We start from the raw sequence: 139,360 nt of genomic DNA, 5'->3' as shown, positions 1-139,360 counted from the left end.
AGGAGCTTGCCCTTGAGATGGAGACTGGACGTTAGTTCATTCCTTAACCAGGTCCCCACCTGAGGGCAACGTTTGCTGACTTTGCTACCCAGACTTCCCGTCCCTGCTTAGCTTCCCTCAGTCCCTGGTGATGGGCCCCATGGCTCCTCCTGCTCTCATTGTCCCCAGTCTCTCTGCGCTGGGCTCTGCCTCCCCCGGTTCTAGCCCCTTGCTAGTGCAATGCCAGGGGGACATGCTGCGCTGGGCCTGCAGGGGCGAGTGACTCCCCTTGCTCCCTCTCTCCGTCAGGGACTGGAGGAGTTCAGAGTCCTGGGCCAGCTGGTGGGCTGTCTCACTCTGCGCTGTGCTGAGCAGGAGCAGGAGATCTGCCGATCGGCTATGGAGGGACTTCACCACCTCTACGCCTTCCTGCTGTGGCAAAAACGTAAGAGCACTGGAGACCCTTGTCCTTCCTAAATACACTGACATGGGGTTTCCAAACATGGGAAACATATTTATTGAACACTTCTGCCTTTTCTGCATCCTTTTAAACAGTCTCCATCTAGTAATGAGTCTACACCATTGCTAGGATTTCTTTTGTTCCTAATACACTTTTTGAAAAAACCTCCTTAGTATCCATAGTCCTTCAAGCCATGGAGTTTCCCCTGATGTCTTTAGCTTCCCCTGTCCATATTCTACTCTTCATAACTCACATAAGAATGGACATACTGACTCAGATCAGTTCATCTAGCCCAGTATTGGGTCTTCTGATAACGGCCAGTGCCTCCTGCTTCAGAGAGAATGAACTGAAAAGGGAAATTTGGAGTGATCCATCCCCTCTCATCCAGTCCCAGCTTCTGGTAGTCAGAGGTTTAGGGACATGCAGAGTCTGGGGTTGCATGGCCTAATTATCTTGAACCCAATTATCCTTTTAGGCTTCACAACATCCCACGGCAACAATTTCCACAGGTTGCCTGTGCATTGTGTGCAGAGATACCTTCTTTTCTTTGCTTTTAACTTGCTGCCTATTAATTTCAGAAAGTGACCCCTAGTTCCCGTGTTATGTGCAGGGGTAAATAACACTTCCCTATTCACTTTCTCCACACCAGTCATGATTTTATAGACCTCTGTCATCTCCCCCCTTAGTCAGCTCTGTTCTAAACTAAATGGTCCCAGGTCTACACTGCAGACCTATATTGTTATCACTCCATTGCTCAGGGCTGTGAAAAATCCACACCCCTGTTGGCAGAAGCACCCTCCCACTGACATAGCTAGCGCCTCTCCGGGAGGTGGATTCAGAGCTTGTTGGCAGAGGACCATCTTCTCTTCAACGCGACAGCGCCGGTGCAGCTATGGCGATAGAGTGGTTTAAGTGTAGACTTGCCCCCAGTCTTTTTAATCTTTCCTCATATGGAAGCTCTTCCATACCCCTAATCATTTTTGTCGCCCTTCTCTGCACCTTTTACAAGTCTGGTATATCTGTTTTGAGATGGGGCGACCAGAACTACACACGGTATTCAAGGTGTGGGCGCACACATTGGATTTGTATCGAGGCATTCTGACATTTGTCTGGTTTATTATCTATCCCTTTCCTAATGGTTCCCAACATTCTGCTGGCTTTTTTAACTGCCACTGCACGGTGAGTGGATGTTTTCCGAGAACTCTTTACGATGACTCCAAAATCTCTTTCTTGAGTGGTAATTTAAACCCCATAATTGTGTATGTATAGTTGGGATTGTGGTGTCCAGTTTGCATTTATCAATATTGAATGTCATCTGCCATTTTGTTGCCCAGTCCCCCAGTTTTGTGAGATCCCTTTGTAGCTCTTCGCAGTCTGCTTTGGATTTAACTATCTTGAGTCATTTTGTATCATCTGCTAATTTTGCTACCTCACTGGTTACCCCTTTTTCTGGATCATTGATGACTATGTTGAACTACACTGGTGTCAACACAGATCCTTGGGGTGCCCCGCTCTTTACCTCTCTCCACTGTGAAAACTGACCATTTATCCCTCTTCTTTGCTTCCTATCTTTTAACCACTGACCCATGAGAGAACCTTCCCTCTTATCCCATGACAGCTTACTTTGGTTGGATTGGTGAGGCATGACTTCCCTTTACAAAAGCCATGTTGACTCTGCCCCAACAAATTGTGTTCACCTATGTGTCTGATAATTCTCTTCTTTCCTATCATTTCAACAATTTGCCTGGTGCTGAAGTCAGGCTTGCCAGGGATCACATCTGGAGACTTTTATAAACTTCACTGTCACATTCGCTATCTCGTACAGAGGCCGATTTAAACATTAGCATTAAACATACCACAGCACTGCACAGAAGTTTGTTTGGATGTCTCGTGAGAGCTGCAACCTTTGCACCAGGCAGGCAATTTACCATGCGGTTCTCCCACTCATCACAAACCCAACTGCTTATATGTCTATTGATTGAATCCCCCATTACTATTACCTGGCTTTTCTTTGTAACTGGGCTTCCCGCCTCAGGAGGGGCAGCCTCAGTGTGAGAGGATATCCTGACTTCATCTGGCAGGTGGGTCCCAACTATGGGATCATCTCCCTCTGCTCCAGCTCGATGTTCTCCTTCCCAGAAACTTTCACCCTCCTCAGCAGCATAGAGGCTGTCAGACTGGGGGTGGGACCACTCTACTGCATCCCTAAAAGTCTCCTCTATGTACCTCGCTGTCTCCCTTGGCTCCACCAGTTCAGATCCTCTGGCCTCCTGGTCTCCGAGGGCAGTAGCTCCTTGGGCCAAATGCCCAGATGTGCTACCTGCCCACAGGGCTGGTAATCCTACATGCTGCATTCAGTGCAATCCACTGGAGAGCCTCACACTGCTGCTGCACTTCTGCCTGGTTTATTTTGACTCTTCCAGGGGGGTTAGTTTGTTTAGTTTTGTTCGGGGGTGGGGGGAGTTTATTGGCCTGAATTTACAGTATGTTTCTTAGATGTACTTGTCTGTAAAGTTCCTTGCAAAACTCCCGTTTCCAAAGCTAACCTCTGATTTCTATTGCCTGCTGTCTGTTTCCCCTCCCTGGTTCAGGCACCACGCTGGCAAAGCAGAGTGCAGAGTATCTGCAGGTCTTCAGGGAGTGGCGAGCGGAGAACACCTTCTGGGTCACCTGGTTCACCAACACCAGCAATATCGCCATGGTAACTACTTTCAATGCTTCCTGGGTTTGTTGTGCCCAGAGTCCTCAGGAGAGAGAAATTAACACCCTAGGAGTCAGGGGGAAGGGACAGACCCAGGTGTGTGACTCACCCCATCCAGCTGGGCCGGAGCCCTGCCTATGGCCCACTCCACCTCATAGAATCATAGACCTCAGGAGGTATCTAATCCAACCCCCTTCTCATAGCAGGACCAACCCCAACTAAATCATCCCAGCCAGGGCTTTGTCAAGCCTGACCTTAAAAATCTCGAAGGATGGAGATTCCCCACCTCCTTAGGTAACCCTTTCCAGTGCTTCACCACCCTCCTAGTGAAATAGTGTTTCCTCATATCCAACCTGGACCTCCCCCACTGCAACTTGAGACCATTGATGCTTGTTCTGTCACCTGCCACCACTGAGAACAGCCGAGCTCCAGCATCTTTGGAACCCGCCCCCCTGCCCCCCGACCCCAGCAGGTAGTTGAAGGCTGCTATCAAATCCCCCCTCACTCTTCTCTTCTGCAGACTAAATAAGCCCACTTCCCTCAGTCTCTCCTCATAATTCATGTGCTTCAGCCCCCTAATCATTTTCGTTACCCTCTGCTGGACTCTCTCCGATTTGTCCACATCCTTTCTCTTGTGGGGGGCCAGATGTGACCTCACCAGTGCCGAATAGAGGGGAATAATCACTTCCCTCGATCTGCTGGCAAGGCTTCTACTATGGCGGGCCAATATGCCTCCTTCCGTGCCACATCCCAAGATGCACTGGGTCTCATCCAAACCTGATCCCAGCTCCTTGTCAGGTGTGGTGGGAGCTTCCCCAGAGATTAATGCTCTCCAAGTCATCATTGCGTCCACGCACCAGTGCCAGCCCCTGCTGAGCACTAGAGAGTGTATCCGTGCTGTGCAGTATTGTGCCCCCGTGCACTGCCACGCCGGCCTCTGCCATGTACGACAGCTCCTGATTGCTGGCTGGGTACTGTGCATCCCAGGTGCAGTAACCCAGCCCTGTCCCGGCAGAGCGGGCTTTGCCTGCACTCCTGGCTGCTCGGTCCGACTGGAACCGCACTGGGCAGCAAAAGGGGTTTCACTGGCAGGTTTCTTTCAGATGTTTGGGAAGTACTTCAACCCATCCGAGCGCATGGACTTCCTCCTCACTGCTATCGAGGGCATGAGAGACACCAGCGTCCATGACTCGGTGGCGGCCAGGCACATGCTGCATGTGATCCTGTGGGTCCCCAGCCCAAGCTTGGAGAGGGTAAGAGCTGCAGTGAGAACAGCCTGCTGGGGGAGGCCATCCGTGGGAGACTCTGTCTCTGGGCGCTCGGCATTACTGGGGGGCAGGTCCTGTGCAATGCGGGGGGTCAGTCTAGGTGATCTCCATGGCCACTTGTGGTCTTGCAGTCTATGAATCGATAGGCCGGGAATTGGCCCTGTGTTCTAGGCCTGGAGCTGGAGAAGAGGATGTGGGAGGGCAGATGGCTCTCAGGTACGGCAGCTCCCTGGCACCCCAGATCAATAGCAGCACGAGGAAGCCAAAGCCCCCATCTACCCATTTCTCTTCCAGGTGTCGGAGGCTGTGACGAGCATATACCACAACCTGGACTCCATCAGCGAGCCGCTGGCCCAGCAGCAGCTGCTCAAGGCCCTTGTCGTGCTGGGCCACCAGTACAGCGAGGAGGTGGTCACAACCCTGCTGGGCTGCTCGCTGTCTTGTGATAGGTACGGGGCTGGGGCTGCTCCCGCTTGCACTCCGGGTCCCCCGGACTGGTCCCGTTGCCAGGATCAGGAGCGTGCAGAACCTTCCAGAGACCTCCTGCTCCCTGCAGAGCTTCTGCTTGTTCTGGAGGGTTTTGCAGGCTGACATGCCGTGGAGACAGGCCAGCCTGCAAAACCCGAGATGGCAGACCTCGGCCTCCCCCGGGGCTGACACTCAGACCCGGCCCCCATGCAGCCTGCCCCAGGCAGTGGGGGCCCTTGCTGCAGCAGGAGGGCAACAAAGGGCCGGCCGGTGGCGGGAGACCCAGCAGGGTGCGGGTGGCGGTGGGTGCAGGAGGCTGGCGGGGCTCTGGCCAGGTGAAATCGGCTCTCTCCCTTTGCAGCGTTGCTGTGGAGATGTGGAGGGTGCTGACATCCCACCCCAAGACCGCAGGAAAGGTCCTACGGGAGCTGCTCAACACGCTGCAGGAGCGACCGCTGCACCCTCATCACGACGTCTCTCAGCAAGAGGTTGGCGTCGCCCCCTTGGCCGTAAGTTCCAGCCCCTGCAGCAAGGGAAGGAGCGCCGTGTTTCCCCTCCACGGCCTCAGGGTGTCTCTCAGTCTCCCACTGGGTATCGCCATTGGGCCGAAGAGAGAGAGCGTGACTCTAGCCAGCGCTATGGTCGAGGCAGAACACGCCGAAACCCTCTCCTGGTGCTCTGGGACAGCTCTCATAGAACCGCAGGGTGAGAAGGGATCGCAAGGTCAGCTTGTCCAGCCCCCTGCCAAGATGCAGGATTTGTTGTGTCTATCCCAGCCGAGACAGATGGCTCCAGCCTCCTTCTATAAACCTCCAGCAAAGGGCCTTCCACAAGCTCCCTAGTCGTCTGTCCGATTGTCCTACTCTTCTTACAGTTAGGAAGGTTTTCCTGAGATTTAATCTAAATCTGCAGTGCTGTCGTTTGAACCCATCACCTCTTGTCCTGCCCTCTGTGGCAAGAGAGAACAACTTTTTGCCATCTTTTTTTTGGCAGCCTTCGAAGAATCTGAAGACCATTAGCACATCCCCCCTTAATCTCCTCTTTTCCAAACTAAACATAGCCAGTTCCTTCAATCTTTGCTCGTATGGCTTGTGTTCCATCCCTCTGATCATCTTTGTCACTCGCCTCTGGATCCATTACAGTTTCTCCACATCTTTTGTAGACATTGGTGACCAAAAGTGGACACCGTACTCCAGCTGAGGCCTAACCAGCACTGAGTAGAGTGGTACTATCACCTCCCATGACTTGCAGGCTATACCTCTGTTAATGCAACCTAAAATTGCATTTGCTTTTTTTTTTTTTTTTTTTTTTTTGCAACAGCATCGCTTTGCTGACTCATGCTGAGGCTGTGATCCACCGCAGCTCCCAGATCCTTCTCAGCAGTTCACCCGGTTATCCCCCATTCTGTTTCTGTGCATTTGCTTTTTCTTCTCTAAATGTAGCACCTCACTTTTGTCTTGGGTGAGTTTCATTTTGTTGTCTATAGCCCAGTCCTCCAATTTACCATGATCCCTCTGAATTTGAGCTCTTTCCTTCAAAGTCTTGGCAACTCCTTCATCAGGGAGCTCATGCAGGGCTGGGGTCATTGAAAGCTTCCCAGGGGACCTGGCCCTGGCCTGGAGTCAGGAGCCCTGGTTTCTAGTCCTGGCTCTGCCACTGACCTGCTGGGTGACCTTGGGCAAGTCCCTGCCTGGCTTTTGTCTGTTGTTCTGCAGGGCAGGGCCTGGCTCCTGCAGGGTGCGTCTCTGGGTGTGTGATCCAAAGAACCCTAGCACTAGAGTAGCAGCAGAGCTGTGGACTCTAGAGCTCCAGGGATTGCTGGTGACACCAGTGATCCGGGACGCCCGGACAGAGCCATTTTGCTTCAATTGGAACCATTTTTTCCTACGAATCCCCTTTTTGAGCCTCGTAGGTTTTAACTGTTGACGTCACAGCTCTGTCCCGCAGCACTCGCTCCTCTGAAGAGCTCGAGAAGGGCCTTTTGCTGCTCAGACCTCATACCAAGTGTGATAGACACAGTCTAGTGAAGGCAGAGAAAACCCTTGGGACTTAAATACACAGATCTGGCAGCCTGGTCAAAGAGGAGACAATCTGAAGGCAACTCTCCCTAATGATAATTTACTTCCCCTGAGAATAGCAGGTCAGTCCGGTTTATTAAAGCCGGACGATGAATCGATCAGACATGGAGAGGGCATGACTGTAATTCTCTTTGTTATCCACCATTCCCATTGTTCCATGTCCTCAGCCTGGTTTTCACTTGCTTGTGTTTTATTTTTCCTTCCGGAATCGGTAAGCCTGTATTGGACACTTTTCCCCCTGATCCCGGTTGAGGTTTTGTGGGGCTGTCTTTCAACAGTTCAAAAGCCAAATACAGAAATGATTGAATCTGGCTTTTAGTAACAGACCAACCCTACAACTCGTGTACAAAATCGGTTCCCTCGCCGAGGCTGGGCTGTAAGGCCCGGGACTCAGGAGAACCCAAGTTCAGTTTCGGGCTCTGCCAGACTCCCTGGGTGACCATGGGTGAGTCACGTCGCCTCTCTGTGCCTGAGTTCCATGTCTGTACAACGGGGATAGAAATCCTTCCTTTGTGTGTCTAGCCTGTAAGCTCTAGGCCAGGGAATGTCTCTTTCTGTGCCTGGAAAGGCCCCAGCACACGCCCTGATTGCAGATAGGCGCTGGAGGTGCTATTCTAACCCTTATAAGAAGAATACACTTGATTTGTTTGGGGTCAAGGTGTTGTGCAGAGAAGTTTCCACAGATGATACCTGCTAATAAATACCACCCCCTGAGATCGGGGGTACAAGGAAGCAGCTGCTTATGTTGCAGGTAGCCGGCCCCGCTGCCTGCGATCCTAGCTGGGGCTGTGCAAGGGCTTTGAGGCTCTAACATGTCATCTGGAGGCGGGGCGCTAGAAGACTTTTGATAGTGGAGGTGCTGAGCACCCCCTTACACCTGTCCACACACCCCACCACCCCTAGAGGTGGGGTCAGGAGCAGGGCCATGGCTCCAGGGGGGCGGGAGATGGATGGGGCAAGGGGGCCGAGGCTGGGGCCACAGCTGGGAATTGGCGCAGGGCCAGCAGCTGGGACCTTGTGTGTGGGGCCAGGAGCAGAGCCCCGCGTAAAACCTTGGAGTGCTGCAGCACGCCCTGCACTCCTAGTTCCCGTGGCTCTATCTGTAGGGGAGGCAGACGTTGTTTTGGAAATGTCTTGTTGGGTCACCGGAGGGTGTTTCGTAAAGCAGCTCCTCCTTTCACACAGATAGGGAAACTCCAGCGCCAACTCCCAGTCGTCATGGAGCGGCTACACGAGGCAGACAGGGACATCATCTCCAATGCCATCACGGTGCTGAGAGACATCCTCGCTGGCATGGACAGGCAGAGCGCCAGCCCCGTGGCTGTGCAAGTGGCTGAGAAACTCCTGCCTTTCTTTCATGATGTAAGGCCTGGCGGCCCGTGGGAGACCCTTTAAGCCACAGACGTATGAATGGGGGCTGGCGGGTGGGCTAGCGGGACCTATGCTATGGCCCTAGCCAGAAAAAGCATTGTCGTAAATGACATGAACCCATTCCCGCCTTTTTCTGCTAGCCCATTCTCCATCAGAGCATATGGCAGTAAGGGTGGGAACCCTGGTGTCCTGCAGGCCTGCTGACAAGGATCAGGGCAGCCTGGGGACGAGGCTCCCCTTGAGGGAAGGACATGCATTCCTGAGCCTGCATGCAGCGAGGGGGCCTCTGCAGCACAGGGTGCCGCAATGCTCCTGCTGGCTTCTAGGGTAACAAGTGATGGTACCCTGGTGAAAATCCTGCTCCTCCCCTCCCTGGCCAGGAATCCCACAGCTGGCCTGTCAGCTCCATAAGGAAACGGCTCCATCTGTAGGTTCTGCAGCTACCGCCCTTTCCTCTCCCCTTCGTTCTCATGGCAGGGCAGCATCAAAGGAGGGGCTAGTTCTCCCCAGGCCTTTTGTAACCACAAACGAGCCCCCGCCAGCGTGTTCACCAGACTGATGTTCAGTCCCCCACTGCACGGCGAGAGCCAGCAAAGTGGGCGGGAGAAAGGGACCCATCCATTGCTGTCTTCCAGGGGTAACGCCCCAGTGGGGGATCCTGGAGGGACCACCCACCTCCCCAGCTCTCACAACGCTAAATCCTACCCTCAGCCCTCCCCAACTCTGCTGGGACCCGGCCACTCTTTATTTAGCAGTGGCACAGGCCCAGCTAAAGCTGTTCCCAGGGTCTCCTGGATCCCCAGCTGACCGAAGGGACAGGGCAGCCCAGACCGAAGATGCAGGATCTCGCCCTGGGGTGAGCCTTTAAACCAAAACCCTGTGGGGCTCGGGGGGAACAGAACAGGTTTTCTGGCCAAGAAGATACCAGGCCAGCCCCTCAGCTGGTGGAAACCTGCATCTCTTTTGCCTTCAGTGGCGCTATGCTCATGAGACTCTGGCCCCCAGCTCTGCCTGTATGACTGGGGGTGAGTTAGCAATACCCCCTGCAGGGCAGACATCTCTGTCACAGTGAGCGCTCACCCCGCTGAGTGAGCACGACCGTCACAGCGTCTCCTCCCCACATCCTCTCTTGCAGGAGTCCAGCAAACTCCGGGTGCTCTCCATCGCCCTCTTTAAACACCTGCTGGAGCTTGTAAGGGGGCCCAGCAGGAGGAAGATGAAGGAGCACGTCCTCCGGAGCCTGGTCCCGCTGCTCCTCCTGCTGCATGATGAGCGTCCCAATGTGTCCCAGGTGAGGCCACGAGCTGGAGCCTGCAGCTGAGATCGTTACAGAGTGACCAGTAATTTGTTGGGGGGGGCCAACATGTGACACCCCCCTTTCAAGGGTTTGGCCGGCAGAGGGCAGGTGCTCAGTGCTGTGACAATCAGGTGCTCAAAATCACTTGAACGTTGAGTCCAGTAGCGCCATGACCATGGTGCCCCACCCAACTGCTGAGTCTTCCCTGCCTCCTCTGAGGCCAACACTCCCCCCCTGCAGCCAGGCTGAGAGAATGGGTGAGCGGAGGGGTCAGCTCACCACTCCTACAGCCACTGGCCTCTGCACATTCCCCTGGCTGTGCTGGTGGGAAGAGCACAACCCTGGCCATGGTCCCTACCCGGAGCAGAGCTACCCAGCCTCCGGATGGTGCCCAAGACCCAATGTACCCTTGGCCAAGCAGCCCGGACAGCTCTTACTAGCCATGACATGCCCAAGCCCCCCCTCCGCCCCGCCCCAGGTGCCTGTGCCCACGCTCGCTCTCATGGCCCCCATCACTTGGGAGCCAAATGCTCCCAGCAGTAATGAATTCACCCTCCTACCCCCCAGGAGGTGGGGAACTAAGGCACAGCGTGAGGCCTAGTGCCTCAAAAGTATTGAATGCCCATGGGCATTAAGCACCTAAATCCCTTTGTAGCCCTGGGCCGAAGCAACTTGCCTGAGTTCCTGCAGGAAGAGCTGGGAATTGAGTCAGGTCTCCAGCCATTGCCTTAGCCACACCTCCGCCCTTCCGCGAGCAGCCGCGGGCCGGGAACCGTTCCGCACACACGGCCTCCGGTAACTAGGCTAGTGGCTTTCAGCCAGGCCGTCCCTAGCCATTCGGGTGCCCTATCCAGCCCCCCCGCAATGGGGCTGTGTGGGGTCCCAGGCCTCCCCCTCCCCCCCACCAGGGTCTGGGAGGAAGGAGCTGTGTGGGGCCACTTTTGGGGGGCCCACAGGCCCAGAGTGGCCTGGGGGATTAGCGGAGAACTGGGATTAGCCAGCTCTGCTTCCCTCGCCCCGGCTCCAGCCGTGTCGCTCGAGGGAGGGGCTTTGGGGAAAGGGATCCCTCCCACACACACACTCACTGACAGCAGCGGGAAGCGGAGCAGCCTGGCCCCAGTCCGCTCTACTCTGCCAGCTCCCAGCCGCGGCACTCCGCTTCCCACCGCCGGTGAGTGCGGGGGGCAATCCTTTGGAGTAGAGCGGGCTGGGACCGGGTTGCTCCACTTCCTGCCACTGCCGGTGAGTGTGGGGTCGCTGGGGGAAGAGGCTTGCAGAGAAGAGGTGGAATGGGGGCGGGCTGGGGACGGAGCAGGGGGGAAGGGGAAGAGGCAGGGCGGAGGGAGTTATCCGGGCCCCCCCCAGGGACGGCCCTGCCCTTTGTAGTGGGCGCAGCCCGCGGCGGGGCTGGCCGAGGTATAGGGCGGGTCGCTGGGGCTGGTGCTGCTGCATGTGCAGCATGCAGCCGCCTAGGGGCACCATGAAATTTAGGGCAATTTGGTGCCCCAAATTTCGTGGTCCCCTATGCAGCCGCATATGCCAAGGGACGGCCCTGGCTTCCAGCTCCCGTAACCGTTGCCGGCTTGCCCCGGCCCCTCTTGTTTTGCAGGTGTGTTGGGACACCCTCAGGAGTGCTCTGGAATTCCTCAGGTGGAGCCAGCTCAGTGCTCTCGTCCAGAAGAAGGAGCTTTGGCGAGGCTGTGACTGCCTGGTGAGGGAGCCCTCCATTGCCCGGCTCCGTGCCCACACCGAGCCCCAGCCCCGGGACCACAACTGGCCCTGGCTGTAGTCCCTCTGCGTGATCCCCCCGGCACAGGAAAGAGGGCTGAAAGCAGGACACTCCACAGATCTGGAACCTGGCCTGCAGGATGGAAAGGCCTTTAGTAACCTTGTGCTCCCTTCTTCTGGCTCCTAGGTGGCATGCTACAAGGGGAGGGCAGAAACCTTCCTCTGCCAGGCCATGGCCTTTCTGGAAGACCCACAGGATCCCATTAGAGAAGCGGCCATCAGGTTTCTAGGTAACCACAGAGCAGAGGGGTCCCTTAAGCAGAGGGGCTGGATCCAGTCCCAGGCTCTCCTCAGTCCCTGCCGGCAGCGAGAAGTAACCCCTGGGCTCCTGATTGCCGAATGAAGGCTCAGGGGTGTCAGAAACCCGCAGGAGCAAGCTCACCCCAAACTGCCCTGATCGGCTGATGGGCCCCCTCGAACCCCACTGCTCCCCATGCGGTCCCCATCCCCCCCACCCCCACCCCACCATGGGCTCTTGGTAGTGGAACCTCAAGGCACTATGCTCTCCTTTGGCAACCAGCCCCACAGCCATCCCTGGGGACTCGCCCTTTCCCCTGGGGACTCAGGAGTGCGTCCTGGACAACAAGGGGCAGGGGAAAGCCCCACTGCTTGGAGGGTGACAGAGGCTTTGACACCCTCTCTGGGGACGCAGGGATGTAATGAGCTGTTTGTGTGTGTAGGCCTCACTGCCCGGCAGCTGGACCAGCAGAGCCAGGAGAAGTTAGAGGCCATCTGCAATGGTGAGTGGTATCTGCCTTGAGCACTGAGCGCTAGAGGGACGAATGGCCCAGGGCCACGGGCTGGGTTCAATCTCCGACGCCAGCAATGTGATCTTGGGCGAGAGCCACAAAGGGTTGCAAAATGTAGATCCCCAAACCCCCGATCAGCTTCCCCCTCACCCTGTGGTGTCTGCTGGTTGGCATGTGCCCAGGCACTTAGCCCTGACCTCAGAGCTGTGGCCTGGCAAATCCCCAAACTGGGCCTGAGCTGGCTGGCCTTCGCAGACGATTGCCCCCCCCCGCCCCCGCAACACAGCAAGGGTGGGGTCCTGCCTCCCCCCCTTGCACTCACTAGCCCAGGGTTTGTTGCAGTCACCTCCAGGTGGGGTGCCTGGTGTCAAGCCACTGCTCCAAAGGAGACTGAGGTGACGTCCGGTCATCTACCTCCCTGCTGCATGCCCGGACCCCTGGGCCAGCGCAGGGCAGAGCAGCGTCTCCTCCACATTTGTTGGGGAAAAGGGGGACGGGGGGGGTGACATAGCTCAGGCTCCTCACTCCCAGAGCAGTTTCACAGCTGGGCCCCAACCAGAGCTAGAGAATGGCTGAGCTCCCTCCTCGGCATTTCCTGGAGGGCAGCAGGGCACCGGAAGTTAGGCGTAGCCTAACAATGCCCAGCCCCCTTTGTGAATCTCCCCCTCTCTGGGCTTGAGTGCCCATCTGTGCACTGGGGGGAAGGGGGAGTGTAAATACAGGCAGGGATGAGGCCATCAGATCCTGCAGGGACGGGGCAGTCCTGGAAATAGTGAGTGAATGGGGTTCATTGTGACTTCTTGCCTTTGTCTGGGGGCTCCCCCAGCTATGGAGGGCAGTGGGGATGTTAAGTGAGGGTTGGTGGTTGTTCCTGCTAGTCCCCTGCCTCCCGCCTCCCAGCCTGCTGCCTTCTTGTCACGGGCTGAGAGGTACAGCCCTGGCTTGGTGTGCCAGGGCTTTCCAGAGCACCATGGCTCTGACCTCCATTTCCTTCCTTTCAATCTTAGTCCTTAAAGGCTTGCAGCAGGACAGCAAGTCCTCTGTCAGGTGCCTGGCTTTGCAGACAATGCTCATCCTCGATGCCTGCAAGAAACATCGTCCAGCCCGCACCAGCCTACGGACACTCTTGCACAGGATGAGACTGATGCATACAAGGGAGAACCCAGTCATTGAAGCTGCCCAGCTGCCTGAGTAAAAGCCAGCCTCCCTACTCTGGGGGTTTGGTGCACCAGAGCCCGCCTGGAGCAGGGTGGAACACATCATGCCGGACCATGGCTTCCTCCCCATTGGCCGCCTGCCCTGCCCAGCCACGTGAGTAGTTAACCGCTCAATAGCTTTTATCACCATGTACTTTTTGACAGGTTTCCATGCCCCGTGTAGAGTTTACGTCCCGCCCTCCGTCCCCGTTTCCGGTCGTGTACATTTTTGGCACCATCGGCCCTTCTGAACATTTATTTTGTATTATTTTTCTGTGTCTGGCCGTGGGAAGGTTGCGTGCTTGTGCTACAGTCAGGCAGGCAGAGCAGCAGAAGGTCCATTTGCCTGGCCCTTGATCAGGGCGGGGCAGCGATCAAGTAGGCTGCCACTCCTGACGGTGGGGTGGCGGGGACAGGGGAACCCAGGTCCTCCCGCTCTACTGCGTCCCCGCCCAGGGCCCTAACAGCGTGCTGTGTTTTGACATATTTAGAGAAAAAGTATGAACGAGTAGAAAGAGAGGCTGTAGGGGGTTCGCGGCTCCCTCCCCATCCATCTGGGCGGGAGACTACGCCCCTCGCTACGATACTTCCGGGGTACCTTGGTTCAGGGGAAATAGCTCAGTGTTCATGGTTCTGGCCTGCAGTCAGGCCGACCAACGGTAGAGAGTCTGTTTGCCCGGGGCCCTCATTCAGGACAGGGCTGCTGTCGAGTAGGGGCTCTGGCCTACAGTCAGGCAGGCAGAGCAGCAGAAGGTCCATTTGCCTGGCCCTTCATCAGGGCGGGGCAGCAATCAAGTAGGGGGGCTCTGGCCTACAGTCCGGCGGAGCCGTCGCAGCCTGGGGGAGGTTAGCTCTCTGGTGGGAGAGTCAGCACAACCGTCTGGCATCCTGATTCAGGCGGGTGCCAGACCAATCAGGCCTCCTGACAACCAAGTGGGGAGGCTGCTACTCCTGACGGTGGGGTGGCAGTGGTAGGGGAACCCAGGCCCTCTCGCTCCACTGCGTCCCCACCCAGGGCCCTAACAGCCCTGGAGCGATCCGCCACTGCGTCAGTGGGGAAAATCCGACAGCAACACACTGGCCGGCTTGTAGTCAATAACACAGCTGAACCCGATTCAGCTGCCCTGGGCTCCTTGCTACACACCCATTCCGTGTGTACATGGTTCAGGGGTGGCAGGTTTGTAAAAATTTTGGTGGTGCCCAGAACCCGCCCCTACTTCGCCTCCCACCTCCCCAAGGCTCCAGGAGGGAGTTTGGGTGAGGAAGGACGTCTGGGGTGCAGGCCCTAGGCTTAGGCAGAGTATTGGGGTGCAGGCTGCAGGCTCTTGGAGGGAGTTTGGGGATGGGAGGGGGTGCAGAGGGAGGGGGTGCAGCGCTGAGGGGTTTGGGAGGGGCTCAGGGCAAGAGTCGGGGTGTAGGGGGTAAGGGTTCCGTTTGGGGCTGGGAGGTTTGGGGGGTTAGAGAGGCTCAGGGCTGGGGCAGAGGGTTGGAATGTAGGGAGATGAGGGCTCTGTATAGGGCTGGAGACGAGGGGTTTGTGTTGTTGGAAGGGGCTCAGGGCTGGGGCAGAGGGTTGGGGTGTGGGGGGATGAGGGCTCTGTCTAGGGCTGGAGATGAGGGGTTTGTGGTGTTGGAGGGGGCTCAGGGCTGGGGCAGAGGGTTGGGGTATGAGGGGATGAGAGCTCTGTCTAGGGCTGGAGATGAGGGGTTTGTGGTGTTGGAGGGGGCTCAGGGCTGGGGCAGAGGGTTGGAATGTAGGGAGTGGCAGCCGGTGTCAAGTGGAGTGCCCCAGGGGTCGGTCCTGGGGCCGGTTTTGTTCAATATCTTCATAAATGATCTGGAGGATGGTGTGGATTGCACCCTCAGCAAATTTGCAGATGATACTAAACTAGGAGGAGTGGTAGATACGCTGGAGGGCAGGGATAGGATACAGAGGGACCTAGACAAATTGGAGGATTGGGCCAAAAGAAATCTGATGAGGTTCAATAAGGATAAGTGCAGGGTCCTGCACTTAGGACAGAAGAACCCAATGCACCGCTACAGACTAGGGACTGAATGGCTAGGCAGCAGTTCTGCAGAAAAGGACCTAGGGGTGACAGTGGACAAGAAGCTGGAAATGAGTCAGCAGTGTGCCCTTATTGCCAAGAAGGCCAATGGCATTTTGGGATGTATAAGTAGGGGCATAGCGAGCAGATCGAGGGACGTGATCGTTCCCCTCTATTCGACATTGGTGAGGCCTCATCTGGAGTACTGTGTCCAGTTTTGGGCCCCACACTACAAGAAGGATGTGGATAAATTGGAGAGAGTCCAGCAAAGGGCAACAAAAATGATTAGGGGTCTGGAACACATGAGTTATGAGGAGAGGCTGAGGGAACTGGGATTGTTTAGTCTGCAGAAGAGAAGAATGAGGGGGGATTTGATAGCTACTTTCAACTACCTGAGAGGTGGTTCCAGAGAGGATGGTTCTAGACTATTCTCAGTGGTAGAAGAGGACAGGACAAGGAGTAATGGTCTCAAGTTGCAGTGGGGGAGGTTTAGGTTGGATATTAGGAAAAACTTTTTCACCAAGAGGGTGGTGAAACACTGGAATGTGTTACCTAGGGAGGTGGTAGAATCTCCTTCCTTAGAAGTTTTTAAGGTCAGGCTTGACAAAGCCCTGGCTGGGATGATTTAATTGGGGATTGGTCCTGCTTTGAGCAGGGGGTTGGACTAGATGACCTCCTGAGGTCCCTTCCAACCCTGATATTCTATGATTCTATGAGATGAGGGCTCTGTCTAGGGCTGGAGATGAGGGGTTTGTGGTGTTGGAAGAGGCTCAGGGCTGGGGCAGAGGGTTGGGGTGTGGGGGGATGAGGGCTCTGTCTAGGGCTGGAGATGAGGGGTTTGTGGTGTTGGAAGAGGTTCAGGGCTGGGGCAGAGGGTTGGGGTGTGGGGGGATGAGGGCTCTGTCTAGGGCTGGAGATGAGGGGTTTGTGGTGTTGGAGGGGGCTCAGGGCTGGGGCAGAGGGTTGGGGTATGGGGGGATGAGAGCTCTGTCTAGGGCTGGAGATGAGGGGTTTGTGGTGTTGGAGGGGGCTCAGGGCTGGGGCAGAGGGTTGGGGTATGGGGGGATGAGGGCTCTGGCTAGGACTGGGGATAAGGTGTTTGGGGTGTTGGAGGGGCTCAGGGCGAGGGTTGAGGGTGCGGTGGGAGGTGAAAGCTCTGGCTGGGGGTGTGGGCTCTGGGGTGGGGCAGGGCTGGGGATGAGTTGGGGTGCAGGCAGGCTGCTCCGGGATAGGGGCCAGAGAGGAGGACTCCCCCCAGCCCTTTCCCTGCTGGCAACAGCGAGCTTTGGGGGAGGACAGTGAGTGGCAGCCCCAACAGCTTCTCAGTGTCCCTGGCATCTGGCAGCCCCTCTGGGTCTCTGTCAGGATAGCGCTCTCCGTTAGGTCTGTGCTTCCACAGCGGGGAAGAGACGTGCTGCTCATCTGGCAGCTCTCTCCCATCTGAGCTGGAGGCCCGGCCTTTTATAAGGGACTCATTCCTCTAGGTCACACTGCAGTCACTCACAGAGACGGTGCAGCGAGGTAAATCTAGCCATGTATCAATCAGAGGCCAGACTAACCTCCTTGTTCCAATAAGAACAATAACTTAGGTGCACCATTTCTTATTGGAACCCTCCGTGAAGTCCTGCCTGAAATACTCCTTGATGTAAAGCCACCCCCTTTGCTGATTTTAGCTCCCTGAAGCCAACCCTGTAAGCCGTGTCGTCAGTCGCCCCTCCCTCTGTCACAGCAACGGCAGACAATCGTTCCGCGCCTTTTTTCTGTGCGGACGCCATACCAAGGCAAGCATGGAGGCCGCTCAGCTCACTTTGGCAATTAGGAGCACATTAAACACCACATGCATTATCCAGCACTATATGCAGCACCAGAACCTGGCAGAGCAATACCGGGCGAGGAGGCGATGTCAGCACGGTCGCGTGAGTGATCAGGACATGGACACAGATTTTCTCTGAAAGCATGGGCCGTGCCAATGCATGCATCATGGTGCTAATGGGGCAGGTTCATGCTGTGGAACGCCGATTCTGTGCTCAGGAAACAAGCACAGACTGGTGGGACCGCATAGTGTTGCAGGTCTGGGACGATTCCCAGTGGCTGCGAAACTTTTGCATGCGTAAGGGCACTTTCATGGAACTTTGTGACTTGCTTTCCCCTGCCCTGAAGCACATGAATACCAAGATGAGAGCAGCCCTCACAGTTGAGAAGCGAGTGGCGATAGCCCTGTGGAACCTTGCAACGCCAGACAGCTACCGGTCAGTTGGGAATCAATTTGGAGTGGGCAAATCTACTGTGGTGGCTGCTGTGATGCAAGTAGCCCACGCAATCAAAGATCTGCTAATATCAAGGGTAGTGACCCTGGGAAATGTGCAGGTCATAGTGGATGGCTTTCCTGCAATGGGATTCCCTAACTGTGGTGGGGCCATAGACGGAACCCATATCCCTATCTTGGCACCGGAGCACCAAGCCGGCGAGTACATAAACCGCAAGGGGTACTTTTCAATAGCGCTGCAAGCTCTGGTGGATCACAAGGGACGTTTCACCAACATCAACGTGGGATGGCCGGGAAAGGTACATGACGCTCGCATCTTCAGGAACTCTGGTCTGTTTCAAAAGCTGCAGGAAGGGACTTTATTCCCAGACCAGAAAATAACTGTTGGGGACGTTGAAATGCCTATATGTATCCTTGGGGACCCAGCCTACCCCTTAATGCCATGGCTCATGAAGCCGTACACAGGCAGCCTGGACAGTAGTCAGGAGCTGTTCAACTACAGGCTGAGCAAGTGCAGAATGGTGGTAGAATGTGCATTTGGACGTTTAAAGGCGCGCTGGCGCAGTTTACTGACTCACTTAGACCTCAGCGAAACCAATATTCCCACTGTTATTACTGCTTGCTGTGTGCTCCACAATATCTGTGAGAGTAAGGGGGAGACGTTTATGGCGGGGTGGGAGGTTGAGGCAAATTGCCTGGCTGCTGGTTACACGCAGCCAGACACCAGGGCGGTTAGAAGAGCACAGGAGGGCACGGTACGCATCAGAGAAGCTTTGAAAACCAGTTTCATGACTGGCCAGGCTACGGTGTGAAAGTTCTCTTTGTTTCTCCTTGATGAAACCCCCCGCCCCTTGGTTCACTCTACTTCCCTGTAAGCTAACCACCCTCCCCTCCTCCCTTCGATCACCGCTTGCAGAGGCAATAAAGTCATTGTTGCTTCACATTCATGCATTCTTTATTCATTCATCACACAAATAGGGGGATGACTACCAAGGTAGCCCAGGAGGGGTGGTGGAGGAGGGAAGGAAAATGCCACACAGCACTTTAGGCACAGCACTTTAAAAGTTTACAACTTTAAAATTTATTGAATGCCAGCCTTCTTTTTTGGGGGCAATCCTTTGTGGTGGAGTGGCTGGTTGGCCGGTGGCCCCCCCACCGTGTTCTTGAGCATCTGGGTGTGGAGGCTATGGAACTGGGGGAGGAGGGCGGTTGGTCGCACAGGGTCTGTAGTGGCAGTCTGTGCTCCAGCTGCCTTTGCTGCAGCTCAACCATACACTGGAGCATACTGGTTTGATCCTCCAGCAGCCTCAGCATTGAATCCTGCCTCCTCTCATCACGCTGCCGCCACATTTGAGCTTCAGCCCTGTCTTCAGCCCGCCACTTACTCTCTTCAGCCTGCCACTTACTCTCTTCAGCCCGCCACCTCTCCTCCCGGTCATTTTGTGCTTTCCTGCACTCTGACATTATTTGCCTCCACGCATTCGTCTGTGCTCTGTCAGTGTGGGAGGACCGCATGAGCTCAGAGAACATTTCATCATGAGTGCGATTTTTTTTTCTTTCTAATCTTCACTAGCCTCTGGGAAGGAGAAGATCCTGTGATCATTGAAACACAAGCAGCTGGTGGAGAAAAAAAAAGGGACAGCGGTATTCAAAAAGACACATTTTAGAAAACAGTGGCTACAGTCTTTCAGGGTAAACCTTGCTGTTAACATTACATACATAGCACATGTGCTTTCTTTACAAGGTCGCATTTTGCCTCCCCCCACCGCGTGGCTACCCCCTCAACCCTCCCCCCTCCCCATGGCTAACAGCGGGGAACATTTCTGTTCAGCCGCAGGCAAACAGCCCAGCAGGAACGGGCTCCTCTGAGTGTCCCCAGAAGAAAAGCACCCTATTTCAACCACGTGACCATGAATGATATCTCACTCTCCTGAGGATAACACAGAGAGATAAAGAACGGATGTTGTTTGAACGCCAGCAAACATACACTGCAATGCTTTGTTGTACAATGATTCCCGAGTACGTGTTACTGGCCTGGAGTGGTAAAGTGTCCTACCATGAAGGACGCAATAAGGCTGCCCTCCCCAGAAACCTTTTGCAAAGGCTTTGGGAGTATATCCAGGAGAGCCGCGAATGCCAGGGAAAAGTAATCCTTTCACATGCTTGCTTTTAAACCATGTATAGTATTTTAAAAGGTACACTCACCGGAGGTCCCTTCTCCGCCTGCTGGGTCCAGGAGGCAGCCTTGGGTGGGTTCAGGGGGTACTGGCTCCAGGTCCAGGGTGAGAAACAGTTCCTGGCTGTCGGGAAAACCGGTTTCTCCGCTTGCTTGCTGTGGGCTATCTACAACCTCATCATCATCATCATCTTCTTCGTCCCCAAAACCTGTTTCCGTATTGCCTCCATCTCCATTGAAGGAGTCAAAGAACACGGCTGGGGTAGTGGTGGCTGAACCCCCTAAAATGGCATGCAGCTCATCATAGAAGCGGCATGTTTGGGGCTCTGACCCGGAGCGGCCGTTGACCTCTCTGGTTTTCTGGTAGGCTTGCCTCAGCTCTTTCAGTTTCACACGGCACTCCTTCGGGTCCCTGTTATGGCCTCTGTCCTTCATGCCCTGGGAGATTTTGACAAAGGTTTTGGCATTTTGAAAACTGGAATGGAGTTCTGATAGCACAGATTCCTCTCCCCATACAGCGATCAGATCCCGTACCTCCCGTTCAGTCCATGCTGGAGCTCCTTTGCGATTCTGGGACTCCATCATGGTCACCTCTGCTGATGAGCTCTGCATGGTCACCTGCAGCTTCCCACGCTGGCCAAACAGGAAATGAGATTCAAAAGTTCGCAGTTCTTTTCCTGTCTACCTGGCCAGTGCATCTGAGTTGAGAGTGCTGTCCAGAGCGGTCACAATGGAGCACTCTGGGATAGCTCCCGGAGGCCAATACCGTCGAATTGTGTCCACAGTACCCCAAATTCGACCCGGCAAGGCCAATTTAAGCGCTAATCCACTTGTCAGGGGTGGAGTACGGAAATCAATTTTAAGAGCCCTTTAAGTCGAAATAAAGGGTTTCATCGTGTGGACGGGTGCAGGTTTACATCGATTTAACGCTGCTAAATTCGACCTAAAGTCCTAGTGTAGACCAGGGCTCAGAGAAGGAGAGTACAGAAAACAGGAAGAGATCCTTTTTGGTTAGTGAGACAAGGAAAGTATAAAGAAAAGGAGTCCTTGTTGCACCTTAGAGACTAACAAATTTATCTGAGCATAAGCTTTCATGAGCATCCGATGAAGTGAGCTGTAGCCCATGAAAGCTTTTGCTCAAATAAATATATTGGTCTCTAAGGTGCCACAAGTCCTCCTTTTCTTTTTGCGAATACAGACTAACACAGCTGCTACTCTGAAACCTGTCATTATGCAAGGAAAGTATAGCGAGCTGCAGGAGGGGCGGAGGGGAGGGGGAAGAGAACGTACCCTTCATAGAATCATAGAATCATAGAATATCAGGGTTGGAAGGGACCTCAGGAGGTCATCTAGTCCAACCCCCTGCTCAAAGGAGGACCGATCCCCAATTAAATCATCCCAGCCAGGGCTTTGTCAAGCCTGACCTTAAAAACTTCTAAGGAAGGAGATTCCACCACCTCCCTAGGTAACACATTCCAGTGTTTCACCACCCTCCTAGTGAAAAAGTTTTTCCTAATATCCAACCTAAATCTCCCCCACTGCAACTTGAGACCATTACTCCTTGTTCTGTCATCTGCTACCACTGAGAACAGTCTAGAGCCATCCTCTTTGGAACCCCCTTTCAGGTAGTTGAAAGCAGCTATCAAATCCCCCCTCATTCTTCTCTTCCGTAGACTAAACATCCCCAGTTCCCTCAGCCTCTCCTCAAAAGTCATGTGTTCCAGTCCCCTAATCATTTTTGTTGCCCTCCGCTGGACTCTTTCCAATTTTTCCACATCCTTCTTGTAGTGTGGAGCCCAAAACTGGACACAGTACTCCAGATGAGGCCTCACCAATGTCCAATAGAGGGGAACGATCACGTCCCTCGATCTGCTGGCAATGCCCCTAATTATACATCCCAAAATGCCATTGGCCTTCTTGGCAACAAGGGCACACTGTTGACTCATATCCAGCTTCTCATCCACTAGGTCCTTTTCTGCAGAACTGCTGCCGAGCCATTCGGTCCCTAGTCTGTAGCGGTGCATTGGCTTCTTCCGTCCTAAGTGCAGGACTCTGCACTTCTCCTTGCTGAACCTCATCAGATTTCTTTTGGCCCAATCCTCCAATTTGTCTAGGGCCCTCTGTATCCTATCCCTACCCTCCAGCGTATCTACCTCTCCTCCCAGTTTAGTCTCATCTGCAGACTTGCTGAGGGTGCAATCCGCACCATCCTCCAGATCATTTATGAAGATATTGAACAAAACCAGCCCCAGGACCGACCCTTGAGGCACTCCACTTGATACCGGCTGCCAACTAGACATGGAGCCATTGAGCACTACCTGTTGAGCCCGACAATCTAGCCAGCTTTCTATCCACATTATAGTCCATTCATCCAGCCCATACTTCTTTAACTTGCTGGCAAGAATACTGTGAGAGACAGTGTCAAAAGCTTTGCTAAAGTCAAGGAACAACACGTCCACCGCTTTCCCCTCATCCACAGAGCCAGTTATCGCCTCATAGAAGGCAATTAGATTAGTCAGGCATGACTTTCCCTTGGTGAATCCATGCTGACTGTTCCTGATCACTTTCCTTTCCTCTCCTCTAAGTGCTTCAGAATTGATTCCTTGAGGACCTGCTCCACAATTTTTCCAGGGACTGAGGTGAGGCTGACTGGCCTGTAGTTCCCAGGATCCTCCTTCTTCCCTTTTTTAAAGATGGACACTACATTAGCCTTTTTCCTGTCGTCCGGGACTTCCCCCGATCGCCATAAGTTTTCAAAGATAATGGCCAATGGCTCTGCAATCACATCCGCCAACTCCTTTAGGACTCTCGGATGCAACGCATCCAGCCCCATGGACGTGTGCTCGTCCAGCTTTGCTAAATAGTCCCGAACCACTTCTTTCTCCACAGAGGGCTGGTCACCTCCTCCCCATGCTGTGCTGCCCAGTGCAGTAGTCTAGGAGCTGACCTTGTTCCTGGAGACAGAGGCAAAAAAAGCATTGAGTACATTAGCTTTTTCCACATCCTTTGTCACTAGGTTGCCTCCCTCATTCAATAAGGGGCCCACACTTTCCTTGACTTTCTTCTTGTTGCTAACATACCTGAAGAAACCCTTCTTGTTACTCTTAACATCTCTTGCTAGCTGCAACTCCAGGTGTGATTTGGCCTTCCTGATTTCACTCCTGCATGCCCCAGCAATATTTTTGTACTCCTCCCTGGTCATTTGTCCAATCTTCCACTTCTTGTAAGCTTCTTTTTTGTATTTAAGATTAGCAAGGATTTCACTGTTAAGCCAAGCTGGTCGCCTGCCATATTTACTATTCTTTCTACACATCGGGACAGTTTGTCCCTGTAGCCTCAATAAGGATTCTTTAAAATACAGCCAGCTCTCCTGGACTCCTTTCCCCCTCATGTTATTCTTCCAGGGGATCTTGCCCATCAGTTCCCTGAGGGAGTCAAAGTCTGCTTTTCTCAAGTCCAGGGTCCGTATTCTGCTGCTTTCCGTTCTTCCTTGTGTCAGGATCCTGAACTCGACCATCTCATGGTCACTGCCTCCCAGGTTCCCATCCACTTTTGCTTCCCCTACTAATTCTTCCCTTGCGGCTGCCCCCGGGAAAAGAGGGAGCTCCCAAGGCTCACAGCCCCCAGCATGGTTATCTCTGCCTCTCAGGCGGACCAATCAGAAACTGTTCTACAGCTGCATCATACAATGCATTTTCCTGAACCAATCCTATCAACCCAAGATTTTTAAACAAGAGCCCTCTCCCTCCCCTCCCCGCCCCTCCCCTCACTACCCACCCCCTTTAACTGCCTTATTCTTATCTAAAAAAACAGGCCCCCAAGCACCTTTCCCACTAGATAGATAGATAGATAGATAGATAGATAGATAGATAGATAGATAGATAGATAGATAGATAACCCCATTGGCTTTAAGGCCTTTAAATTTTATGGGACTTTTCCCACTGGGGCTGACAAACAACAAAAATGATTTCAGGGGTTTTTAGAGAGAGTTCCCTGTTTTAAAATTTCACAGTTCAATTAGGGCTTGTCTACACTGCCACTTACAGCGCTGAAACTTGCACCGCTCAGGGGTGTGAAAAAACACCCTCCTGAGCTGGAGCCGCGAGGACACTGCCACCTTAAAGTGTTGTCGCGGCAGTGATTTAACGTGGGCAGTGTCGACACCTTCTTAAGAGTTTAAACCAGTTCGTGTTACAAAGGGGCCTCTTTATTTCACTACAGAACAAGGGAGTTCATTTCAGGAGTTACAAATGTGTTAAATAGATTGTGAATGGTAATATTGCTTTCTCTTTACCATTAACGTTCCTGTAAACAGGTGTTGATCTAACTAGTGTTCAGTAAAACTTGGCAGCCCTTTAGGTTTACATTTAGTTTTAATCCTCTGCCTTTGCTGCAAAAGAAATTTAAAAGCAGAAGGGCCTGCTTCAAATAGATCAAATTTGGCCTTTGGTTTACACTTAAAAAATCACTAGAAAAGAAAAATGTGTTGGGGGGGGCGGGAAGGGGGGGCGACAAATACCTTATCTCTGGTTTAAAAAAAAAAGCTAACTGGTTCACATAAGCTGCTTTTTCTTGTGTTTTGTAGAAATCCATACTTTGAAAATGTGAGGTTTTTAACTGTACCCTGATTTTTAAAGCTTTCTTTACAATTTCAAGGTAACCAAAAAAAACCAACTTTCTCTTTTTGCATTCTTTGATATATTAAGTCTATTTAAACAGTTAAAAAAGAGCTTGTACCTGGGTCTCAGCACACGGACTGCAAACATTTAGAAACAAAGACAGTCTGATAATGCAACAAAAAATCATACTAAAATCCCTAAGTCAATAAAAACTTAATTTAACTTTAACAAATTACTTTTGTAAACTGCCTGTGGTTTTAACCGCGAGATGCTTCTTTATTTTACACTCTTAACAAGTTCAAAGGGTGTCTTTTGAAAAGCAATCTGCTGTGGGTTCTTGTTTGTTTTAAATTCATACATGTTCTGGCCATCTTTACAGTGAAACAACTTTGGTCACAGGACATGCGAGCTAAACAGGGGAAGGCAGCTATTTTTAAATCCTGCTTCATGCAGATTTTCTATAACAGGCCTAAAGCAAACTTGTTTGTCCTGGTTTACATTTCAAAAAAACATGAGAAAAGAAGAAGAACGTATGTGTGTGTATGTTGGGAACAGAACAAGCCCCTTATCTCTGTCAGAACTTTTTCACATAAGCTGCTTTTTCTTCTTTTTTGTCTAAATCCAAACCTTAACAACATGAGGGTTTTAACTGTACCCTGATTTTTAAAGCTTTCTTTACAATTTAAAGGTAAAGCTGTTTTGGTTTGGGTCTCTTTTTGTATTCTTTTATATAGTAAGTTTATTTAAACAGTTAATAAATAGATTTTGTAAATGGTGATCTGGCCATTCCCATTTCTGTAACCAGGAGGCTTTGAAATCTACATGCCTATTTCCTTTAATTAACTTTACGGCCCTGGCTTTTGCTTAATGGTAACTAGACATCTTTTGAAAACAAACTGGCTAATTCAAAAATGCCCCTGTCAAACTTATTACTAAAATGCTTTTTGTCTTCTTAGCAACACAAAGTACAAATGAAAAAGCCTTTTTGTTTTTATAAAGCATTACTTTTAATACAGCTTCTAGGCCCAAAACAAACACAGAAGCATGTATTTATGGGCTGCAAACATTTAAGAACAAAAGCAGTCTGATAATGCAACAAAAATCTAAAATGTTTAATAAGCTTAATATAACTTTCATCATGTGTTAAAACTGTTACAGCATTTTTAAAAGGTGCATTTTTATTCCACTCCAAAACACAGCCTTGTTTTTTTCCGGTAAACAGGAGGTTTAAAGTCATGGCACTGTTTCCTTAGGTCCTGTCTACGCTGGCAAGTTGCTGCGCGGTAAAGCAGCTTTCTGCGCTGCAACTGGTGAGGTGTACGCACGGCCACGCCACTCAGGGCGCGGAAACAGGGCAGTTGCAGCTCTTTAAAAAAAGCACTGCACAGTTTAAAAAACTTTCTGCACCGGGGCTACAGGGCTGCGGTGCCAGTGTAGACACCGAGGTCGATTACGGCGCTGCGATTGGCCTCCGGGAGGTGTCCCACAATGCCTGCTCTCGCCTCTCTGGGCATCGGTTTGAACTCTACTGCCCGGCCCTCAGGTGACCATCCATCATCCCCACTCCGTAAACTCCTTTGCCATTTTGAAAGTCCCCTTCCTGTTTGCTCGGTGATGCGTGCAGCGCATCTTTCCAGGTGGCCAGGCCTGCTCCACGCACCAGGCGATCCCCCTGCTTGGAGCTATGCCGAGCTGCTGGACCTCATCAGCATTTGGGGAGAGGAGGCTGTGCAGTCCCAGCTGCACTCCGGACGTAGCAATTATGATACCAGCTGTGACGTTATTGACTTGAACTGGGACCATATAGATCATTGTTGCAATCAAGGTCCTGTAGTGGCACCAAATCTTGTATAAAGGGGGGTCAAATAAGGTGTCTAAGGGAAGGTTATGGTTTGCTGGTTCTGACTGTGCTTTCTATATGCTTGTGTCAGTTTTGTATTTTAAGTTATAAGTATTGACTCTATACTGTCTGTGGTTCAAACTTGTACTATGCTTCTGGGTGACACCCCAGACAAGTTCAAAAGGAGGACTTGTGGCCCTTAGAGACTAACAAATTTATTTGAGCATAAGCTTTCGTGAGCTACAGCTCACTTCATCGGATGCAATGCCTAGCCTGCTTGATGGCCGATTAAGGACCATCAGCTACACAATTGACCCATTGAGAGAAGGCAGAGAAGCCTTGGGACTCAGCACGGTGTGCAGGGACCTGCCTATGGACAGAACTCTGAGGGTTTTCCAGGCCATGTGATGGACAGCTTGTCTTGGGACAAAGAAAGAAAGACCACATGGCAAGAGAATATAAAAAGCTGCTGCAGCTCCTCCATCTTGTCTTCAGTCCTGCTTCATCCCTCTGGAGGGACTTTGCTATACTGAAGCTTTGCACCAAGAACTGAAAGACGCATCCCAGCTGAGGATGTTCTCCAGAGACTTGATTTGAACCTCCAGTTTATTCTGTCACTGCCGCAAGCCTGAACCAAGAACTTGGCCATGACTGTATGTCATTGATTCCATTTCACCAATTCTAGCTCTCATCTATAGCTTTTTCCTTTTATGAACAAACCTTTAGATTTTAGATTCTAAAGGATTGGCAACAGCGTGATTTGGGACAAGATCTGATTTGTATATTGACCTGGGTCTGGGGCTTGGTCCTTTGGGATCAAGAGAGCCTTTTTTCTTTTCCTGGGGTATTGGTTTTCATAACCATTTGTCCCCATAACAATTGGTGATACTGGGAAACTGGAGCGTCTAAGGGAATTGCTTGTGTGACTGGTGGTGAGCCAGTGGGGTGAGACCAAAGTCTGCTCTGTTTGGCTGGTTTGGTTTGCCTCAGAGGTGGAAACCCCCCAGCCTTCGGCTGTAACTGCCCTGCTTGAAGCAGTTTGTCCTGAACTGGCACTCTCAGTTGGGTCCCACCAGAACCAGCATCATTACACCTACGGACAGATTTCACGATGCATGACAGAAAGGGGCGATGACCGGGACACACGGCAGTTTAGGATCAAAGTGAAGGAGCTGCGGAACGCCGACCACAGGGCGCGGGAGGCAAACGCCACTCCGGTGCTGCGCCTATGAGCTGCCGGTTCTCCAAAGAGCTGGACATGATACTCCGCGGCGACCCCACCTCCATTGCTAACACCACTGTGGATACTTGGGTGGCTCGCGTGTCAGTCGAGAGTGGACCGAGCCAGGAGGAGGAAATCTTGGAGGAGGATGTGGAGGGGGACGCAGAGGCAGAAGATGACTCGGAGGTCAGAGATGCATGCGGCCAGGAGCTCTTTTCTACCCCGGATGTTGGCGAAGCGCAAAGAGGAGAGGAGGCCCCTGGTAAGTGGATTTGATTTTGGGACTCGCTGAAGTGGGTTGTTGGGGGCAGGAGGGTTGCAGAAAGCAGGCTTGTCTCCCACCGCATGCCACCCTGCCGGAAGCAGAGGGGCGGGACAGGAAGCGGAACTATAAAAGGCCGCCCCTGCAGCTGAGCTGGGAGAGAGCTGCTGGAGGAGCAGGACGTCTCTTCCCTGCTCCCCTAATGGAGAGCGCGATCCTGACAGAGAGCCAGAGGGGCTGCCGGAGCTGCCAGACGCCGGGGACTCCAAGGAGCTGGTGGGGCTGCCACTAGCCGTCTACCCCAGCGAAGCGAACAACAACCCTGGAACCCCTGTACCCACGGAATGGGTGTGTAGGAAGGAGCCCAGGGCAGCCGAATCGGGTTCAGCTGTGTTACTGACTACAAGCCGGCCAGCGTGTTGTGATCGGATTTTCCCCGCTGACCCAGTGGCGGACCACTCCGCTGCTGTTTAGGGCCCTGGGTGGGGACGCAGTGGAGCGGGAAGGCCTGGGTTCCCCTACCACCGCCATGCCACCATCAGGAGTGGCAGGCTCCCCACCTGGTTGTCAGGAGGCCTGATTGGTCTGGCACGCGCCTGAATCAGGACGCCAGACGGTTGTGCTGACTCTCCCACCAGAGAGCTAACCTCTCCTAGACGGCGACGGCTCTGCCGGACTGTAGGCCAGAGCCCCCCTACTTGATTGCTGCCCCGCCCTGATCAAGGGCCAGGCAAATGGACCATCTGCTGCTCTGCCTGCCTGACTGTAGGCCAGAGCCCCTACTCGACACCAGCCCTGCCCTGAATGAGGGCCCTAGCAAACAGACTCTCTACCATTGCTCGGCCTGACTGCAGGCCTGAACCATTAACACTGGGCTAATTTTCCCCTGAACCAAGGTACCCCGGAAGTATCGTAGCAAGGGGCGTGGTCTCCCACCCTGATGGACAGGGAGGGAGCCGCGAACCCCTTACAGCCTTTCTTTCTACTTGTTCATACTTTTTCTCTAAATATGTCAAAACACAAGAACGCAACCTTCCCCCGGCCAAACACAGAAAACAATACAAAAGAAATGTTCAAAAGGGCCGACGGCGCCAAAAACGTACACGACCGGAAACAGGGATGGAGGGCAGGACGTAAACCCTACACAGGGCGCGGAAACCTGTCAGAAAGTACACGGTGATGAAAGCTCTCGAGCAGTTAACTAGTCATGTGCAATCCCCCCTGTACATAGCAATCCCCCCTGTACATAGCAATCCTCTGTTTCATTTTGATGCTTTTTGATGTATTGTTCTGCTTTTATTTGACATATTAAATAACTGTATTTACAGTGATACATTGAGGTATAAACGATCTACACGCCTTGTCCTGTACAGAGCACACAGACGGCTCCCCTGGATCCCACAACCCACACAGGGAGAAAGCTGTCGCTAGCGTCGGCATCTCCAAAATCGTATCAGGGCAAGAAAAGGCACCTGCTATTTCCCACCCTTGTACAGTGTAGAAACGGGGTGAGGGCGAGACTCAGTGACCCCGGTTAGTCCTGCTCCATCTCTGCCGTCTGGGTTTCCATCGACAGCTGTTCACACTCGAAACGCAGGGCGGGGTGAGGTTCGCCCATCAGCCAAAGAACCTTAATGTAAAGCAGCGCGCTCCTGCCAGTGCCCGTGGCAGATCCCCCATTCGAAGGGTGTGATCATTTCCGCCCTGAGACGGACGAGACCTCGTGTCCTGGTGTTAGGGGGCGCTGTGCTCTGTACCCCACATATCCCCCCTCTCCCTGCCCCCCAGCCTGGTATTAGGGGATGCTGTACTCCGGATCCTACATATTCCCCCAGCTTCCAGGCCCCCTGGCCGGCGTTAGGGGGCGCTGTGCTCTGTACCCTACACCCCGCATCTCTCAGCCCCCCTGCCAGGTGTTAGAGGGCGCTGTGCTCTGTATCATATGCATTTCCCAGCCCTCCTGCCCGGCCTTAGGGGGTGCTGTGCTCTGTACCCTACACATCCCCAGCCCCCAGCCTGGTGTTAGGCAGTTTCTAGTGTCTGTGAACTTACTGCATGTACTGGAGTCTATCAGCGCATGCTGGGTGCCACTTGCTGTGGGTATGGACAGGGCCTGACGCTGGAACCTGACCTGAAGGTGGGATTGGCCACTGTCCTGGTGGTTAGGACACAGGCAGGGAGTAGAGGGACTCTGTGCGGGGACCCGATTCTGCCTTTCTGTCCGGCCGATCCCTTCTAATGAGGCTGAACCTGCCCATCTCCCCAGACTCAGCATAGCACAGGACTTGGGGGGCACCTCAGTCCCCACCGCACAGGCAGGGGTCATTCAGCTGGTGATAGCCCTTCTCTCAAGCCCCCAAGCACCTGTGTGTCATGGCTGTCTGCAGGAGTTCAGGGCCAACAACTGCCTGGGGGGAGGGAACAGGGCCTGGCTAGGCAGGGGCTCAAACCGGGGAGCGTCAGTTTGGATCCCCAGCTAGCCGTGGGGGTGCAACATGTGGGGGGGGGGGAAGATCAACTCCAGCCGGTTCATCATAAACCTGTCCCTGAGGCCTCAGTAGAAATGGGGAGGTTCCCCTGGCAGTATGCAGGTGCGAAGGACTTGAGAGGGAGGTGGCAGACGTGCCCTTTTGATGGTGGTTCCTGAGCACATGGGGAGAGCAGGGGGCAAACGTCTGTTGGCAAATGTTCGTTGGCAAACGTCTGCGACTCACGGGCCCTGGGTGCACACACCCCTACAGGGGAACGCGTACAGGCCCAGCCCAGTCTGAAGAACACCAGCTCTTGTGTAAGCGAAGTCACCGTTTTTTTCACAAGAGCGGGAAACTGACGTTGGATAAGCCAAGAACTCCTGATGGGCTCTTTTGTCCCTCCGGGAGACCAACCCATCTAGCACAGAGAATGGGGGGACATAAAGGCTGAGCTGAAGCTAGATTCATGCTCTTCAGGATGCTGGGGTGCCCTCATGCTTGAGCTGAAGACGGCCTGGGGGTTCCCAGCATTGCCCTCCTGCCGTTTCTCTCTGGGATCCCTCGCCCTGCACCCTGGCCTGTGTGTTCTCAGGAGGCTGCGTGCTGCCAGGTGCACATCCCCAGTGTGGAGTCCCGGGATTAATGCCAGGGGACGGGGACTGGGAAGGAAATGTACTGCCATGCCAAGACTGGGAACGGGCTGGTGATAATGCCCTGGGGTGCCTGGCATATCAGTAACTAGGGAGAGCAGGTCCCTGCTAACTAGAGAGAGCAGGTCTCTGCTCTGCGGGGGAGGTTGAGAGCCTAAATACGACAACACCCATGTGCTCAGCCACTGGCATGATGGGGCCAGGTAAGTGCCCAGACCAGGAGGTAGCTGGTGGCCAACATGGGCCATGTGGGGGTGCTGAAAGGCAAATGGGAACAAGCATGAGAGGTGAGGCAGTTGAAGAGTCTGTGGGAAGCCCCCCTCTCTTGTGAAATCAAACACCCCAGACAGTGCGGGTCCCTCGCAGGCCTGGGGGTGCTGATCCAGGCTTTGCGTGCTACCCGGAGCTCTGCTCCTGGCTCATCCCAGGAAGCTGGGAGTGTGAGTGGTGGAGCTGCCGGCTCTTGGAACCTCCCTTCCCAGCACGGGATTGTCTCTGGGGGAAGCCCACCCCAGGAGCTGGCATTTGTTGGCCTCTTCCACAGAGCGCTGGAGTCTCAGCCACTCCAGATCGGGGGGAGGGGCCAGATGTGAATTGGGAGCCAGATCCGGGTTTAGATGTGAATCCGCCGGCTCTGCAGAGCTTTCGGATGTGGGGAGCCAGCTCCCGCCTGCACCAGATCACAAAGTGCCACTTCAGCCGGGCCCTCCACAGCTGGGTGCTGCTCCTCCTCCCTGCTGGCCAGCCGGCCGCAGCTCCTCAGCACCTGCCCGCTCAGCCCCACCTCAGCGCTCCTGCCTCCCCAGTGTCCTCCCTGGTGCTACACCTGGCCTGTCAGTGCCCAGCGGGGCCGGGAGCCAAGCGCCCCCTGGAGCCATGTGTCAGGCCCTGAGTCCCTCCTGTGCCGGGCTCCCACCAATCCACAAGCCAGGAACAGGCCCGTGACTCCCGGATCAAGTATTTCAGTCTCACAGCAGCAGCTCAGTCTGCTCAACATGACTCCAGGGCCAGGAGCTCGCTCCTGCCTGACATTGGCAACAGTCTTAGGCTGCTCCAGCCCTGCTCCTTGTCCTGCTCCAGCCCTGCTCTCGCTCCAGCCTCGCTCCACCCACGCCCCGGCCTCCTGAGTCCAGCTCCAACCACGAGGCCTGACCACCTCCAGCACCTTCGCTGACACCATCACTTCCAGAGGGAATGGCACTGAGGTTGCCGGGGGAACAGGCATTCTCCGGCTGCCCGGAGCCATTGTTCCATTTAACCGGGACAGTCCGATGCCAGGCCAGTCCCCCTGAGCTCTGGAGAGGACTAGAGGTGTCTTCAGACACCTGCCGTGCAGCTGCTGGAGAGTCAGCAGGAGACACTGGGTGAGGAATGGAGCCCCCCAGGGCAGGGGCCATTCAGGAGACCCAGCGAGGGGGGAATCAGGCCTGGGATTCTCTGCAGTGGCTGCTCCCACACAGCCTTGGAGAGAGGAGCTGCGAAACCCCCACAAAGCTCTGCCCCGGCACAGAGCTCTGTAGCACTGGGACCCCGTACGCGTGAGCCGCAATCCAGCGGGGCCTTGGGCCAGCCCCACCCTCTCCCATTGCCCCGCTCTGGGAGGCCAGGGCACAGTTCACAATTTAGCACGGACCAGCTGCAAGGATCCTGGCGGGCCCTGGTATGGTTGGAGCAGCATTTTCAATGTTCGGGAAAAGTGAGATCTATGCAATAGGCAGCGTAGCTCCATCTGGGCACCAGCCAGCTCCTGTGCCCCAGAGAGCTCCCACAGCTCCCACTGAACCAGGGATGAAGGGGGCAGGAGGTTGAACGAGAAGGTGCCATCCTGGAACCCAGGAGACCCATGTTCATTTCCCAGCTCTGCCACAGATGCTCTGTTTGGCTTCGAGCAAGTCCCTTCTTCCCTCTGTGCTGTAGTTCCCTGTCTGTACAGTGGGGGTAGCAGCCAGGCCCTGCCCTGCAGGGGGCAGTTAGAATGAAGGCAATCGAGGTTGGGCAGTGCTCGAATGCCAGGGGGATGAGGGCCAGGATGGTGCCTAAGACAGACCGAAAGCAAGGGGGAGCTACAGAGCCGGTGGTGAGAGGGGTTTGGCCTTTGACAATCTGCTCTGAGTGCCAGGGCTGCCAGACCCCAGACAGCCACTGGCATTGCCAGACCTCCCTGATCTACGGTGCTGCTGCTCTCCCTGCTTCTAGGAGTCACTGCCTCCCCCTGGGCCGAGACCCCCGCAGCAATCATCTCCTGGGGTGCTGTGGCACTGAGCGGCGAGCAAGGCCTGGGACTCAGTTGGGCGGGGGAGGGGCTGCTATTAAAGCAGCTTCTGCGTCATTGCAGCGGTGGGAGAGGAAGCAGAGACGGGACCGTTTTACACCCCATGGCCAAAGCACCCGGCAGCTTGGGAAAGTGGAAAGAGCCGCTCGGGTGGACTGGGAGCTGGGGGTGGGGAGAGTTCATGAATCCCCGTTCTGCACTGTCACGAGAAGGAGGAACCGGGATGGAAGTGATTCTCCCACTCGGGGATGCAGAGACCCCCTGGCTCTAGTGGCATGGATGCAGGGAGGGGCTCTGGCCTGGGGGCTGCAGGAGCTGGGACTAGAGGAGCCCAGCGGTCCCTTCCGGCCTCACGTCTGTGACTGTGGGGAGCGGTGTTGGATCATATTAAAGAAGTTCTGTATTAAAATCACAAATGAGTTTGATTCCCCATAGTTTAAATTCCAGGCTATTACTAATTAAGAGGTCACTTGGTTTTTGGTGCTGTTTCTCTCCCTCTATGTGTGAAACTTGCAAGCTGCTAATTGTGTTAGTACATTCTAAGACAGAGTCTGTTCTCAAAGCAATTCACAGAGAGAGAGACTCAAAGCAATACTCTGTAACAACAGAAACAGCACCCAGAGACTCCCCGCCCTTTTGTTGTATTAACAATTGTGATTACAATAGAGATAGAGGATGTATGTGGATGGATGCTTGGTGTGGATAATAACTGAATGATCAGGGAGGTGCCAGCCTAAGAATCCAGTGTCCATCGGCTGAAGAAGGCGTCAAGTGGAAATAACCAGAGGACCCCCGGAGGGCAGACTGGAATCCACCCAACAGCCTCAAGAATGGGAGAACCAAAGAACAAGATAACATCTAGGAGCAGGGAGCCGTCAGGAATGTGCTATCTGCTGATTGATTCAGCAACAGCATGATGAAGCAATTCCCATAGACTGGCATAGGAAGAAATTCCTATAAAAATAGACTCTAAAAAGTGAGAACTTTGGGGTCTGATTCTGCAACCAACTTCCAGGAGCAACAGATGAGCATCTGACAAGGCCCTGCTCCCTCCTCATGTCCAGGCCACCTGGCCAGTGGCTTGGCATGAGCAACTCTAAGGCTGGTAACTATGATAACAACCTTGCAGAACCTGTGTGTGTGTGTTTGTATGAATGAATGTGTGAATAAATATGAGATTGAATGGAATGTTATAGCTATAACTAACTGCTTACTATGATTCTTTCTGTATTCACAATACATGTGGTATTTTGCCTTTTTCCCTTTAATAAGATCCTGCTGGTTTTTATTTTATTTGTATAACATTTTGGTGGAGAAATGTGAAAGGGGGAATATTGGTAAAAAACCTCAGTTATTGTAAATATTGGTGTGTACACCGCCAGCTCTATTGAGCTAGGCATTTCTATTAGGTTAACCAGACCTGCTGGCCTCCGGGAAGGTAGCAGGGGACCTGCTGGTCTCCAAGAAGGTAGCAGGGAAAACAGATTAAACCAGACCTGCTGGCCTCCGGGAAGGTAGTAGGGGACCTGCTGGCCTCCGAGAAGGTAGCAGGGAAAAAAGATTAAACTAGACCTGCTGGCCTCCGGGAGGGTAGCAGGGGACCTGCTGGCCTCCGATTTCAGAATCTAGGCTGTGTCACTTGCTAAGAAATACCAGCAGTGACAAAGAGATTGAAATATCCATGTTAAGATGTTTAAAAGAAAACAGGGTAAGCCAGTACCAGAGGGAGGAACGGAGTCAGAAGGAACTCCAACCTCACCTTTTGTTAAAGAAATTACACCTTTTAAACAAATCCTTCAAAAATTTGGGCACAGTCCTTGGCCTAAACAAGCCCTAGCTGATGTCTGCACTATTTCGGACCTAGAGGATAGATTGGCTCAGTATATCCTCATATACAAACCTTCTAGTGCTGCCAAGAGATGCAGCAGCAATTTGGTTGTTGTGGGAGGCATGTAAGGATTCTTCCCTCCGCTTGTCTTCATGTAAAGAGGAAAAGGCACAAACGGAAAAGGGAGCAGACAATTGGAAGGTGCTGGCTACAAATACCCAAAGCCAGCTGAAAATAGTGAGAGAGGCACTCCAGGAATACAAAAAGAGTGAAAAAGTTAACTCTGCAGAGGCTGGAGGGAGGCAGGTAAATGGGGAGAAGGTCCTATGTACGGCACCCCCAGGCATAATTACAAAGACAAAAGAGAGTAAAAAAAAGTTAACTCTGCAGAGGCTGGAGGGAATTAAGCAGCTAAACTTTGTGAAAATGTTAAAAAGGAAAAGTGTTAGAGAAAGAGCATTCTTGGTTTCTTTGCAGCCATTCTGAAAGAAAAATGGGCCCTTTTCCAAAGGAATGTCTGTAAATTAGCCAGGCAAAAATAAACTATCTGATTAAAATCATTTGACTGGACAATTTAGTCAAATTTGCTAAAAGAACATAAGGGGGTTCTATTGGAACTTAGCTGCCTCAAATGTATAAAGGGAATGTAAGATGTAAAAAAAACAGAGCAGTGTGGAAGGGATGTTAAGGAAAAGAAAATGTGTATGTATCTATCGGTGTGTGTGTAAATAGGTAAAGTTCTAAGGACCAGTTGGTTTTGTTTTTGTTTTAAATAATGCCACTAAAAATCCATTTGACTCTTTAATTCAAAGTTGCAAAACTGACAGACCTTTTTGCTAGACACAGGTAATTAGTGTTGTTTGGCTTTGGGATTTGGCATTTAACCCTTAAAAGGTAACTCAATGCTTTACAAAATTTAAAATGTTTTTAAGTTGTGGCTGCAGCAGGGCAGTCAAAATCAGGAGAATATAAAAAAAAATTCTGGATTCTTTTTGTTTGTTTGTTTTTTGTTTGTTTGTTTTTGTAACAAAATATCAGATGAGAGTTGTAGTAAAAAAAAAAAGTGAAAAAAAGACAGTGCCTCTCTGAAGCAACAGCAGGGGTGAGGTGCACAAAACAAAAAGAAGCAATGTTAGAAACAAATGGCTCTGAGTAATCAGACTGTCACTTTGATAAAGGTACATGAAACCTCTGTAAGCAAAAAAAGAAATAGTGACACCTTATGTAAAAATGGATCTGGATAATGTTATAGAAGTTAAACTATGGAAGGAATGTGCATTTGCCCCAGAACATGTGCAGGGTATATTGTAGAAGGGGCAAAAGAAATGCAAACATACCATGCTACTTAATTAAAATGCTATTAGGGCTCCAAAGGGAGCCACAATAGGTTGGGTTTTCTTTTTCAGATTGCTGTGTGTTTTGGAAGCAGAAGTTAAAAGTAATCAAAACTCTGGTGAAAGTTGATTGTGTCCCTTTTAAGATAGAGTCTCTGAGCTGCTGATGGCTTTAAATCCAAAAGCAGGAAGCTTCTGTGAAAATGCAAATTACCTAAATGATAAAGGAAGGAAAGAACTAGCAGCACAAAGGAGCTGCAGATAAAGGACATACCTGGTCAGCAAACAAATTGTCTAAATAAAAGGCATGGGATAACAAGATAATTTTAATAAATTTAATGATAATAAGTATCCCTGTAACAACATATAGTGTGTATGATTTTTGGAAAACCCCTTTAAGGTCGTATGGTAATGATGCTTCTCAGTTATTACCTGTAAATAAAAATTAAAGCTTAACATAGCAGGAAAAACATTATAAACTTGGTCTGCTGTATAAGAAGGAAAACTCAGGGATTTAATGACTAAACAGTGGGATAATTTCCCCATAACCCTTAAAAGATAAAAGCCATTGAAAGCTGGCCTGCCTATAGAACAAAAACAGGAAAATGTGGGGGCAATTCCTCTGTTTTGCCTGCAATCAGCAAGGGTATTTGTAAAAGAAATATTTTAAGCAACAATCTGCCACCCCAAAAGGGGTAGAAACATGTTCTTGTTGTCTTTCAGAAAAATCAGGAAAAGCTGATGCCAGCTGTAAAGCAACCCAATACCATGAATCTACTGTCACAATAGAAATTGTGTTTTGTGTTCTATGTTTTGTCTTGTGTTTTGTCTTGTTGCTAGCACTGTTGTGTTTAAAAAAAAAAAATACTGAAGATCTGCAGGAACTTAAAAATAAATTAAGCTTTCTGTCCCAGCTACAGGACAGCCTGATACAAAAACAAGTACATGCCAATGTAGACTTGGTCCAAATTGGTCTGGTAACCTACAAGGCCGATGGAATCTTTGGCAATGGCTTAATACTATCACATGGCTTATCCATAAGAAAAAAAAAATATTAGAAATAGGAAACTACACAGCCATAGCTATGGGATGCACTGAAATGCAGATACTTGCCCTAGCTACTTTGGAACACAAAATTGGGAAATATTAAGGGTTTGATGCATTTGTTAAAAAAGAAAGAGATCATTGTTTGACACTTATCAATATGAATGGATGCAATATGTTTCCAGTATTGTAAACCAGACTTGTTAATGGGAGAAATTGTTGTCAAAATTGCACACCAACAGTCCCTGGAGGCAAAGGTATTGAAGGTTAACCCACTCCCCATATTACACATGGGATCCTTCTGGCTACCCTGGACCTTGAGCCAGTGGGCTGGGGAGGGAGAGAAGCTATTGGACACTAAAAAGAAAAGGAGGACTTGTGGCACCTTAGAGACTAACCAATTTATTTGAGCATAAGCTTTCGTGAGCTACAGCTCACGTCATCGGATGCATCCGATGACGTGAGCTGTAGCTCACGAAAGCTCATGCTCACTTAAATTGGTTAGTCTCTAAGGTGCCACAAGTCCTCCTTTTCTTTTTGCGAATACAGACTAACACGGCTGTTACTCTGAAACCTATTGGACACTAGAGGTTGTACCGAATGGACTCCTCAAAAGTGGGTGTGCCTCACCTTGCCTGTTGCCCCAGAACCTTGTAGTAAAGATACATCACTAGGATCATATATGTGGCATGAATTGGAATCACAAACTCAAATTGCCTCACAGTACTTTCTTTTGGATAGGCTACATAGAAAGTGACACTGACGATTATAAATCTTAGTGTCAAAAGGGGGATTATGTTGGATCATATTAAAGAAGTTCTGTATTAAAATCACAAATGAGTTTGATTCCCCATAGTTTAAATTCCAGGGTATTACTAATTAAGAGGTCTCTTGGTTTTTGGTACTGTTTCTCTCCCTCTATGTGTGAAACTTGCAAGCTGCTAATTGTGTTAGTACATTCTAAGACTGAGTCTGTTCTCAGAGCAATTCACACAGAGAGAGACTCAAAGCAATACTCTGTAACAACAGAAACAGCACCCAGAGACTTCCCGCCCTTTTGTTGTATTAACAATTGTGATTAAAATAGAGATAGAGGATGTATGTGGATGGATGCTTGGTGTGGATAATAACTGAATGATCAGGGAGGTGCTGTTACGCGGGGAATTGACTTGCTGTAGCCCTTGGTTAAAAATGGCTGTGGCTAATCCTGAGATATTTCACAACCTGTATATAGCCTTGGGGTGGGACACGGCAGCTGTTTATGCCAGGATCACATCACCCAGCACTGAGATGCAGCCACCTCTGGGGTGAGGCACAGTGGCTCTATATACAGGGATCATGTCACCTATTGCAGAGATAAAGCTACGTCTGTGTTGGGATATGGGAGATGTTTCAACAGCTGTATAGAAACTGCATCCTTTTAAGGTGGGGAAGGAAGTCGAATCCAGCATCCTAAGGAAGGGCAGGGGAAAGTTTAATGGTAACTGCATGGGGAGATGATTTTTAAATGAATTGCCCTTTTCTTTGGCGTCCATGTAGAGAATACAGACCTGGCTGCCTTCTGCCATGGGCTGATCTCAAACGCAGGACTTCTTCAATGAAGCGGTGCTCTGCATGTTGTTTAAAACAGCTGCCACATTCCACACTAGAGGCAGCTGCACGTGTTTGGTGGGAGACCGGAGCGTTGCATGTGAATGATCTTTGTATTCTCTCAGACCCCTCAGTGCTAGCCCAGGGCTCTGTACAAATAACAACACAAACTTTTTGAAGTTGAGGGGTAGAAATCAAGTCTCTCTGGACATTTAAATGAATCTTCTGGGCTGAATCCCAGGAGCTGCATAGCCAGGAGTGTGTGTGTCTCTTTAAGAGAGCAGCTGCTCTGAGACTGGTTAGCTTTGCTGCTTGGGAATGGGGCTAGGAAGCCTTTCCCTCCAGGCTGTGGGTTCTAATCCCGCTGAGGGGAGTAATGACTGACAGTTGCTCCCAGTTAAAGGCCGCTCTGGGGGATATGTGTGTGTGATAGAAGCCGGTGGGCCCGGTTTGGATGGGAAGGTGTATTGCATTTGAGACGCAAGGTGCCATGTTCTCTCCCCAGCAAGGGGCAAATGGACTTGTAGAGGCCAATTCCACCCTGGCTGGGGATGGACTAGGTGAAGGCTGATGGGGCTGCTCCCATCTGTAGATAGGCATTAGACTGCAGGCGATGCTCTTGCCCTGATTCCCCAGCAGCAGATCTTCCTGGGGGGGAGGGAAGCTGGGCTCCGTGGAAGTGGCTGCAGGGGCTGGATGCTCTCGGAGCCTCTCCCAAGACTCGTTCAGCAACATGCACTTGTGGCTGGAGGAGACCAGCCACTACGCCAGCGAAAATGGGAACAAGCTGATCTGACCTTCAAGAAGGTACCAGATTACACCAATGCCTACGGCAAGCCTTGGGAGGGGCAGATTAGGGCTCCCCTCACACGCTGAAATCCCAGCCCATAAGCACCGATAATCCTGAGGGAGGGGAGGACTCCCATGAATAACAAGGAGAGCCTGGCGTAAGACATGGTCAGCTGGCAGGGCACGGGGGGGATCTACGAGCCCCCTTCCTAGGGCTGTAGGGACGCAATTAATAATGGAAAGCTCTTTGCTATTATGCCCTGCACTGCTCCGCTTGATCACTGCCCGCACCAGGGGGCAGCCCCTCTCTCTGCATGCCGGGGGAGGGGGCAGCTGGACCTACGCCTGCCCAGCAGCTGCCTGGCACACCCTGTGGCCTTTCACGTGCCCCCCGGGCAGGAAGACACGGACGTGGTGGTGCCGCCGTTCCTGGAGACTAGCCCCAAGAACGCCACGAACCTGGAGCAGCCCTCCGTCACCATGGCGGCCGAGCTCATGAACCAGGTGGGCCCCCCCGTGCAACCACAAGCCCAACCCCCACCCCCAGAGTGCCCCCCTGTGGCTGGGCTGGCGCAGGGAGGGCAGAGATGTGGGCATGGGCTGCTGTTGGAGAGCGGCTTTTCCTCACTCCCCTGCGGGGAGCTGCTCTGTGTCTGGGACTACGGCTGGGGGCCAGGACTGCTGGGCAGGGGGGCCTTTGCAGTGCCCTATTTATTTGCAATAGATTTTTCTAGGCTGTGATACAGCTCCCCCCATCCCTCTCCAACCAGGTGGGTGCACCTCTCCCCCTCACTAGCCACACGGTGCACGGGGCCAGCTACTAATCTGGGCTCCTGGCTGAGTTAAACCAGGATCCATCCTCTCCTCCTCCAGCCATTCCCACCCTGGATTATCCCTCCCGATCCCCACTGCACCAGCCAGCCCTGCTCTGCACTCTTCCAGCCTTTGGAGGGGCTCAAGCTGCTCCAAACCCCCGGGGAAGGAACCCCTGAATGCCGGACGATACGCAGCACAGCACCTTCCCGGCTGGTGTTGGAAGTGGCTTCTTGTTACAGCAACGCAGCCACCCAGCCCATGAAGCGAGGAGTGAGGCTGCAATGCCCAGGACAACCAGGAGTCTTATCAAGCTGCTCCGCAGTCTGCATCCCCTCTTAGCACAGCCCCCTGGGAGCCGAGAGTTGAGTTAGTGTCTGGGGCACGGCCCAAGATCCTGGTTCTTCCTGCTGTTGGTGTGAAATGGGATGCGGGGGGGGGGGGGGGTGAGAAAATGTCCTGATGGTTCAGGCTACAGAGTTGGCATAGCTGTTGGTCCTGGGGCACAAGAGGGACAAGGTGGGGGAGGGAACGTGGTCACGGGGACCAACTTGTGCTGGTGAGAGACTCTGCTGGGGGGCTGCCTCTCCGGAGCTCCAAAGCCTCGTAAGAAGTGGGCCAACGAATGACATTCCCGCACCCCACTGGTCTCTCTTCAGACATGTCATTGCAGGCAGATCATGAGCGCTTGAACTTCTCCCCTCCCAACCCCGGCTCAAGGCTGAGTTTGGCTGGAAGGGTTGCTTGAAAATTCAAAGCTTGGGTCGAAAGCCAAAGCGATGTGGGTGTTGCAGGGCCTGCAGCAGCAGGTGATTTCTGACAGCAGGGGCCTTGTTAATGCAGCGTGAGATCCTGTGACTGGGGAGTCTCAGCTGGGAAACGGGGTGCAGGTTTGTAACACGGTGGGTGGGGAACCATTGGACCAGCTCAGAGCCAGGATGGAGCCTTCAGCACTCTGGCTTTTCAGCGAGATTGTTGCCTCATTCTCGAGCCGAGCTAGCCCCACCACGAGCTAGGGGCTGAATGCAGGAATTCGGGTTTGTGAGGCTCCAGCCTGGGTTACATAGGAGGTCATATGGGATGAGCAGAATGGGCCCTTCAAAACTTACGTGAACTGGTCAGGTTTTGACTAGAAAGACTGGGAGCAGGTGACAGAGGGGAAAATTTCAACCCAGGATCTCCTGTCTCCCTGGCAGAATCCCACCCCACCCCCCCTTTGCAACATTTCCCCCTTGGCTCACAACTAATATTTTGACAGGATCCCTCCCCACTGAGTGCTCCTGTGGAGAGAGGAGGACCTTGCTGCGTTAATTGGCTAATGCATGATAGGAGCCAGACGTTCCCTCTCCTGAGGCATGGGGGATTTAAGGATGTGTGTTTGATGGGGCCGGAGGTTATGGGTGTTGGTGGCGGAGGGCTGGAACTGGCAGCTGGGTTAATGGACTTCTTGGAAAAATTGTTCTTGGTAGTTATCTTATTGCCTTTGAAATAAAGTTAACGCTCAGAACAGGAGCATGTCTGCCAGGGCTTGGCTGTCACCAGCCACTGCTGGCAGTCAGTCGTGGGGCCCAGAAATGGCACATGCTGGCAAGGGCCAGCAATTTATTCCTAGTATTTAACACCGCTGAGATTTGTAGGGCTTGCGAATTAAAGGCTCCACCTCGAATTGATTCCTCGCTCTCAGCTACAGCTGTGCATCAGTCCAGCACAAAGCACTTTGCAAAGCAGGTCAGCAGCCTTGTCTCTACTTTACAGATGGGGAAACTGAGGCACAGAGCAGGGAAATGACTCACCCATGGTCCCCCAACAAGCCCAGGTATTGTGCTAGGAATAGAATCAGGTGTCCAGTGCTCTAACGCGTGGGCCATGCTCCCTCCTGCCTGCATCACATTCTCCAGCCAGCAGGCTCCAGCTCACTCCTTGAGGTTCTTGCATTTCTTAAGGCCAGACTGCAGTGACTCAAACCACCACCAGCAGCTCCGGAGCAGAACGAACAAGATTTCGCTGCGTCTGGTGGCAGACAATTGCACAGGTGCACTCAGGCACTGTCGGGGCTCAGAGGGTGAACAGCCAAGGGGGATCCTGTCAGAGGAAGGACAGGGAGTGGTACCTCTCAACGCAGCCTGGGGCACACGTCCTGTTCTCATGGACACACTTCAGAAGGGCTGTGGACACACTGGAAAGGGCTCAAGGAGCCACGAGAATGATTCCAGGGATGGAAAATCTTCCTTAGAGCGAGCAAGCGAGACTAAAAGCAGCTCAATCTAGCTAATAAACAAGTGTAATTCACGACTGGACAAGGTTGATACAGAGGGAGAAATTCTGGGCTAACTGCACTGGCATTGCTGTGGCAGCGCTGTGCAGTCTGGTGACCTAACCCATCCGTGAAAGCAGGTTGGCAGCTGCTCTGCGCCAACAGGGCTGAACCAGCCGGAGCTCTCGGGGGACTCGATCGCCCTCGCACTTCAAAGAAAAATCAAATGAAAAGTGGGCCTTCTTCACAGCCTAGTCTGTTAATTGCACAGCCTTGGCCCCTCCCCCATGCAGCATAGCAAACAGAGTTTAAAAGCCCTAACCCCAACTCCCGAAATTTCCAACAGTCTCTAGATTTCACTCCTTCCCGGCCTCTCCTGGGCATTTCCCCAGACCCCCCGGGGCTATTTCACTGCCTAACCGGTGAAGTTGTCCACCAGGTGCTTCTCAGGCCACTTGCCAAGACCTTGGGTGATCAGGTGAGCGAAGAGCTGTTCCTTGGCACTCTGGTAAGACGCAGCCTGGGTCTAAAGAGGGAGAAAGAGGCACAGTGGGAATTGGCCAGGGCACGGCGGGGTTAACAGACGCTTGAGCAAAAAGGTTTCAGTCTCGCAGTCAGACGTGGGTCAGAATCAGCCCCATGTTACAGAGCTGGAGCTGGGGGGGACGGAACGGGGACTGAGGCATAAACTGGGGAAGTGATCTGACTAAAGTCACATGCCGAGTTAGTGGCAGATGGGAAAAGAACCCCAGAGTCCTGACCCCAAGTCCCCATCCCCTCCTCTTCTAACCATTGGACCCCTCTTCCCTCCCACAGCTGGGAGCAGAACCCAGGAGTCCTGACTCCTAGCATTCTTCCTGACATACCCACTGTGACGAAGTGGTACTGTTCTTAATGTTTCCTCTGAATAGTGTGGGGGTGCCTCAGTTTCCCCTAGGCAGTTCTTAAGTCTCTAGGTGGTGGGGTAAGGGTGTATGATCATTGCAGAGCCCTAGAGGGCAGCTGTGTGCAGGGGTCTGGATGCAGAGAATGGCCGACACCCTGTTTCCTGGCAACTGATGGCCTGGCCCTTCCCCCCTGCAAGGTGAGAGCTAAAGGGATGGAGAACAAAGGAATCTGGTGACCTCCTGGCCCGGGAAAGGAACAAAGCCCAGAGGAGGGGGGGCTGGAGAGAGTTTCAGTTTGGGGGCTGGCTGGGACATGGAGTGAAGGGCAGACGTGGTTGTCTGGCTCATTGCCCCCCAAAATGGACCCAGCTGAGGGGTCCCGTTCTCTGCACCTACAAGCTCTGTGTTAGACCATGTTCCTGTCGTTTAATAAACCTTCTGTTTTACTGGCTGGCTGAGAGTCCCGTCTGACTGCGAAGTTGGGGTGCAGGACCCTCTGGCTTCCCCAGGAGCCTGCCTGGGCGGACTCGCTGTGGGAAGCGCACGGAGGGGAAGAGGAGGCTGAATGCTCCGAGGTCAGACCCAGGAAGGGGGAAGCTGTGTGAGCTGTGCGTCCTGCAGACAGGACACGCAGTCGCAGGAAGGCGACTGCCCCAGAGTCCTGACTGGCTTCATGGGGAGCAGTTCCAGAGCATCGCCCGGGGACTCCGTGACACCCACATACCCCACGCTCCTGTGTCTTCCCTTCAGCACTTGGCAGCCCCCCCTTCCCCACCCCCCACAGCGCCCAACCTTGGCTTGGTGGTAAGTGGGCAGCGCCAGCAGAGCATTCCCGTTCATCTGCTGCACCAACTGCCGGAAGTATCGCAGCATGGCAGCTTTGCAGATCTGGCTGGGGAAGACCCGGTCCTCCGCGGCAGGGTTTCTGGAGGGGGGGCAGAAGGAGACACTCAGATAGAGGGAGCAAGGGCAGCTCCAGCTGCTGATCAACAGCCGTGGGTGCCAGCGACCCGGCTTTACCCACAGCCTGGGGACAGACACACCTCTGCCCCAGTGCCCCACCACCCGCCCACCCATCCGCAGCCAGTTAACACTGGGGTGTCGGCTGTTCTCTGCCATTAGGAACCGAGCCGCTCGCTCCTGTCAACGCGCTGTGGCCGCACCGGAGGGTGAACCAGGCTCCAGTGCCCAGCTCCAGGGGGATACAGGTTTGGACTGCAGAGGGGGCTTAGATGGGGGGCACTGCAGGAGGCAGAGACAGCTTCTGGGGGGAGCCCAAGCACTGTGTTCATGGGGGATCTAACAGAGGAGCTTGGCTTCAGAGAGCAGCCCCTCGCGTACAACCGCCACCCAGTCCATTGGGTTTCATCCCCCAGCATCGCCCATCCTGCTAGCACTACAGGACCAGCCAGGGGACTCAGGGTACCAAGGGGACCCAGAGATTCATTACCCCCCTGCACCGTGATCCCTGTCCCCCCACTCACTTCAGCACAGCCAGCCCAGTGGCGCCGTCCACCCGCTCTGGGGCTGCGTCCCCACGGCACCAGTTGAGGCTGAGCCTGCAGCACTCGGCGCTGGAGCTGAGGGGGCCGACACGGGGCCCCAGGAAGAAGCAGATCTGGTGCTGGGCATAGGGGGCTGGCAGGCCGGCCTCGGGGCCCAGCTGCAGCCGCTCGTTGATGACCCAGTTCAGGGCGGGCTGGTCGGGGCCGGGGTCCGCTGGGCAGGGGGAAGAGAGAGGCAGAGGCAGAGGCATTGCTGTAGGGCCCCTTCCAAGGCACTGAGCCCCCCGCCCTGCTCCCTGTGGCACAGCGCCCCCTTGTGCCACACTGGCGTCAGTGCTGTGCGGGGAGAGTGCCCCCTCCTGAGGCCCCCCCCCCCGCAGCACAGCGCCCCCTTGTGCCACGCTGGCGTCAGCGCTGTGCGGGGAGAGTGCCCCCTCCCGAGCCCCCCCCCTGCGGCACAGCGCCCCCTTGTGCCACGCTGGCGTCAGCGCTGTGCGGGGAGAGTGCCCCCTCCCGAGCCGCCCCCCCCCCCCCGCGGCACAGCGCCCCCTTGTGCCATGCTGGCGTCAGCGCTGTGCGGGGAGAGTGCCCCCTCCTGAGGCCCCCCCCCCCGCAGCACAGCATCCCCTACTGAGCCCCCCCCCGTCCCACAGCGCAGCATCCCCTTGAGCCATGCTGGGGTCAGGGCTGTGCGGGGAGAGCGCCCCCTACTGAACCTCCACCCGGCTCCACAGACCCGAGCACCCCCTCGCCCACTTCCTCAGCACGGTACCCCCACCGAGCCCCCTCCATGCTCTGCTCCCTGCTGCACAGTGCCCCCTACTGGACTCCCCTGCATCATCGTGCTCCCCACGAGCCCTCCACCCCACTCCCTGCAGTCTGGCACTGTTACTGACCCCCCCCCACTCCGCATTACACCTCCCCACTGAGCCCCCTGCAGCCCAGCACCCCCCACTCAACCCCTCTGCCCAGAGTAGCCTCAGTTCTCACCTAGGATAATGCTGGAGAGGTACAGCGGCTCCATGAAGTGGCTGAGGAGCGCCCCCTGCAGGCCCAGCACGCTCCAGCGGCTCAGCTTGTCGCTGCCGGAGGCGCAGCAGACGCAGGCGGCCAGCAGGCTTGGGGGGCAGCTGGGGACAGGCATCAGCGCGCCCTTGGCATGGACGTAGAGGCCGACCGAGGGCTTCCTCCCAGGGAACGGGATGCTGCAGTGAGCGGGGCGGGGGGACGGGCACGGCAGGTCACAGGGGGGCAGGGAACAGGGGCACTGGGCTGGGGGCAGCTCAGGGTTTATCAGCCACTAGAAAGAGGGCTGATTTCTAGGGAAAAAAGACAAACAGGCCCCAACCCCACAGCAGCACCCCCCCAGCGTCAACCCATGCCTCTGCCCCTCAGCAGATCCCCACCATCCTGAGCACCACACCCCCAGTATGTCCCTGCCACCCCACTGCCCCACACCTCTGCCCCCCGCCCAGGACTGCCCCTCAGCTCCACCCCACTGCCCTGCCACACCCTAGTACTGCTCCCCAGCTCCGCCATGCTCCTTTGCCCCATGGCCGCACCCTGCCCCCTAGCTCTGTCCCACTCCTCTGCCTCCGTCACTGCACTGTTGATCCCCAGCTCTGCCTCCCCAGCCCACCCCCCCACAGCACCACCCCACTCCTGTGTTTCACAGCACTGCCCTGGCACTCCCCAGCACCGCCCCACACCCTCGACCCTTCTACCCACCAGCCCCCCCGCCCCACCCCCACACTCACGGGAAGTTTTCGGAGGCCCCTGTGGGTGTGCAGCTCAGATACAGGTGCACAAAGACCTTCGGCTTGAGGGCCAGCCGCCCCCCCTCCGCCGAGGGCTGGAAGATGCATTTCTCCCGGTCCGCCGGCTCCTTCACGCTACACCCCAGCAACAGCTGTTTGTACAGGTACCTGCTGGGGGGAGGGGGGAAGCAGAGATCCCCCATCACAGTAGTGACTGGTCCCACAAGAGCTCCGAACTCTGCCCCCGCCCCCACCCCCATAGGATCGGACTGATCTCCCCAACCTTCACATCCATCCATAGAAAACCCACAATGGGACAGAGGGACTAGATCCCTTTCTCTGCCCCCCGTCGCTTTAAAACCCAACACTCACCCCAACTTCTCCAGCCCAAATAACACCCTAAATTCATCTCCTCCCCCAAGGACTCAGCCACCCTGTCCATACAGTGGGTTACAGAAGGAGAGCTAGGAGGCAGGACTCCTGGGTTCTATTCCCAGCTCTGGGAGGGGAATGGGGTCCAGTAGTTAGAGCAGGGGGGCTGGGGAGTTAGGGTCTGATTCCTGCCTATGGGAGGGACAGAGTCTCCTATTACACCTGCTAGGCTCCATCCTCGATAAGGAGGATCGGGGCCCCTCCCTGACTGTTATGGGCTGGCTCCTCCAGATCCCACCCCCCCATCTCTAGCCCGTCCAGCCAGCCTCACATTGCAGCTTAGTGACCGGAGCACATCTCACCTCTGCAGCGCCCGGCGAGCCACCACCAGGCCGTGCATGTCATGGAGCCGCCGGCCACTGAAATCCAGCCAGCCACCGTAGCAGGTATCGCCGGTGCCCAGCGCCACCAGCTCAAAGCTCTCCCTGCAATCCTGCTGCGTGTCCATCACCTCTGCAGGGCAGAGAAGGCTTCAACCACAGTGCTGAGGCGGCAGCGGGGCCAGGGGTAACCTGCCCTCATCACTGCCCCAGCCTCAAACTACTGTGACTCCTCCAGTTTAGTGATCAGAGCCAGGGGGCTGGGAGCCAGGACTCCTGGGTTCTGTCCCCAGCTCAGCGAGGGGAGTGGGCTTGAGTGGTTAAAGAGGGTAGGGGTCTGGGGGCCAGGACTCCTGGGTTCTATTCCTGGTTCTGGGACTTCCGCATCACTTAGAATTTGGAAGAAGGCAGTGGGCAGGTTTCCTAGCTAATATTCCTGGCTCCGACCCTTAAATGACACACCCCTCTGAGAGCTGGGGATAGAACCCAGGAGTCCTGGCTCCCAGCACCAGGGAACACACCAACCCATTTATCATCAGCCACCCATTTGTTCTTTCATCTGCGGAGGGTTCTCCCCAGTCCATAGACCACCTCCCCACCAATAGGGCTGGGTGCATCTCCCCTGCTGGGGAGAGCGCCGCCTCTGTCCAACACACACCGCAGTGTAGCCTGGGTCAGCCACCGCAGGCCATCAGCTGCCTGGCTGCATCTGCTCAACCAGTTCCTTCAAGGTGCCAGGGGAAGGGTAAGCTTCTCCTGCAGCCATCTGGCCTTGGCGGTGGGGCGGGGGCAGGGCCTGACCAGCCAGATGCTCCTCACCTCGCTCCAGGATGAAGGCTGCCACGCTGTTCTTACAGCCCCAGTACTGCGGGTCCCCTGCCAGGAGCCGGTCGAACGTGTCGCTGGTGAGGGCCGCACAACGATGCACGTGGGAGAGCACGGTTTCTGCAGCAGGGGGACGGGGAATGTGAAGAGAGCAGATCTGGTCCCTGGGCATTGAGGGACTCAGCCTAGGCGCTGCGGTGATGGGCGTCAGGATAACCCTCTTATGCCTGGTGGGGGTCAGACCGGGCACACGGGGGAGAGGGAGCAGTGCGACGGAGTCAAACCAGGCACACGGAGAAGGGGGCGGGGAGCTCAGACCGAGCACACGGAGCAGGGGGGAAGGGGGTATCACTATTCCCCATTTCTGGGAGGGGCCTGGGAGTCTAGTGCTTAGAGCAGGGGGTTGGGGGGAGGGCTGGGAACCAGGATGCCTGGGTTCTACTCCCAGCTTAGTCACTAACTCCCTAGAGATTAAAGGTCTTTGATGCTCAGCATTATCAGCACAGGCTGGGGGTTCTGGGGTCCCCACCTGGCTTTATGGGGCTGGCTGCCCAGTGCTGCTCTGCTCAGAGTCACCTTCAGACTCACCTGGGTTCCCTGTCTCCATATGGAGCAGCTGGCTCGGGGTTTCTGGCGCACGTCCTCAGGAACTGCCACTCACAGGGGACGCAGGGTGGAATTGGCCCAGACAAGGGCTCTGCAGGGGGACAGACACCAGGGACGGATATTGGCACAGGGTAGGGGGAAATGCAGGCATGAATCTCTCCAGATAAACCCACTGCACCCCTGCCTCACTGCCCACCCCATACAAAGCCATCCAGCCACCCCCTGTACCCCACCTCCTGGCCCCCCACGCTAGGCCATGCCATCCATACACACCCCCATCCTCACTCTACACTATGCTACAGCATCCATCCATCCATCCAACCCCAGCCCTTTCTACCAACCCCACACTATGCCATGATGTCCAGCTTTCCCCCCCAGCCTGCAGCCACACACCCGCCCCACTCACCCACCTTGGCTCCCCCCCCAAACAGGGTCCACTCTTCCCCACCCGCTGTTCCATCTCATTCTTGTCTGGTTAAACTGTACTGGGAGCTCCCTGCCATGTGCCAGCCTGTCCCCAAACCACCAGGGGTGATGGCAGAGGCTCCCAGAGTCACAAGACCCCAGCAGGATCTCGCCTTGCACCCAAAAGCAAAATACCGTTCCTGTGGTTAGCAAGAAAAGCTCAGAAAATGTAACCCAAGCGTAACCGAGGTAACAATGCTGCCTAAGCCCATGGCTGTAAGGGGGAAGCTGCTCGGGATGTGACCAACGCTGCCTGAGCCCGCCAACAGCCTGAGCCCACCGAGAACCTGAGCCTATCACTGTGAGGGGGAGCTGCCTCAGCTTCACTGGGTGTTGACTCCAGGCCTTATGCTCCAGGGGGCCTGGCCAACCCCAACCCCTGGGAGCTGTGTGTGACAGGAGGGGGAGAGTGCAGCAGGGCCATCCTGCCTGCCCCCACCCCAGCAGACACACCCCAGCTGCTGGGGCTAGTATGGCCCCCTGCAAGGACTATCACTCCTGCTGCACCAGAGAAGAGCAGACCCTGTACCACTCCTGGGGATAGGGCCCCATACCAATGCCCTTGCCTCTCGGAGAGGGGAGTGTCACCCCTGTCACTTTGGGTAGGGCAGAGACACAGCGAGGGAGGCAGAGCCCAATGCCATGATGCACCTAGGACTGTGGACTGGTTTAATGCAGCCCTGATAGTTGCTCAACCAAATTCACCCCCACCAGCTGTCCCCTGCACACTAGCACCCCCTGGCCAGGAGGCGCAACCTGGAGAGCCAGGCTCGGGCCAGGGATCCTTCCCCTCCGAGTCCAGGCACTCGCACAGGGACAAGAGCTGGATCCAGAGCTAAGTCCCCAGCCGGTGTTTTTGGTGACCATCTGGTGCAGCCCCTCCATGCTAGCTGAAAGGAGCAAGAGCCCAGCTGTGGGTCAGACAGCAGAACGGGAAGTGTGGGGGCTAGGAGGGGACCAGGGGCTGGAATTAGATATGGGAAAGATTAGGAGGTTAGAGCCAAGCATGGGAAGCAGAGTTAGTTCCAGAGTGAGGGAATTAGAGGAGGGGGCAGGATTAGAGATGGGTCCTCGGGAAGCCAATTAGAAGAGGGGGCTAGGTTCATTGCGGGAGGCGGGGGGGGGGAGGAATTGGAGGAGAAAGTGGGATTAGTGCCAGAAACAGATTAGGAAAGAGGTGGGATTAGAGGAGGGGGCAGGGTTATAGCCAGGGTGAAGGGAACAGGCAGGTTTAGCTGGGGAGGACGCAGGATTAGCGCCAGAGGCAAATTAGGGAAGGATCTGAGATTACAATTGGAGAGGGATTATTTATTCGGATTGGATAAATAACACTAGAGTCCGTTTCCCCCCAGCCAGCCTGTGGAGGGGGCAACACATTCAGCAGAACACATTCGCCCGCCCAGCTCTCGGGAACCTTTCTGGTTCCTTTTATCTCTGAAGGCTAGAGGAGGAAAGAGGGGGTGGACAGGGGGCCTAGAGGACAGAGGTGCTGAGGTAGATATTTGGGGGGGTCTAGGTCAGTGGTTTTCAACCTATGGTACGCGGCTCCCTGGGGGTCTGCAGAGCATGTCTAAGATTTCCAAAGTGCTCCGCACCTCCATTTGAAATGTTTTGGGGGTCCACCAATGAAAAAAAGTTGAAAACCACTGGGCTACAGGAAAGGATGTTAGAGATCAGGGTAGGTGCTAGGGGAGGGGGTCTACAAATGGAGGGAGTGGAAGGGTCATGGTGTTTGGGAGAGTCTAGAGGGAGTGCTGGGGGCTCAGGATAGGTGTTTGGAAGGGGATAGAGGCAGGGCTGGGGGCTAGAGGAGGTATGGCGGGGGGCTAGAAGAGGGGGGATTGGAAATATTTGGGGGCTAGAGGCAGGGCTGGGGGCTAGAAGAGGGGGAATGGGAGATATTTGGGGCTGGGGACGAGGAGGGGTGGAAGGTATTTGGGTGGCAGGTGGGTAGAAGAGGAGGAGGGGATGGGGGAGCTAGAAGAGGAAAGGTGGGAGGTATTGGGGGCAGGGGGCTAGAAGAGGAAGGGGATGGGAGGTATTTGGGGGGCTGGAGGGGTGGCAGGTATTTGGGGAAGGGGGGCTAGAAGAAGGGGGATGGGAGATATTTGGGGCTAGAAGAGGAAGGAAGTGGATGATATTGGGGGTGGGGGCTAGAAAAGAGGGGAGGATGAGAGGTATTGGGGCAGGGGGCTAGAAGAGAAGGGGTGGGAGGTATTTGGGTAGCAGGTGGGTAGAAGAGGAGGGGGGGGTGAGGTATTTGGGGGCAGGAATTTGGCAGCAGGGGCTAGAAAAGGGGGAGGATGAGAGGTGTTTGGGGGTGGGGGACATTTGGGGAGAGGGGACTGGGGGGGTATTTGGGGGGAACTCAGGGCGGCCCCACCCCCTTTACCCTCTCGCGCTCCAGGCTGCTCCACGTGCTGCTCAAGAGCCGCCTCCCGGAGCCTCGGGGCCCCCTGACACCCGCCCCCGCCCTGGGAAGCTCCGCCCCCCCCCGACACAGCCAATAGGAAGAGGAGACAGAGCCCTGACCAATTCGAGCGCAAGAAGGACGCTTCCCCAGCCCCGTGTTTGGGTGGGGGGGCAGTGAGCCAGACACCCCCCTGGGGCGCAGCGGGGCTGCAGTGAGCTAGAGAGACCCCTGGGGTGCAGCGGGTGGCGGGGGCTGCAGTGACTTAGACAGCAGGGAGGGGGGTGCAGGGACACAGGGTCTGGTGGCACTTTGTGCAGCCACTGCTGTGATGAGTTGGTGAGTCTCAGCCTTCCTGCTGTCACCCACCTCGCAGCTTCCCATCTTGTCTAGGGGCCGCCCTCCCTTTACCCCCTCCGCCGGAGGAATTTATTTCCCTTATAACCACTATGTGTCCCGGACGCCTGGGTGCCATGTAGCCGTGGTTCTGTAGCGGGGCCATGCTAACAAAATAATCCCTCGCACAAGGCTCAGTCGATCCTTACTGAGGACTTTATTCTGATGACGGGGACCCTGATTTCCAACCTCCCCGGGGGGAACCTTCCCAAATGGGCTCTCTGCTGCTGAGCCACAAGACCCTCCCACTCCCCACCAGCAGGACCCGTGGGATTTTCGCAGGGCCGATAGAGGGAGAAATCCCTGGTTCCCTCCTCCAGGCACCCAGCAGAGAAGTTGCTGAAGAGGACCTGGCGGGCCTGCAGCACACCGAGAGAGAAGAAAGGTGGTGAGGCCTACAACCAAGGAGCAGAAATAAAAGCTTTCAACCTGCGGAACTCCCTGCTGCAGGAGGGCCAGATCCTCTCATCGCTTCTGGAGAAGGCCTGGGAGTGGAGCAGGAGCTCAGCTCAGCAAAAACATACGACCCTACCCAGCCCCACGTTCCCATTCTCTTTGACCCCAAAGCCCTGCTTGGCCTCAGCACCTACAATCCCCCATTGCTCCTGCACAACTCCCGTGTCCCATTCTCTGTTACCCAGAATCCCCGGGGCTTTGCCCAACCCCAGCACCCCAGTCTCTGTTTTCCAGAATTCCCTGTAGCCCCTGCCCACACCCAGAGCCCCATTGTTTATTACCCAGAATCCCCAGTGTCCCCTACCCTGCCCCATAGCTGTCGCCCGCAGGCCCCTGGGGAGCACGAGAAAGCCCATGGGCCATGCACTGCAGCTCATGCTCCTTTCCCCTGATGGGAACCAAAGCCTCCTGAAGGGAGTGGGGCTGCGGAGGCAGGATGGGATGAGTCAGAGAACAGGACACAGGGGTGGTGACAGGGAGGTAGGAATTCCCCCTCCACAAACCATCGGCAGCCAAGGCCAAACCCAGCCAGAAAAGGCCAGGGATCCCAAGGGGCGGGGATGAGCCGAGCCCCTCACACCAGGGACACGGCCCTAGGGAGCCTGTGGGGCAGGGAGCACAAGGAGGTACCTGGTAGCTGTGATTGCAGGACGGGAGGATCCCGGCTCTCTGGATTGCTCTGAGTGAAAGGGAAATGAATTGGGGTCAGCCGGAGTGGGGGGAGGTAAAATCACCCCATGATGCCGGCACTGCAGTGCCACCAGCCTCCTCCATGAGCCCCTACCCCACCCCATAGAGCAGTCCCTGGAGAAAGGGAGCCCCACCTTCCCCATAGGCAGAACCACCCCATGACAGAGTTCCAATTCACCCCATAATCATCCCCCTGAGAGAGAGTGCTGACCTGCAGATCACCCCATTATAGATCTCCTGAGCGAGAGTCCCCAGTACTGTACATCGATCCCCAAAGGGGAGCCGTACTCCTATTACAGATTGTCTCAGCCGCTCTCTATACATCCCCACGACTGAGAGAGCCCCTCACTAGAGATCCCCCACCCAAGAGATCCCCTCACTAGAGATTCCCCACCACTGAGAGATCCCCTCACTATGGATCCCCTCACTAGAGATCCCCAACACTGAGAGATTCCTTCACTATGGATCTCCAACACCAAGATCCCCTCACTAGAGATTCCCCACCACCGAGAGGTCCCCTCACTATGGGGATCCCCACGAGAGATCCCCAACACTGAGAGATCCCCTCATTATGGATCTCCAACACCAAGATCCCCTCACTAGAGATTCCCCACCACCGAGAGATCCCCTCACTGTGGATCCCCACTGAGAGAGACCCAACACTGAGAGCCCCCCACTAGAGATCCCCCAAAAGAGAGATCTGCAACACAGAGAGAGCCCCTCACTAGAGATCCCCACACTAGAGATTCCCCACCACAGAGAGATCTCCTCACTATGAATCCCCAACACTGAGAGATCCCCTCACTATGCATCTCCAACACTGAGATCCCCTCACTATGGATCTCCTCACTACAGAGCTCTCAGATTAAGATCCCCTAATAATAGATCCCAACCCTATAGATCCATGCATAAGAGATCCACTTGTGATAGATCCCCCATAGAGTCTCACCTGCCCTATCAGGTGTCCCAATCCCTTGGCCCATAACCTAGAGAGTCTGAACCCCTCTCCAAGCCCCTGCCCCAGTGAGATCTTTGCGGTCACCAAGGAGTGTGGGGTGGGGTTTGAAAGTGTCCCCCCCCCAGGGGGGCTATTCTCTCTTGCTCGCCCACCTGGCTGCCAGGCTCACTCTGCGCCCCCACCATCGGTGCCCGGCTCACCCGTTGATGTTGTACATGGTGCGCAGGGCGAGGGCTGCCCCAAAGCACTTGCTGGGGGAGCTCAAGGCCTCCACGCACCCAGCGCAGGTCCTGTGCTTCTGCCTCACTTCCCTCCTGGGGTGGGAGTGGGGTAAATGCCCCTGAGGCAGTCACATCGCCCCCCACCCCCCGAGACTACAGGCTGGGGATCCAGGCTGTGAGGCAGGGGGATCTGCTGGCCGTGGGGTTCCCTGGAGCCTGGTGGGATTCACAAGGAGATGGCCTGACACCCCAACCCGTGTACGAACTCCTGCCTCCCGTGCCTACCACCCATGCCTACTGCCCCTTGAGCATCCCTCCCTACGGCCTCCCCACTACCTCCCCTGGCTCTCTCCCCTCCCCTGCAGCTTCCCATCCCCCCAGCTCCTGCCCCTGATGCATCCCCCCTCTCTATGCTTTCTCCCCGCAGCTTGCCCCATTCCCTCCCTGGGTTAGTCACAGCTTCGCCCCTGCCAAATTATTGGGAAAGGCACCAAAGCTGGGTTTTCAGGTATTGTTTATTCGGCGGCCATCTTGGTCTGGGATAAGAACAAGGTGACCTCCATGTTGTGGCAGGTTCTTGTTCCCCTAGGCTGAGCAAAAGGCGGGAAAGTAGAAAGAGCGGGAATCTGTTGTTGCTAAGCAACCGGTTCCTATAAAGGCAGATGAGGGGAGGGGCCAGGGGCTCTGGAGCCTTTGGGGGCTCAGGTGTCCGACGCTCTCTCTCTGTGGTGTGGGACCCCCTTTCACACCGGGGACTGGCCTGCAGCAGCCACTCACTAAACAGAACTGTCGGGGGGGGGGCTGTTTGTTATTTTCTTTTGGGAAGCGCGGACTTGGTCCGATTAGTTAGTTCAGGCGTATGACCATAGACAGCGCAGCGAGGGATGGGTGGGGGGAGGGGTCTGAGATAGGGTTACACACCTGTCTTCTACACCTGTGATCCACCGTCGGTGGCCATCGCCGATCCGGATTCTGCAGCCTCTCCGTCAGCCGCACCTGAAGAAGGCAGAAGACCACCATTGCCTTCTCGAGTGTGTGTGCATAGTCCAAATCTCCAGAGTCCTTAATCCATCCCCCTCCTTTAGTAAATAAAGTGGTGTTCTGAGTTTACGTCCGTGGGGTGGTTTCTTTTGTTCCGGCTCTGATAGACGGGCTTAAGGGGGGACCCAGCGGGAGGTATACTGTAGGCTCCCCAAAGTCTTTTGGTCAGATAGGTCCCCTAAAAAATCCTTACAGACTGCTAAAATAGATGCTCCCAGTCTTCTGTAAGAAAGTGTATTGCTCTCCCCAGCTGAGCACTCTGTTTTAGCAAAAGAGTTAGTAACAGAAGGAGCGATGGCAGGGCTAGGAGCCCAGCATGGAGGCTGCTCCAGCATCACAAGCAGCGGGGCAGTGTAGTGGGACCAGGGGTAGCATGTGGAGTGGGTGGCTCCTGTCTAGAGAGGAAGAGTGGGCTGGAGGCATGGTCAAGATGGACACTCTCCTGCTGGGAGAAGCAGGGACCTATCTGCCTGGTTTGCCCTCTGCCCTGGGTCCTTGAGCTCCCCCACAGACCTGAGAGGGGGCTGCCCAAGGCTGCAGTAGGAAAGGGCGGACAAGTATCCCAGACAGTGCAGAGAGGAGCAGCCCCTGCTGCAGGGTCGGTGAAACTGAGCCAGGGAGCAGCTGGGCCCAGGGAGCTGAAAGAGATCAGGGCCTAGCTCTGGTGCAGATCTTGCAGCCCAGGCTACGCCCTGAGTGTGAGAGGATGGTCGCAGCTTGGGGTGGGTGTATCTGGTGGTTCAGAGCCTGGGTGCACATTTCATTAGGGTGTGCACCCAGGGAATTTTTTTTTTTAAAGGCGAACATTTATTGAATACTCAATCATAAAGGACATTTTTATTCATCAAACAAACTAAAGAAACTAAAACTTAATGTTTTTTAAATTAACAAGTAAACTGTACTTAAAAAATACAAACTTAAAAAATGAGACACAAAATTCCAAATTTTTCTGTAATGATAACCAGGCATATACAAAGATACAGTCAATTTTCATGATCTTTATCTTTAACCAGATAATGAGCTAACCCAAACTGACCAAAACAGATTAAGGTTTCTTCATCTTCCTGTCCTAGAGAATGAGACATCGCTCACCAGGTGTTATGGACTTAAATTCCTCAATCACATCGTTGTAATTAACTGACAAAGCCAATTCTTGTTCAATGTACAAAATCATGAGTGAGTCGAGACGCTGTTGGGACATTTTACTTCTTAGTTTGTTTTTTACATGTGCTAGTTTCGAAAAGGCTCTTTCACATGAACAGCTTGTAACAGGTAAGACTGCAAAGCATTGAATAGATTTGTAAAAGGCCTGGAACATGGAAGACCAATCTGATTCCTTTAGCGAATCAAGCCACTCTCTGGTGGTGTTCGTAGTGCTACCTTTAGGAACAGATCCGTCATAACCCCAAAGCAATCCAACTTCAGCTTCCAACTCATCCAAGGACACTTTAAATTTGTTGGCAATGATTCTCATATCGTCCCTGCCAATGTCTAAGTTCAGCAGTTTTCCCATTGCAGTCACAATTTTACAAGTCTCCCGTTCAAATCGCTGGTCAATGCTGGTAATCATTGAGTCTAGGAGAGTGGGTAAACTCTCCTGCTCCTCTTTTGTATCAAAGTGATGCTGGGACTCAAACGCATCATCAATACGAGTGGACGTTTTTCTCTTCTTAACTGGAGGAATCGATATATCATTCTCTACACACATTTTCATTGAAAATAGATTGAAAATATTCTGGGCCACTTCTCATCGCACCAAAAGAGTTACACAAGCTTTTCACCCCTGTCACTGCAGTAAGTAAGTTGAGATCTGGATAGGGATGGCTCTACCAATTTTGCCGCCCCAAGCAGTCGCCGCTGAATTGCCACCGCCACAAGCCGCTGCGGCAGGAAGAGTAGCGGAGCTGCTGCCGAATTGCTGCTGCGGGACACGGACTGCCGCCCCATTCTAAATGTCACCCCAAGTGCCTGCTTGGAAAGCTGGTGCCTGGAGCCAGCCCTGGATCTGGAGCTTGAAGAGCCTTACTCACTTTTACCACCATCTGGAGAATAGGGTGCAACATGTGAAGGGCAAAGATGAACTTGAATTAATTTAGTTCATGGATAAGGCCCCTGGCTTTTATTTTAGCATCAGCAAGGCAAGTTGTTTCGATAATCTCTTGTAAAGCTTGTAAAATGATGGAGTAGTTTTGCTTTCCAGCAGCCACTGCTTCTGCTCTGCATGCCCATCTTGTGTTTGACAGGGACTTCAAAGTCTTCAACTGGGATCCTACTTCTTGTGAAATCTTCTCCATTACTGCATGTCGCACAGGACTCCCCCCCCGAAGGCATAAAGAGTCTGAATAACATGGAAAAAAAATCAAAGACAGTTCTGTTCTGTTTACTAGCAGTGCATGCATCTTCTAGGATGAGGTTCAAACGATGCACATAGCAGTGTACATAGAGTATTTCACTGTTTCTTTCTTTACATTTCATTTGAACTCCCACAGTACATCCAGACATAGTAAACGCGCCATCAAAACAGACAGACATCACTGATGTCCAGTCAATTTTAAGAATGCCAAGGACGTCATTTAACTGGTCAAAAATAGACTGAGCATCAACTGTTAATAGTCTCTGAACAGACACAAAATGTTCAGCTGGACTATGTTTTTCATTGTTAAAATACTGCACCACAATGGACATCTGTTCATGGTGTCCACAGTCAGTTGTGTCGTTGGCAATTATTGAGACCATTTTTTCCATTTAGTGAAGACACAATCTTTTGTTGCACAACGCTGTGCAAGGCTACAATTAAATCATTTTGGATGCGATTACTCAGAGAGGTAGCATTTCAAGGAGATTGTTGCACATGCTTTGCCATTACGGGATCATATTTTTGGAGCATATTGACAAGATTTAGAAATTTTCTCAAAACTGTCAGCTTTTTCATTGTGACCCCTGAATGGTCTCCCACCTTTCACCAAAAACAGAACAATGTCAATCAGTTGCTCCATTACACTTCGGTTATGGCACCGTTCTTCTTCTTGTTTAGACAGATAATCCTGCTTGCCCTCATCCAACAATATATCAATAGGTTTCCCTTCATTAAAACTTGACCATGAAAAACAGCTCAACACATGAGATTTTGACAGTCGGTGGTTTTAAAAACATTCTTTGGCCTTATATCAGTTTCTGAATCCCTTATCAATAAATGCTTCTTTATTTATTCCCTATTTTACTTCTAGGAAACATACTCAATCTAGGCTAATAAGGACCTCTATATAATCGAAACTGGCGTTCTAATCTATTTTTTAGAATATCACAGACCGGGTCATCAGATGGAATGTTTGATGGCTTTGAATAGGAACTACACTGACCTGAACTAAGAGACAAAGTCTGTTACTGTTGGTCATTACTCAGTTTATTGCACACACTGGTACTGGTGGCGGCATTATCTTCATGTAAGTTCTTAACCGAGGAGTCCAAGGTATTTGCATTACTATCAGCACATTCATTATAATTCAGTTTGCTCCTTTTCTTATATTAACAATGAACCGATCCATATTTTAAAATTAAAAGGGGGTATCATACGACTGAATTAAAACATAAAGCCACGGGCTTGTTATGCTATTTCAGTAGAGTACGCGCAACAAAGATTACAAACACTGTAGACATTGTGCTGGGCATGCCTGACGCGGCCGCTTATATAGGTCAAAGAATTTTCTAGAATAGTAGTTGGAGGGGAAGGGGAGGACCAATGGTAATATGGTGCCGCAGTAGTGGGGACGCATGCTGTGAGCGAACACGGGCTTTCTATACATTTCTACAACATCTATATTATGCAAGTCGGCGCTTATTGCATAGTACAACATAATACAACTGCAAAACTAAGCACTTCTGATGGTATCTTCTAGACTGAGTCCCACTGGGTAGATAGAAAGATTAACCTAAATAATCTATACAGAAGCCTATGGAACCCCATAAAATTGGGTCCCTAATCCATGAACTATTGGAACTCATTTACAAAACGTTTCTTAAACATTACATTAATATATTGTCTCATACTATAGAATTAGAATTTATAATCCCTATTGCATGATGAGATATAATGTATCTTAATTAAAACTATCTTTAGATATGTTTTTTCCTCAAAAATCCAATTTAAATTTAAAAAAATCCAATATTTTTGATTTTTTTTAAAGTCATTGATTTTTATCCACCCTAACAGCTGGGCATGGTGGGGATGGGAAGGATTGGTCCCCAGCTGGAGCAAGGCAAGGGCCAGAGCACAGCGGGGCATGGGGGGGATTGGTCACCAGCTGGGGTGTGTGCGGTGCAGGAGTCAGGGCAGAGGGCTGGGGTGTGTGAGGGGGCTGCAGGAGTCAGGGCAGGGTGTGGAGGGGGCTGCAGGAGTCGGGGCAGAGGGCTGGGGTGTGTAAGGGGGTGCAGGAGTCAGGGCAGGGTGTGGGGGGGTGCAGGAGTCAGGGCAGGGTGTGGGGGTGCAAGGGGGTGCAGGAGTCAGGGCAGGGGTTGGGGGTGCAAGGGGGTGCAGGAGTCAGGGCAGGGGTTGGGGGGTGCAGGAGTCAGGGCAGAGGGCTGGGGTGTGTAAAGGGCTGCAGGAGTCAGGGCAGGGGTTGGGGGGTGCAAGAGTCAGGGCAGGGTGGGGGGTGCAGGAGTCAGGGCAGAGGGCTGAGGTGTGTAAGGGGCTGCAGGAGTCAGGGCAGGGGTTGGGGGGCACAAGAGTCAGGGCAGGGTGTGTGTGTGGGGGTGCAGGAGTCAGGGCAGGGGTTGGGGGTGCAGGAGTCAGGGCAGGGGTCGGGGGTGTGTGAGGGGGTGCAGGAGTCACAGCAGGGTGTAGGAGGGGGGTGCAGGAGTCAGGGCAGAGGGCTGGGGTGTGGGGGGTGCAGGAGTCAGGACAGGGTGTGGGGGGGTGCAGGAGTCAGGACAGAGGGCTGGGTGTGTAAGGGGCTGCAGGAGTCAGGGCAGGGTGTGGGGGGGTGCAGGAGTCAGGACAGAGGGCTGGGTGTGTGAGGGCGGTACAGGGCTGGGGAGGTGGGCTGGGGTGGCGGGGGTGCTCCCAGCCCCCTGCCCTGAGCGGTTCACAGCAGGGGGCTGGAGGGGGTATACCCCAGTTCCACCCCCTTCCCCCGCCTCTTCTCCACCTCCCCTTCCCTCTGCCCGGCACACCGCGGACCGGCGGCAGGGAGCGGAGTGCGGGCGAGTCCGCAGCGCGCTGCGGGAAGAGGCGGGAGCTCGGCTGCCGCGGAGCAGCAGCACCGAGCCCGGGCCGCAGCCCCACCAGGCTTCTGCCCCGCGGGGGCGAGCGGGGGCGGAGAAGAGGTGCCGGGGCGCCCCCTACCCCGGCCTCCCCCGCCCCTATCTCCGGCCGCCTTTTTTTTTTTTTTTTTTTTTTTTGCGCTTGGGGCGGCCCTGATTAGGGACATGGTGGAGGCACGGGGGGCAGGGCGGGTGGCACATCTCGGAGGGAGCCCAGGGCGGAGGCCCAGGGGGCAGGTGTGGGGGTGGGAGGAGCGGGGGGGGCTGGTGTCTGGGGGGGGGACGAAGGGGCGGGGCTTTGCCGGGGTCTGGGGGAGCTGGGCGGGGCGGAACCAGGCGGGCGGTTCGTGCTCCCGGCCGGGCTCTGTTCGCTGCTGCACCGAGTCCGCCGATCTCCGGGAGCCGCCTGGGACCGGCCGCCGCAGGGTGAGGCCGGGCCGGAGCCTCCGGGTCTGACTCGGGCCGGCCGGGGTGCGAGCGGGGGTGGCGCCTGGGGGCCGGCGGGGAGATCTCGGGGGAGCCGGGGGGGTGGGGGGGGCTGCTATAGGGTGGGGCTCGGGGCGGTAATTGGGAGTTCGGGGTCTGGGTGTATCGGGGATGGGGTATCTCCGGAGGGAGCTGGGTCGGGTGGCAGCTGGGGGTGGGTGTATTGGGGGTGGGTTACTCGAGGGGGCATGGGGGGTACTGGTAGGGGTATCTCTGGGGGGGTGGGTGTATTGGGGGTGGGTTCCTCGGGGGGGCATGGGTGGTGCTGGTTGTATCGGGGGGGTGCTGGCAGGGGTATCTCTGGGGGGAGGCGGGAGTGGCAGCTGGGGGGTGGGTGTATTGGGGGTGGGTTACTCGGGGGGGGGCATGGGGGGTGCTGGTAGGGGTATCTCTGGGGGGAGGGGGAAGTGGCAGCTGGGGGGTGGGTGTATTGGGGGTGGGTTACCCGGGGAGGGCATGGGGGGTGCTGGCAGGGGTATCTCTGGGGGGAGGCGGGAGTGGCAGCTGGGGGTGGGTGTATTGGGGGTGGGTTACTCGAGGGGGCATGGGGGGTGCTGGTAGGGGTATCTCTGGGGGGAGGGGAAGTGGCAGCTGGGGGGTGGGTGTATTGGGGGTGGGTTACTTGGGGGGGCATGGGGGGTGCTGGTAGGGGTATCTCTGGGGGGAGGGGAAGTGGCAGCTGGGGGGTGGGTGTATTGGGGGTGGGTTACCCGGGGAGGGCATGGGGGGTGCTGGCAGGGGTATCTCTGGGGGGAGGGGGGAGTGGCGGCTGGGGGGTTGGTGTATCAAGATAGTTGCCCGTAGGGGTTAATTCTGCGGGGAGGGCAGGGGTGGGTGGCAGCCGGGGGCCTGCCCTTCCGAAGCAGGTCTGTGGTAGGGATGTAAAAGTTTAACTGGTAAGCATCAGTCTAACCGTTAAACTCTGCTGCTGGCCAGAGCCCAGGACGCTGCTGCTGTCCAAGGGGCAGCAGCCGGGACCCCTGGGTCCAGCATCCCCAGGCACGGGCGCTAGGGCCCCACGTAAAATGTGGGGGTGTTGCAGCACGCCCTGCACCGCTAGTTCCCCGGTTAAACATGTAACCGATAAAATTGTAATCGGTTGCACGGTTACTTTTTTTAACTGCTGTTTACATCCCGAGTCTGTGGAAGGCATTGCTCTAGCACGGCACTTGTGCTGCCAGCTCACATGTTGCTGCCTTTGCCCCCAGGAGCCTGCCATGAAGGTGCCAGTCAGCGTGATCCGCCTGCCCCGTGGGCCGGATGGCACAAGCCGTGGCTTTGACCCCAACTCCCCTCGGTACCAGGCTCTGAGCCCCATCAGCATCTCCACTGTGGGCTGTGGGAACAAGGCGGATCTGGAGCGGGAGCAGCAGGGCCGCGTGGCTCTGCGGGAGCGGTACCTGCGCAGCCTGTTTGCCATGGTTGGCCGCACCATCCACTTCACAATGTACGAGAGAGTCAATGTCTCGGCCTGCTTCGACGCCTCAGACATAGACATCTTGAACTTCCAGGTGTCCGACCTGCAGACCCCGCTGGGCGTGCACAGGGAGGCACTGCTCCGCTGCTCGGACATCATCTCCTACACCTTCGAGCTGTGACTGCCACGGGCACCCTGCCCCCCACCTGTCCTGCTTTCTAATAAAAACGCACTCGGGTACAGCTTGCAGAGTTCTTTCTTCGCCTTTCAGAGTGGAGGTGAATTTTCAGGCCCCAGCATCATAGCTGGAAAGTGGTGCTTCCCCTCCACCCATTTGTGCTGCTCTGGAGATGGCCCTGAATTGGAGTGGAAATGAGCTTGGGGGTGCATGGAGCTGCATCCATTTGGCACAACTCATCTCTGTTTCTTTTATCTGCTAGTTATGGAAACAAGATATCCCATTCCCTTGGCTAATCTGCTTGGCCCCACTGAATAGAACCCCTAAAAGTTTCCATCACTTTGGAGCACAGAGGCCAAAATGATCATTCTGCAAATAACTCATGATCACCAAATCTGCTCACTGAAGGTTACCAGTCTGGGTGGCTCAGTGAGCACCTGGCATCCTTGTTGTTGGCTGTGAGTAACTATGAGCACCTATTCAAATAGGGGAAGAAACCTGAGGAGCCTTGTCTATCACTGCTGCACCCCTCCCTTCTGTCTAGACACCCGACCCAGTGTGGGATCCATGAATATCAGAGGAGGGATGGATATTGTGGAAGTAAAACCAAAGTCTCCCTGTTTCTGCCTGCTGTAAGCTTTGAACTGCCAGCCCCTTGGGCCTGTGTAGAACATAGTGTGGGGCAAGGTGCAGAGCAGAGCTGGGATGTACAGAGGTGAGGCCTGTGCCACTGTGACGGCCCAGGCAGTGTTAGAAGATGTCAGCCCTTGTGGACTGTGATTGAGGTGAGGCTGAAAAGTAATAGGCTGAAGCGGAGCACATAATAATCTCAGATGAATGTGAGCCAGGAGCAAGGTCTCAGGCTGTGCTCTGGTCTCCCGGGCAAGCTGGTAGAAATCTGCAGAGCACCATTGGGCATGGACAGAGGGGTAGCCCCCTAGATGCAGTAGGATTTTCCAGCTCCAATTTCTTTCAGATTGTAGTTAATATCTGATCTCCCTGGTTCCTTCTGGCCAGTTCAGAAGGGCAAGAGGACCCCACCGGCTTGCAGGGGGAGGCTGTAGGTTCTTGTGGCTGCATGGATTATTGGCCTGGTGGGACAGAGAGCGGTTGAGCTTAGCCGTTTGAGATGAAACTTGGCAAGCTAATGTGCTCTGTGAATTGGCATCAGTGGAGCAGGGATTTCAACTCTCTGCTCTGGAACCTGCCATGGGGCTCACTCCTGTGACCTGGAAATGAGCTAATTGGCCAAGGTTTTCGGTAGTGACTAATGGTTCGATTTGCACTCCTTAGGAATCCAGTGGGAGATGTCTTAGATAGACCTGATTTTCAGAACCTGCAGAGGACTCTGAAGATCAGGCCCCTTAAGGTAACTTAGATTGAAAATCAGGCCCCTACTTATGCATCCCAGAGTCACATTAGTTTTTTTGGCCACAGCATCAGTCTGGGAGTTCATGTTCCACCGATTATCCCTCCCCCACAAAAAAAACACTTTCAGAGTTACAGCTTCCCAGGCTGGGGGACTATCCTGTAGGTAGGGCCTGCATTCTTTGTTCCTAGGTGTACACTGAGCTGCATTAAAACACAGTGTTTCCTTGCACCCAGTTTATCAAGCAATCCAGGTTGCTCTGAATCAGCAACCTGTCCTCTTCATTTACCACTCCCCCAATTTTTGTGTCATCTGCAAACTTTTTCAGTGATGATTTGTTTTGTTCCCTCTTCCTCTTTAACATTTTTATTAATGACCTGGGCCAAGCAGCAAGCCGTGCCCCCTGAAACACAAGGATTTTTAATACAGGCAGCATGAGACCCAGCATGTGTCACTCTACTTGAAGTCTCCCATGATCAGTGTTTTCCCTACATTTTTCAGATAGGTGTGTAAGGAGCCAGTCAGCTTGTTCCCTAGTGTGTGGTGGGCTGTTGCAGACACCAACTAATACCCCATCTTGTGCTTTATCTGCTAGACATTGAGCCGTAAGCATTCACCATCACTTTCTTCTGTTATCAATGTCTCAAACAGCTAATTCCCTTTTTGACATCAAGCTCCCCTCCCCTTTTGCCCATTTTAGTCCTCCTACTAAATAGATTATAACCATTGGTTTGTAACATCCTAAGCATGCAGATCATTCCAGCAGGTTTCACTAATACCAACCAGATCAAATTAGCAGGAGTGTTATAAGCAACACACAAGAAGTAATTCTTCTGCTCTACTCTGCTGCTTAGGCCTCAACTAGAGTATTGTGTCCAGTTCTAGGTGCCACATTTCAGGAAAGATGTGGACAAACTGGAGAAAGTCCAGAGAAGAGCAACAAACTGATCCGAGGTCTAGAACAGTGGTTTTCAACCAGGGATACGTGTACTCCTGGGGTACTCAGAGGTTTTTCCAGGGGGTACAGCAACTCATCTAGCTATCATCTACCCTGGCCTATACTTTAAGAATGTAAGGTATATGTTTATCATTTCACTAGTTATAGAGGTATAAAAGAATCAAAATCACTGTCTGCCGGTGTAAGGGCATTCTCTCACTGGGACAGTCTGAGGCCCTGTTCTTACTTTAACAACAGGCTATATAAAAAGCACTAGCAAAGTCAGCACACCCTAAAATTTCAGACAATGACTTGTTCATACTTTCTATATACTATACACTGAAATGTACAATATGTATATTCCAATTGATATTATATGGTAAAAATGAGAAAGTAAGCCATTTTTCAGTAATTGTGTGGTGACACTTCTGTATTTCTATGTCTGATTTTGTAAGCAAGTAGTTTTTAAGTGAGGTGAAACTTGGGGGTACACAGGACAAATCAGACACCTGAAAGGGATACAGTAGTCTAGAAAGGTTTTGAGCCACCAGTCTAAAAAACATGACCTATGTGGGAAGATTGAAAAAACTGGGTTTCTTTAGTCTGGAGAAGAAAGAGGGGACATAACGTTTTTCAAGTACATAAAAGGTTGTTACAAAAAGGAGGGAGAAAAATTGTTCTTGTTAACCTCTGAGGACAGGAGTAGAAGCCATAGCTTTAAATTGAAGCAAGGGCAGTTTAGGTTGGACATTAGGGAAAACTTCCTGTCAGGATAGTTAAGCACTGGAATAAATTACCGACTGAGGTTGTGGAATCTCCGTCATTGGAGATTTTTAAGAACAGGTTAGACGAACACCTGTCAGGGATGGTCTAGATAATACTTTGTCCTGCCAGGAGTGCAGGGGACTGGACTAGATGACCTCTCAATGTCCCTTCCAGTCCTAGGATTCTATGAATTGCAATTCTTCTTGGTTTGTTATCCAGCCTCCTCGCAGTGGTGCAGTGGCATTTAAAGAGCTAGGTAATGGCATGCTGCAGGTACCAGAGTAGGCACTTGGTTTGGATTCCCACCCGTACGTGTACATAAGTTGTTCTGGTTTAACACTTCCATCAGTTTAAACCCTACTTACAGCAGGTGAGCTTGCACCTGCCATGTACAGGTTTAGTAGCCACAAGTCCATACCCAACTGGAACAGAACCTTTCCAGAGAAAAGGCCCAGGCTAGTGCATGGAGACCTCATAGCCCCGTGCTAGGATACAGATATTTAGGCCTGTCTGCAAAGGCCTATACCAGGGGTCAGCAACCTTTCAGAAATGGTGTGCCGAGTCTTCATTTATTCACTACAATTTAAGGTTTCGCATGCCAGTAATAAGAATCCATGCAATCCATGCTGAGTTGTGCCCCCTCTTGGCCCTGTCTGCACCCCTCACTGCCCCAGGCTGGGGCCAGAGGGCCACAGCTGGGGGTGGCTGCAGAGTCCCAGGCCGAGGCCAGGAGCAGAGCCCCAGGATGGCAGCAGAGCGCCCACCCCCCGCCCAGACCAGTGGCCAGGACTGGCAGTGGGGCTGGCAGACAGAACCCCAGCTGGCAGGGGGCCGGTACATCAGGCCAGCATTGGAGTCCCCCCGGACCAATGGCTGGGACCTGGGCCCAGCAGCAGGCTGAGGGAGCCAGCGGACAGAACCCCAGGTGGCAGTGGGCCGGCACCTCAGGCCAGCTGCGGAGCCCCTGGGACCAGTGGCTGGGACCTGGGGCCAGCAGTGGGCCGAGCAGGGCCGGTGGACGGAACCCCGGCTAGCAGGGGCCAGCGGCGGAGCCCCCAGGACTGGTGGCCAGGACCCAGGCAGCGTGAGGGCCACTGAAAATCAGCTCGTGTACTGCCTTTGGCACGCGTGCCACAGGTTGCCTACCCCAGCCTATACTTTAAGAATGTAGGTATATGTTTATCATTTCGCTAGTTACAGGGGTATAAAAGAAAGAATCAAAATCCCTGTCTGCCTGTGTAAGGGCCTTCTCTCACTGGGACAGTCTGAGGCCCTGTGCTTAAGGTAAGGCCTTTGGTTAAGCTGCAGAGGCAGCCATAAGCTGGGAAGTGTATGGTGTCATGCTCGCATTCCAAACTGGTCATACTGAAATAAGGCAATCTGGGGCTGTTAGAAAGGTGATCCGATCTATCGCCTCCAGATAAAGGGAAGAGTCTAGAATATGTAAAAGGAAATTTAGTTTGATAATTTTCTGTTTGGTAGGAAGTCACTTATCAATAGACATAGTTAGGAAACCCTTATGTCTTTATAGATGTAGTTGTGAAATCCTCACTTCTGATTTGTTTTGTCATCGTTCCTACTTTGCTATTGTTTATTTACATGGTCTGTGTCTGGTTCTGTGATTGTTTGTCTGCAGTATAATTAATTTTGCTGGGTGCAAACTAATTAAGGTGGTGGGATATAGCTGGTTAGCTAATCATGTTACGATATATTAAGATTGGTTAAGGTATAACTGAGACTATTACTGTATAAATTAGGGGCAAACAGGAAGTAAGTTGGGATTCGAAAATAAGGAAAAAGGAACTTGGATTTAAGCTTGCTGGAAGTTCACCCCAATAAACATCAAATTGTTTGCACCTTCGGACTTTGGGTATTAGTGCTCTCTATTGATGCGAGAAGGACTAGGGGAATGGGAGGGTGAAGGAATAAGCCCTCTAACATGCTGGAAGGAGCCTCCCCTCTCAGCACACTAGGCATACCCTAAGAGCACCCACTAGCCCATCGAGCAGAGAGGGCCTAGGGGTGGAGGAATCTGACCTTTCCTTTGGAAAGCCACAGCCTAAGCCATCCTGCGTCCTCCAAGCCTTATTCCTTCTGCTGCCTGCAGGGGCAGGCCACAGCCATTCCAAGGGGAAGGGCATGGCTTACAGCTACTGCCCCCTAACCCCCATTTCCAGGGTGGGAGCTGGTTACCTTACACTGCAGACCCACTCCCCTTCTCACAAAGTCAAACTGCTCAGCTCCACCCCTGCCCTGTCACAGGAAAGCTCGGCAGTTACCCTCGGTGCAGGTCCTTGCAGAGACTGATCTGAGGCCTCGTCCTATATGTTCAGTTTAAGGCTCCTGCAAGGGCTAAGGAGGATTTTTTATTATTATCCGATACTAGCATCTTAAAAACAGAACAGCAATGTACAGCTTTGCTACACAGCAGGGCTGGTGGGGCCTGCTGAGCCGACCACACCACAGGGGGCAGAGACCAGGGCTGCGCTGGGACTCACGCTCTAATGGCGGTAGTGAGGGCTTCTCGACCGGGAGCGGGAACGCCTGCAAAGGGAGAAGACAAGCTGGTTAAAGCAAGGAGGGGAATGTGCAGCGGGGGCCGGCGCTGCCCCCCTTCCTATAGGGGGCAGCAGAGCTACATCAACCTCTCTGGTCCATGAAAAAGCCTGACGCGGGACTCCCTGCGTTTGACTCCCTCCCGTCCGCTGAACCCAGAGGTGACAAGCGGGCCCCAGCCGCACACAGGGACTGGGCCACTCGATTCTCCCACCCATGCAGGACGACTCTGCACAGGGCAGCCAAGCTGTCATGGACACAGCTGGCTGAGTGCACCCGAGCCTGCCCTCAGCACAGCCAGCCTTGCCCTCCCCTGCTGCAGGGCCAGGACACCCCCCGCCTTGGCATGCAGGTGAACAGCCAAGGGTGTGAGCAGGACCTGCAGCGTATTAGGTGGCGACTGGAGGAGCCCGCGGAGTGCCAGGGGCCAGACTAGGGGCGCGAGCGGGGCCAGCAGGGCACGCCAGGTCTATGAAGACATGGGGACGGGGTCCTGAGTGACGTGTGTTCCCTGTGCCCACCCGCCCCAAGGCTCAGGACTGGCTGCCCTCACAGCTCCCCCATGGGCACAGCTGGGAGCTGCAGGCAGCTGGTTACCCCATCCCAGACAAGGGGAGATTGAACATACCTCCTGGAGGAACCATATTCCCGACCTGCAAAGAAAAAGCAAGGGTTACAAGTTGGAGATGAAGCCTCTGTACTGGCGGACAGGGGTTTAGGAGATGCAGCTGCCCTGTAGGCACAGTCCAGAGCAGCCAGGTTACCCCTCTCCTGACCGCTGAGCTAAAGTGGGACAGCCCTTTCCAGCAGCTTTAGGCTGGGGGAGGCATCTCTCAAAACTTGTGCTGATTTATTGTGAACTAAGTGAGAAATGCAGGGGATTCAGCCAGCGGCGCTGGGGAAAGGACGTACTGCACAGTACCAACCTGACCCTGCAGGAGGGGAGGGTAACCTGACTCACACCGTCCCACTGATACCTGTGCGATCACTGGCGAGCGCCAAGGTGAACAACATGCAAGTGTCTGCAGCACGGCGGGCTATGGCGGCAGTTTCATTCCCTTAGCAGTGTAAAGGTCTGTCACTCAACACCACAACCGGTTCTGTGTGAACACCAAAGCCTCACGCACTGGCTGGCTACATAACGTAAGGACTGGGAAAAAACGGTTACTAACCTTCTCATAACTGTTGTTCTTTGAGATGTGTTGCTCATGTCGATTCCAATTAGGTGTGCGCACACTGCATGCATGGCAGCCAGATTTCCCCCCAGCAGTATCCATCGGGTTGGCCTGGACGCCTTCACGGCGCTCAATATAGGGCTATACCGACCCACCATCCCCTCAGTTCCTTTTTGCCAGCTACTCCGACAGAGGGGTAGGAGGGTGGGTATTGTAATGAACATGAGCAACACATCTCGAAGAACAATAGTTACAAGAAGGTTAGTAACATTTTTCTTCAAGTGATTGCTCATGTCAATTCCAATTAGGTGACTCCTATCCTTAACTTTTGGAGGCAGGGTCGGAGGTCAAAGGTTCGCTGACTGCAGCCTTTGGTAGAGCAGCGCTTCATTGTCTCTGGCCTGTTGGGTAATTGTATAATGCAAAGTGAAAGTGTGTACTGATGACCAGGTCGCTGCTCTACATATTTCCTGGGTTGGAACATGTGCCAGGAACACCGCTGACGAGGCCTGTGCCCTGGTGGAGTGTGCTGTAAGCAAAGGGGCAGGTACCTTTGCCAGGCCATAGCACTCCTGGATGCATGGACGTGATCCACGACAAGATCTTCTGGGAGAAGACTGGAAGCCCATTCATTCTGTCCGCTACGGCAACAGATGAATGGACTTCTGGAACGGTTTCATTCATTCAATGTAAAATGCCAATGTCCAGCGAGTGAAGTTTCTGCTTCCAGCTGCTTGAGTGCGGCTTAGGATAGAAAACTGGGAGAAAGATGTCCTGGTTGACGTGAAACTGGGAGACAACCTTGGGAGGGAAAGCCAGATGTGGCCTGAGCTGAACTTTGTCCTTACAAAACACAGTGTAAGGAGGCTCTGATGTTGAGGCCTTAAGTTCAGACACCCTCCTGGCTGTTATTGCTATCTGAAACGTCACCTTGTATGAGAGGTACAGCAGAGAACATGTCGCCAGCTATTCAAAAGGTGGCCCCATTAGTCTGGAAAGGACCAGACTGAGGTCCCAGGCCGGGACTGGCTGTCAGATGTGTGGATATAGCCTGTTGAGTCCTTTCAGGAAACGACTGACCATGGGGTTGGCAAAGATCGACTGGCCCTCTGCACCTGGATGGAAGGCAGAAATGACAGCCAAGTGAATCTTTACTGATGACATGGATAGCCCCTATTGTTTGAGGTGGAGCAGATAGTCCAGGATGAGGGGAATGGACATGAGTGTTGCACCGACCAGATTGAAAATTTCTTTCACTTGGCCAGGTAGGTAGCCCTCGTGGAAGGTTTCCTACTGCCGAGGACTTGTCTGACCAGGTCCGAACAAGCGAGCTCCACTGGGTTTAGCCATGGAGCTTCCACATCGTGAGATGCAGCGATTCAAGGTTCGGGTGCTGGAGACAGCCATGATCCTGAGTTATCAAATCCAGGAAGAGTGGCAAGGTGATTGGGGCTTCCACAGACATTTCCAGGAGAGATGTGCATCAGTGTTGACGGGGCCAGGCTGGAGCTATCAAATGTCACTGAGGCCCCGTCCCTCCGAACTTTGAGGAGCATCTTGTGAACAAGAGGGATGGGAGGGAACGCATACAAGGAGGTGGCCCTCTCAGGAAAGAAAGAACGTGTCTGCGATGGAGCCCAGGCTGTGGTTCAGGAAGGAGCAGAACTGCTGATATTTCTTGTTGCATCATGTGGCGAACAGGTCTATCCGGGGAAACCCCCACTGTTGAAAGATGGAGTGTGCAACATCCAGGCGCAAGGATCACTTGTGGCCATGGAACGACCTGCTGAGATAGTCTGCCAACTCGTTCTGTACTCCAGGGAGGTACAATGCTTCCAGCTGTATCGAATGAGTTTTGCAGAAGTCTTACAGCTTGAGGGCTTCCTGGCAAAGGGGAGAGGAGCGTGCACCCCCATGTGTTTATATAAAACATCGCTGTGGTGTTGTCCATCATAACTGATACACATTTCCCTTCCAGATAAACTTGGAATGTCTGGCATGCTAGGCGGACCACTCTCAGCTCTCTGACGTTGATGTGGAGAGCGAGCTCTGCCTAAGACCAGAGACCTTGTGTCCTGAGGTCTCGCAGATGTGCACCCCACCCCAAGGCTGACACATCTGTCACCAGCAAGAGGGATGGCTGAGGCCTGGTGAAGGGAACCCCCACACATACCACCTGTGGGTCGAACCACCACAGGAGGGAGTCAAGGGCTGGATGAGGCAGGGTGACGATCTTGTCCAGATTGTGCTGAACCAACCGATATACCGAGGCCAGCCACGATTGGAGCGACCGGAGTCTGAGCCTGCTGTACCCCACATAGGTACAAGCGGTCATGTGTCCCAGAAGCTTTAGGCAATTCCTTGCAGTTGTGGTAGGGAACTACCTGAGATTTCAAATAATGTTGCCCAGGGCCTGGAACCGCGATTCCGGGAGGTATGCCCTGGCCTGCATGGAGTCCAATACTGTCCCTATGAACTCTATTCACTGGACTGGGGACAGAGTTGACTTTCGCACATTCAGAAGAAGGCCCAGTTCGTCGAAAGTTGCGGTTATGAACCCAACTTGGGCCTCCACTTGCTCTCTGGAGCAGCCCTTGATCAGACAGTCGTTGAGGTATGGAAACACCTGTACTTGTCACCTGTGCAGGAACGTGGCCACAACGGTCATGCATTTGGTAAACACTCAAGGCACCACTGAGAGGCCAAACAGGAGGACTGTGAAATGGTAGTGATTGTGGCTCACCACAAACCTGAGGTACCTTTTGTGGGACGATGTGATTGAGATGTGAAAGTACACGTCCTTCAAGTTGAGGGTGGCATACCAGTCCCCTGGATCCAATGAAGGAATAATGGAGAGCATGCGAAACTTCAGTTTTTTCCATGAACCTGTTAAGCTCTCGCAGGTCTAGGATGGTCCTGAGGCCGCCTTTGGCTTTTGGTATTAGGAAATACCAGGAATAGAAGCCCTTGCCCTTCAGCTCCTGAGGAACCTCTTCTACTGCCCCCAGCGATAGGAGCGAATGCACCTCCTGTATGAGGAGTTGCTTGCAGGAAGGGTCCCTGAAGAGGGACGGGGAAGGGGGGTGGAAGGGCCAAGAATTGGAGGGAGTATCCCCCTTCTATCGTGCAGAGCCCCCAGCAGTCCGATGTAATATGGGTCCATGCAGGGTAGAAAGGGGACAATCTGCTCAAGAAGGTAAGGAGGGGTGGATCCAGTGTTCGTGCTGGTGCGCCGTCCTCGAGCGCGCCTTCAAAAGGTCTGCTTCTGGCCTGAAGACTGCTTCGACTGGCCATAGCCCTGGTGTGAGGAAGGGTGGGGCCTCTTCCCATCATTCCTATTCCTCCGCCAAGAGCCATCCCATCCGTTCTGTGGCTGGCAGAACCACAGCGGAGGTTGCAGCCTGAAATGTTTCTGCTGTGTAGCGGGGGTATGCAGGCCAAGGGATTTGAGTGTGGCCCTCGAGTCCTTCAGGCTATGGAGCCTTGTGTCTGTCTTTTCTGAAAAGAGGGCCGAGCCTTCAAAGGGGAGGTCCTGGATGGTCTGCTGGACCTCACAGGGGAGGCCAGAGACTTGCAGCCAGGAGCTCCTCATCATGGCTACCCCCCTTGCATCGTGCGGGTGGCTCCAGCGATGAGCTTGCCCTCCTCAACCAACACAGACAACTCTGCGCGGAAGTCCTGTGGCAGCAGCTCCTCAAATTTGGCCATCACGCCGCAGGTGTGGTAGCTGTATCTACTGATGACGTCCTGTTGATTTGAAATGCGGAGCTGCAACCCCCCCATCGAATAGACCTTCCTGACAAATAGATCTAATTTCTTCACCTTCCGTTTTTTTGGGGAGGGTTAGCCGCGTCCCCTACCAGGGAATCTGGTGGAGGGGACGTATAAAAGGTGCTCATATCCCTTTGAGGGAACAAAGTATCTCTGCTCATTCCTCTTCGCCGTGGGAGGCAATGAGGCCGGGGTCTGCCACAAGATTTTAGTGGCCTCACTGATAGTTTTAATAAGTGGCAGGGCAATGCAGGAGGGCCCGGAGGGGGCAAGAAAGTTGACCATAGGGTCCGCGTCCTCTACTACCTCCTCCGCCTGGATCCCTAGGTTCTGTGCCACCCCCCCTAAGCAGTTGTTGCAAGACCCTGCTGTCTTCCAGGGCTGGGGCTGTTGACGTGCGCATCACTGCCTAATCCGGTGAGAACGAAGACAAAAAAGCCTGTCTGGCAGTGGGTCGTGCTCCCTGCCCTCGGCGCCAAGGGGGTCTTGTGGCATCCGGTGTCCTGGTGCAGTCCCCGATGGCCACAACAGGTGGTGCCATGGAAGTCGGTGCTGTGGATGCCGGTGCCACATATACCGTAGCCACCGACATTGGAGCCATGGCAGCTGACTGCAGTGGTCGCTACAGCCAATGCCCCCAGTGCCGACAGCATCGATGATGGCACAACTGATGCCGAGGCCACCGATGATGACCTGGAATGCGACCTCTGGCTCTGTCCCCGGCTCTGATGGAACACCCAGGGACTCCAGAATAGCCACTGGAGCGGAGCCTGCCATTGACCTGGCCATGGTGGCGGGTAGGGCTGCCGATGGCGCCAGGATCTTCTGCTCCTGCTGGAGTGATACAACTCCACCTCCGAGGACTCCATATAGGAGGACCACAGAGGAGTGGTGCCCATTGGTGCCGGTGCCGGGGGACTGGTGCTGCTCCCCTGCATGGGTGGTTGGTGCCGGGGAACAATGTGCAGGAGATGGTGATTGCTGCCCCATCATCACCGGCTTGCCCCTCAACGGCACCGAGGGTCAAACTGGCCCTGGTGACTTGTCCCTCCTTGGAGGGGAGGATGGCGCTGTAAGCTCCAGCAGGTCCCTTGCCGCCTCTAGTATGCAGGGGAGCTGCCGCTCTCGGCTGTGGCGGGCCGGTGAGCGATGAGGGTCCGGACTCGAGTGGATCACCATGAGGGAGGAGTCGGCATGACAATGGTTGGCGGTGGGCCTGAGGTGGCGTGGCCTGACACGGGTCTCACACCCAACCGTTCCTTGGGTTTAGCTGGAGGAGAGCTGCTCCTCTCCAGCCTCCTCTTCTTTTGGGGCACCAGAGACTGAGATTGGTGCCTCCCTGTGGCCTGTGCCGAGGCCTTGTGGGCGGAGCCATGGTGGTGCAGAGGGTCTCTCAAAGAGCCCTTCCTCGGCACCGGCTTGCGTGCCAGCGCACTCCGCACTGACGAGGAGGTGCTCAGGATTGGCTCTGCCAAGCTGGGGTCCAATTGAGGGTGGAGTGCAGCCTCCATCAGGAGGATCTTGAGACACTGATCCCAGTCTTTGAGGGTTCTGATGGCTCTCCCCAAACACTTCAGACACAAACTGTGCGGGTTGCTCCTGGGCATAGACTTGCCACAGTCCTCGCAGGCTTTAAAACCCGGGGACCGAGGCATGCCCCAGTGCCGGGAGAGCGTTGGGGGGAAGGCATACCCCCAAAATGAAACTTAGTGAAGAAACTACCTATTTAACTTACCACAACAACTACGATAACTATATACACAATTTATAAAAAGACATTGCAAGAGTGGAGACGATTGCCGAAGCAAGAGCTAAAGACGTTCCGGCTAACCGTCACTGGCGGTAAGAAGGAACTTAAGGGATGGTGGGTCAGCATGGCCCTGTATTGAGCGCCACGAAGGTGCAACCCCAGGGGGCGCGCAGGCCAACCCGACGGATACCACTAGGGAAAAAATCTTCCAGCTGCCGTGCACGCAGCACGCACACACCTAATTGGAACTGACATGAGCAACACAGCCTGGAGAACTTTTTTTTAAATACACAGGCCAATATTTTCAGAAGTAGAAGCCTAAAGTGTGGCCCTTCAGCCCACATTTAGGCATCTAAGGGTGGGATTCCCAGAAGCTCCCACGTGACTTCAGAACGGATGTTAACGACGCCCTGGACTCGTCTCTCTCAGAACAGAGGAGCATTTTGAGAGTGACACATCTTAGTAGAAAAACTGCTATGTAAGCTCTGAAATTCTCTGAACACTTAGCAAACTGCGGAGTCAAGCATGAGCCATCCAGTTCAGCAACTGGAGATGAACCAAGAAGCAGTTGGCTGAAGCCAACTGCTCTGGGGAAAGGACGTACTGAATGGTACAGGCCTGACCCTGAAAGCTGGGGAGGGTAACCTGACTCTCACAGTCCTACTAGACAGATGGAAACAGAACAAGCTAATTACACTTTTAAACTTGCACATACAATCAATATTTTTTATTCTTATTAATCTTGATTTAGCTCTACCCTCTGAGGCACCTGGCATTGGCCACTGTCGGATAGGATACTGGGATAGATGGACCTTTGGTCTGACCCAGTATGGCCGTTCTTATGTTCTTAACCCCTGGCGAAAAGGGAAGTCCTGGGTACAGCAGGCTCCCACTCGGGTGCTGGCCCTCCAGGGGCATGAGCCATTAGTGAGGCTGGAAGCTACCCAAATGGCACTGTTCCCCTAGAACACCGCACACCACACTTACCCCTCACACAGGCACCTGGACCCCTGAAGAGGCTGCTCTAAGGGACTGCAAGAGTCTGACCTCGAGGGTACTGGAAGTAGGGGTCTCCCACTGGCCTCAAAATCACTGGCCACTTCTGAAGATTTAGGCCCTAATCTCTGGGAACCCAGCCAGTGTCCAGAGCACATGCTGAGGATGAAGAGTGACATCTGCTGGACTCATGCAGCACTGAGTCACCTCCCAACCTAGCCCACGGCCACTGCAGCACCATCACAGTGAATGCTGGAGCAAGGAGCAGCTCTCTCTCCAGTTCTGCAGACAGCTAGCTCCCAAACAGTACCTGCTCCCTGTGACACTGGACTCCATATGCTTTATGAAAATATGCATATGAATGTGAATATGATGTAACTGGAATATGCTTTATGCAAAAGGTCTCTTGTAAGGTATCATTACAGAGCTTATGATCTACTGAGTGTGGTCATCCTATTTGTTTGCATGTGTTATTTCTATGTCTGGAGTGAGGAGAAGAAGATATAAACTTGTATTACTGATGTAAATATATTAAGTGGAAGCCATTAAGGGTGCTTCAGAATCCATGAACTGTAAATGGCTCTGTTTACTTGCAAACCTTCCTGTGTAAGAGTGGGCCAGCCCAGGAAGAATGGAGGCTGGGGTCTCACAGGACATGTGACCATGTCACATGATACTAAAATTCATCTTAAATCTGGTACTTTTCCATTTAGAAGGGGGGTGGGGATCCAGAGAGACAAAGCTATAAAAGGGGGTGGAGCAGGACAAAGGAGGTCCCAGTCATGAGAAAACCCCTAGTTACGACCTGAGATGGCTGCTGGAACTAGCAAGGACTCTATCAGGGGAAAGGATTGCGCCCAGACTAGGAAGGAGTCTAGTCTGTGAAAGAAGCTTATTGAAACATCTCTGAGGGTGAGATTTTACCTATAATCAGTTTCTTAATGTATTAGGCTTAGACTTGCGTGTTTTTGCTTTATTTTGCTTCGTGACCTACTTTGTTCTGTCTGTTATTACTTGAAACCAATTGAATCCTACTTTTTATACTTAATAAAAGTGATTTTATTAATAAACCAGAGTAAGTGATTAATACCTGGGGACGCAAACAGCTGTGCATCTCTATCAGTGATATAGAGGGCAGACAATTTATGAATTTCCTCTGTATAAGCTTTATACAGAGTAAAATGGATTTATTTGGGGTTTGGATCCCACTGGGAGCTGGGTGTCTGGATGCTGGAGACAGGAGTATTTGCCGAGCAGTTTTCAGTTAAGTCTGCTGCTTTGGGGGCATGGTTCAGACCCTGGGTCTGTGTTGCAGGAGGCTAGCGTGTCTGGCTCAACAAGGCAGGGTTCTGGAGTCCCAAGCTGGCAGGGAAAACAGGCTGAGAGGTAATTTCAGCACATCAGGTGACAGTCCCAAGGGGGGGGGGGTCTCTGTGACCGAACCCATCACACTCCCTGCCCCCCAGCCTGTGCCTGCCCTACTCTCTGACAGCACAGGAGTCACTTGCCCGGGCGGTGCCAAGCAGCGGGTACTCACTGTATCGCGGGGACGGGGAGCGGCTCTGCCTGCTGTACTGCCTTTCCCATTCTTCCCGCTCCTTTTCTCGCCGCTCTCTCTCCCTGCAGAGAAACAAGAGGGCTTAGCGCACAACCTGCAGAGAACACACCCAGAGAACAACAGGGGAAGCAAGAGAGTTTACTTCATTCGGATCTTCCGGGCCATGGCTCGCAGCTCGTCTTCTCGCTCCTGAAAGAGAGGGGCACGGATCAGCCAAGCTCAGTGTGAACCCCCAAACACACACACTCCCCTCAGCACAGCAGTGCTCCCCCAACTTCACTCCCCACCCCTGCCTACTGAGTCCCTGGACCATCACCGCTGTGGATACTAGCTCTGCTCTCAAGTAACACATCCATGAGCGCTCCTAACCAGGCAGAGGGATCTGCAGGGAGAGGCCGTTCCAAATGGCCAGACACTTCACCCAGGGGTGTGAAATGGGAGTAGTGGCGCAGCCCAGTGATTAGAAGCAGAGGCAGACCCATGTCAGGGTGCAGCTGGGTCACATACCTGCCTTTCATGTTCCTGTTGCATCATCTTCTCTTGTGCTGCCTTTTTGTCAGCTTTAACTGAGAGAGAGACAGAGAGAGAGATTTTAAGCAGCTGCCACAAGGCCAGGCCAGAGCGGCAAGTGAACTGCATAATGAAACTGGTCCTGCTTACACTGCCTGTTGAGAGCCTTCTGCATTCGCAACTTCAGCTTCTCCTGTGGAGTCAGCTTTGGCTACGAGGAAAGTTAAACAGAGACATGTTAAGGGAAGGTACAGGGACATCGGCACTGCCAGACAGGATCAGATCCAGAGGCACTCTTGCCGAGGAGGGCATCTCCTACACCAGATGCCTCAGAGGAAGAGACAGGAAACCCTGCAGCAGACAGATGGGGGAGTAACCTGCCCCGGCAGGTCTCATCCAGATCCTTGACACCTAGAGATTGGGTTAGGCCCTGAAGAAGGAGATTCTCCCCACCCCCACTTCCAATGTTCTGTGTTGTGTTCACTAGAGTAACTCGGGATATTCTTGTCAGCCACAGAAATGGCCAGTCCCTTATTGCATCTTGCCAAGTTTTTGGCCTCAGCAATATCCTGTGTCAATGAGTTCCACAGACTGTCTCTCATATTTTATTCAAAAGGATGTCTTCATCAGTTTTGAATTTTCACCTTCTAATTTCATGGAATGTCCCCTTCTAATGCTGTGAGGCAGGGAGAAGCTCCCAGTCTCCCTTCTTGACCAGTCAATAATTCATAGACTTTCTCCTGTCGCCTCTTATTCACCTCCTCTAGAGCCAGGAGGTGAATTTGTAGACATACTCGAGCTAGCTTTGGTTGAACTTGATCAAAGCTAGCTTGAGTAACAATAGCATTGAAGTCACAGCAGAAGGGGTGGAGGCATAGGCCAGCTGCTCCGAGGGTCCAAGGTAGCTAGATCAAATCTACCTCAGGTATATCTACACATGCTGCAATCCCACTTCCAATTGCAGTGTAGACATACCCTAAGGGAATAAAGCCAAATCTTTTCACTCTCTCCAGCCAAGAGTTTTTCTAGGCCTTTGACCATTGTTACAGATTTGTAGATTCCAAGGCCAGAAGGGACCATTGGGTATAACCCAGGCCAGGGGACGGCCCAAAAATAATTCCTAGAGCAGAGCTTTTGGAGAACCATCCAATCTTGATTTAAAAATTGCCAATGATGGAGAATCCACCATGATCACTGGTAAGTTGTTCCAGTGGATAATGACTCTCACTGTTCCTGTCTGAATTTGTCTAGCTTCAACTTTCAGCCATCGGACCGTGTTAGACCTTTTGTTGCTAGATGGAAGAGCCAGTTATTAAATATTTGTTCCCCACACAAGCACTTGTAGACTGTGATCAAGTCCCCCCCCTCCTCTGAACCTCCTGTTCTAGGGTATCCTGCGTGAGATAGGGTGACCAGTCTGCACCCCTGTTAATCTCTATCCGATCCTTTGCACCCTAGCCCCTGATTTGCTTTCCTGGCTGCAGCGGCATACTGAAGAGGGCTCTGTTAGGAGCTGCCTGCAAGGGTGCCCGGGTCTCTGCCTGACTGGACACCACATTTACATCACTCCAAGGTGGGCGAGGGGGAGGACAATGTACTTTCCTGCCTTTTTCTGGGAGCACTCTCAGGCTGTGTGTTTCAAGCTGGGCCTCTCAGCTCTGGGGAGCTGCCCTGTGGACAGGCATCCAGAAACAAGAGGCTTCACTGGTGAGAATACGCAACTCAACTGAGGCCAGCAGGGACCCACTCACAGGCAGGCAGGGGCACCCAAAGTAGGGGCCAAGGGCCACTCTCCAGTTGGTTCTAGCGTAGATGGGGCGGGGAGCTGGGCAGAGGCTGCTGCTCCTCTAACAGCCACAGGAAGGGCTTGAGGACTGGAGGAACTCAGCCCAGGCAGCCACGTCCGTTCATGCAGCCGGGAGGAGACCAGCACCAGCAATACTCCAGGGGCTTGCTAGAGTGTGCAGCTTTCAGTACCAGCTAAGGGAAACCCTGGAGCTCGTGGCCAGCTAGCAGCCTTAGGGCCACAGTTTGGGCTCCCTGGAGCAAAGAAAACCAACCCCTGGAGCGCTCCTCTGATTTAACACCCTCCGACCCCACACGGAAATGTGACCTGGGCAGCTTTAATGTGCCCTAAGTTACAGGTTACAGACCGGTACTCAGGTACAAGAGAGTGTGCCCAGGTTTTGACCCCCCCCGAATCTGCCAGCGGCATGGGACCACTGCAGTCCTTCAGGGTAGGGCCATGGAAGCGCTCCCATGGCAAGCCAGATCAACCCACAATGGGGCAGCTGATACTAGACTCCTGCTACGTTACTGCTATGCTCAGCCTAGCGCTCTCCTGACCATTGGCCCCACGAGTAAGCACAGGTAAGATCAGAGAGAACCCATGTAGCAACGCCACGTCTCTGGGGACAGCACTGATCTCTCGCAGGGATTTTAGCCAAGGAAGAATGTGTCTAACACCTGCAGTGCTGGGGAGCCCTGGCCACCCTAGCCCAGCTCCATTCATGGAGGGCCAGGCTGGCCAGGGCTTCACCTCCATTGCCCACTGGCGGAAATGCAGAAGCTCGTCCCCAAGTCTTATTCTCTGAATGCAAGAAGTTAGTCCACCAAGACTGAGCGTGTGCATTGCTGCTGTTGGCCGTCAGTCATGTTGATTGACATTTCCCCAGTGCTTTAGCAAATTTGATCGATTAGCCCAGCGTATTAAGCAGACAAGAAAACATATTTAACAATTGCCTTGGGGCTAGAACCAGCTCCCCACATTCAAATCATACCAAGAAGGTGGCTGGCCTATATACACCCCTCCCTCGCTCCTTTCTGATAGACAGCACCCATCTGACAGCCTGAGCCCTAAGGGTCACACAAAGGCTCCCCATGGTGGTGGTGGCTTGGAGATGACCTGCAGAGCGGCAGGCAGAGGGAGGCCAGGGTAACTCCAAGGGCACTCCCTCTCTTGCTCTGCAGAGGATCCCACTGCACACCCCCACACAGGCACCTTGCTTCCCTAGGGGCCGTCTTGGGATCTAGACCACCAGGAGTTCATTGGGTGCCACTCCTTCCCAGACACATGGAGGGAAGCCAAAACCCTGCTGCCCATTCCTGGAGAGCCAGTGCGCGCCTGGATCCCAGGTAGGAATGCAGTGACGTGCTTTCCCTTCCTATTTGGGATCTCAAGGACACAAGGGTCAACAGAACACAGAGTGCCTCTCTGCATTGCCGGCTGACTTGGCCATGAAATGGCCTTTGCAGAGTACAGCAAGGCCCCCTGCTTCTAATCCAGCACCTCTCCCTCCATGTCTGGAACTCCTTCCTAGGGGCTCCATCTGGAGTCAGGGCCATGCAGGCTGGGAGGGCCATGCTTTAGATCAGGAGCCTAACCCTAGGTCAAGGTGCTCCAACCTGCTGCACAGGAACGGGTAGCAGGCCCCAGAACGATGCAGAGATCCCACAGTTGCGAGGCCCGGAGTCCGAAAGCACCAGGAGGTTTGTTCCAGGAACCAAACAGCTGGGACGGGAGGATGTGTCCTGGCCCCAGCCCCCTTGGCAGCTCAAAGCACCTTCCCCTGTCAACGAGTCTCCGACAGCTCCTACTGGCAGCGCTTTGTTCACTGCTGTGTGCACCGGCACAGAGGCAGCCAGTGGGAGACAGTCACGAGGCACTCGCTGCAGAGCGGCCCCGGCCCCAGCCCGACAGGGTCTGGAGAGCGCAGCTGGCAAGGGAGGGGTGGGTGTTAAGCTGCCAGGGGGACTGACGCACCAGGCTGGTTTCCAGGGACGGCAATAATCCCAGAACTTGGCACTCTTGCATTCTAGCTTAGTCAGTGCAATAGAGGACATAGGTTCATCCGCTTACAGGGGTCACTGAAGGGGGGGGGATCTGGGTTAGCCCCCGTACCTGCCAGCCCCACCCCCCACGCTATGGACTGGCTACTACCCAGCGGACCGGGGTCTTTGTGGAGCCAGGAGAAGGGAAGGTGTCTTCTGTTCCCAGGAATTCAGCGAAAGGGACAGTGACCTGAAACCCATCCCCACATGTCACTCAGAGCTGAGACTGCTCCGTTAACCCCGCGCCCGGAGGCAGGGTTGCTGGCACTTGCCTATGTTGGCTGCCATCCATTCTCAGTTCTAAGGAGCTACTGGGCTTTGCGGGCCTGCACCTTGAGGAGAGGGCTCAGGATTTCCAGCCCAGGGACAGGGGACTTGGGTTTCAAACGCAGTCAAGGAGCCCTTCATTCAGACAAGTCCCTGCATCTCCTCACTCCCGTGAACTACAGGGTCCCTTAGTTTGTTCTGCAGTGATGTGAATTAAACAGGTGAGGTTAAATTCTTACTGACTTTGGCAGCTCCTGTCTCTTTACCACCAGCAGTGTCAGCCCTAGAGGGGGAAAAGAGCTGTGATCAGAAGCTTTGTGGAGCAGATGGGACACCACGTCTTTGTCTGGGAGAGTGAGAGGCCAAGCACTAACCTCCCCCCTCAGACATGGGCAGACCAGGCAGCTCACGTAGAGCTCGGCATTAGTCTCCTTCCTGTACCCACACTCCCGGGTGCCAGCGCTCCCCAGGGCGGGGGCAGAAGAAGCCCCTTCTGCTGCAGGGCTCAAGGCCAAACACAGCATGCAGAAGGGAGGCCAGGGGAAGAACTAGAACAGGGGTGGCCTTCCCTGAACGGGCCCGGCTCCACTCACTCACTTTTTCAGTTTCTCCCCCACAGCTGGGGAAGCTGCAGGCCTCAGCAGTTTCTCTCTTGCTGGAGAAGCTGATCTGCTGCGGCTTCGTGAATCACTGGGACTCCTGCTGCTCCGACTGCTACTCCAGTGTCTCCCCGCTCGGCCGCTCCGGCGATAGCGCTCCCCAGACCGGGAATGGCTCCTAAGAGTGCCAAGGACATAGCCAAGGACCACAGGCTTCCAAGCCTTCCCTACGCCACAGTGCACGCCAGCCTCCCTCCCGCACCGCACATGCCCTGGAAGTGGGGCAGTAGCATGGCATTAAGGTTGCCAATCCTACAGCTGCGGATAACTGCGGGAAGTGCTGTTGTCCACCATAGCCCCATCCAGAGGGGCAGTGGCCTCCGGCCAGGGCTGGAGCAGTTCCTCAAGGGACAGAGAAGGGAGGAGGAACCCAGGGTGTAAAGCTGCCATCTCACGCCCCACCCAGCCCTGTCAATATCTCTGCCTCCAGAGAGGCCTTCCTGCAGGCCACAGCAGCACATGGTCCCATTGCAGGGTGAACAGGCCATGCCTGGAAATTCCTGCAACCCCCCACTCTCCCCACCCGGCTCACTGCACAGCTCCGGGCGGGACTCACCTGGACCTGCGACGGGAGCTGTACCGGCGGCCCCGATCAGGCGAGTGTGATCTGGAGCGGCGGCGGCCATCCCGCGAGCCCCCTCCGGAGTAGCGCCGGCTCCTGCTGCGGGAGCGGGAATACCGTCGGCTGTGGGAGCGGCGGTACCGGCTGGACCGGTGGTGGTGCCCACTGGCTCGGTGAGAGCGGGAGCTGGAGCGGGAGCTCGAAGAGGACGAGGAGGACGGGGAAGAAGAGGAGGAGGAGGAGCGTCTCCTATAGAGGATCAGAGACAACGCAAGCCATTCACGCAGAGGGCAGAGATGTGACACAGGGGATGCCGAAGAACTGGAGCATCATGGCGCGACAAGATCCCTGCCCTCCTGTTAAGTAGCACTGGGCAGACTCAGCCCCTGGCCTCTGCCCCCAGCTAGCACAGCCAGCCAAGAAGCGGGGCTCGGCATGAAGGAGGAACAGGCACGTTGTGACAGTTGTTACCAGCTCTTCCCCCAGTCCAGCTCCGAGACAATCTCAATACAGCAGCTCTTCAGAGCCAGGAGACAACGGCAAGTGGACTGTGGGGCCACATGAAGGCATCAGACAACCTCCCCCTCACTGCCGCCAGGATCCCTGCACGCTGGCCCAGGGGAGGGCTAAGGAAAGGACAGCAGTGCCCCCAAATGACTCGACAGCATGTTCAGTGGCCCCTGCTCCCCCAGCAGTGTCCCTGTGCTTCAGCTGCGGAGAGGACCCTGTGGACCAGTCCCTCACACTCTGCACCATCACCCCCCTGCGGCTAGCAGTTCCACTCCAGTCCCCAGGGGCAGGGCTTACACATCAGTGGCTGCAACGCAACTGCCTGCTGCCCAATTCACTCGTGCACAGTATGAGAGCATCTGGGGGTGTCCATGGCTCACTGACAGGGGGAGCCCCCCCAACAGGAGGGGCTAGGGGCTCAGTAACTCATGTCTATCCTTCCGCTACCAGAATCCTCCACCATCCATTCCCCCTGGGGGCCCACAACGGAAGGCTGCAGGGAGAACAGTGGGGCCCAGGCCTTTGTGCAGCCAAAGGCTGTGAAGGCTCGTTAGGCTAGAAAGTCCATTCTGGTCTTGCCCGTCTGCCCCAGAAGACTCTACAGAGGACAGGGCTTGCAGTGACTTCCATGGTCCCAGAGCAGGCAGGGGAAACCCAATTGCGATGGTACAGGCTCAATGCAGGTTTGGTTACACCATCCTACCACAATGCTGGGGAAAAGCCTGAAGTCTTATCACTCCCCTCCCCATTAAGGGCTGAGACCATGCCCATGCCTGGGTCCTTCAACGAGGCCTCCAGCAAGGTACAGGCTCCACACCGGGCTCAGCTCTGGCTGGCACAGCAAGTTAGGAGGGAAGTGGTTCTGAGAAAGACCATCGGGAATGCTGGGCTCTTCTCACAGCCCCTCCATGGCCTCACTGCTTAAGACAGAGAAGCGGCTTTGCAGCCCCTCATGCCCCCGGCATGTCCTGAGGGCTGGGGGAGTGGACCTTCACCTCCTGCAACGTGGGCCATGAGAAGGCTCAAACGTGTGACGACTCTCTCATGGGGCAGAGCTACCGGGGCCAACCAGGATTCTGGCTCCTGGCAATGCTGCAGGGGGGCACTGAGAAGGGCAGTAACGTTAGGCAGTGCCAGTGCCACGTGCCAGCCCAAAACGCCAGGACATGCAGCTCCACCTGAGGGCACCAGCCAAGGGCTCTGCAGAATGTCTGCAGCTCTGTCTCCCTACACAGCCTTGGCCAACAGGGTGCAGGTGGAGCCTCTGGCTCAAGCTAGTTAGCCACAGACACACAATGGCAATGATGCAGCCACAGCCCCAAGGCCAGGCACTAGCTTGGTCTATACAGTGCATACGAGGCACTTTACAACCCTGTGAGCTCTCAGCCTGCACTCAAATGCCCTGCTCGTCTGGAGAGGGAGTTGGGACAGGCCAGTACGCTGAGAACAGGGCCAGGAAGTGCTTGGGCACAGGAGGGGAGGGGAAGTACAGCAATTCGGGGGTGGAGGGTATGGGTCAGGTAATGCGAGAAGAGGAAAGGAGAGGAAGGGATATTGTGGGCAAGTAGAAGAGCTGCCCCTTTCCAGCTGCCAGATCCCCCATGTCATAGAATCTCTCTCCCTCACTGACGTGCCAGGTCCCTTCCCTGGGCCCCAGGACAAGCTGCCCCCCCGGAGTTCCCCTCATAGGTTGAAAAATCGGGCTATTCAGGGCCTTCCAGGCACCATCTACCCAAACAGGCCTCTTGCTCAGTCTCCTGGAGAGTGCCCCCAACTGGCCACCCCACACAGCGCTTGGCCAGCCTGTGGGCAGGGCTGAGAACGAAATGGCAGCTGGAAAGGACTGGATGCCAAGAGCTCCCACTAGACAGGGTCTCCAAGCAGGGGCAGCTTGGCTTGATGCCCATTGGGGGCACAGAGGGTGCAGGCCGATCGCGTAGATGGGCCGTTAGCCCCTGCTGAGTCTCTGGTGTTAAGGTTTGGGAAAGCGAGCCAGACGGGGGAGTTACCGACCGGGAGGAGGCGCTATGACCTGCTGCAGCGCTGCCCTGATGCACTTGGGTGGAGCGCGGCTTGCCAAGGGAGACGGCTTTCCCGGGGACTCCTCCGGCTTGAGCAGCAGCTGCTTCCTCGTCACTGCCCCCGAAACTGGTGATGAACGTGATCTTCTCTTCTTGGCCCGGGGAAGGCGAGCGAGAGCGTGAGCGGGATTCGGAGCTGGATTCTGAAGGCGACCTGGGAACAAAGTGAGAACAGGAGGGCTGCTTCACTGCGGGAGGTGGAATTTGCCAAGAGCTCCCCAAGGGGGGCAGCACACTGGGGTGGATGCAGCTTCTGGACCCCTGCTGGACCTCCCAAGGGCTGCAGCAGACCCAGCACGTACCGTAGCACCTGCTCCAGCAGGGGGTGACCTTTCCCCAGCCCAAGGGCCCCTCAGAAACAGCCAGAGTCTGTCAACTACAAGAATCCCCCTCAGAGACTGTCGCTGCAGTGGCCTCTCCCCCAGGACGGGCAGAGGCACAGCAAACCACTCCTGCCATGCCCAGCAACTACAGGCACTCACCGTTTGTAGGGATCGTATGTGGGGCTGTCTCTCCTCGCATAGCTGCAAAGAGAGAACACGTTAGGGAGAGCCTGTGGCAATGGCCAAAGAGATCCAAGGAGCACAGCCTGCCATGTGGCCAGCAGCCAGGCGCCCTGCGGAGTGACCAGCTGGCAGCACAGCCACGCCGCTCACCCTCCCTAGTGCCCCACTCAGTGCAGGAAGCAGGGCAGAGCTACTCCTCTTGGGTTTAACCCACCCCACCAGGGTCGCAGCCCCCCCAGACCTCATCTGCCGGTACAAGCAGGAGGGTTAGTGAGGGAGCCAAAGGCCTCTGAATGGAGCAGAGGCCTCTCCTAGAGAGGGAAGGTAACCCTGGTGCACGCGGCCTGTACTGGCTCTACATGGAGGTGAGAACACAGAGGTACCAGCGGTGGCCCACAATGCGTTACCTGGGCTGCAGGGGCCGGGTGGCAGGGCAGCGGCAGCCTCGGGGCTCATGAGGGGTGGGGCTGCGAGCCCTGGACCCACAGGGCAGCCCGGCTGGACCCCTCTGCGCTGGGCAGCTGGGAATCTCACAGACCCCCGGCATGCGGGCCGGCCTTTAGCACACAGCTGAGAGGGGCCACAGCTGTGTGCTAATTGGGCCGCATGCATCCTCGGAGGTTGAGAACTGCTGCTCTAGCTCTTTGTGACGCAGACGAAAGAAGCCTGTCAGCCTATGATGGTTGAAAATTTACCAGTTGCATCAGAATTGGTTCTGGATTTAACTAAAGCCCAGGAAGGAAATGTTCCTAAGTTTGTGTCTGCTAGGGAGAATGACGTTGTAACTAGGTCGCATCCAGTTAGTCCCAGGGACCAGGCGATGCTGGTGCTTCTCTTTTGCCTGTTGCTAGTGTGTTGCTGGGTAAAGATATGACAACTCTCTTTAATCAGGTTGATATCATAGCCAGGGCACAAGGAGAGCATGAAAGTGATTTAACTGTGTTACCCACCAACAGTGTGGAAACTTGTAACTAAGTTACTGTGTGTAGAGCCACGTTGCCGGTGAGGAAAGCTGCAAAGGGAAAGAGAAAGCCTCTAACTATGGAGTCTAGCAGCTTGCCTAAAAGGGGGTTGTGTAAAAATTCTCCTAATGGGCCAGTGGTGATTCTGAGTGCAAGTGAAACTCAGAAGGAGGTGGTGGTGGCTCTGCAGAGCAATGCTTCTGTGGAGCAAGATAAATGTGAATTGTTGCTTAAAGACGCTCCTAAGGAGAAGAATCCTCATGGTAGTTTTTTCAAGCAGTTTGCTGTAACTGAGGGGTGTGGAAGTGAATTAACTGATGTAGATCAGGATGAATTTCTATCTGTAGAAGGCAACAGTTGATTGAGAGATTTATTTCAGTTCCTAACAGCCAGAATTTTTCTGTTGAAAATGGATCCGCTGACTTTGCTTTAGAAAGACCCAGTGTGAATAACTTAGAGAAGGCATCAGATGGAATGAAAATTGTCAGAGAATTGGAACAGCCCTATGATGATGACCAAGTGCCTGTGCTTGACCAGCTTGTTGGAACATGAATGTCTCCATACTGATTCTGTGAGTGAACAGTCTGGGTCTTAGGTTCAGAGGGAGGACTGAGTAGCTGACTCTACAGAGCAGGACAGCTGTGCAGTTATCTCTTGAGAATACAGGGGATGGCAGGCAAACTTTCACCACTAGATACTTTGGATATGACTTATAGTCTCTTAGTGGACTTGACATCTGATTCCATGTGGAAGCAGAGGTTGGTAATTAAAGGACAAAAGAACCTTGAGTCTAACATGCTAGTGAAAATGGATGGTATCTCTTTAAGACAGAGTCCAGCCTTGGAATTGGTAATAGTTAAGAATCTGAAAACTAGTAAACAAACTAGTGTCTGTGTTGATGCAGATTACCTGACTGACAGGGGAAGAAAAGACTTACCCATACCAAAACTGTTAGCAAAAAGGACACACCTAGCCAGCCAATGGATTCTGTTACACAAAATAGCTCAGATTTTGACCCTTCAGGACAGAGAGGAAGGGAAAAACTTCATGTTGCTAACGGAAACCACAGGTTAGCCCTAAAATGCCAAAACCTCAACAGTATTGAGCCAGAGGCATGGCATGACAAAAATGCTTGTAAATGTACACACGGGACAGATTTGATGTTAATATTATTGCTAATGTTAACTCTTGCGACTATTTGTTGCGGATACCAAAAACTGTAAAAATGTACAGTGTGCATGATCTTTTGGAAAAACCCTTGGGAGTGGTGCATAAGAACTCACTATGTTCTAGAAGCCTTTATGGGTTACTGTTTCTTTACATGACAACACACTTTATGTTAAAAGGCCTTGTGATACTGATATTTCACAGCCAGTGCCTGTAACCAGTCTTAAAACTTTTCACATCAGAGAAGGCATTATAGACCTAATGTGTGTATGAAAAGGGAAACTAAGGCATACCACCCTATTGCTTTCATGGGTAAATGCCAAGATTCCTACACTACGGAGAACATTAATATCTATATTGACTTGATATTAATTGCGTTCCAAACACTTGCCAGAGCTTGCATGGATAAATTAACTATTTTCATTAGCTCATGGCAAGATCATATGAGACCGGCAGAAATTATGCTGCAAGAGCACATCCAATCCACTATTGATCTAACCAAGTTTTACCTTGGTTTGTAAAAGAATTCAATAATATTGTTACTTCCATAATGAACCTTACAAAGAAAAAGCCTGTTTAAGCCAAACATGATTTTGATGAACCATTTCTGTTATACACTGATACTTCTAAGACTGGGTCAGAAGCTGTAGTAATATAGAACCAAGAATGGGAAGCCCCTATGATGCATTCAGCAGTGTCTGGGACACCCCTTCCTGCATCAATTTTGTGTTGGAGGCGTGACGTTGGCTGATTAAAATATGACCACGTAGATCATTGTTGCTACCACTGTTACACAATTGCAACAGATCTTACACAAAGTGTGTCAAAGTAAGGTGTCAACAGAAAAGTTATGATTTGCTGAGTATGATTAGGCTATTTGTATGCATGTATCATTTTTGTACCTGAAGCTATGAGTATTAACTATGTACCTGTATTTCAAATGTTTGCTCATATGGAAACACCCACAAGGTGTTTAGCTAGCACATTGTGAAGGAACTATTCAAGTTGAATGGCCCATCAAAGAACACTTAACTCACAATGGAAGACGCCTAGCTACACTTAATGGACTTTCGTGTGATGGCCTCTACTATGACTAAGCGAAGCATGCATGGATACGTGACTTGCCCACGTGACTCCAAACACCATCTTGTTCCCTGTAATCTTCCAGTGAGAACAATGGGTTTTCCTTCACTTGGCAGTTCTGCAGAAAAGGACCTAGGGGTTACAGTGGATGAGAAGTTGGATATGAGTCAACAGTGTGCCCTTGTTGCCAAGAAGGCCAATGGCATTTTGGGATGTGTAAGTAGGGGCATTGCCAGCAGATCGAGGGACGTGATCGTTCCCCTCTATTCGACACTGGTGAGGCCTCATCTGGAGTACTGTGTCCAGTTTTGGGCCCCACACTACAAGAAGGACGTGGAAAAATTGGAAAGAGTCCAGCGGAGGGCAACAAAAATGATTAGGGGACTGGAACACATGAGTTATGAGGAGAGGCTGAGGGAACTGGGGATGTTTAGTCTTCAGAAGAGAAGAATGAGGGGGGATTTGATAGCTGCTTTCAACTACCTGAAAGGGGGTTCCAAAGAGGATGGCTCTAGACTGTTCTCAGTGGTAGCAGATGACAGAACAAGGAGTAATGGTCTCAAGTTGCAGTGGGGGAGATTTAGGTTGGATATTAGGAAAAACTTTTTCACTAGGAGGGTGGTGAAACACTGGAATGCGTTACCTAGGGAGGTGGTGGAATCTCCTTCCCTAGAAGTTTTTAAGGTCAGGCTTGACAAAGCCCTTGGCTGGGATGATTTAGTCGGGGATCGGTCCTGCTTTGAGCAGGGGGTTGGACTAGATGACCTCCTGAGGTCCCTTCCAACCCTGATATTCTATGAAGCTATAAACGGCCCTAGAAATATCTCCATTTTGCCTCTTTCCTGCTCAAACCTCTGGACTATGAACTTATACTAATGGGAGCATTCTAACCAAGGGATCGAGGACCTTCCAATGATTTGGAAGCAATCAGAGACTTGACTTAAGCCAGCAGTTTATTCCATCCAGGGGCTGAGCAGGGCAGGCCTGCTACAAGCCTGATCCAAGAACTTGGCAATTACTGTATTTCATTTCTTTAACCAATTTTAACTCTCACCTTCCTTTTTTTCTTTTTATAAATAAACCTTTAGATTTTAGATACCAAAGGATTGGCAACAGCGTGACTATTGGGTAAAGAACCCTTTGTTTGATGGAATTGATTTTAAATAACTACTCATTAAGTTTAGTGTTTTTGGTTGTCATACAAGGACTGGAATGCCTAAGGAGGCTGCTTTTCTGACTTCTTGTTAACCAGTGTGGTAAAACAAGTTTACTTTTGTTGCTCGTTTGGTATATCTTATAGGAGAATAACCACCAGTTTTGGATGTGTCTGCCCTATTTCTCAGCACTTTGTCCTGCATTTGGTATTCTCAGTTGTGACCCACGAACGAATGGTGACACCAGCCTCCCTGCTAAAGGGGTTCAGAGGAGAGGAGTCCAGACAAGGAGAGGCAGAGACGGAAGCACATGGAACATCTGGAGCAAAGCGAGCCGCCCCGAGACCTTGAGGGACAGAGCTAATGAATTTACCAGATCACTGACTTATAAGTTTGCGTGAGAGCAGAAGATTCCCTACCTTACACACAGACCCCTGGCCAAAGAAAGCATCACACTGCCCAGCCCCTTGGCGAGTTTGCACTAGCAGAACCCATGTGGACAGAGCCTTTTCAGAGCCAGTTGTTTGAAATAACCACGATTCCAGAAGGAGTCGCTGTGTTCAGGGCTGGGGGAGCTGCCCTGACACTGCAGCAGGGGCCAGACACGGGAGACGAGAACCCAGCCCAGGCCCTTGCGCCCAGGACAGCTAGTGCCAGAGGCCCCACCCCAGCACCCTGTTGCTCGCCAGCCCCTCTGGCTGACTAGCTTGCTGCAGGGGGATGTTGCATCGTCACTGCCTTACCTGGGAGGGCTGATTTTTCTTCCTTTTAAGCGCTTCTCTCTAAACTCCCTCCTCTGTCTGCGAGAGCGACGGCCCTAGATGAGAAAGGCCCAGCACTGAGCGGTGGAGGAAAGCCTACCAGGAACGCCCAGCCCATGGCTCAGCACTTCCATTGCTCTACCCCAGTACTAGGAGGTGGGAAATGACAGTCTGTCCCATCCAGCTCCTCTGGGCTGAGCTGCCCCAGTCTGGCGCAGGCCAGCTGTGGGGAGTCCTGGCTAACATGGCCAGGTCTTTTAAAACCTCCTCTGCATCCCACTGCTAACCCTCTGGAAGCCGGGCCTAGCTGGAAAGCAGAAGAGCTCTCCAGAGGGCACCGCTGACCCACGGGGAAAGCAGCTTCGTCAGGCTTGGGAAATACAGGCAGATCAGAGCAGGGCTGGGAAGAGGCCTGGCTGGGACAGCCCTCCCCAGGGCTGCGCCTTACCGAGTACATGGCTTTCTCCTCCTCGAGGGCTTTGGCGTGTTTAATGGCTTCTGCCTCCTCTTTGTCCTTCCGCAGCATCCTTCCAGAAAAGGAAAGAAAGCTGGCTAAGTGTGGCTGCTCCCAGAGCCTGCCCTGCTCAGCCCCTGGATGGAGGTACACAGCTCAGGGGCATGGGTGTGCTGTGACAAAGGGACTTCACTACCACAACAAGTGCTGGCAAGCAAGAACCTCTGCTCTACCTCCACCCTGACACAGCCCCAGCATCTGCCTCTAGCACAGGGGCTGCTACCAGAGCACTTAGGCCTTCAACGGAAGAGTCAAGGGGCTAAGCTGGGGCTGGATCTAAAACTGGTACCAGGGTATTATTGGCACACGGGAGGAAGCTCCAAGTTGGAGCGGTCCATGCAGCAGCAGCGTCTGGGCTGCCCCTGGAAAGCAGGACAGGTGCCATCCAAAGGGTCTTACACTAAAATTAACTAAGCAGCCACTGCTCCCCCAGGTGCATCAGTGAAGAGAGGAGCTGCATTTAACCCTGCGCCTCTCCCTGGCTCTCCTGGCACCTGGGTCAGATGCTTTGCCCCTCGACAGGAGCAGTGCTGATGCCAGAGCTGGACGCTCCTCCCCACCGAGGGCTGGCACTTCACATGTATGGTAGGTGATGCAGCAGGCAGCCAGCCAAACACATGGAGCTGCCCTGAGGCTGCACCAGCCTCTCACCGATACTTGCAGCATCCAGACAGCTGTACACATCTGCCCCAAAGCAACCTTCTCCATGCATGTGGGCAGAGGGGCAGCAGCAGCTTCCCATAAGCCAGGACTGCCAAGGGCCTGCTGCCACGGGAGCCCCCACACCAAGCCACAGTGGGTACATCTGCCCCCTACATCCCTCAGTAGCTATAGCTCCCCTATGTGGCTCGTGACTATGGCAATCCAACCCCCCAGAGCACCTGGTGGTGCGCCTGGAGCTCGGCTCTGAGCCCTGACTCACACGTGGGCCGTACCTGACGAAGTCCCCCTCAGCCATCCCGTACGTGGTCGCCTGTTTATTCAGGTCAGCCACCTGCTCCTGATTTAACTCATCCACGTCAACTTCCACATCTGCAAGCAGAGTACCGGTGTCAGCGTGCCTCACCAGCGTTCGGGGCAGACAGCTGAGCTGGGCTGCTCTCCAGCTGCCCCGGGGCCACCCGGGGTGTTGCTGGAGTATCTGCTGCACCATAGTGCAGCTGAGGTTTGAAATGTGGGGGCCACAGGACTTTCTTGGGCCTCTCAGGAGGCCTGTTTCTGGTGCTGAGCTCAGTGAACATGCCCCCTCCACCCCCACATAGTCCTCCACCCACTGCTCACAGGATTGAGGGGGTAGAGCTGGGGACCACCCTCCACCCTCCCCACTGGCACACATGGGAGCAGCTTTACCTGAGCTCAGCTGGGGAAGCAGGGACAGCAGCTCCCGCCCAACCCAGGGCTCTGAGGTCAGCCACCAGACTCCCATTCCCCAGGAGCTCTTTACTAGCCCGAAGGCAGCAGCAGGGGACAGGTCTGCAGTGGGGGATGGTGGGGGAAGAGAACACAACCCCAGCCAGCACCCAAGGCCCCTGCAAGCACCCACCGATGCACGAAGGGAGGAGGGGGCTGGGAAGGGTTGGCCAGGGTTCCCCACGTTAGCCAGGACTCCCCACAACAACTGCACTGCAACACACTGCTCCCCCACACCCCTCCCCTAGAGATACACACAGGCACCACGTAAAACAGGCATGTGCCCAACACACTGGGGAGTTGGCACTTGAAGGATGAACTGGTAAGCACAAGGCCTGGGAAAGCCAGTCTGTGCGTGCGAGGTGGGGAGAAAGGCTACCCAAGCACAGCCTGGACAGGCAATATCCCGAGGCAGGACTGCCTGGGCAAGCAAGACACACCGATATCCGGAATGACTTCGTCCTCATCTGTGTTGCTGTCCTCCTCAGAGTCCTCTTCGTCTCCCCGCTTCTCCAAGGAGTTCTCGAGCTCGGCCACGGTGCTGTCCTCGTATGTGTAGCCAATCGATGCCTTCTTCTCCGCAAGCCTGGGCACAAACACTGTCTGTGAACGTGTACTGCTGGGGCAAGGGCACAGGGCACCCACCCGAGATCCCTGGAGTCTTGCAGCACCAGCTTTCCCTGCTCTAAGGGCTGCTTTGTTGACCCCCACGTTGCCTCAGTTACGTTTGAAAACCCAAAGCATAGTTAACGGAGAACCACTACAGAAAGAGCCCAGGGAACCAAAGGCCTCTCCCCAGCCCCAGACACATAAGCGCATCACCTTGCCCTCCTCTGAAGCCGTGCTGAGGCACCAGGCGAGGAGGTACAAGGAAAAAGGGCTCCCTTTCTTTATATTCCATCTCTCCCAATCGCTAGGCAGTGCTACGCATGCAGTCCGACTGGTTGGAATACTGGCACCAAGGCAAAAATAACCCAGTCTCAGGCTTCAGGACGAGCTGAGCACCGCAGGGTCAGGAAGGCATTGTCCCCAGTGCTACTCCTGTCCAGCAGCTTTATTATTCAGGAAGAAGAGGGAAGGACTTCCTCTGCAGCATCAGGTATCAGCCACTCCCACACTACCTGGAAAGCCTAATTCTGAGGCAGGGCAGAGAGGAAGGACTGATGCCCCGCAGGCCCGGGGAGATGGGGCTCAGAGGGCAATGGTTGTTCATTCTGATCCAACCTGGGGCACAAATACATTTACTTCTGTCCCCTCCACAGCATGCCTAGAGGGGCAGCTCAGCACACACGCCATTGCGGACCAGCACCGACCCTCTTTTCTCCCATACTCACTTCTTTTTCTCATCCTCATTGGGCTTCTGGAGTCCCCCATAGAGCTCATCAATATAGATTTGATAGAGACACTGCTCCTCCGAGACTTCAGACAGAGACAGACAGACAGACAAGGGAGTTACATGCCAGCTTGAGGGCAAACACCGATGCCAACAGGCCTTGATTACAGCTGAGCGACAGGGCTCATTCGAGGTGACACAGGTAAGAGGGAGCCTCTCCTGTATGTATCATCAAACCACATGAGCAGAGCAGGATCCCTGCCTCAAGAGCCGGGAGAGCGTAGGGGAACGGGGATGGATTGCTGATCCTGAATCCTAGAAGTCATTGGTTGGAATGCAGCCTTGCCCGGGAGCGGGCTGAAAGCTGTTACCAGCAGAAGTCTGCTTGAGGACTCCTAGGTGAAGGGCTGGGTGACATGTGCAAGTTACCAAATGTGCACTAACTGCCCTCTCAGTGTTATTCTTGGCAGAGAACCCAAGAGTCGAACGGGCCATGAGGGGGAGGGAGGGTCCCTTCCTCCTTCCCAGAGGGGCTCCTGGCAGATCACAGCAGAGCAGAAGTTCACAGAGTGGTGTCAGGAACCATGCCATGCTGTTGCCAGCTGATACCTCTCACCAGAGCCAGTTTCTCCTCACAGCATCGCCCCCAAGGATGTCTCTGTGCCCCAGAGGACAGTGGTCTCCAACAGACACTTACTGCCAGCGAAGTCGTTCTGCACCAGACCCCTGTAGCGCTCGTAGTTACACTTCCTCTCATCCGACTCCTGCTCAGGAGAGCTGAGAAGCAAGAACACACACTGGCACCAGGAGACTACTGGGCAGACAGGACAGAACTAAAGGTGACCAGCTCAGAAGCACCTCAGTGACTTAGCAGCCCATGGCCCATTTCCACAAGTGACTTCCTGTGAGATTCAGACTCCCATGTCACATCTCAGCAAAGCACTTATGGAAATTGGATCCTAAAGCAATTGCGGCTGCATTCTGCTAACTCCACTGTTCAAACAGTGTGACATTAACCCCTTGGTGGCCGTCCCCGTGCATCAGTGACTTCCATGGGCTATTAACAGAGCTCAGCAGGAGGCTGCACGGGAGCCTCCATAGGCAAGGCTGAAGCTAGCTCTCCTTTACCAACCTGGTGCGACTCTCCCTCCCCTGAAACCCAGTTGGCCTAAAGTTTCATAGGGGACAAGATGCCTAGAATTCTGGGAAATCTGGGGTGCTTGGGAGATATGCACGGTCATCCCCACTTACAGCTGGCTTGGCTTAGAAACATTAAGTTCAGAGAAGACGAGCTCTGAGATGGGAGAGCTGGCTGGTGAAATTTAGTTATTGAAGCTGTTTCGCAGGACTCAGTAGAGACTTTACAGAGTCTGGATGGGAGGAGCAGCAGATGGAGGGGATGGGCAGGAAGGGAACCCATCTAGAAGTCTACTGACCATTTCCCAAATAAACCCACCTCCAGCCCAGTCCACCCAATGCAGCTCTCTCTACACCAGGATGGGAAGCAGGGAGCCACATGGGCAGAGTCATGCAGGGACAGAGCCTGCTCCTTTCATCTGGCAGACTCCAGAGTCAACTGCCTTGGCAATTCTTACCAAATTTTTAAACTAAGGGAGATCCCAGCCCCCTTTAATACTGGAGTCAGAGCTAGAAGTACCAGAGATCAGTTGTTCAAGGGAAAACCCCATTTAGTGACGTTCTGTTCCAAAATGGACTCTGTAAATGGATCTTTCTACTTAGCTCTGCTCCATATGTGAACCGATGGCCTCCCCCCATCAATGATTTTGGCTTTTCTTAGGGCTGCAGAGCCAATAGAGCGAAGACTTCAACCACAGCAGCCCTGCTTGCTTTGTTCCCATCAGCCACACCTGGGCAAGCCCATGGAGCTGCCCTGGGCCCCTTATTTGTTTGGCAGAACATTATAGCAATGAAATGTGAAAAGAGACCCTGGTATGACTCCAAGCCTGGGTCAGGTCTGCAGAGCCAGCAGATGGGGAGGAAGGAGGAAACAGTCTTTTTACTTGGAAGCCAAGCACATTCAACCCAGAACCAATCAGAAACATGGAATCCCAGTGCCACAGGGTCCTTTCAGAGCTATGTTAAGCAGATCCACGCTTGGAGAACCCGCTGCAGCGCCCCATCATCACCAGTGTTGGACAGCCTGGAAAGTCAGGAGTCAGGTTACATTTACCAACCCTATGTCCTAAGGGACACCAACAGCAACAACACGGAATGCTCCCGAGTCCCCCTGGTCTGCACTGATCACCCAGCACTCTATGCCCTGCCAGAAAGGATGAGGTTGGGGGCTTCCAGAGCATTGCTCCCAAGCAGCACTCCATGGAAATGGCTTACATTGGGTTGAGCAGTGGTGGGGTGTACATGGGAATGTAGTCCAGGTGAGCTCGCACATCAAACCGGTCGATCATGTTGTTCGTATCGCCTTGCCAGGGCATCCTGCAGCAAGAGAGCAACAGACAAACCAAGGTCATTTAGCACCTCAACTGGGTACAAATGACAGACCTGCCAGAGACAAACTGCTATGAAGAAGAAGCCAGAGGTGCTGGGGCACTCAGTCTAGACCCAACGCAGTTCAGTCCCGTGACATCTGTGCACTGGCTCTGCTGCATGGTACACGCTCTTAGCCAGAGCCAGCGTGTAGTGACAATCGGAGCCTAGTAGGTCTACCCCAGCCTAGTTACCCAGCCTACCCGGTTAAGCCTAACCGTGGGAAAGTGGATAAAACTTCATCAAATGTCACAATAATCTATAACAATAACTGTCAATGGGAAAAGGTGCCAAACGGAGACAGAAAAACAAAATGAGTCTAAATAGAAAGGCCTCCTGATATAACTCAAGTATGTGAGATGGACATCATGCCTGGTAAACAAAAAAGCGTGGGACCGGAAATCAATAACCCCAAACTGGTGTGTCAAAAACTAAGCCTAACTGATGAACAAAATAATGAAGGAGTGTGCTATTCCTTCCATCACTCCGTCTTGAGATCCTCAAAAGGAAAGATTTTAGGGGGGAAAAAAACCAACAAGAACAATGCTGGGTGACTAAAACAAGGAGGAGTGATGGCTGCTACCCCCACCATCTTCTGAAACACTGGTATCCACCATACCACCGCTAAGCCTTGGGCATTCTAATCCCAAGAGAAGTCCAGACCAAAGAGAGGGACCCAGATGACAGCGCCACCTCCACCGGCTAAATCCTGAAAATTATCTGGGATATGAGATTGTTGTCCCGCACCTCCTTGTGCGCCTTTGTCCTTCTCTGCCTTATTTCTTCTCTTTCCTATCCCTCTCCCATTGCCTTCTATTTAATAAGAGTCTGGTTTAGCAGGCGAAGACTGTATATTTTGTAAACGCTGCTGTAAGCCTGTGATCAGAGAGGCAACTAAAGGCTCGGCCCTAAACAGCCTGATGCTGGTACAAGTTTGCCAGGTCTTAAAGGGGCCTGTGTTTTTCTAGCAGTGTTTCTCTTGTCTTCTAGGAAACAGGAATAGACCTTAACAACAACAGCTCCAGCCCGTCTTTTCTCTTTTTCATAAAAAGAACAATTATCTTTGATATCATCTAAGAGACTATCACACAAGGGATTTTTCCCCTTCTAAAAATGGTCTCCAGCTAAAGGGAAAGAGGGATGCTGTTGCAATAAAAGCCTTACTTAATACTTTACATTTCAAATGCTTCTACTCTTTCTACTTCTCCTGTATCTGTAATAAAAGGCTAGAGGGAATTTTTAATTGTATGTTTGCCATGGCACTAAGCAGGCTGAGGTCTCTGTATACCAAACCCTGAACCTTGATTAACACTCTGACCAGGTAACGTGACCACCTTTGACTCTTTGACCAATTTATTCCACCTAAATTAGTACAAGCAGCCACCTGTTACCCTGAGCCTTAGTGCCATCCCTTTGAGAGTCTTGTTCTTCAGCTCAGCAGGGCGAAGTAGTCCAGCATAAAAACACTGGTGCACTTGGACTTTCATACTTTACTCACCACCCCAGTGGGGAGGAAGACAAGTGAACTTGTTTTGTGTAACGGGTATCTCCTCAGAGGTGCTGCCAAAAGAAATTCCTGGGGCTTGTGGGATCCTTTAAAATAAAGTGCAAGGGAGGGACCTCTGCTCATTATTAACATTAGGAATTGTCCACACAGTGTGCTCTCTGCTGGAAAACACTAGGGAAAACTGAGCACTCAGGAAGGGAAGGAGGCGGAGCCAGACACCTCAGAACAGCTTGTTCCTGTGTATTTCACTCAGACTTGGCAGCTGGCGGAAAGATCCTTCATGCCCGTCCCTCCAGTGAAGAGCAGAGAATGCAGCCAGTCCTGCTGACTGCCCACCCATCAATGAGCGCCCTGCAAGAGTGGGGAAGAGCCGACTGGACGTTCCTGCTTCTTCTAAAGGTAAACACCAGGAAGAGCATGGTTTCGGAGGCACCTCTATCCAGCAAGATGCAGCACTTGCCCCACTCCTGGGGTGGGGAATGGGAGACATCTTTGAACTTGTCTCAGTTTGAAAAGAGGCCACCTTGCCTCAGAGAGGATAAAGAGTCAGAAGGAGCCATGAGGAGGGAGGGTCTGAGCCTGGACAGTCTCCCCTCAAACCACTGTCCCACAGTCAGCCTGTGCCAGAGAGAACAGTTCCCTGTGGTCTCCCACCCCTCAAAACAAACGTGCGGCAGGACCCCAGCTCCACAGAGAGGTTTGGCTAATGCCTTGCCTGCCTCATGTATAGGGCACTACCAAATTCACGGTCCATTCTGGTCAATTTCATGGTCATAGGATTTTAATAATCATAATTTCCTTATTTCAGATATTTAAATCTGAAATTTCACGATGCTCTACCCGCAGGGGTCCTGACCCAAAAGAGGGCAGTGGGGGCGTCGCAAGGTTATTGTAGGGGGGGTTGTGTTATTGCCACCCTTACTTCTCTGCTGCTGCTGGTGGCACTGCCTTCAGAACTGGGCACTGCCTGGGCACTGCCTTCAGAACTGGGCAGCCAGAGTGTGGCAGCTGCAGGCCAGGAGCCCAGCTCTGCAGGCCAGGAGCCCAGCTCTGCAGGCCAGGAGCCCAGCTCTGCAGGCCACGCCGCTGCCAGAAGCAGCACAGAAGTGAGAATGGTATGGTATTGCTATCCTTACTTCTGAGCTGCTGCCTTCAGACCTGGGCCCTCAGCCAGCAGCTGCCACTCTCCGGCCGCCCATTGCCACCCTTACTTCTGCGCTGCTGCTGGCGGTGCTGCCTTCAAAGCTGGGCGCCTGGCCAGCAGCCGCCGCTTCTTTCCACCCAGCTCTGAAGGCAGTGCAGAGGTAAAGGTCGTGATATTGCCACCTCTGTAGAATAATCTTGCAACGCCGCCGCCCCCACCCCCCATCACCTTTTGGGTCGGGACCCCCAGTTTGAGAAACGCTGGTCTCCCCTGTGAAATCTGTGTAATATAAGGTAAAAGTACACAAAAGACCAGATTTCACAGTCCGTGACGCGTTTTTCACAGCTGTGAATTTGGTAGGGCCCTACTCATGTACCTTGATTTATTACGGGGAGAACTAGCCATTTCCACAGTCTCCACTGTTCCTGGGGATTGGACCCAAAGTCCCCGTGCTGAGATGCTGATCATATGCCCTGAGGATGGGGGTGGGGGGTCACTCCCTAGGGTACAGAACTGTACTCACAAGATGGCATGCCCCTGCCAAGCCGACGTTGACCTTTGCATAGTCGAGCTGGCAGGTAGCATGCTCAAGGGACACTCAGCCTGAAGTGCAGACAGCAAAGGAGCTTCAGGTGCAACGGGCCCCAAGCCTCCCACCAATTCTGGGGGGTTTACAGCCACTTCTTCCCACCTTTTAAAGAGATTTCTACAGTGCTGTGTGAACATGAGGGGAAGAAACTGGCCACAGAAGGGACTCAGCATCGCTGACCATGCACAAAAGCAGACAAACAGGAACACTCCAGACCTTCCCCCCTTCTCCGTCACTTGGTCACCTTACGGGATCCCACTAGCACTACAACAGACACACCGAATAGAGCAAGTTGATGCTGCCCCTTCGAGGGCCTTCCAGCCACAATCCCCATCTGCTTCACTGTGCTCCCCGCCTGTCAGTGCGGAGCTAGCAGGCAGGGCCCGCTCAAGCTACTCACATGTTGACAGGACTTTCAGCTGCAAGAGCAACGGCAGAATCCAAGTGGACCTTACACGCCCGGCCATGCACTTGGAGGAACTGAGCTGGGTCCTTTTTCTGGAAGAAGCACAAACAGCGAGATGTATAAGGCTGGCATTTTACGGGATCTGGCCAGTTTGAGCAAGGCACCAAGTTATGCAGACACTGAATGGCTGAGTCCAAAGCCATTGTAAGGGGTTTAAGCATTCATTAAAGCTACAAGTGAAATCCCTTCAGAGCAGAGAGTCTGACAGTACCATGTGCAGGGTGGTGTTAAACACATCCTGGGGATCTCAGGCAGCAGCAGTTAAAGTGCCAAGCTACACTGAAAAGCAACAATAGAAGCAGCCCCTGCTTACTCGAATCTGCCTCACGTGCTTATCGGGGGCAAGCCTGATGCCTTTAGTGACAAAAATTTTCACTGCTCTTAGCCCTGCAGAGCCAGCACAGCTGAGACAGAAGGAGCTGGATTCGATTCCTTCGTATGTGTCAACCAGTTTGCTTCCTACGCTGCAGGCAGTTGCACTTGAGCACATCCAAGAAAGGCTAAGGGACTGCACAAGTGGTACAGCAGAGCCGGCTTGGCCTGCAGAACCTTTGTTACTGGCGCTGCTGTGCAACAAAAGAATCAAGGTTTGCTCACAGATCCCAGATGAATTCTGTGATGCTGGCAGCTAGAAAAAACCACCTTTTACTTGTAAACTGAGCAGCCTTGATATGGTGTTAACCATGGCTCAGAGCAGGACTGCATTTTAGAGAGGGACACACCACAGGGAAGCAGGCCAAAGAGCTGATCCAAGAGTCAAGCTGCAGATCAGGCACTCCTGCATGTGGAGTGTCTCCTGTAATCCTGCTGTTCTTCCAGAAAGGAAATTGAACCTGCAAGAATTCAGTTCTACATAATGCCTCACAAGAGCACAGCAGGCCAACAAACCACACAGCCCGCCAGTCAGCATCACATCTCTGCATCCCTCTCCTTGGAGCATGCTGCTCTGTAGTCACGACACCTTTGAGACAGTTCTGCCTGCTGAAACAGAGGTTGCTCAGGAAGTCAGACATTGGTATGGGATTCAACATGTATCAATTCACTTAGGCAGAGGGGGACTGCAGCTCTCAGGCGAGGGCTGAGCTCCCAAAGCAATAGGAGTGGCTGCCACAAGGCCTCGTTCCATTTCAGCTTTGGAGGGAGGCACAATGAATATTGCACCTGCCCCAGCAGAGCATCAAGAGTCCAGGCCCACACTGTGCACAGGGAAAGCCGATACTTTCACAGACACTTTAATTTTTCCCTGCGAGACACCATAATGTGGTTTGTAGCCACCTGACCTACAGCAAAACCCCACAGCACAGAGGTGTCTCTAGCCCGAGGCAAACAGACTTGGCACTAACTGTCCAGGCCTAACTACCATTAAAGGCAAAAACTTAACGCAAGAGTAAAGTCTCAGAAATGAGGAAGGGCCGAAGGTCCCAGCAGTAGCAGACACACACCTTGGACGCTTCCTGTGCGTGCTTTGCAACTGAACAGCAATATGTAAAGCTGCATAAAGCCAGACATGGGAACAGAAAACAACAGGAGCAGTACCCAACCCGACAGCAAAGGCCACAGACCGGGATAGCGGGGGCGGGGCCGGGACTGTGCAGGGGCACTCACTATTTTCTCATAGTATTCTCTCCGACGCTCGGCTCGTTTCTTATAATCGACCATCATCCCACGGAGCTTGCGCTCATGTTTCCGGGCTTCGTGCCACATCCTGCTGTCTGCAAGCTGTCAAAGGGAGGGAACACAGAACTGAGTAAAAGCAACAACCTCTCAGCATTCCCAGAGACTGGGGTGCACTCTGGGATGTGTGCACACAGCCGAGAAGAGAAACGCAGACTCCACTCTGCACACAGACACCAACAAGCTCAGTGACTGAGAGTTACGGGTTAAGCCAGGAACACACATGGTTGCAGAGAGCTGCAGCGGATGCCACAGCCATCACCAACAGCTACAGTCAAACACTCCCCCAAGCCTCAGCCCCAGGGGACCAATCACACAATGCAGATGTTAAGGGCTTGTCTACACTTACACCAGTGCAGCTGTGCTCCTGAAGCACTTAGTGAAGATACTACCTACACCGATGGGAGAGCTTCTCCTGTTGGCGTAGCTACTCCACATCCCCAAGTGGCGGTAGCTATGTTGACAGGAGAAGCCCTCCCATCCACATAGTTCTGCCTACACCAGAAGGTTGGTCAGTAGAACTTCGTCACTCAAGGGTGTGAATTTTCCACACTTCTGAGCAACATAGTTATACCAACGTAAGTTTGTAGTGTAGACCAGGCTAAGTATTCTAGGGTAGAAAAGCATCACGCTGCTCTCCTCATTCCAGGACCAGGAGGCTGTAAGAGATTGTAATCAAAAGGAAAAATCGGCTACATGGCACCCACCCTGAGAGACTCCAAGAGCACAAAGTGTTAGGCAGAAGGGTACAGAGGAGAACATCAGGCAAGGGCCATGAACAGGAGAGTCAGAGCATCCTGGACAAGTGGGCTGAACACAAGAATGGCCAGACTGGGTCAGACCAATGGTCCATCTAGCCCAGTATCCTGTCTTCCGAGAGCGGCCAATGCCAGAGTTTCAGAGGGAATAAACAGAACAGGCAATTATGTCGATCCATCCCTTGTCGTCCAGTCCCAGCTTCTGGCAATAACTGCAGCAAGGGGTCTATCTGGTCTCTACCTGAGGAGGTGGAAACCAGCCTCTTGGCTTTGAGACTGGCCAGTCAGGTTACTGTAGTGAGGTTACTACAGTCACAGACCACCAACCGGAGAGGAGGTGCGAGACAACGCATAGAGATTAGAGAGACAGGCGTGAAATGAAAGGAGAAAAACATCTTAGCACAGGGACAGCTATTCCAAAGGAAATACACAAGAGGGAGCGAGCGGGGCAGCAGGAACACCGACTCGGCTAGGATACCTCTCTGCCCCCCCACATCACCATGGCATCTGAGCAATGTCAGTCTTTCATGTACCTACACCCATGCCCCAGTGAGGCAGGGCAGGACTATTACCCCCATTTCACAGATGGGAACTGAGGCCCAGGGAGACTAAGTGACTTGCCCAGAACCACACAGGATGTTTGTGATGGGGCAGGAATTGACTGCAGGGTTCCCACAGCCCAGGCTGGTGCTATAGCTACTGGGCCATCCTTCCTCTGAAGGCTGAGGGCAAGCCAGACAGGTGCTTGCATTGTGAGCATCCCAAAGACAGCCTACAGACGTGGGCTGCGCTTACATCAGGACAAGCCCCGAGAGCCCTGGGCTGGAGGCAAAGGACTGAAAAGCCCTATTAGCTCACCTCCAGTCCACTTTACACCACACGTTCAGGCCTCTCCCCGCCCACAAATTCCCCCCAGAACAGTTACCCAGCCCTTGCGCAGAGACACTCTGAGCGCCCAGCCGAATGAGGGTGGGTGGGGGGTTAAATCACAAGAGACACCTCAGAGAGGTCACAAGCTGGAGAAGGGCAATACTCACAGAACAGCAGTGTGGAGACCTGGGAGCAGCAGCTGCGTGCTCACTCAGCACAGCCCATGAGCCAAGGGAAGAGGAGCCTAACAAAGAGAACACTGCAGGTCAGCGACCTGGGCAGGCACACCACAGGGCTACAACAAAGAGAGCGAAGGCCAGGGGTCTCTGAGTGTGGGGGGATGGGGGTCCCTCCCTCAAGGGGACACATGCCATATGCAGGAGCAGCTCTGTCCTCCACACAGGTTCACTAGAATCACCTGACTGACCGCAGCACAGAACAGGAGGTGCGCTGCCCCCAACCTGGGGGGGCTGCAGAAATGGGCTAGGAGTTCTTCCAACTCTGCAGGGAAAGGTCTCTGCTATGAGCCCTGGCCCACACATTCACACACAATATCACAGCCAAGACATGAGGAGAGTCAGGCTAGCCAGGAGCTCCGCTGGCTGAGCAGTCTTTGCTGCTGCTTCTACCCCAAACTTACTCGGGAACCCCCCCAGGAGCCCAGCTCTGTCAGCTCCAAGTTTGCCATCTCTAGCCTGAGGGTTAAGGGCAGAAGGCTTTCCTCACTGTTAATGGACCTACTGAAGGAATGTTCCCAATCCAAGAGAGGCAGCGGCTACATCATGTCTTGTTGATCTTCTCTCTGAAAAAGCTGACAAGCTCCTGCATGGAAAGGGCATAGGATGGGCAGAAGTTAAAGCTGAGTAGCTTTCACCTAGACAGCAGCAGCACCCATCCCATCCTACACCGGGGGGCAGCACCCAGGCACCAGCACCCCCATTCCCTGCCCCGCATGAGGGGGCAGCACCTACACACTGGCAACCCCCACTACCCTGCCCCACAGCACTCAGGGAGACAGTGCTTAGATATCGGCACCCTGCATCCCCCACCACACTGGTGGGAGGGGGGCAGCAGGACGCATAGAGCTTAAGAGCAGAAGGGCCCACCAGATGATCTAGTCTGACCTCCTGTGTGTCACAGGCCACCCACACCACTCAGCACCCACACCACAAAACCCAACAACTGAAATTAAACCTAAGCATTGCAGTCCACAGAAGACGAGACTATTACGTGCCACAGGCAGAGAACAGGAGGGACTAAGGGGTACCCACAATGGCAGGGAAATGATTCCATGAGATACACCCAGATAATCCTGGCAAGTGACCAACACCCACACGCTGCAGAGGAAGATGAAAAAACTCCAAGGTTCCTGCCACTCTGACCTGGGAGAAAATTCCTCCTCCACCCCACATATGGCAGCCAGTGAGACCCCAAGCCTGTGAGCAAGAACCAGCCAGCCAAGCACTTGAGAGAGAGAGTGCTCAGTGTCACCTCACCAAATAGCCCCTTTCCACCTAGAGCCATGCCTGAGGCATCAAAGGAAGGAGGCCAAAAAAAAAAAAAAAAAGCCCAGAATACTTTGAAGAAAACAAAATCCCTTCCTGACCCCGGCAGGCAGCTGGCTGAAGCCCTGATGCACAAACTTTTAGGAACATGATGCACAAATCAGAAGAGAGCAACAGGGCTGCTGAGCCCTATCCTATCATAAGCAATCCCATCATACAATCACACTCCAATTTCATAGAACAGCAGGACTGGAAGGAAGGACTAAATATTACCTAGACCCGTGGTTCTCAACCTGCGGCCAGTCAGCACACAGCTGCGGCCCACATGACACTCAGGGCCATACAGGTAGTATTGGATGTGGCTCACATAACACATTATGGACTGCATATGTGGCCCATAATGGTAAACAGGCTGAGAATCACTGGCATAGACCACCCCGACAGCTGTTTCTCTAACCTGCTCTTAAAAATCTCCAATGATGGAGATTCCACAACCTCCCTCAGCAATTTATTCCAGTGCTTAACCACACTGACAGGGAGTTTTTCCTAATGTCTTGCAGGGGTTCTCACAACACATTTTTTGGTGGCCTCAGAGTGCATCCACCAACTCTTGCTGGTGGCTGCTTTGATCATTTTTCCTAAAATACTTAACTAACAAACAAAAAACAAATAAATATGCACTTGTCCATGTCCAAATCATTGTAATTTATTTATGTAGGGTTTTTTTTGTTTGTTTTTTTTTTTACAGATTCAGTAATAACTACACTTGTCTCTATTCTTTAGAGAGTAGAAACCCAAATAGGGTGCTTTGCATGTTCTTGTATTTTTTTGTTGTTTCCTTTGCTTTTTTGGTTGTGGCGGGTTTTTTTGTTTTTTTTTTAAGACTTGCTACCTAGTAAGTCTGCTTGGTACATTTGTTAATATAACTTTTCACAGCAGCACACTTGTTAGCAACCTGGGAGACAGTGAAAAGTGACATAAACAAACATACAAATATCACTTTTCACAACAGACTTACTCAGCCCAAGCCAGGGGACAAATTAAGCCTTGGATGGGGACATGGGTAGGGAGGCAATGGGGGCCAGGGGTGATGGGGTGGATGGGTGAGGGGCCAGGGATAGCAGCAGGGGCCAGGGGTGATAAGGAGGGGATGAGCCCGAAGACCAGTGGCCAGGGGATGGAGCCTGCTGCTGTGCAGCCGAAGCCGAGAGCCCGAAGCCCCACGATCAAAGCCAGTGGCCGGAGCCCGCTGCTGCTCAGCCAGAGCCTGCCACCTGCCACACCGGTGCTGAAGCTGGAAGCCTGAGCCCCACCGGCCCTGGGAAGGTGGAGAACTCACACCGGCTGTCTGCTCATCCAGCGTTTGTGGCTCAAGAATGGGGTAAGGGCCCCCCCACCCCAAATCCCTGCCCAGGATGCTGTGGCCGCAAAAGCCCCTGGCAGCTGCATGCAGCCATGGTGGTGGCATTTGAGAAACGCTGATCTAGAGCCCTGCGGGGATACAAAATTTATATCTGTGGCTGCAGATATCCGTGGATATAAAGCAGATCTGTGGAGCTGCAGGGCTCTACCAGGAACCTGCAGCAGTGACAGCAGCAGCGACAGCAGCAGCGGGTTGGGCTGCCGCTCGCAGGAGCCAGTGCCCAGTACAGGCAGCTCCTCCATTGTGGCTGTACTGCCGCTCCGCCCCACCACTGATCGCCCCATCCTCAGTCTGCCCCACACTGGGGGGGGGGGGGGGGGGCGGATGACGTGCGCACGTATCCTGGTACCACTAGCCCCAGAGCCTGCCCGCCCCGCAAAGGAAGGGCGGGGGAACATGTCCAGCTACCATCAACCCTGGCCCCCCCAACACGGGGGAGGTGGGGGTGTGAACGTGCCCAGCTCCCGTCACCCCCCCCACCCTGCCCCGGGGAGATGGGGGGGGGAGAACGTGCCCAGCTCCCGTCACCCCCCCCCCAGGGCGATGGGGGGGGGAGAACGTGCCCAGCTCCCGTCACCCCCCCCCCAGGGCGATGGGGGGGGGGGAACGTGCCCAGCTCCCGTCACCCCCCCCCCAGGGCGATGGGGGGGGGGGAACGTGCCCAGCTCCCGTCACCCCCCCCCAGGGCGATGGGGGGGGGGAACGTGCCCAGCTCCCGTCACCCCCCCCCCAGGGCGATGGGGGGGGGGGGAACGTGCCCAGCTCCCGTCACCCACCCCCAGCCCCGCCCCGAGGAGATGGGGGGGGAGAACGTTCCCAGCTCCCCTCACCCCCCCCAGCCCCGCCCTGGGGAGATGGGGGGGGAACGTGCCCAGCTCCCGTCACCCCCCCCAGCCCCGCCCCGGGGACATGGGGGGGGGGAGAACGTGCCCAGCTCCCCTCACCCCCCCCAGCCCCGCCCTGGGGAGATGGGGGGGGGAACGTGCCCAGCTCCCGTCACCCCCCCGCAAGCCCCGCCCCGGGGAGATGGGGGGGGGGAACGTGCCCAGCTCCCGTCACCCCCCCCACCCTGCCCCGGGGAGATGGGGGGGGGGAGAACGTGCCCAGCTCCCGTCACCCCCCCCCCAGCCCCGCCCCGGGGAGATGGGGGGGGGAACGTGCCCAGCTCCCGTCACCCCCCCGCCAGCCCCGCCCCGGGGAGATGGGGGGGGGGACGTGCCCAGCTCCCGTCACCCCCCCCCCCCCCAAGTTTCCTACCTGCGGCGCCACCAACCACTCACCTGCGGAGGGGCGCGGCAAATTGAACCGGAACCGGAAAAGGGAGAGACTCGCCCCTTCAGCGGTTGGCTGGTGCTGATCACGTGGCTCAACCTCCTCAGCCAATGGCTGCCCCTTCCCCACAGGGGCCCGCCCCGCGGCGTGGGGCCGGACTAGGATAAACTGGCGGGGTTGGGGGTAGAGAGGCGCCTGCGCAGTCGCTCCAGGGGCCCTCGCGCGGGTGGGGTGTGGAGCGCGGAGGCGGACGAGGACGAGGACTCGCTCCTGGCCGCCAAGTCCGCGGCGCGGCGCGCCAGTGAGCTGCCCTGGGCTCCGAGCGAAGGTCCGCTCCTGGATCCATGGCTGACGAAGAGGCAGGAAACACAGGGTAGGAATAACTGGTCCATTTCCAGGCTGGAGAGCGGTAACTAGGGGTGCCCCCCCCCCCGGGGGTGGGGTGGGGGGGGTTCTGTCTGTCCTGGCTCGGGGTGCCCCCCCCCGGGGGGTGGGGTGGGGGGGGTTCTGTCTGTCCTGGCTCGGGGTGCCCCCCCCGGGGGGGGTTCTGTCTGTCCTGGCTCGGGGTGCCCCCCCCCGGGGGGTGGGGTGGCAAAACTTGCAGATTCTACAAAACTAGTCCAGACAGTGAAGTCCCAGGCAGAGGGCGAAGAGCTACGTAAAGGGTCTCTCACAACTGGGTGACTGGGCAACAAAATGACAGATGAAATTCAGTGTTGATCAAGGCAAAGTAAGGCACGTTGGAAAACATCATCCCAACTACGTCTAGGGGGTCTAAAGTGGCTGTTACCACTCTAGAAAGAGGTCTTGGAGTCATTGTGGATGGTTCTCTGCAAACATCTGCTCAAATGCGCAGGGGCAGTCGAAAAAGGGAACAGAATGCTGGGAATCATTAAGAAAGGGAGAGATAATAAGACAGAAAATATTGTATTGCTGTTGTATAAATCTATGGTATGCCCATATCTTGAACACTGCGTGCAGGTGTGGTCAACCCATCTCAAAAAAGATATATTGGAAAAGGTTCAGAAAAGGGCAACTAAAATGATTAGGGGTATGGAACAGCTTCCGTATGAGGAGAGATTAATAAGATTGTCTCTTTTCCAAGCTGAAAAGTCCCAACTAAGGGAGATATGATCGAGATCTATAAAATCATGACTGGTGTGGAGAAAGTAAATAAGGAAGTGTTATTTACTCATAACACAAGAACTAGGGATCACCAAATGAAATTAATAGGCAGCAAGTTTAAAACAAAAGGAAGTATTTCTTCACACAGCGCACAGTCAACCTGTGGAACTCTTTGCCAGAGGATGTTGTGAAGGTCAAGACTATAACAGGGTTCAAAAAAGAACTAGATAAAAGAACTATTAGCCAGGATGGGCAGGGATGGTGTCCCTAGCCTCTTTTTGCCAGAAGCTGGGACTCAGCGATGCGTGACGGATCACTTGATGATTACCTGTTCTGTTCATTCCCTCTGGGGCACCTGGCATAGGCTACTGTCAGAAAATCGGATATTGGGCTAGATGGACCTTTGAGCTGACCCAGTATGGCCGATCTCATAAACTAATCAGGGATTGAAAAGTTCCTAAAATAGAACGTCTCAAAACAGTCAGTCTGGTGCATGAGTGGCAGTATTTGGTGTGACAAATGTAGGAATTTTGATAATATTTTTATGATAGCTATGTGTGTCTCAGTTTCCCCTTGGGCTTTACACTGCCTTGCACTGAGTGTAAAGAGAAGGGATGAGGTGTTGATTCAGCAGCCTGGTTGGAAACCAGAGTAAATAATGTCTACACGGGTGAGTGAAAGAGACAATGGAAGCCCCAATGGCCAGGACATTTCCACCTAGCGAGTGGCCAACTGGCAAGAAGAAGGAGATTTCCACCCACCTCTCTGCAGGGAAGCCGAGCAAGGGCTCCAAGCAGGAGAACAAAGGGGAAAAGTGGTCGGTGGCCATGTTAAAAGCTGAATTCATAGATACCTACAGCACACACACATGGAACCAAACACAAAGGGACAGAGATGGGGTCAAAATGGATCTTACAGCAGCTTGGTGGGGTAGAGACCTGATGTTGGCCAGGCTGAACTCTGTCCTGTCCTTTGCGTCTCTAAGGACTGTCAGATTCTGTAGGCCAGGTGACTAATAGATTACCTTCTCTTGAAAAGGCTGTCTGGTGCCATTGTAAATGCTTACTGGGAGCATTGTGTCCTGAAGGGACACCGTACAAGCCTCCCACAAAAGTCTGGACTTGCAGCAGGAAACCACAGGGATCCCTGGTACCCAAAGGCCCAGTTTCAGTTATGGAGTCCACAGGCCTACCCCTGTGGAAGTGTGTGGATGCTGGGGGCCCAACACACTAAAAGGGTCACTCCATGGAACTGATTACAGGTTGGGGCTTAGACCAGACCCTGTGGATCTGTGATGTAGGGCACCACATTGCTTTCTTCCAGTCCTTCATGCCATTGCAGAGCCATTTCCAGTGCATTGAAGGTATCAGAATGTGAAGGGATGTTGACTTAGTCTTCATCAACATCACTTGTTATGTGAGGATTTTTTTCCTGGTCAGGAAAAGGGTCATTCCCAAGGCTGGTGTTTGTAAAATTGAGGTTCTATTGTCCTTTACAGGAAGTGGGGTTCTTCGAGATGTAAGCAGAGTCAGGATGAGCTCTACCCTGACATCTGGTGGTGAGCTGTGGCAGGTTGTGGAAGAGAACTTCAGGGGCTGATCTCATTTGCATAGGCACACCCACCCCACCTAGATGGTCACTTTGGCTGCTGTAGGAGCCTCAGTTTCTCTGTTATTGGGGCAGGAAGAATAAACTGTTATTATCCTGATTATGTGAATCAAGGACAGTGGAACTGTACTTGGCCTTTTTTAATGATGGAGGGACTCGTCATCACTGAAGCAGCACTTGCTAAGCAAGGGTCATGGGTTCCAAAACTCAATGAATTGAGAGAGGTGGGGAATAGGCATTTGTACTTTGTGGTATGGGTTCTTTTTAAGGGCCCTAAATACCAACTGTATCTTTTCTACTATGTAATAGCAGAGCTAATTTTGATTTTGTTAGGAGCCTGGTTACAGATTGCAGAGCTGAATTTGTTTTGGGTCAATGGTGCACCAGTACTGGGGTTCCCCTACTACGAGCTGAAATCACTGAGTACTGTGCTAAAACTAGTAGGGGGCCTGAAGCTATATTGGTGAGTGACTTGCAGGATGACTACAGGGGAGGAGCAGCTGGTGGACGGCTCACAGGATGGCTACTGGGGAGGAGCAGCTGGCAGAGAGGAGTGCAGAGAGGTGGAGGAGCAGCTGGGGAGAGGAGTGTGGAGCATGTAAGGTACCCTTTTGCTTCTTCCCCAACCCCGTTTCCACACAGGTGGTGGTGGGGTTAAAACTCTGTAGATGAACTTTTGAACTCTGGACTCACCAAGGCAGAGACTTTTGGGTTGCTGGACTCAAGAACCAAAGGGAAAGGACATGGCCCAATTTGCTTGGGGTGGGTTTTTGCTCATTGTTTGTGTTATGAATCCTGTTGGTGCTGTTTCCCTAACATAATGCCACATTGTTTCTCTCTGTTATTAAAAGGCTTTTGTTACACTCAGACTCTGCTTGCGAGAGGGGAAGTATGCCCTCTTAGAGGCGCCGGGGGGGTGGTATATATTTGTCACTGGGTGGGGGCTCAAGCCGGTTTTGCATTCCGTTATTGGAATGGAACCCCTAGATACTGAACCCGGCCCTTGTTGCTGCCAACTCTGATGGGCAGAAGGGTTACATAGATATTTTGTTCAGTTGGATCCATTATGGCGCATATGCATCTCACGTGTGTGAGATTGGAATCTTTTGACCAGAAATATCCATTGGGTCCATGCCTGGGCCCTGCATGTCCATTTGTCCCTCACACTAGGGCATACAGGACAGAGAGTCTCTACCACCTCAGCCTTCAGGATGCTTGTTTCACACAGTGATTCATTCTGCCCACAGAAAATATCTCCAGTTTCCAGTGGGACACAATACCTGATACTGGTTACGATCGTCTAGCCTGTTTACACCCCAGGAGTGTTCACAAAATGCCTGGTAGTAGCAGCAGCCCACCTGAAATACTGTGCTGGAAGGGACCACAGTACAGATCCTGACAGACACCACCCCTGCAATGTATAATATCAACAGGCAGGGGGGGCTCTGTGAGGAGGGAATCAAACTATGGAAACAGAGCCATCTGCACAGGAAAACTTCCATGGCCCTTCACCAACCAGGAGCAAATAACAATCTGGTGGATTACCTCAATGACAGTACTCAGCCAGCCACCAATGGTCTCTGTTCTCAAGCCTGTGTTCCACAGAGGGGGTTTCCCTGTTGTAGACCTGTTTGCCACTAACAAGAAAAGCAAATGCCCTCCCTCCTGCCCCAGAACAGGTACCAGCCCAGGCTCCCTCCAGAATGCTTCCCCCATATCCCGATCTCAAGGCCTCCTTTATGCCTTTACTCCCATTCCTCTGATATCCAGGGTCATAAAAAAGATCAAGCAGGATGTGACCACAGTGATGCCTCACAGACCTATTGCACTGTCTGCAATGCTCCAGTCTACCAGATGTATTCTCTCAGAGAAGAGGAAAATTCTCCTTCCAAACCCAACCTCTTTACAGCTCGTGGCTTGAAAATGGGCTGGCTGTGCACTACAGCCAGGGACTGCTTTAGAGAAGACCAAGAAATCGTTATAGAGAGGAGGAAGCACACGATCAGTCTATGGATCAGAGTAGTGAGAGAGACTTTCTATCTGGGCTTCCTTCACAATACAGTGTCAGCCCATTAGATGCCAAGATTTTGGAGTACATCCTTCACCTCAAGCTATTGAGCCTCACCATTAGCCATGCTCCAGTGCAAGTCTGTATGGTATTCTCCTGTCCAGCTGTTTCAAACATTCTAAAAGGACTGGTCCACACCTAACCCTGGTCCATGAGCCCCTCTCTCCTGGACCCTTAATGTGCTAAACTGGAGCCTGGTAGGCACCTCCTTTGACTCTTATCCAGGTACCATCTTCACCATCTCACTCTCCAAACCACCCTCATGGTGGCTGTCACCCCAGCTAGGAGGCTTTGTGAGAGCCAAGCACTAATAGCAGCTCCATTATACTGTCCTCCACAGGGAGATGGGGCTGAGGCCCCACCCTAAGCACCTCATCGAGGTGGTGTCTGATTTTTCATTTAAACCAAACCATCAACCCCACCATTTTCTTCCCCAAGATGCACTTGAACCTGGGAGAATCCAAGCTCCTCATTTCAAGTAATCAAGGAGGGCTCTAGGCAGTATGGAGCCATTCAGGAAATCACCTAGTTTATTTTGTTGGCATTGGGGAAGATCAGGCCATCTCTTCTCAGGGCCAGATTAACACATAGACAAAGTAGGCATGTACCTGGGACCCAGGCAGGTAGGGGCTGTGAGGGTGTGGAGGGGAGGGCCCAACAAACAGCTATACAGGCTGCTGCTTGTGACTGGTGTGGCTTTCCTGTGGATCCACTGGGACCAGCTGCTCATCCTGCTGCTGCTCAGGGTGAGGCTCACCATGACAGAGGGGTGGCTGGGCCAAACCTGAGTGAGTGGCACTGTGACCTGGCCAACGGGGTGGTAGCACCCCCCAGGTTTGGCCAGGCTATGCCTCCATCATGGTGAGCAGCGACCAGAGCAGTGAGATGAAGAGTCGGGCCCAGCAGAGCCATAGCAAGGCGAGTTTGGCTGCAGAGAGTGTCCTGTACAGCTGTTTGTTGGTGTTCATATTAGAAAGCAGGGGCCCAGCAGTGGGTTAATTCGGCCATCTCTTCTCAGCGCTCACTCCATCGGTTACAGTCTGTAACCAGCTAGCAGATGTGCCCTGGGCCTCAGGCAGCAGGGCCCTCTCAACTAGAGCCCAGGCAACCTCCTCCGAAGTATTCCTCTCAGATCTCCAGGGCAGCCAGAGGGAGTGCAGCCCACGCCTTCCCCATGCAGTACACTGGGGGTTTGATTACTATTGTGATACCAGACTTGGGAGAGCAGCTCTGCAATCCTTATTTTGTCAGCTCTAGCTAGGACTCCTCACACCCTCCTCTGGTTAGTCGGGGAGCTACGAGCTAGTCACTGGAGTGGGCTCCACATGGACAGGGACTCCAATACAGAGTAAGTATTTACTGTACAGTAACTGTGGTTCTAGGTGCTTTGTCAGTGGGAAGCCCACAACTCGCTCTCTCTGCCTGGACTCGGCTTGATATCCAAAAGGTTTCCTCCTGGTAGCAAGCATCTAGATACCCAGGGATCATGGAGTGGCCCTAGAGACCTTTGGAAGGAGCCAGAGGATGGACTGCTCCAGCAGGCAGAGCGTTAGCCACTACTGAGCCCTACCAGCCACTTGGGTAAAAGGGCACCCTGGTGCTACATCTCACTGCCACAGCTGGAAAGGGAAGTGAGAGGCGGGCAGAGCCACTCTGCCCATGGGTGGATGGTAGGAGCACATGCTGGGGGGCCAGTGCTGCCCCAGTAGATGCTGGTCAAAGCTGAGATGACAACTGGAGAGGCCATGGGGCCTCCAGATGGCACCTGAGCAGTGAGGCAGCAGCCAGAGAGATGTTGAGAAGTGGGGGTGGTCACAGGCTCCCTACAGGCCTGTCCTGGAGGGTAGCTGTGGGCATGGGTTTCCCCAGGACATGGGGAGCAGGCCCTCTAATGGCTCTGACTGGGGAGAGCCACCTAGAATTCTCTTTGGGTTAACAGTACAAGACTTTGCTCCTAGCGAGCAGAATGATGCACCCAGTTGGCAATGATGCAACTTCTAGCAGCCTGCGGGGAAGTGCTCTAGGAGGAGCAGCAGCAGCACAAATCTCTCTACATGAGCTAGCTGCTACAGGGGCACAGAGCCAGTGTTAGCCTGGGCTACACTGGGGTCTCTGGGCACTTCACCTGCTGACTTAGCACCTGGTGCTGCCAGCCTCTCAGCACTCACAGGCTGAGCAGCATCAGGCCTCATTGCTCTGTGTGGGGCGCTCTGCCCTCCGTGTCAGTATTTTACCAGTGCTGCTTGGGTGGAGGATGTGTGAGATAAGTAATATTAATGCCCAGAGCCTGGGTAATTCTGTTCAGTTTCCTCATCTCCCCACCCCACAGTTAAATTGCATCCCGCCCTCAGTTGCGGCATGCTGTTGCTACAAGATGTTTGCTGCGTTGCACCCTAGAGCTGGGTGCTATCACTACAGTGCAATGTGCCCCCCGTCTAGAGGTGATATAGGGGCTCGTAAATGGGTTCAGGATGAGACAGTAGAGAAGTATTTGTATTGTTTTTTTATTACCATCCGTCACAACACACCTGGGTGGTGGGTGAGCAGCATCACCCTCATTTTACAACTTGGGAAACAGACACAGAGGTGAGTGACCTACCCAGGGCCACAGAGTGAGTCAGTGGTAGAGCTGGGGACAGACCCCAGGTGTCCTGGCTCCCAGTTCCCCAGTGGCTCCGTTCCAGCTGGCATCTCGGCACTGCCAGGTGTGAGGCTGTGCTCTAGTCCCACCCTCCTCAGGTCAGCAGGTGCAGGGACTGCTGCGGACGGGGCATCCAGCCTGCACAAGGCATGGCCTTCAGGAAGATCTTCAAACTGTCCCCTTATTAATAGCAAAGCCAGTGGCCCAGCTGTCCTCACTCTGGCCAGGGGAGCCTGGCCATTGGCTACAACGGGAGCAGGAGCAGACCTTAAATTTCTTCCGCCCTGACCGGCCAGGATTTGGGGGCCAGACAGTGACTGTGTACCCCTGCCACATTTGTTTGCCCCCCTGACCTTTGCCATGAGGTGACCTCATTTATGGCAGGGAAGTGCTGGCTACAACTAACCCCTATAAATATAGTGCAAAGCGTGAACCCCTGCAGCAGCCTATGCAGTCAAACCTGGGCACAGTGCCCCCACAGAGCCCCTCTGGCCAGGTCCTGCCCCAGCGAGCCAGCACCTCAGCCCCTGGAGGGAGTTCAGCAAGGGGAACTGCAGAGTGAATATGCCGACAGTGAGGAGGCTGCTCGGAGGTGGAATTGGACAGGCTGGGATGTGGAACTCCAGTTGCAGGTGGAGCATTCCCAGGCAGCCACACTCCTCAGGGCCCACACTCTTAGGGGAGGGCGGTGCTGTCATTCTCTCTCCATGCCCCTTGGTCTCAGCTGGTCTCCTGTGGAGGTAGGCCCTGCAGTGACAAGCAGTCTCCTTTGTGCTTGCTGCTGGGAGGCCCGGGAAGCTCTGCCAACAAGCCAAGTGGCCCAGTCCTTCCATCTCCAGGCCCTGCCCAGCTAGAGCAAGGGGCTCCCTACCGGGACAGGTCTGAAACAAGGCTCGACTGCTCCTCACACGTCTCCCAACCTCATGCCCAGCTATGCCCGCTCATAGGCCTCCTTGTACTGACTGGGGAACATGTTACTTCCAACCAGACTGGCTGTACCCTCAATGTCCCCCGCAGAGTTGTCCCCAGGTGCCAGGAACGGGGCAGGGCTGCTCTGTGCGGGGCTGTAGGTATCCAACAGGAACTCTGGGCCAAGGCAGCCTGGCAGCTCCATGGGAGAGCAGGCGGCAGGCAGCATGTCCCTCTGGTTCAGGCAGCTGTAGGTGGTGTAGTCCTGGCCCAGGCAGAAATCGAAGGGCTCAGGCACCGTGATGTGCTCCAGGCTGGGGTGGAGGGCAAAGCCTTCCTCTGCAATCAGAACAGGAATGGCTCAGTCAGCTAGCGAGCCCTGTTCCCCCAGGAATGCAGCATGGTGCCCAGGCTGCCTTGGGGATGACAGGGAAGAGAGACGGGCATCCTCCTGGGAGGCTGGCTTGCCATGCAGAGGGTGGGCAGTGGGAGTGTGGCCAGACAGGCTCCCCCCAAGGGGAACAGCCTGTACCTTGCCAGCATGTCTAGCCACCAGTCTGGGCTGGAGCGAGTCAATACCTGGGGTTGGGCCAAGGCAGGGACATGATGGGTGTGACACTCTATATCTTGGGGCAATACCCTGTAACCTTCATATTAATCATTTTGTATATAATTGTGATCATATAAAGCAGGTATTGTGAGGTATCATGGGAAAGGTTATGACCTGCTGAAACCCATTGTTCCATCTAAATGTGTGTATCATTAATGCATATAAAATTATAAGAATTGCCTTGTATGGTTTTCACTAAAATATGCTATGGGTTTGGGAAGCATCCAGATACTAGCTCTCCAGAGACAACGACAAAGGAGATAACCAACACCCAAGTGGGTTCTGAACAGACACCACCAGCCATTGTCCAGCAAGGGAGCTACAATGCAATGACTCACTTACACAAGGTCACACTAGGGGAATTGCTCAACCTTGCCTGGTGACTCAGCAGTGCCCACCAGCCATGCAGTCATCACTTGTGTCCTCCAAGTACATGGATTAATGGTATAAAATAGAACACAGTGGTACCATGCTTGGTCTTTCTCCTCCCCCCACCTATGCTGCAAGCAACAAGGACTCTCAGAAGACTGAAGACTCCAACAGAGGAGACTGGCCCAGGCTTCAAGGGTGAAACCTGTGTACTATGAACTGTAATATCCAGTGCGGTGAGAAAAACTGCTTAATCTAGATGTTGCCCAGACTAATAGGGTTGAGAGTTTAGACTGTGTGCTTACGTTTTATTTTGGTAACTAACTCTGACTTTTTGCCTATCACTTAAAATCTATCTTTTGTAGTCAAACTTGTTTCATTCTTTATCTTTACCAGTGTATTTGCCTGAAGTGTTTGGTAAATCTGCTCAGATTTATAGAGGCTGGTGTATATCCATTTTCCATTGATGAAGAGGTGAACCAATTAATATACTTGCATTGCTCAAGAAAGCATCTTGAGCAGTGCAAGATGGTATATTCCCAAGGTATATTCTGGGAGCTGGGGGGATTGGGCTGGTGCCCTTCTCTGTGTGATTCATGAGTGGCTCTGGGACCATTCATGCAATCAAGCTGGGTGTGGGGGCTCCACGTGCAGTTGTGCCGAGTGATCACATTGCCTGGAGAGGTTTGCTGCTTGTCACTAGCAAAGCATTGTGAGAGACAACCCAGGCTGGAGAGTTAAGAGGCCACGGTGGTCCCACAGTCCCAGGCTGCACCCCAGGGATCCCATCACAGTGGGGAGTGACACCAGCGATGAGTGCAGTCACTGGAGGGCTCCTGGGGACGTACCTGGCCAGCTGGGTTGCAGTGCTGCAGGCCTGGGGAAGCAGAGGGCAATGCCTTGGGGGCTCCAGCAGGGGGGGCCCAGCTCAGGACACCTTTGGGCTAATTCTCAGGGAGCCAGAGCACCCCAGCTCACATTGGTTCCACTAGGAGTTCGGAGCTGAGGCTCTGACATCGTTGCCACCCATGAAAAGGGGCTCCGCAGAACCCCACTGCCCCCTAAGTGTGGGAATCATTGTGCCTCCAGGTCTCCACATGGGGGATCAGTGTGTCCCCTCAGGCTCCCCCCATCTTCCCCCATGTGGAGGAGTTCATTATGCCAACCCCAGATGCCCCAACCTGCCCCTGTCATGTGAAAGGGGTCACTGTGACCCCTGGATGCCCCCACCTTCCTCCTGCCCAGTGTGGAGGGGGTCATAGCACCCCCTGGGCCTCATCTGCTCCCTCCCATGTGTAGGAAGGGAACACTGCACTCCCCCTAGACAAATACACCATATGGGGGGTCCCTGCTCAGGGGCACCAGCCAGCCTCGTGCCCATCCACATCCTGACACAAGACAAGACAACTGACCTGCTGTCTGGGGCGTGATGAAATGGTCCATGTAGCCTGGCTTCTTCTTCCTCTTCTTGGCTTCAATCCCATGAGGGTCTAAGGGACAAGAGAAGGCACTTCACAGTGCCCTAGCACGGGCACAACCTAGCCCCGCAATGGGCACCCGAAGGAGCCAAAAGCCGCCTATGACTGTGGCAGCAAGCCTGATGGGAGCAGCCCCTGCAAGATTCCCCCGTCCCCTCAGACAGCAGGTGTCTGAAGGCTGCACTCCATCGACCCGTCACTCTGAGCAGGGGATGTGGGGGACTGGCCGTCAAGCTGAGCGATGTGGATGTGCAGGGGGGATTAGGCCATGATGCTGAGCAGTGTGGATGGGGGGATCAGGCTGTCATACTGAGCCGTGTGGACAGGGTGAGGGACCAGGCCGTCAAGCTGAGCAATGTGGATGTGCAGGGGGGATTAGGCCATGATGCTGAGCAGTGTGGATGGGGGGGGGATCAGGCTGTCATACTGAGCCGTGTGGACGGGGTGGGGGACCAGGCCGTCATGCTGAGCGGTGTGGATTGGGGGGGAGGGGATCAGACCATTACGCTGCGTGGTGTGGAGTAGGGTGGGGATCAGGCCGTCACGCTGAGCAGTGTGGATTCAAGCCTAATTTAATGGTGTCCAGTTTGCAAAATAGAGACTGGGAGTGGATGTGTCATTACACAAAGTAAAACTATTTCCCCATGTTTATTTCCCCCCTACTGTTCCTCACACGTTCTTGTCAACTGCTGGACATGGCCCACCTTGATTATCACTACAAAAGGTTTTTTTTTCTCTCCTGCTGATAATAGCTCACCTTAAGTGATCACTCAGGTTACAGTGTGTATGGTAACACCCATTGTTTCATGTTCTCTGTGTATATAAAATCTCCCTACTGTATTTTCCACTGCATGCATCGATGAAGTGAGCTGTAGCTCACGAAAGCTTATGCTCAAATAAATTTGTTAGTCTCTAAGGTGCCACAAGTACTCTTTTTCTTTTTACCTTTTCAAGTGCTCTGCCAAGGAGTCAGATCCCTGGTGCCGTTCTGCAGATGGGGGCACACCGAGGGGAGTGACTCCCCAGCCGGCCAGAGGCAGAGCTGGGAACCCAAGCCCTCATCCCATCCCACTGGAAACTCCAGCGCCCAGGCTGGAGCCATCAGTCACTCTTGGCATGGGCAGAGCCAGCCCAGGAGCCAAGAGCTTCTTGCAAGGGCCATGGCCCAAGCCAGCCTGATCCCCACAGCCCCCCAGCCTGCCCTGGCGTGAGGCCCGCACGCTCACCTGACGCTGAGAGCTCCTCCAGGACATCGGGCATCCCCCGCTTCCTCTTCATGTGCACCCCATACGTGTCTGTAGAGATTGAGGCAGAGGAGGGTGTGGCCTGAACCATGGGAAACTGACACAGACCTCTGCCCACAGGCTCCCAAAACCTGCCTGGCACCAGCTGGGCACGTGCCCTGCTCCACCCTGTGGGGCTGTGACTAGCAGGGGCTGCTCTGGGGCCCCCTGACTCCCCTTTCCCTGAGGGGCTGTGACCTGTTCTCCCGCTCCCGCGCAACGGGGCTGTGACTGATGGTGGTTGCTCTGGGCTCCCATGCCCCCCATCCCTCCCAACAAGGCTGTGATTGGTGGGGGCTGCTCTGGTCCCCACCAAGGAGCTGTGAGCAGCAGAAGCTGCTCTGGGGTCTCATGACCCCTTTTCTCCACCAACAGGGCTATGATTGGCAGGGGCTGTGCTGGGCCCCTCTGACCCTCCCTACCCCCAAAGGACTGTGACCAGTCCTCCCCCTCGCTCTCAGGAGCTGTGACTGGCAGGGGCGCCACTGGGCCCCCCAACCCCTCTACCCATGAGGGGCTGTGTCTGGCGGGGACTGCTCTGGGCTCCCCTGATGCCCCTTCCCCTGGGGGGCTGCTCTGGGCCCTCCCCTTTCCCCAAAGGGCTGTGAAGGACATTATGGGGTGGCGGTTACCGTGGTCCTTGGGCAGGTAGGTGAAAAGGAAGGGCTCGCTGCAGACGCTGTCTGTCAGGCGCTGCAGATACACCTCCACCTCCACCGGCTCCAGGATGTCCAGGTGCTGGTACGGGGGTGTCTTGAAGACGATGGCTATCTGCCGGTGCACGTCGGCCTGCGAGAAGTCCGCCTTGCTCTCCCACGCGTCCCTCCGGAAGACCACGGCAATGTCCTCTGCAGGGGACGCAGGGTGAGGGCTGGGGAGTTGACTGGCAGGCAAGGGGGTGCTCCGGGAGACTGGGTTGGGTGGGAGGAGCTGGGGACAGAGCCCCCGAGGGCAGATTGGGGCCCAGATTCAGCTGCTATGGGAGGAGACCCCAGGCCCACACAGTATGGTAGCACAGAGAATTCCCTGCCTACTTGTCTGGCTGCTGGGTCTCACATACTTGCTCAGGGTCACGCTAACCTCCAGGTTTGGAGCAGGGCAGGAATCCTCCCCCCCAGATCATACTGACAGGACCTTGGGGCATTTCACCTTTCCCGGCTGACAGGTATAGATCAGCTGGCCACGTCTCATCTCATCAACTCTCTGCCGTGGCAGGGGCCTGGGGGCACCTGGGTCTCTCCAGTCCTCTGCCTGTGGCTGTCAGCAGCACAGTGTCCGAGGACTGAAACCCTCTGGTGTAACTATGTCCTTGGGCGCCGCACAGGGCAGTTCCGTGCAATGCAACGGCCTGTGCGATGCAGGGGTCAGACTGGCTAATCTAATGGGTCCTCCTGGCCTTGAGCTCTACAAACTTCTGAGTGAGCATGTGCCCCCCAAAGGCCCCACACCATCACCTCCCCTCGCCTCTCGGTGTAGCAGGGCTCCAGAACCAGCCCATTTGCCCCCCCCAGCCCCTTCCACCAGAGCTCCATGCCTCCTCCCACCCCCCATTCTAGCAGACCCCCTCCCACCGCCCCAGTCCGCTAACCCCCTTCCCCTCCGTTACCTTTCTGGACTTTGTCGCAGAGCAGGTAGAGCTCCTCCCCACCCGTGCAGGGCCCGTACTCCTTGTTCATCCGGCAGATCCTCAGCTCTGATGTGTTTGTGGATTCTGCATATGCCAAGACTCAGTTCAGCCACCACACAGATCTCCACGCCCTGCTCCGTCCTTCCCCTGCCACATGGGGCCAGCTGGTATCAGGGAGCCACCCTGTCCTACCCGCCACAATGCAGGGCTGGCTGGCTGGCACGAGGGACCCTCCCATCCCTCCCCTGCCACACACGGCTGGCCAGGCATGGGGGATCCCCCCCCTCTACTCCTGCCCCACAATACAGGGCTGGCCGGCAGGAATGAGGCATCCCACCTCCATCCCTGCCCTACCATGCAGGGCTGGCCAGCAGGCATGGGGGACCCGCAGCCTCTGAAAAGGCCAATGGGGCTATGCTGACACTTGTAAAAATTCATTGTGGTTATTTGCCTGACCTGGGTGGCGTCAGCTCTGGGACCAGGTGGGGGTGCCCTGTGCCAGGGAACAGACATGGTGCTGCTGCCAGGCAAGCACCAGGTTATGCCAGTCACAAATCTGCAGCCATCTCAGACTTCACATGGTCACTGTGTTGCACCCCACAGCCACCCAGAGCCTCACGGTGCTGGCAGCCTGCTCCGAATGCCCACAAGAGCCTCCATCAGCCATTGGCAGTGCAGGGCCCATGACACACAGGAGGTGGGCTGCCATTCCTCCAAGCAGAGTGCACTAATGCACACCAGTGGATAGGCTGGCGGCTGCCCACGAATTCGCCTGTAAGCCACTCCCGTCTCCTTGTTCAGATCCCCCCAGGAGCCCCCATCTGCCATGGGGACAGGAGATGGCCAGGGCCACTGGGAACAGATCCTATATACCGGTTAAATGTGGCGCTAACAATCACTCCCAGCACCTCCACATGTCCCGTCCCTAGTGTGAGCTCTCAAGTGCAGACACCATCTCTTCCTACTAATCCATATAGGACCAAGCATGGCACCACTGCAATACCAGCCCTGCCCCAAACAGCCCGTCCGGCACAGGGCTGCCCAGTCCCTGCATGGCACCGCTGCAATACCAGCCCTGCCCCAAACAGCCTGTCCGGCACAGGGCTGCCCAGTCCCTGCATGGCACCGCTGCAATACCAGCCCTGCCTCAAACAGCCTGTCTGGCACAGGGCTGCCCAGTCCCTGCATGGCACCGCTGCAATACCAGCCCTGCCCCAAACAGCCTGTCCGGCACAGGGCTGCCCAGTCCCTGCATGGCACCGCTGCAATACCAGCCCTGCCTCAAACAGCCTGTCCGGCACAGGGCTGCCCAGTCCCTGCATGGCACTGCTGCAATACGAACCATGCCTGTAGTGGGACGGTCACCTGCTCTTGCCCTGAAGGGCTGAAAAGCTAGCCCTTGGAGAGGGCTGTAGGCTAGAAGCTGGGCTGAGTGGGGAAGTAGCCGCAGCTGGGCCACACCCCAATCAGGGCCCAGCTGGCAGCCAGAAGGGTTGTGTGGGAAGCATAGCTCAGTGGTTTGAGCATTGGCTTGCTAACCCCAAGGTTGTGAGCTCAATCCTTGAGGGGCCATTTAGGGATCTGGGGAGGATTGGTCCTGGTCCTGCTTTGAGTTGGGGGTTGGACTAGATGACCTCCTGAGGACCCTTCCAACCCTGATATTTATGATTCAGACTCTCTCTGGCTGGAGAGAGAGACAGGCCTGGCCGTGGGGGAACTCACCTAGGGGACCTAGAGTGAGGCAGGGCTGGGGAAAGGCCTCAGGAACTGGGAAGCCCTAGGCCAGCAACTCCCCAGGCCCATATAGGTATTGGGGTTGCAGAGGGGCAGCCTGAGGGTGGGTAAAGGCAGCCAGTCCAAACCCCTTGTTGCCTGTGATGATTGACTTTTACACTGCAGTTGGCCCCAGAGTGCGGGGCTAGATGGTGACTGGCAGTAGCTATGATGTGGGGATAGTGGGTGAGGGTTCCATGGGGTGGGGAGACCCAGGGAGTGGGGGTACTGCCAGGGGGCAGCACCCAAGGCAAGGGCACTGGGTCCTGGGAGGGCCAGTGGTAAGGTGGACCACTGGCCTGCAGAAGGTGCTCTGGGCTGGAAATGGAGCTAATTCCCAAGGACGACCAGCAGGATGTGCCACCGGGTGAGTCTGAAAGCTTACAATGCCCCAAACGGCCCGTCCAGCACGGGGCTGCCCAGTCCCACCAGGGCACCGCTGCAATACCAGCCCTGCCCCAAACTGCCCATCCGGCAGGAGGTTACCTGGCACACACACCATGGCAATACAAACAGCCTACACAGCACTTGACTGCCCAGCCTGGTTCTCTCAGCCAGGGCCCTGGCAGGCTCCAGCCTAGTGACGCTGTTCTCTCACTCAGCCAAGGTAGGCTGAGCTATTGCAGTGAGTCTCCATTCCCTCAGAAACATCCCCCCCCGCAGTCCCCAGCCCAGGCTGGGTGTCCAGACGTGCAGGGATACAGCTGCAGTGCTGACCCTGCCCTCTGTCCAGCACTCTGTCATCTTAGGGAAAGTGGTTTTGACCACATTCCCTCCTCTGGCATCACCATGGCCCCCTGCATCGCCCCGTTCCACTCCGCCCCGCCCTCCCCTGCCACAGCCCAGCTACCTACTCTTGTCAAAGATGGGCTCAGAGAGGACGGGGTTGAGGTGCCGGATCTGTCCTGAGGGCTCCTGATATGAGGCCTGGAAGCAGATCCTCACCACGTTCATGTCCACCTCCTGGTGATTCTTCAGGGAGCCAGCTGCAGAGAGAGAGCGGGGCATTCAGCATCCTGAGGCTCCAGGAGGAGAGCACCCCTACAGAGTTTGGAAAGCCATCCCAGAGCTATGCCCCAAGCTGAGCCAAGCCAGGCTGTGTCCAAGTCTTGCCAATTCTTTCTGCAGAACATCTCAAAGATCCTGCCTTTCCCATCCCTCCAGAGCTAAAACTCCTTCAGGTTCTCAGCATCTCGTGTCCTGAACACCTCAACATCCTTCTCTCCGGCCTTGACACATGCATCCTCGCTCTGCTCTGTGCTGTGCAGAATGCGGCTGCAAAGCTCATTCTCCCAGCCCATCACTTTTCCCCCATCACCCCTCTCTTGGCATCCCTCCACCGGCTGCCCCAAAACCAGGAAACAGGCCCAGACCTTTACTGGGATGGTGGGGTGCTGCCAAAGGTTTGTACCCCACTTTAGCTCCCTACCAGCTCCCATCACTAAACTGTACAAAAAATGGTAAGACAGACAAGGTGGTCTGTACCAAGCAGTGCCAGGGGCCTCTCTGTTCGTCGAAGGAGGCTCTAAGCCAGGATCCAGTTCTAGTAAACCCAGACTTTGACAAGCCCTTCCTGGTGTTCACAGATGCCTCAGACACAGGGCTGGGCGTGGTGCTAATGCAAGCCAATGCTATGGGGGAGAGACACACAATTGCATACCTGAGTAAGAAACTGCTGCCCCGGAAGCAGAACTATGCTACCATGGAGAAGGAACGCCTGGCCGTTGGGTGGGCCCTTAAAAAGCTGCAGCTGTGTCTATTTGCGTGGCACTTTACCGTGTATACTGACCACTGTCCTCTAACGCGGCTACATCAAATGGAAAGGGCTAAAGCCAAGCTTCTGAGCTGGAGTCTGATCCTCCAAGATTATGATAAGGAAGTGACTCATGTTAGTGGGAGTGCCAATGTTATATCAGATGCTTTGTCACTGAAAGAGGTACCTGAACTTCCCCAGGTCACCGGCCAAAGTGACCCCACTCAGTTCAGTCTCAAAGGGGAAGAGATGGGACAAAGTGGGAATTTTTCACAATGTTTTGTATGAATAGTGGGTAGCCCTATGTGCTGCATAGTTAACTGGGTCGGGGGAAAAGGGTGTTTATTTTTGCGGAGACACAGAGAACAGGTCATTGGAAAAGGACTGGCTGAAACCAACTCTGTATCAATGGAGAATCCAAAAGGATAATGGCAAATCCAGTCATCAGGGCATTGACACCTAACAACCAGCACCCCAGAGAGAGCTGGATTTCCCGACCTCTCAGCAGGGGAGCTGAGCAGAACCCCCAGCTGGAGAGCAAAGGATGGGGAGGTGGGGGGTAAGAGCCAGCTCTGGAAGGAGCTGGGGCTCTCATCTGGGGACTGACCAAGGAGATCAGACGGGAAGAGAGACAGAGCCTGGCCATGGGGATCACTCCAGCTTGGCTGGGCCTGGGCTGACCAGGCCAGACAATGCTTTAACCTCCATGTCTCTGCAAGAACCTGGGGATGTCCCATGCTGGGCTCCAGGGACCAATAAACCCAACTGTTCTGCCAGGCGTCCCTGCAAATGCTGCTGGGGGTGTCAGTCCCTGCAGTAGGGGGCTGTGGCAGGAGGGCTACAGCCCAGAAGTTCAGTCTCGGAGGCAAGGAGGCTACATGGCTGGCCCTGGAGGATGAGTGAGATCCCTGGGGGGCCTAGCCCACTGACGGGTTCCTCCAGGAGGCTGTTCCAGAGCTGGGGGTGTAGCCCCGATTCTGGGGCTCCGTGACAGCCCTTTAGTCCATTGGAAACAGTGGGGGTGGTTGGGCTGGAGGGAAGTCAGAGTGAGTGCCTGTGTTTGAGGAGAGGGCCCTGGGTGGACTTGGTGGCGGGGTGTGTGTGTGTGTGTGTTGGTGGGCTCTGGGGGCAATGGAGGTAGGATGAACACGAGTGTTGGCAGGGGGCTCTGCGGCATTCAGGTGTGTGTGGGGGAGGAGACTTGGGGGGAATCAGGGTGGGTGGGTGCGTGTGGGGGCGCAGGGGGACTCAGGCAGGGCAGGGTGGGTGTGTGCATTGGGGAGGGGAACCTGGGGGACTCGCAGGAGCTTGGGGGGGTGCTCTGGGTGGGATGTGTTGGGGGAGCAGCTCTGGAAGCTTTGGGGGTGGGGCAGGAGCATGCATTGGGGGTGGCAGCTCTGAGGGCCAGCCTGGGCTTGTGAATTGGGGGGCGCGGAGTGTGACACTGCATCCCATATTCATCATAGTAATATTATTAAGATATGATTGTGGCACAATTATGATGCATTTTGTACAAGTTGGGTCATGTGAGGTGTTATTGGAAAAGTTATGATTTGCTGAATATGATTATGCTATCGGTATGCATGTATCATTTTTGTATCTGAAGTTACAAATATTGACTATGGATCTGTATTTCAAATGGGCTTACTTTGGAAAACACCCACAGCCAGCCTTTCAGGTACAACAATGAAGAAGCCAGACAGTGCTAATGGCCCATCAGCAAAGACAATGGGCTGTGGAATAGCTTAGCCGCCCTGTAAACATTTCGGCCAGCTTGTAAGTAATGGTTGCTATGACTCTGCAAGGGCATGTGACCAGATCGCATGTCTCTGAACTCCATTTTGGGTACCTGTATTTTTCCACAAACTGGTCTGGGAACCAACTTTGAAACAAAGGGTACCCACCATTTGGAAAAGCTATATAAGGCAGGGAGTGACGTCATCTGGCATTCTTCACCCCCTCACAGCTCAACATCTGAGAGAAGCTCCGAAAGAAAAGGACTTGGAACGGGGTGGGGAGCCCAAGCTGCAAAGCAAGCCCTGCTTGTGCCTTGAGAATCTGCAGCCGGCTTATCACCAGTCAGGGTGAGAAACTGCTACTTCATTTCCGATCTGTCTAGTATCTTGGGCTTCATTTGAGGTTTTGTTTACTTACTAGGTAATCTGCTTTGATTTGTTTGCTATCACTTAAAATCTATCTTTTTGGAGTTAATAAGCTTGCTTTTGCTTTATCTAAGCCAGTGTACCTTTGAGTGAAATGTCTGGGGAACAATCTCAGCTTGGTTAACACAAGCGTATTGTGCATATCCTTCCCACACTGAGGGGAGGGCAAACTTTATGAGCTTACATTGTACACGTCCCTGTGCAGTGCAAGACGGTACAATCTGGGGTTTATACTCCAGCAAGGGTGCAGGGTGGAGAAGCTGGGAAACTGGCTGTTGTTTCCTGCCTGTCTTTGAGTAAGGCACTCAGGTAAGTCAGTTTGGGTGTGTGGCGCCACCTGCTGTCATGTTGGGTGACCACAGGGCCTGAAGAGGCTGTGAGTCACCAACAGAGCCGTGCGGGAAAGGGCAGCCAAGCCGGGAGGCTAAAAGGGTGCAATGGTTCCCATGGCTCCCAAACTGCACCCCAGGGGTGACAACCTGTCACACCCTGATCCAGTACCTGACCCATCTAACTCCACAATGGAGTTGCCTGGCTAGCGGGGGGGCAGGGCTCCTTGGGGCCACGCACCTTTGAATGGATCGATCCCTAGCTGCAGCTTCTTCTCTATGGCTGCCTCGATCTCCTTCTTCTTCACGCACTGGATGCCAAGGTTGTTAAAACTGCCGGGAACCAAAGGAGAGACGTGTTGGAGACGCTGCGGGCAAGGCTGGGGCTAAGGCCATGGCCAGCCACCATGGCCCACGCAACGCTTTGCCAGGGGCCATGCGAGAGGAACCCCACCTCTGCACAGGACCACAGCCCCAGGAAGCCCTGGGCATCACCCCCCTTTCAGCCAAAGCAACCCTTCCATCGGGGTCAGGAGATTGATATGACCCTGCTTCCCTTAGGCTCTCACTTATGGAGCCCAGAGCCTGCCAGGCCTGCAAGGGAGTGGCCTGCACCTTTAACAGAGACAGAGGCTTGTGGATGTCTGTCCCCCCCCCCGGGGTATGGGAAATGGAATATGGGATTTCTGTTGGGGATTCAACTAATTGTGGTTTTTGTAATAGATCAGCCCCAAGGATGGGTATTATTGAGCGAGAAAAGTCTGAAGTGAAGTTATTGGATTACTGGAGAGGGGAAACAGAAGCAGGTGCACTTGTGTCATGGCCTGCCACAAGAGGATGCTCTGGGTGTGGCTGCCCTAGGCCAAGGCCACTCTTGCCCCAGAATCAGAGCATCCACCCCGAGGAGGGACATGCCTGCATGGCAGTGCCAATGGTCCTCACAGTGCTCTTGTGGGCACATGGCTCACTGAGTTCTGAGCAGTCCTCATGTGGTTTCTCCGGTGTCGTGTCACGGTACCTCACTTTGGCTTAGCTTGAACAGATGCCTAATTAACTTCCTCTGAAGCGAATGAAGTCTTCCCCCGAGCTCCAGGGCAATTTGCTAGAGCAGGCATTCTCAACCTTTATCTTTCTGAGGCCCCCCCAACACGCTATAAAAACTCCGCGGCCCACCTGTGCCGCACCGACTGGTTTCCTGCAGATAAAAGCCAGGACCGGCATTAGGGGGTACAAGCAGGGCCATTGCCAGGGGCCCCATGCCACAGGGTGGTGCCCTGTGGCATGGGGCCCTGGGTGGTGGGGTTCAGGGCCCCAGGCTTCAGCACCATGTGGTGAGGCTTTGGCTTTCTGCCCTGGGCCCAAACAAGTCTGACACTGACCCTGCTTGGCGGACCCCCTGAAACCTGCTCATGGTTCCCCAGGGGCCCCCAGACTCCTTGTTGAGAACTGCTGTGCTAGGGGTCGGTTTTCCCATCTGGGGCAGGGAGAGGACTGTTCTGTCACCAGACCAGGACAATGGCAGAAGCCATAGGGTGGGGAGATCTCACCTCAGCTGACCCATTGGCCGCAATCAGGTTACCGAGTTGCTTGGGGGCACCAATGTCTATTCATGGAGGATAGGTCCATCAATGGCTATTAGCCAAGATGGGCTGGGATGGTGTCTCTAGCCTCTGTTTGCCAGAAGCTGGGAATGGGGAACAGGGGATGGATCACTTGATGATTACGTGGTCTGTTTATTCGCTCTGGGGCACCTGCCATTGGCCACTATCGGAAGACAGGATACTGGAATAGATGGTGTGACAAAGTGGGGTTTTCCTCCTTATTACGTTGCATGTGAGCCTATGTGAGTCTTAGTGTTTTGCATGAATACTGTGTGTGCCTCAGTTTCCCTGTGTATTGCACCTATGCCTAGGTGGTGGGAATAAGGGTGTGTGACTTTTGCTGAGACCCTCGGGGCCAGGTGAAGAGGCTCCAGCTGCCTGCACATAAGTGATGGCCGATGCCCTTCGTAACCTGAGACCCAGGCGGGGGATGTGACCAGGTGACACTTTGCCTGGAAAGCGAGACAAAGACCGAAGGAGGGGCAATGGGCGTGTCGGAGGTGGGGGGGGGGGTCTCTGGAAGCTGGGCAGTCTCCTGTTTAGGACTCAGAGACGGGAGTCCAGGACGTCCGGCCTGGGGTCGTCCCCCCCCCCCCCCCAAGATGGACTCTGCTGAAAGTCACTGATTTCTGTGCTAACAAGCTCTGTTCTACGCTGTGTTCCTGTTGACTAATAAACCTTCTGTTTTACATGCTGGCTGAGAGTCACTGCTGACTGTGGAGTGGGGGTGCAGGGCCCTCTGGCTTCCCCAGGGGTCCCGTCCAGGTGGACCCGCCAAGGGGGAGTGTATGGTGTGAACAGGGATGCTGACTGCTCCGAGGTCAGACCAGGAAGGCTATAGTTGAGGGGGCTTCTTTGCCCTGGACAGCGTGCCATGAGGGAGTCACACTACCCAGAGTCCTGGCTGACTTCATACAGAGCAGTTCCAGAGCATCAGACCTGTGACTCCGTCATAGATGGACCTTTGGTCTGAGCCAGGTATGGCCATTCTTACGTGGAAGTAACTGAGAGGTTTGGAACGGTTCAGTTGATGTGGCCTGAGATGTCCCACTCTGCCCCAAGGGGACACTGGGTGCTGATCACATGGTGGGGGAGATCATGGAGGGAGCACTCTGGGGAGTAACTGCCACCCTGAAACCACCTCTGCGTGCGTTCCTCAAAGCCCCTCAGCTTTGCAGAGAGGGCGAGGGGGAGCGCAGTGTCCAGCTGCGAGCGGCACGCCCTGTCCCCACGTGAGCTCTGTCAGCACCAGTTCACAGCTGGGTCTCAGCCATGCATGGAGAGGAGCTGCCATGCCCGCTGCACTGCATGTGGGGCCGCAGCAGCACCCCCGGCGATGGCCCTGGAGTCCCTGTGCCGAGCAGGGAGCTGGTACCTGTGTTTGGGGTTGGCCTGGGGCCTCAGGGTGACCTCGCAGAGCCCATTGTTGCAGTCTTTCCCCACGAGACTGTGAGGGTGGATGCGGTAGGGCCAGTCCTTCCACACCAGGCACGCAATCACCTTCACCTCAGGGATCTTCTGGCAGTTCAGCAGCTGGGGAAAGAGCAAGAGATCAGAGCCAAGGCCATGCTGGGAATCCCCCGCCACGCCATGGAGGTGAGTGAACCCAAAGCCTGGGCTATGTGTAATTAACCTGCCCAGTAAATTGCCCACCCCTCTCCACAGGGAGCAGGGCTCAAGGCACAGCCGCTCCCTTCAGCGGCTCAGAGCCCGCAAGCGACCCTGTGCCCGCTGGGCTGCCCAGCTCCACTTTCCAGCCATGGATCCTGACTGCGGCAGCGTGAAAAGGCAACAAAACCCACAGAGATAATCCGAGGGCAGGGCCTGGCCACTGGGAGCGAAGGGCCCTGGATGGCCACCACCAGCTGCGGTGCTAGGCTGGCCAGGACTGTGCAGAGAGAGGCAGGGTTTGGCAGTCACAGGGCCCTTCCAAGCCCAAAGGTGCTGGCACTGCTGCAGCGTGGGCACTCAGCAGGAGCGACCAGGGCCCTTGGTATCCCTCCCATCTCCCTCCCCCCAACCTCGGTGGGGCGCCAAGAACCAGGAAGAGAGCGAGGGGAGTGGGGCAAGTCCCCGGTCCCTGCCTCTCCTGTGAGGGGGGCACTAACGGACAGATAGAGGAACAGTCGGCCCCACCACACAAGGCAGAGGCAGCCCAAGGCTGGCCCTGACCCTCCCCCAGCCCCTTTCCCTGCTGTGCGGAGACTGGCCCCTGCCCCTCCCCCACACTCACCTCGATGGCTGGCAGGGTCTTGCTGGCCTCTGTGCTGCTCTCGCCCAGGATGCTGCCTGCTGACCTGCCCTCACACTCATAGCGGAAGCGCATCCCCCGCTGCTTCGGCTGCTCAGTGATCACCAGCCTGGGAGGCTCCAGCATGTCTTCCAACTGCTCCTTTGGCGAGCGCATGGGCGAAGACCACTTGGGCCGGCTGGCAGGGGGTGGAGTCGTCCCCCGGGGCACCAGCCTGGGCGTCAGCTGCAGGCTACTGAGGCTCTGCGAGAGCAGGGGAGGCTGAGAGTCCAGTGGCAGGACATGAGCCGCGGTGGGATGGGAGCTGCCAAAGGAGGGCAAGCCGCCTTGCAGTGGGCTAGGTCCTGTCGGCTCCATTAGCCTCAGCATCCCAGTGGGAACGGCTGGGTTTGAACCCCTGGGCACCAGCTTGGCCGTGCCCTTGGCAGACGCCTTGGAGAGGAAGGGCAGGGCTTGTGGCTGGAATCCATCCTCCTTAATTAACTCTTCGATGATTTCTGCAGGACGGGGACAGAGCCAGAGGGTGAGATGGGGGACGGGCTGGCCTCCTGCTAGGAATGGGCTGGAGGAGAGCCGTGGTGGGCCAACCTCCACCCTCACTAGTGCCCTATCAAGACCCGGGGAAAGGGCAGGCCTAAACTGATCTTGTTCTGAATGCCGAGTCTCCATGTGCACACGCAGGAAGAGGCTCGAGCCTCCGAGAGGATCCATGCACCACTGCAGGGCCACCACTGGGCCAGCCCAGGCAAACAAGGCACCAGATCCCCAGGCAAGGGCTGGAGGGTTCAGAGGTTTGTACTGCGAGCTTTCTCCCTTTAACTGACTCTGTACACGTGCGCGAGTCAGTGGACATACACGGGTGATACCAAAAAGCAATGGGCCCGCTTCGTCACTGCCCTGCAGGGCCTGCACCAGCCACACCAGGGCAGAGTGCTCCTGCTCTGTTCTGAGAGTGTTTCACACCCACTTTCACAGAGACCAAGAGTGTGAGGCCAGAAGGGACCATCCTGCACATCCAGTCTGACCTCCCATGTAACACGGGCCACAGGGCTTCCCTGAATTCATTCCTGTTCGAGCTAGAGCAGGTCTCTCTGAAACACCCCAGTCCTGACTGAAGAATAACACTTGGTCACATTACACTGAAGTCAGCAACTGCTCACGTACCAAGCAGCAGGAAATCTGGCCAAGGTACTTCACAGCACTTGCCTAGGCATCCCTGCCCCTCACTCACTCACCTCACACATTAGGTTGGCCCGCCCTCCCCACAGACCTGATGCCCAGGTGCCTCACTCGATGGGTCTTGCTCTCCCCGCAGCCCTGGTGCTCAGGCACCTCGCCCAGTGGGCCCACCCTCCCCACAGCCCTAGCGTGCAGGCATCTCACCTGATCAGCCCGCCCTCCACGCTGCCCAGGTGCCTCACCTGATGGGCCCGCCCTCCCCACAGCCCTATTGCCCAGATGCTTTACCAACTAAGTCTGCCAGGCCACAGCCCTAGCACCCAGGTCCCTCACCCAATCAGCTGGCCTGCCCACCTGCCCACCCCATGGCCCTGACACTCAGGCACCTCCCCCCACTAGAACTGCTCACCCAACCTCCCTGCAGCCCTAGCACCCTGGGCGCCTTGTAGTCTCTGGCCTGTGGTATACAGGAGGTCAGACTACACGATCTCAATGGTTCCTTCTGCGCTTGGAATCTACGAAAAAGGTCTCTGTCACACCAGTTCAGGTAAAGGTGTGACGCCGTATCAGGTTAGAGACATCAGCGCAACTCTGCGTGCAGACCCTCTTCCACCCTCAGTCTGAACATGGCAGGCATCAGTGCAAGCTAAACCAGGTGGAACCTGACATAAGTGTCCCCACACAAACACTGCACTTTGTGGCATGCTTTCAGCTAAACCGGTGCAACTCTGCATATGGACCTGGCCTTCCTGAGAAGCATCAGCCTAAGAGAGCGTAAGGAGAGAACGACACCAGACCTTCCATTCTGCTTTACCACTAGGTCAGAGCCCCCATTCAAGGGACATTACTAACTCCCTTTTTTTGAAACTAACCAATTAATTTTTTTAAGTCCTAACCCAGTTTCTCACAGAGCCCCCTTAATTGTGGGTCCCGCTTTAAAGAGACAGCCTGTGCCATGGTAAGAACTGCCTCTTCTCTCTCATGAGCACGAAGCTGGTATTTGCTCAGGGCAGTGGCTTTTTGGCTACAAACATCGTACCATGGCCAGAAAGCTGGCTGAGGAGCCAGGAGCGGAGGTGAATTTCTTAATGTACTTGTTTGCGTCTCAATATTCCAGGACGTCCCACTGTTTTCCTAGAAGTTGGATGTATGGAATGGTAACTCTTCTCAGCTTGTGTGAGCTTTGTACCACGCTCGCTGTTCTCCCGGCTGCCAGGCCCCTCAGCAGTTTGGAAAGAGTGCAGGTGGATCCCTGGAATGCTGCAGGAGACATGCCTCCAAGCTGTTGGCTTGTATGTGGTCCCATTTCCCAGGTATTCTCTTACCTGCTCTTTGGGCCCAAATGCTGAAGCTCTGGAATTGACTTCATGGGGAGGGTGCATGAGGAAGGACTGCAGGATTTGTCTTGCATTGCCCCTCCCGCTGCAGACCACACTTACATGATATCTGCCCCTTTTGCTCCAGCCAGGGTCCTATGCACAGGGTCTGCACTCGCATGTGCCTAGAGTGCTTGCACTTACCTGAGGTTGCTGTACCCCCATTTCCCAGAGTCCACTCACCTAATTCATCTGCAAAGGAAAGAGAAAGCAAGAGTGTTTCTAATTCAGATGTTTAAACGTTTACGTCTCAAACCAGCCCCTCCCCACATGAGAGGGACTGAGTAAAGGCTGCCACCCACTCAGCTGGAGACATACAACAGCAGAGCCCAGAGAAAGTGCATGAGCACTGTGGTGGTCCCTATGCTGGGGGACGCTCCGACTTCAAGGGGCTCCAGGGAGAGGGGAGCAATGTGGCAGTTTCAGCTCTGTGGGATTGCTGGCGCACCACTCAGCCTGCAGAGAAAGTACAAACTGAGCTTTTAACCAGCAAGAGCTGCCCCTTCCCCCAGGAAACAGAGAACTGAGCAGCAGGTGCCAACTCAGATGAGAGGAATAGGGGGGTGGGGGGAGGTGTCCATGCCAGGCTGCAGAGATAATACCTTAGCCAGAGAGCTGCACAAGGGATAGTGCTGAAGTCCAGAACTCCTGCAGCTGTGCAAGATTCTCCCCGCTGCGGGGGAGTGGGAGGAAATGTAGGGACACGACTGAAATGCATGATTTCCACAAGCCCCTTTGGGAGATCAGGGTAGGGAGTGAGACAATGCTGTCAAGGGAGGGAGAGCAGCACCAACAGGCCCAAGCCAGGCATGGCGGAAGGAGACTACAGACGTGGGAGCGGGGAGGCTGTACAGTTGGCATAAATGAGCACAGGCCCAGGAGCCTGGACTCCTGGGTTCTAACATGGCTTTGCCACCATGCCCCAACCATCCCCCCCCCATGGTCTGGCCTCTCTGTTCCTCAGTTTACCCATCTGTAAAATGGGGGCAATGATGCTGCCCATGCGATGGGGCTGCTGGACAGATTCATGCTCTCGTTCCTGTACCATGCCTGGACCATGGACAGTGCTAGCCAAGGCAGAAGCATTATCAGTTTTAGCAGGGAAGGGGATTACCTTCATCTGAGATTGCAGCTCCCTTACCAGAGGCCTGTGCTGTATGTGCCATGACCAGGCCGGGGTCTGGAAGAGCAGCACCTAAAAAGACAGGACACATTGCTACCCCATCAACCAACAGCAACCAGCCTTGTGCCCCGCCCACTGCCACCCCACACAGCACCTGGCAGGGGAATCAGCAGGTGGCTCCTGCTGATTGTGGCTGTGGCAGGTGCTTAGGAGATCCCAGAAAGATTGAGCTCTGCAAGCGCCTGGCCCAGAAGGCAGCGACACCCCCCCCAAGCTCCAGCTGTGAGCAGAGACAGCAAGGAGAGACCCTAACCCCAGCCAAGCACCAACTCAGAGAGCCCAGCGCTCGGGACCGGGTCCCGGGCGCCAGGCAGAGCAGGCGAGGGCCTAAGCCAGGCTGGTGGCACCAAGCAGCGATTGAAGGGTCCCAGATGCTCACACGAGGGAGGCTGCGCTGGACGGCAAAGCCGCGGGCACCGTCTCAAGCGCCCTCCCCATCCCCCGGGGTCGCCCCCGCGCCTTCCCCATCCCCCCGGGGGCGCCTGCCGCACGCCCCTCTCGCTCCCAGGGGTCGCTCGCCCCCCAGGCCTCAGGGTCCCCCTGGGCCAAGCTGCAATCCCCCCCTGACCCTCCCCAACGCTGGCAGGGGCCGCCCCTGCCCCGGAGAGCGGCCCCGCGGCTCCGTGCCCCGCGCCTGCAGCGCCGGCCCCTCACCCCGCGGGAGAGCCAGCTCCTCCGGCCGCGGCTGCCGTCCCCTGGTGTCCCGCATGGCGGGGCCTGGCGCTCGGCTCCCCGCGCTGGGCTCGCTCCCCCAAAGCCCCAGTCAGGGAGGCAGCGAGGAGGCGACGGCTCTGGAATTCCCCAGCTCCGCCGGCGGCCGCCGCCCCATTGGCCACGGGCCCTGGTGAGCTCATCCCCGTAAAACGGGAAAGCCCCGCGCTGGGCAAGGCGGCCCGCTCCGGCTGGGCTCGGCGCAGCGGGGCGGCCCGTGCCCGGCCACCCCCTGCCCCGCCAGCCCAGCGCCCGCTGCCCGCGCCCCGCGCCCCCTGCCCGGCGGGACCAGCGCCCCGCGGGCGGGAGGAAGCTCGGGCCGAACCGGGCCTTACCCGCCAGCGCTCTCGCCGGCCCAGGGCCCTCTGGCCGCGGCCCTCACGCCGGGGTCGCCGCCGGGGCCACCCGCATCTCGCCTCCCTGCCCGCAGCTCCCGGCTCGGCAGCGCTTCCGGCCACCTGCAGAGGCAGGGAAGGGCCGGGCGGGGGGCGCCGACTCCCCCCCCCGCCGCTCGGCAGCTCTTCCCCGGCCGCCGGAAGCTGGGCCCGCGCCTCGGCCAGAAGGGACAGACACGTGGTGCCCGGGCCCGGAGCGCGGGGGGCCCGCGGAGGTGGGCCGGGGACAGGGGGCCCGGGCTGGCCGGGGGTGTGGCGAGCACCCAGGGCAGGCCCAAGCCCAGGGCCGTGCAGCGCCCGCCGTTTGTGTCTCAGTCCCCTGCGAGGCTTTTCTGATCTCGCTGCCCTGGGGGAGCCCGTTGGTGAGCTGCTGGGGGGGTTCGGGGGCCCGGCTTTATTCCTTTCACCGGCTTTGAGTAGGTGCGAGGGCAGAGGCTCCTGCAGAGGGCAAGTTGTCACTTTAGCACTTGCCGCTAGGCCGGGGAAGTGGCAGGTGGCACGGTCCGGCCAGGGGAGGTGGCAGGTGGCACGGTCCGGCCGGGGGAGGAGGCGGGTGGCACGGTCCGGCCAGGGGAGGTGGCAGGTGGCACGGTCCGGCCGGGGGAGGAGGCGGGTGGCACGGTCCGGCCGGGGGAGGTGGCAGGTGGCACGGTCCGGCCGGGGGAGGAGGCAGGTGGCACGGTCCGGCCAGGGGAGGTGGCAGGTGGCACGGTCCGGCCGGGGGAGGAGGCGGGTGGCACGGTCCGGCCGGGGGAGGAGGCGGGTGGCACGGTCCGGCCAGGGGAGGTGGCGGGTGGCACGGTCCGGCCGGGGGAGGAGGCGGGTGGCACGGTCCGGCCGGGGGAGGAGGCGGGTGGCACGGTCCGGCCGGGGGAGGTGGCAGGTGGCACGGTCCGGCCGGGGGAGGAGGCGGGTGGCACGGTCCGGCCGGGGGAGGTGGCAGGTGGCACGGTCCGGCCGGGGAAGTGGCAGGTGGCACGGTCCGGCCGGGGGAGGAGGCGGGTGGCACGGTCCGGCCGGGGGAGGAGGCGGGTGGCACGGTCCGGCCAGGGGAGGTGGCAGGTGGCACGGTCCGGCCGGGGGAGGAGGCGGGTGGCACGGTCCGGCCAGGGGAGGTGGCAGGTGGCACGGTCCGGCCGGGGGAGGAGGCGGGTGGCACGGTCCGGCCGGGGGAGGTGGCAGGTGGCACGGTCCGGCCGGGGGAGGAGGCGGGTGGCACGGTCCGGCCGGGGGAGGTGGCAGGTGGCACGGTCCGGCCGGGGGAGGAGGCGGGTGGCACGGTCCGGCCGGGGGAGGTGGCAGGTGGCACGGTCCGGCCGGGGAAGTGGCAGGTGGCACGGTCCGGCCGGGGGAGGAGGCAGGTGGCACGGTCCGGCCGGGGGAGGAGGCGGGTGGCACGGTCCGGCCGGGGGAGGAGGCGGGTGGCACGGTCCGGCCGGGGAAGTGGCAGGTGGCACGGTCCGGCCAGGGGAGGTGGCAGGTGGCACGGTCCGGCCGGGGGAGGAGGCGGGTGGCACGGTCCGGGCAAGGGAGGAGGCGGGTGGCACGGTCCGGCCGGGGGAGGAGGCGGGTGGCACGGTCCGGCCGGGGGAGGAGGCGGGTGGCACGGTCCGGGCAAGGGAGGAGGCGGGTGGCACGGTCCGGCCGGGGGAGGAGGCGGGTGGCACGGTCCGGCCAGGGGAGGAGGCGGGTGGCACGGTCCGGCCGGGGGAGGAGGCGGGTGGCACGGTCCGGGCAAGGGAGGAGGCAGGTGGCACGGTCCGGCCGGGGGAGGAGGCGGGTGACACGGTCCGGCCGGGGGAGGAGGCGGGTGGCACGGTCCGGGCAAGGGAGGAGGCAGGTGGCACGGTCCGGCCGGGGGAGGAGGCAGGTGGCACGGTCCGGCCGGGG

At 54.6% G+C, this 139,360-nt stretch overlaps 4 protein-coding genes and 1 long non-coding RNA gene across 9 annotated transcripts; 1 reads left to right on the top strand and 4 right to left on the bottom strand.

The window, feature by feature from the left end:
• Positions 1–43,072: 43,072 nt before the first annotated feature.
• On the bottom strand, positions 43,073–49,174 carry ADAD2 (adenosine deaminase domain containing 2). Its single transcript, XM_074937682.1, has 8 exons — positions 49,145–49,174; positions 48,551–48,676; positions 47,714–47,864; positions 46,980–47,150; positions 46,213–46,427; positions 45,202–45,436; positions 44,510–44,642; positions 43,073–43,356 (listed from the first exon to the last, which is right to left on the bottom strand). The coding sequence occupies exons 1-8, from the start codon at positions 49,161–49,163 to the stop codon at positions 43,246–43,248; spliced, it is 1,161 nt and encodes a 386-aa protein (XP_074793783.1). The 5' UTR covers positions 49,164–49,174; the 3' UTR covers positions 43,073–43,245.
• Positions 49,175–61,388: 12,214 nt separating this feature from the next.
• GEMIN7 (gem nuclear organelle associated protein 7) lies at positions 61,389–68,039 on the top strand. Of its 2 annotated transcripts, none has more exons than XM_074937706.1 (2): positions 61,389–61,484; positions 62,753–68,039. In XM_074937706.1, exon 2 carries the CDS (start codon positions 62,762–62,764, stop codon positions 63,140–63,142), a length of 381 nt encoding a protein of 126 aa, XP_074793807.1. In that variant the 5' UTR covers positions 61,389–61,484; positions 62,753–62,761; the 3' UTR covers positions 63,143–68,039. The 2 variants fall into 2 exon arrangements, with proteins under 2 accessions (XP_074793807.1, XP_074793808.1); XM_074937707.1 differs by having other exon boundaries at positions 61,432–61,529.
• Positions 68,040–68,564: 525 nt separating this feature from the next.
• CLASRP (CLK4 associating serine/arginine rich protein) lies at positions 68,565–109,105 on the bottom strand. Of its 3 annotated transcripts, none has more exons than XM_074937702.1 (23): positions 109,048–109,105; positions 105,581–105,661; positions 105,007–105,083; positions 103,143–103,256; positions 101,472–101,569; positions 97,679–97,780; positions 96,024–96,103; positions 95,328–95,412; positions 94,434–94,579; positions 93,519–93,615; positions 92,518–92,596; positions 92,052–92,125; positions 86,919–86,960; positions 86,369–86,590; positions 83,840–84,094; positions 83,222–83,401; positions 82,868–82,907; positions 78,677–78,737; positions 78,524–78,582; positions 78,159–78,205; positions 77,996–78,078; positions 69,395–69,419; positions 68,565–68,754 (listed from the first exon to the last, which is right to left on the bottom strand). In XM_074937702.1, the coding sequence occupies exons 4-23, from the start codon at positions 103,239–103,241 to the stop codon at positions 68,712–68,714; spliced, it is 1,917 nt and encodes a 638-aa protein (XP_074793803.1). In that variant the 5' UTR covers positions 103,242–103,256; positions 105,007–105,083; positions 105,581–105,661; positions 109,048–109,105; the 3' UTR covers positions 68,565–68,711. The 3 variants fall into 3 exon arrangements, with proteins under 3 accessions (XP_074793803.1, XP_074793804.1, XP_074793805.1); XM_074937703.1 differs by having other exon boundaries at positions 109,025–109,056; XM_074937704.1 differs by lacking the exons at positions 68,565–68,754; positions 69,395–69,419; positions 77,996–78,078; positions 78,159–78,205 and having other exon boundaries at positions 78,540–78,582; positions 82,864–82,907.
• Positions 109,106–116,331: 7,226 nt separating this feature from the next.
• Positions 116,332–133,630, bottom strand: RELB (RELB proto-oncogene, NF-kB subunit). The gene is made up of 9 exons (XM_074937700.1): positions 132,609–133,630; positions 131,751–131,908; positions 129,016–129,107; positions 125,385–125,516; positions 122,737–122,841; positions 121,763–121,978; positions 121,074–121,142; positions 119,782–119,859; positions 116,332–117,729 (listed from the first exon to the last, which is right to left on the bottom strand). Exons 1-9 carry the CDS (start codon positions 133,335–133,337, stop codon positions 117,413–117,415), a joined length of 1,896 nt encoding a protein of 631 aa, XP_074793801.1. The 5' UTR covers positions 133,338–133,630; the 3' UTR covers positions 116,332–117,412.
• Positions 133,631–135,137: 1,507 nt separating this feature from the next.
• On the bottom strand, positions 135,138–137,549 carry LOC141976627 (uncharacterized). 2 transcript variants are annotated; one of them, XR_012636143.1, is made up of 3 exons: positions 137,411–137,549; positions 136,296–136,376; positions 135,138–135,373 (listed from the first exon to the last, which is right to left on the bottom strand). It is a non-coding gene; the product is annotated as an uncharacterized LOC141976627 (long non-coding RNA). The 2 variants fall into 2 exon arrangements; XR_012636142.1 differs by lacking the exon at positions 137,411–137,549 and adding an exon at positions 137,019–137,257.
• Between the last annotated feature and the right edge of the window lie 1,811 nt (positions 137,550–139,360).

This window comes from Natator depressus, chromosome 23 (genome assembly GCF_965152275.1).
Source record: "Natator depressus isolate rNatDep1 chromosome 23, rNatDep2.hap1, whole genome shotgun sequence".
In the NCBI taxonomy this organism is placed as follows: Eukaryota; Metazoa; Chordata; order Testudines; family Cheloniidae; genus Natator; species Natator depressus.
The sequence above is the reverse complement of the archived record's forward strand: the minus strand, read 5'-3'. Positions and strand labels throughout refer to the sequence as shown.

Bases quoted from the DNA above. Each gene is read 5' to 3' on its own strand.
- ADAD2 (XM_074937682.1), bottom strand. The intron at 45,437-46,212 runs GTGAGAACTGAG...CCCCCTGCCCAG, and splicing joins CCTCTCCAGCATTATCCTAG to CGGACCCCGGCCCCGACCAG. The intron at 44,643-45,201 runs GTGAGTGGGGGG...CCCCCCCTCCAG, and splicing joins ACTGGGCTGGCTGTGCTGAA to AAACCCTGCCGCGGAGGACC.
- GEMIN7 (XM_074937706.1), top strand. From the start codon at position 62,762: ATGAAGGTGCCAGTCAGCGTGATCCGCCTGCCCCGTGGGCCGGATGGC.
- CLASRP (XM_074937702.1), bottom strand. From the start codon at position 103,241: ATGTGGCACGAAGCCCGGAAACATGAGCGCAAGCTCCGTGGGATGATG. The intron at 101,570-103,142 runs GTGAGTGCCCCT...TGCTTCTTCCAG, and splicing joins GAGAATACTATGAGAAAATA to AAAAAGGACCCAGCTCAGTT. The intron at 92,597-93,518 runs GTACGGCCCACG...CTTTTCTGGAAG, and splicing joins GCTGAGGGGGACTTCGTCAG to GATGCTGCGGAAGGACAAAG.
- RELB (XM_074937700.1), bottom strand. From the start codon at position 133,337: ATGGATCCTCTCGGAGGCTCGAGCCTCTTCCTGCGTGTGCACATGGAG. The intron at 131,909-132,608 runs GTGAGTGTGGGG...CTCTTTCCCCAG, and splicing joins AGACCCTGCCAGCCATCGAG to CTGCTGAACTGCCAGAAGAT. The intron at 125,517-129,015 runs GTGCGTGGCCCC...CTCTCTCTGCAG, and splicing joins AGGGATCGATCCATTCAAAG to CTGGCTCCCTGAAGAATCAC.